The sequence below is a fragment of the Gymnodraco acuticeps genome, unplaced genomic scaffold, assembly GCF_902827175.1.
Source record: "Gymnodraco acuticeps unplaced genomic scaffold, fGymAcu1.1, whole genome shotgun sequence".
NCBI lineage: Eukaryota > Metazoa > Chordata > Actinopteri > Perciformes > Bathydraconidae > Gymnodraco > Gymnodraco acuticeps.
The window spans coordinates 13677-135846 of NW_022990549.1; the positions used below are offsets into that span (position 1 = coordinate 13677).

Consider the following 122170-nt stretch of genomic DNA (forward strand, 5'->3'; position numbering starts at 1 on the left):
GGGCGTGCTGCAGGTGACCTTTTCCCTGCTTTCAGACGCCAACACGTGCAGCTGAGCCGTGACTGCAACTCATCCTCACAGGATCAGGAAGGATCTGCAGGAGAAGAGGAGGAAGAGGAGGAAGAGGGGAAGATGAGAGGATGTGAAAAGCAGAAGAAAGAAGGAACGAAGGAAGGAGAAACAAGTTTAATTGTTGGCAGTTACCTTCACACTAGGGCTGCACGATAATCGCGTTATGCGCATGCGCGATATTGACACCGCAGGACGTGCGATTTATTTAATTTAAAATTATTTTTACTTTATTTAGGACGTGCGATTTTAAGTAGGCAAATTAACTCAAACACGTCATGTTACAATTATTTTTGCTGCTTGCTACAAAAGGAAAACTCGCGCGGCTCTCGTGTCAGGGTGTTGAGTGAGTGACAGCCAACCACAGCAGGATAACCGAGCTAGCTCAGCGTGTTGCTCTGAGAACTTAAAATCCAGACATCCGTGACTAAAATCCTTCATCCGGTTAAATATAGTTAGAAAAACACCAATTGTAGAGCATTACAGTTCAGGAAAGGAAGGTTTGCGGACAAAGAAAACTGTCTTTTCTTCAATTCCTGTATGTTTTCATATCGCAGGAAGAAAATATCGCAATGTCAGTTTTTTCCAATATCGTGCAGCCCTACTTCACACAATCATATTTTCTTGAGTATTCACCAAACATCTATTTTAAGATATGTTTAATACTGCATAAAGAATAGGTATCACTTTCTAAGTTCCAGCACTTTGCATCTGTAAATAACAACAATGTTAATACAAATCATTTCTAATAATCTATTAATGAGACCTGGAACCAAAGTCACAAAACTCATTGAAAAAGACTTAAAACCACAATTATATTTGTTAATGTTCCATTATGTGCCGATGAGCCAAACAACGGTTTTAATTGAAGGCCAGAAAAAAGGTCTTCAGGATGTTTTGAGATTCTAAAACCTGCAAAATTGGTGTTAAAGAAAAAACTTGATGTACTGTGTTATCGCACAATCTTGTTTTGCTGCTTAAAACAAAAAGGAAAACATTTTCAAGGACTCATAGAGTTTCCAAGTCAAATAATTAAACAACCAAAGCATGCCCTGCCTTTCCCCGACTAGGGGGGCATGCAACCTGAAAATAAGAATAACATAATAGACAGAGAATAACTTTATTAGTACATCAAGAAATAAAAAAGCCACTTCCCGTTCTCTTGAGCTTTGTGTGTGAGACCAATGCATGTTTACTAAAACAGTTTCTTTATGACTCAGGGGGTTCAGGGTTAGGGACGGTTAGTCTGATCTAAATTACTTCAGAAAAAGAATCGCAGCGTGCACAAAATGATTCACGCCAACATTTCTCATGAACACAAAATCGTAAAAATATAACTGACTTTTTGTAAAGCTGTCAACCCGGCTCAACTCCCATGATGCTTTGTAAACATCAAGGACAGAGTCAGACGCTTTCAAAACTTTTCGAACTTGGGGATGTAACCTAATTTTCTGTCAAAAATAAATAAGTACGCATATGCATGAATGAACAGAGAGAAAGAGAAGTAAGAAAGTGTGTGTGTGTGTGTGTAAGGTAAACTGGCGGTCAGAGCAGAGGGGGGTGAGTAGGGATTAGCCTGATCAGACTGTCTGCACAGGATTAAACTGTCTGTGTGTGGGTGTGTGTCTGTGTCTGTGTCTGTGTGTGTGTGTGTCTGTGTCTGTGTGTGTGTGTGTGTGTGTGTGTGTGTGACAAGACATGATGTTGCATGTGTCAGAGAACAGAGAGAACAAATGTCACAATGTGCCTCTCACTGAAGTCTTTCCATAGTTTATAGTTATTCAAATAAATGTAAAGATATTATTTAATATAGTAAATGTTTTAAATATTCCATTAAAGTTTCTGAAGGGTTCACCAAGTTTGATTTTAGAGCATTTGATACATTTTAATTAGGGATGCACGATATTGGTTTTTTGAAACCGATACCTTCCTGCTTCTCAAGACCGATACCGATAATAAAAAAATGTTTACGCCACTAATTATTTTAACGCGATTAACGCATGTGTATTTTTTTTTCCTCGGCCGCCCCGTAGTTTCAGAGCATCGAGTTTAAAATACCATCTACAAGCTGATGCTGACAGCCCCGCTCCTGCCGCCCGCTTGTGGCAGACCACACTTCCACGCTCACCGGCAGGCACCGACTGGCTGTTGGGAGGACCGGGAGGGTGTGTGTATGTGTGGCCCGAGCGAGCGAGAAAGAGACCTTACGTGCATTGTTGTTGTTCGCATCTGGTGCTAGCTAGCTGCGCTAACGGATATAAGGAGCTGTTTAAATGAAAACAGAGGAGCGACATTTCGCCACAACTGCGCCGAGCACTTGACTTTATGCAGGAAGCCAGACAGTGGGACATTGTACGAAAAGTCAGCACACTCAGCACGGATAGTGCGCAACATGATTGCAGCGTCCAGGCAGCTCCGGTTCGAGCATATGCCTTGAGTTGCACATAGCTCCAACGCCCATACCACCGACGACATGTTTGTTTACTGTCCTGGCTTCACGGCCGCACACCATTTACGTCACAGCCAGGCATGAGTTAGGGAGCGCTGGATTTGTGAAGAACTGCCCTCTTCCTAAACCACTAATACCACAGTACTGGCAAACCGGGAGGAGCCGAGTGAAAAACAAGCGCCCCTCATCCCAATCCACACCGCAGTATGTTTTCTTTTTTTTTACCCAAAAAATATATTGTATATTATCGGGGCTATTAATACTGGTATCGGGTTTATCGGGATGACGTCATAATTCGGGCCGATAATTATCGTGCATCCCTAATTTTAAATACAGAATTATATGAAATGTTATGAATGTTTTAGCGACGAAAGTCTGATGGAAAATGTGACTGAGTTTTGGATGAAACAAGCGTTTAGGAGCGTCACATTGAGCTGCAGGAAGATAAGTGGGGATGGGTACCGAGCCCCGGTATTAAACGGGCCCCGGGGCTGAATTATTAAAGACCGTGGTACCGTTAAGCTCTGACGTTATCGGTCTTTCTATCTGTACTGGAGACATTTAAAAAAGATATGTCATATGTATTATGCTACATAAACATTATATTGCAGTTTTAGTGTCGCCAACTGCAACTGCAAAAAATTCGTCTGATGTTTTTTCGATCTTTCCAATCCAAACGAGAGATCTCTCTCCCCGTCTGTCGGCGAGGGGGCGGGGCAGTTTACACACACCAGCTGCTACATGCATGCAACACACACACGGCAGAGATAACAGAGAGAACTGTGTGTGTGTGTGTGTGTGTGTGTGTGTGTGTGTGTGTGTTGTCTTGTTAATTGTAGCAGGTCTGTAGTTTAAAACAGCAGGAGAATACCTGAGAGAGAGGACTTTAACGTGTTTATTTGTCGTTCGTTTTCTGTGTCAACAACCACAACAAAGAGATCATCAACAAGAAGTGGAATGCTAACAGAGTCAAGACCGAGACGTAAAGTGCTTCTGTAGACTCAACTTAGTTTTTTTAATGAATTTATTAGTATTTATTCCTCGGTTAGTAGACCGACCAACAATCCAGAGTCATAAAATATTTTGAAATGTATGACTTCTGTTGGGCATTCATAGTAAAAAAAGTCACTGTTGCCAGCTAGTCCTACAAAATACCCTCATTATAATTGATGTTCATTATATTGTTAGTCATAGAATGTAAAAAATAACTGTAGAAATATACCTGTTGTATGAATCTTAAAGGTGGGGTAAGTTTGAGGAACCGGCTCGAGATACACTTTTTGTTATATTCCATGGAATGCTCTTAACATCCCGATAGCAATGAATATCTTAAGTGCTTTGACAAAAAATCCATTAAAGAAATGTCATCTGTGGAAGCCGTGGCGCTGTAAAAAGCACGACCAATCATCTGAGCCGGCCCGGCTAAAGTAACTGGATGGCCTACCTGCCTGTCAGCCTTCCATCTGTGCACAAACTTATCTCGTGCCCTCATTGGTCATGTGCTCGTGCCAGTGTGTTGGAGGAGGGGCTCTGTAAGGAAGTGGCAGAATTGTTCCGGTGTAGGTACCATATCTGCACGGCCTACCAGATTAGCACGGGGTCCGTTACGCTTACTAATGACGCATTGGCTGTACGGCCAAAGGACATTTTACACGGCCAAATTCCGCAAAGAATATTAAAAAATAACAATCGACAGTGAATGTTATGTATGTTATGTTATGTATGTTAGTGGAACTGTGTCAGGAAAGTGAAGTGATAATTAAGTAATGTTATTGAAGAACTGAAATGCATAAAATTGAAAGTTAATATGTATCATATCCCTCCGAAATATGTTGTTTCCATAGCAACAACAACTTCCTGTCAACAGCTCCTGTTTCACCTGCTTAATACAGTTATCATCACTGCTACTGTGGTCACATCGGGGAGCCGTAACTTTTACAATAGTTGAGATGTGAAGGGGGTTATGTTTTTTTGTCTGTGTTCTGGGTTCCTGCAGTTTTTTGAACAGACAGTACACACGTTCAGAGGATGAACGTGTGTACTGTCTGGGAGTTTACGCTGTTGACAGGAAGTTGTTGTTGTTGCTATGGAAACACCAGATACCATTTTGGAGGGATATGATACATAATAACTTTCAATTTTATGCATTTGAGTTCTTCAATAACATTACTTAATTAACACTTCACTTTCCTGACACAGTTCCACTAACATACATTCACTGTCGATTGTTATTTTTTAATATTCTTTGCGGAATTTGGCCGTGTAAAATGTCCTCTTGGGTTGCCGTACAGCCAATGCGTGAAGTCATTAGTAAGCGTAACGGACCCCGTGCTAATCTGGTAGGCCGTGCCGATATGGTACCTACACCGGCTGTGTATTTTCAAATTCTAGCGCACTCGAGCTGGTTTCTCCATTCTTACCTACCCCACCTTTAAGCACTTCACACATCTTGCTTCGTCAAAACAACAATCAAGAACTCTAATAATCAAATTACTACCAATAAAACCCACACTAAAGTAATTTAAGAAAGTTACTGTAGACATCTTCAAGTATCTAGATTTCACCAACCATCCGTACACAGCCTTTACTTGAATTAAATATATCCATTCATTGTCAAAATAAAACCAAAACACTGAAGACAAACGCAGCCAACTGAATAAAAACTAGATATGTTTCTTTATTCCTCATCTCACAGTAAGGGTTTGGATCCTGGTGTGGAAAGTGTTAAAGGAGACAAAAGGTCTTAATGACATTTATGAAGCGTGGAGAAGCTGTTTCCAGCTGCCTGAGAGGAGGAAAAATGTCTTTCTCCTAAAAGATTTCAGCTTTTTATAGAATACAGAAACACATCAGGGTCCCAAGGTTGAATCAACACCAGTGAAATGTTAATTAGAGAGAAATAGAAGTGTAAGATTCAGACCAAATGAGGGGCAGTTAGGGGCTTATGGAGCCAGCAGGATTAGATAAATCGACCATGGTGACATTCACACTAACATAGTTTCCTCCTAAAATAGTTAGGTTCATAGTTTATAAAATGTTATGTTTTTTTTACTTTTGGCCCTTTGAATTGAAGGATATTAAAGGGTACCCGGCAGCACACTGACCAATCAGAGCGCCAGGATCAGTTCCTCTCCTGGTGAGCACTGAGGCTCATTTTGTATAAAATTGGTTATGTAACAAAACAGCTTTACAGACACACACAAACTGTGCTATAATCACCTCTAATGCGCCAGGCTGGACCAGCGCCGCTCTGTGCAGCCGCTCTGCAGACAAGAGGCACTGGGATTCTTAAGGGAGCGCCAAGATATTACGGAGAACACTGAGATAGTAACAGGAACGCTGAGATAGTACAAGAAACACTGGGATACTACTGAGAACACTTGAATACTAACTGGAAGGCTGAGATAGTACAAGAAACACTAGGATACTACTGAGAACACTTGAATACTAACTGGAAGGCTGAGATAGTACAAGAAACACTAGGATACTACTGAGAACACTTGAATACTAACTGGAAGGCTGAGATAGTACAAGAAACACTAGGATACTACTGAGAACACTGGAATACTAACTGGAACGCTGAGATAGTACAAGATATACTCGGAACACTGGGATGAAGTCAGTAGACAGACATATTACTGATGTATCCAAAAGGGTCTGCCAGACTTCATTCACTTTTTCACACATTGTTGTCATTAGAGTGTTGGGCAATTTGTAGAAAACCTAATTTCTGCATTCACACCACATTGAAACAGAGGCTGCCATACAAGGTGCCACCTACTCAGGAAAACCAATATCACACAGCTGTGGCCATGCAATCAGGAGCCACCTGGGCTGAAGTATCAACATGTTGACTTCAATGGCTGGGCATCAAAACCCTGACCTAACAATTGGTGGACAACCAATCTAACTCAGAGCCACAGTTGGCCATAAAAGGCAAATGCATCGATATCTACATGCAATGGAAATGAAGGATTCAAATTGAATCCATGTTCAATCCTCACACATGACTGCATGAGCCTCTGCATTTAAACTATCCTAGCATTAGGATTTGTGGGCACTATATATATATATATTCGTATAGTCGTGTATATATAGTATATATAAAAGGATACCTCGGCACATCTCGAGCTGATGAGTGTGGACTAAGAGGGGCAACCAGTCCACACTCTGAACTCGGTCCGATCGGGGACTATAACCGTCCAGTTCTCAAGTCCCTTCAAGATTGTTGTTATACGATTATTACAAACATCGTTTTCTACACTACATCAAGTAATGTATTGCCCCGTTATCACATAAGCGCAGCATTGGGACGCAGTAAACTCACTATCAGGCCTCTTTAATGTTGGGTATTCAAACTAAAGAAAAGAAGGATTTGAGTTGTCCTGCAGGACGTTAAGCAGGGATCTGTTTATTCCATCACATACACATCAATATCTTCTAAAAATGAAGTGTGTGTGACGGGGAAAACACTCAATAGTGAGAGGTGATGGCGGATTATCCTAAAGAGAGAAAATTAGGTCATTTAGCCTTCGCTGCATGGACATGAATTGAAGGATAAATCCCCCTATTTTTTGTTTCCTAAGGATTTTAAATTAAAATCGCATTTATTCCACAAGAGCATCTCTAGAGTGAAATATTTTCTAAGAAGCTTTCTGGGCGCAGGAAGAGAAGCTGACCTCGTTGGCAGTGAGTCGGGGGGAAGATTTGAGTCCTAATGACTAAAAAAAGGGAAAGCTCATGAATATACAGCCGTCCTTCACAGCTGCAACCAAAATAACTTGGAGAATTTGGGAATGTGGAGCACTTCAAGATCAAGTCTTCCACCCAGTGAAAGGAGGATTTAGTGTCTTGTCGTTTTGCTACTAAAAAAAAATATCACGCTGAACTAGAGCCAGACTTAAATGTTGGAGGGGCCTAAGACTTATGATTTTTACGTCACAGAAAAACCTTTGAATCCTTAAATCAGTGAAAACAAATCACATAAAGTCAACACAATGTGGAGGTAACCAGATACTAAACTTAATATTTATAATGTGTATTAGGGAAGTTATGATAGCAGTAGTTTAGTAGCCAATACCAATACATTTCCACAATTCTCAGAATCAACTTTATTGCCAGGTATGTTTATCGTACAAAACATTTAAATCTGGAATTTTACGTAATTCTTAAACCAGTAAGGTTTGACAGAACTAAAACTGCTTTAAAATGCTCTTACATCTTCTTAATTAGAGGTAGAAAATAAATTAACAATAAATATATTAAAAACAATTCAAATGTGTGCATTTTGCTGAAGTCAAAGTTCTACAAAAAATAAAAATAAATGCTGCTTGTTACATATATAAAATTGGTATGCTTATTTGCCAATTTTAAAAAGAAATTGTACACAAAATAATATTAACGGTTTTGTGTAGATGTGCAGCATTGCAAAATGATTAGTTTCAGATTGGGTACCTACACCATTCAAATGTACTTCTTAGTAGACAAACATATTTAAAATGTGGATTTTTAAAACCTCTACAATTCTGTTTTTTCTCAGTGTTTAAATCCTGAGAGTTGTTTCCCCTGCATCACACCCCCTGTTGTGAATGCATTGTTCTAATTTACTCTCGCCACATTCCTCCAGCAGCAGCTTCCACCAGTAAGTGAATAACCAGTAATCATGCAGACTGGGAGAAGCTCCTCCTCCTGCTTTCAACACATTATTTTCCCATGAATACTGCTGAATAATGTGCCTTTAAATTAAAGCTCAGCGCCTGCACGCCGTTATCTGACAAGCGATGCATCACGCTGAATTCATTTATTTTTGCATTTTAAGTGTTTGCATTATGCAGCCAGAGGGAGCTCCATGTGGTTTTACTGGATTTTATAACAGTCTCTCTGCTGTTTTTGAAATACAAACCCAAACTTGAACTGATGATTCATGTTGTAACACTACACAACTAACAATTTTCAGTAACCAAGTCTGAGTCTCAACCCACAGCAGAACTGAGTCTCCACACAGGAATGAGCATCTCATTCTACCACCACACCAAACTCTTCACATATTTAACACTTTAAAGTTACTTTGCCAAAGAATATATATATATAAGCAGAGGTGGGAAAAGTACTCCGATCTTGTACTTAAGTAAAAGTAGAGTCTATGAATACTCTGGTATGGGTAGTAGTTCTGCATTTAAAATGTTAAAAAAAAAGTATTAGCATCAAAATATACTTAAAGTACCAGAACTAAAAGTACTCATTATGCATATTGGCCCATTTCAGAATATTACATTATATGTTTTGATTATATATTATTGATGCATTAAAGTGTTTATCAAAGCTGGTATAGGTGCAGCTAGTTTGTATGCTGCAGGGTAAATTGTCAATACTCCAGGTGTAAATAATTCTTATTAAAGTGTTATCACATTATTAATCCAAATGTACTAAGTATCTAAAGATATTAAATACATGTAGTGGAGTAAAACTACAAGATTTACCTCTGAATTGTAGTGGGGTCGAAGTACAAGTAGCAAAACATGTCAATACTCAAGTAAACTACACGACTCTCAGTATTAAACTTGAGTAAATGTACTTAGTTACTTTCCACCATAAGTTACTTTTACACACCCACATGAACATTGTATCAGTTCGGTAGGGGTTAGCCACCTTACAGCACTTTTCCCGAAAGAAATGTGTCACTTTAAAACTAAATTGCCTGCTATCCCTACTATCCCCTGGCTCCAAAACAGTGATGAACACCAGGAGCTAAATGAGTTTGGAGATGAGATTTCAGATAAAATGATGCTTGTCGCAGAATCAAACACAAAGGCTAAATTACCTTCTTCCATGTGAACAGTTTGCTGAATGAATAAGCGTCGAGCCTCTAAATCCTGCTCTTTTTTTTTTTTAACGGAGTCTGGCGCAGACGGTGCTTGGTCTACGCAGAAAGGAACCGGGCTGCATTACATCACTTCCAGCAAACTTCACGGAGAACAATGAAGGCAGGAGAACATCCCAAATCCGGCTTAAACCGAATATGAAATCGTATAATTAAGATAGAAAAACAAAAACGGCTAATTCGGTTGGTGTTTCGGTCACTACGGGCTACGTGTTTGTAACCGACAGCGTAGTATTAGCTTACGCCGGTTGGATGAGAGAGGAGTAACGGCTGCTCATTTCAAATCTACCGACAGCTATGAATTCAAAACATGGCGGTTTGACAAGCGGCTCACCTGTGAGTTGTACCCCGGAGAAAAAGCATGAATCCCGGCTGCCCTAAGGACGGTTGATCGGGAGAAGCGGCGGTTATTGTGTTTAAAGCGGCAGCACGGAGGAGGAGGGGGAGGGGCTACTACCTGCAGCGATGGGCGCGAGCACGGGCGCGTGCGTCAACACGTGTGTGCGTGTGTGTTTGTGTGTGTGTGTTTCATACATTAAACTGCAGTAAAAGTTCAGTTTCTTCACTTAAGTGGTAACTACAAATACTGACATTAGTCCTGAATTAAACATGTTGATAAAATAAGGCATTTTCGTACAGATAAGTCATCAGCAAAATATACTAATCAAAAAAAGTCACTAAGGAGTTAACCTGTGAGCTGAAGTTGTGCTTTAACAGCAGGTGTGTGTGTGTGTGTGTGTGTGTGTGTGTGTGTGTGTGTGTGTGTGTGTGTGTGTGTATTGATCAGGCTATTGATCACATTAGGAACAGCTCACCGCAGCCTGCCACAAAACACCCTGAGAGGACTCTATATCTAATCAACATGTTAATTATAATAAACCTCTAAATGATGCACATATACACAAAAAGTCATTCAAAATGCATTATTTATTTACACGTGAAGTATTCAGAAGATATTTGATTCTGACTTAATTAAGGACTATACTTCACCCACAAATCATCATTTATATAATGCTCCTTAAGTAATTTTGTATTCTTGTACAAAACTTATTTTTAACACACGCCTCCATTTAAACCTTACTATATGAAAAATGTAATGATAAAAAGTCTCACGCTTGTGCATGCATAGCCGATATAAAACAATACAGCATATTCAATTCACAGTATTGTGTATTCATACAGCCACACAGCGGATAAGTAACATCTGAAAAGGAGTTTAATTAGCAAAATACTTGCAAATTATACTTTAATCAGAGCTCTAACAGTGATACACAAAACAATGGAGATGTTTTAGCTTCCTTGATTTAATTTATGAATGCTTAACATTTAGTATGCATATAATCAGGGCTGCACATAACTGGTGCGCAGGTGCGCATGCGCACCTCCGCCAAAAAAAGAGCACCGGGTCATTTGAAACAAAGCGCATTTGCGTACCAACATTGAGAGAGGGAGAGGGAGAGAGAGAGAAGGGAAAATAGAGGAGAGAGGAGAGATGAGAGAGAGAGAAGAGAGAGAGAGAGAAAGATATTTGCGAGTTGCATACATGTATGAACCATGATATGAACTCAGGGTCGGCCCGTAGCGCTGGCTAGATGTTCGCCTAGGGCGCCAGATCTGTGGAGGCGCTGCGCTGGCAGTTCTGGGAGGGAAAAAAACATTTTGACCGTTGGGGCTCATCCTAATTTTCGGCCTTGATGTAACAATATTCACAATTAAGTAAATGTAACACCCTTTTCACCCCGGTTACACGTTTCATTTGCCCTGTACGATGGGCGCTGTAAGTGATGAAAATGGGGGATGTTGGCTTATCTGGCGCCCGCAGCTCACAGCCAAAATGCGAGGGAGGGTGCACCGGTACCAGGCCAGCGCTGTTGTTATTAGAATCTGGTGCCGTGCTAGCTGCTCTAACGGATATAAGAAGAAGATGTTTCTACAATAATGTGGAGGGAGAGTCCTCTCCAGCCAAACTGATAACTACAGCTCAGTGAGGTAAAGTCTAAGTTCAAACGGTTTGGTCGCAATTTATGTAAACACATATTTCCAAGGCACTCCTTTATAATTATTGGGATAAACAGGTTTTAAATCATTCCAATGTATACTATAGGACAGTAACCAAAAATATCCTTTAAAACTGGAGATACAAAAAAAATGCATAAATAAATGTTAAGGTAAATAAGATGAATGAACAACACAAATAAAATAAGTTACATTCATTTGTTATTGGCTATGGTAGGTTATTGGTTATGTTCACATACTTATTTGATTACATCCACTTGTCTAAGATGACAACAGAGACTTTCGACCCAAACCCAGCTGTTGATTGTGGATGCAAGCATCTAATCGCAGACTCAACCAGAGAGAAAGAAGTAGGCCTACATCATCAGCTACCATGTCTGACAGAGAGGAAGACAGTGAGGAGAACAGTCAGGAGGGTAGTGATGACAGCTTGTAGGATTACTGCTCGTACTAATGTTGTCTTGTGTTCACCTCTGCATGTGTGTTCTGTGTTCACCTCTGCATGTGTGTTCTGTGTTCACCTCTGCATGTGTGTTCTGTGTTCACCTCTGCATGTGTGTTCAGTGCCGTGTGTCTGGCAAATAAAGTCAAGACCCCCTCAAAGGTTACGGTTTATTTCATTTTAAGGATGAGCACCAAGCAACATCTCCAGGTGCTCCTTTGAGAACCAGGGCAAAAAAGTTATGTGCACCCCTGCATATAATATGTGGTTAATGTCATAGATGTTCTCCCGCATCTAACACTGGTTATACAAACACAGTATAAACATGAAATGACACGAAGTCAAAATGTGGTTAAAAATGAATGCATGCTGTTTAATGAAATGTAATAAAACATGAAGAGGCAGTTTGTCTCATGTGGAGCTTCACAGAGTGTTTGGGTGGAGAAAAGATCTGAACCACAAACATTCCTCAGCCTGGTTTCTATTAAACTGCATGGCTAAAGTTGGCTTTACAGACAGACTCCACACTTATTGTCATTTATATTGAAGCTAAAGAAACATGTATCTAGTTGTGTTGGACTGGGGGATTCAGGTTACATGTGTTTGGTCAGAAAACATTTAGTTTTGATGCAATTCTTATCAGATGTTCTAGGAAAATATACAATAATATAATGTTCTGACCTCTGAAATCCATGCTATCCACAGATTAAAATACAGATTCACAATTTTATCGGTTTTATGTAATGGTCTTAAAAAATAATAAGCGAACCAGCTGCATGCCGTTGGTCACCAGCTAGCAGAGCAGGGCACCCTTAATGTGGCATTAAAACTCTTATCATATTTTCTCCACTGGAAGGGCACCAACGATGGCACTGCGTCACGTTTGATGTACATCAATAATGTTTTTGTTTCCAGATTAAACGCAGCAGCATCTCTCACAGTTTCCAGCAGAGGAAAGAGGTCCAGCCCATTTTTACTCCCTGGTGAGAATTTCCACCGCAGTGTAATATAAGTATGCCATGGTGACGTTGATCACGGGTCTGAGAAAACAGACATTATCTGGTAAAGTCAACAGAACTGTCTAAAAACACCTGAAAACATCTGTGCCAAGTTTATCCTGAGGGTGGCGCTACAGAAGAGATCATGAGGCCATCGTAGTCATTACTCAGGTCTATTAGGCAAACAATCAAATTAAACAATCATTCTTCATTCAAATGTGTGAGGTAGCGGTATGAATTATTGAGTTCCTTGTTATTCTGAACATAATTCGAACATTTGTTGTTAAATATTAAGGTTTATTAAATATTTAAAGTGTAGTTAGACACGTAGACGTTTTCAGTGAAGTTTATCATTAAATCCCGCTTGATGTTTTTCTGATGGTTATATAACAGACAATTCGTGCTCACTGGCCCACAGAAACAAAGAGCTCTATGTGTGTGTGTGTGTGTGTGTGTGTGTGTGTGTGAACCAGTTCACTCCTGCTGATTTTCCAAAGAATGTTGAAAACAATAAACACTAATGATGAGAATATTTTGACCCCTATGAGGAGGACACGTTTACATCTTTGCGGTGAATCAGGATACAAGTATGTATTATCACTCACACTTTTTATGTATCATGAGTTATTATTCTGTGAGAATAAGAAAAGCTAAATCCTGTCTAAATCCTGTTCAAAATAAATGTTTGGTTAACCTTTGTGTCAGAGGCTCCAAGATGACAATATTAAGATATTTTTTTTAAAGTCTGCTAAAACGTAATTCAGTGAACACCGAACAATGTTAGCTTGAGGTAAAGATGACTTGTCGAGTCAAGAGAACAAAGAAAAGGTAATGTCTGTATACCTTAATGTGATGTCACTTGTGTCCTTTTCCCAGAAACGTGTGTGTGTTCCTGTCACCTTATCACACTGTATGTAATGGTTAAACACTTAAACTGCCATGTGACACCATGCATATATGAGACAGTTACCGTGTGTGTGTGTGTTTACTTATCACTATGTCCACTTCATGCATGACATCACCCTCAGTATTACATCTGTACTGTTTACCCTCCCAGTCATATGATGGTACCACAAACACACACACACACACACACACACACACACACTCAGCCAGTCAAATGTTTGCTGTATGTCTGTCACACAAAGACACCTGTAACACTTCAAACTTATTAACCTAACTTACCATTACATCTCACTGATAAGGCAAACAAATAATTAAAAAATAATACATTTACTCTCAAGTACTGCACTTTGGTACATTTTCCATTGTATGCTGCTTTAAAAATCTACTTTATTAATCTAAAAGCTTTAGTTGGCGTGTGGTGCAGTGGGTTGTGCGTTGGGATCAGGGGGTCCCAGGTTCAAACCCCACTCCAGTCAGCATGTCGTTGTGTCCCTGAGACGCTTCACCCTAGATTGCTCCTGTGGGGATTGCCCACAGTATTGAGTATGTAAGTCGCTTTGGATGAAAGCGCCTAACAAGTAACATGTCATGTAATCTATCAAAGCACTTATATACTAATAAAGGACTTGCTTAACTAAAGCTATGAGTAGCACTTGAAATGTTGTGGCTCTATGAAACGTGATGTACTTATATGATTCTGTTTTCTTCAAGTTTGTATCTTCTTGGTCGAATGCACTTATTGTAAGTCGCTTTGGATCAAAGCGTCAGCTAAATGTAATGTAATGTATTGTAAACAGTAAATAAGACCAATTGTTACCACCGGCTATACTTTGTCTTTTACCTCTGCTTATTATTTTTACTTTCTAGATTATATTTAAAACCTAATGATTTGGGCTCGCTTAGCACCGACAACAGAATGTGTCGAGTAGAAAAACCAAAAAGGGTCAGAGGTCATAGCAACAAGAGTAAAACACAGAGGACGGACATGACTGCAAGAAGAAGAGCTTAAAATGAAGCAAAAGCAGCAAAATGTCTTAAATAATCCAGAATAAATGCAGTTTCCCACCAAAACACCTAAACATGCAGGGTCTGCAAGATCCACAGAAATACAGCAAACCAAAAACAGGGAGTGACATCTAACTGGAGCCAAACTGACCACGAAACCAGCTGCAGGAAATACTGTCTGCTGGATGTTTTTACACATATCAGAGCTGGAAGAAGTACTCAGATCCTTTATTTAAGTTAAAGTAATAGCATACGGGATAAATACTCTGATACAAGCCGTAGTGTGTGTTTTACAAGTAAAGGACCTGCTTTGTAAAGGTAACTTAAAGGTGGGGTATGTAATTTCTTTCAGAAACACTTTGTTATATTCCATGGAATGCTCTCAACATCCCGATAGCAATGAATATATTAAATGCTTTGACAATAAATACATGAAATTTTTTTATCTGTGGAAGCCGTAGTGCTGTAAAAAGCACGACCAATCATCTGAGCCGGCCCGGCTAAAGTAACTGGATGGCCTACCTGCCTGTCAGCCTCCCATCTCGTGCCCTCATTGGTCATGTGTGCGTTCGTGTGTGTTGGAGGAGGGGCTCTGTAAGGAAGTGGCAGATTTTCTCCGGTTGTGTATTTTCAAATTCTAGCGCTCTCGAGCTGGTTTCTCCAAAATTACATAGGCCTACCCCACCTTTAAGTAAAAGTAAGTATTATCATCCCTGTGTTCCCTCCAAATTGTTTCTGACCCACACACTCCCCCCCCCCCCCCCCCTGAAACGACACCATTGGATTTGTTTACTTCCGCAACGGATAGTGACATCACTATGTAACACTCGCGCTTGTATTAGCTAGCGCTCCAACAAATTGTACGTGATAGGCTAAGGGGCGGGACATCTCTAAGCGGTTGACCAATCACAACAGAGCCGGCAGGCAGAGCAGACTGGGCTCTGGTTTCAGACAGAGGGTGAAAAGAGGTGCTGCAGCACAGGCAGCATGAGAAAAATAAAGAGCTTTTTCAACATTAAAACATGGAGACATGTCACAGAGACACTACATACTGAACCTGAAAATGAGCAGAACAGGGCCCCTTTAAAATGTGCAGATTTTTGAATGGAGTTTGGTGAGAGTGATCAGCCACAGAGAGCAAAAGAAGAGTGTCTCTTGGTGTTTTACATATACAGTATTGTTTTTCACTATCAAGAGACAACAAATGCACATCTTAAAGAAACAATGTACACACAGAACTCACAAGGAAGCCTGAACTGAAAGAAACGTGACCCATGATATCTGTGATTTCTATGTTTGGACCACAATCAAAGCAGTTAACATTAGCAGTTTAAATGGAGTTTGGTGGCCTTGTGGGGGATGAAGAATAAACGGTAATCTCTCACCTTGATAAGCAGCAGTATTCAAATGCCTCGTTCTCCTCCTCCTCTTCCTCCTCTTCCTCTTGGAGTAAACAGGAGTGATGAAGCTCCTTCTCCTCTACCTCCTCCTTTATCTCTGTTCACGCTTCTCTCTACAGCCAGCCGTCTCCCAGGTGACTCAGCCACGAAATGACATCATCTCTGTCAGCACACACACCTGTTTCCTCACTAAGCTCCTCCCCTCTTTGAGACGCACCCCCTTTTTACTCCAATGCACTTCCTGGTCTTCTTAAAGGGGAAGCGTCCGTCAGACTGAATCCATGTCCTGTGTGAGTTTAAAGCTAAAGACAATATTAATACTATGTCGCTTTTAAATTATAAATACTGTGAACAGGCCATATGTTATCCCTTAATTGTACAAGTAAATATCTAGGAAGAACAATTATTAGTTTACTAGTTCTTATACTTTCATACAATAATTATTTTTCTTTGTTATTAATTAATTATTAGTATGTATTTTTTAAGTACCTGTCTGAATGTTTTAAAATAAAGTATAAAAATGTATGAAAATAATCTGAAAATCAAATCAGTCAACAACCTAGTATTATATATGTATTTAATATAAATAAAACAGAGATATAGAAACTTTTTTTGAGTTTAAATAATATATTAAAACTATTAAACTTTGAATACTTAATGAAGTGACCAAAAGGTTATTTAGTGAATTTTCTTTTCTTCCATTTTCTTGTAATTAAACATTTGAAAATGAGTGAATATTCTGTAATAATCATGACTGGTCTTAGTTATTAAAAATAAAATATATATATTTCATCTGCATTTCTTGAGGCTGACATGACATGTGTGTCCTCAACTCACCTCAACATCAGAAGTATAAACAATTATTTAAAAAGTGGCCTGCAGAGAGGCAGCTGATGAATACATTTTCCCACACAGGATTCTTCCCATCAAAATGTCTTTGTTCAATAACAGGGGCAAACACACACGCTCTCTCACACACACACACACACACACACACACACACACACACACACACACACACATTCTCTCTCTCTCTCTCACACACACACACACACACACACACACACACACACACACACACATCGTGGGAACTGAGTCAGTAACGTTTTATTCATTTGCTAATTTTACACAACAATGCAACAATACACACTCATTAGGAATGCAGAGAGCCTCGCACACACACGCTCCTGCACACACACACACAAACACAAACACACATACCATGTATACATCACTTCAGGGGACATTACATTGACTTACATGCATTTCCTGGAGATTTATCCTAACCTTAACCATAACCAACACATGCCTAACCCTAACCCTTACCCGTAACTTTACCCTAATCCTAATCCTAAACCTAACCAAGTCTTCACCCTAAAATGAATGATTCCCCTCATGGGGACCTCCATTTTGTCCCCATAAGGGAGGCGAGTCCACACGTGACTATAAACAGATTTAGGTCCCCACAAGTATAGTAATGCTAGGCCACACACACGAGCACACACAGAGGGAGCAAAAGAGAAATTCTGATTGTTTGTCTATAAAACGCTGGATCCTACAATTTCATAATTACTTACTATAATAAATATTATTTATTTTTAAAAGTTTTTTATTACTTTATCGTTTTATTACGATAATTCTCAGTTGTATCTATTTATTTATTTTAAAAGTAATTTGACATTATATTTATATATGTAGTAAAGGATAAATAATGACATTTCTTTTTAAATGAGGCAATATAATAAAAACATTAGATCCTACAATTCCCATATTACAAATAGGCGGGCTCTTTCCTTGAGCCTCAAAGGCTTATCCACATTTCAAATAGCCAAATAATGTTCATATAGTTTAAATTACGCAACAATACAACAGTAAAACTGAAAATTAAAAGGACATAATATGTATATACTTAAGACACACTTAAATATAATAATACATGATACATATACGTTTTTACTTCAAGGAAGGTCAAAGTTAATTATAGAAGTCCAATAAAATAGTTGTATATTTGCTTCGGGTTAATTCCTTTCCTTTCCACTTGATTACCTGGTGGGTGTCTTGTGCACTCATCCTTGGCTGAGTTTGATATTGAGTGGATGAGATTGTTGAAGATGTTGGTGATGATGATGTTAATGATGTCAGGACTTATGTCTTGAATCAGGGTATATGCAGGAATCCTGAAGTCAAATGTAATACCTTTTAAGACCTTTTTTAAGACCCTTTCCATACATTTTAAGACCACATCGCCACTTCGAGTTGTAACCTAGTCTATGGTTTTAACCGGTTACATTGGCGACACACTTTACCTCGCATTTACTATACAGTATTGATTGTCCTTCCTCCTTATCTTCCAACCATTTGGACGCAGACTTGCATTTCCCCATAACGATGTTGTTTAACAACCGGCGTAAACGGACCTTCGCGCGCTATCAAGCAGTGAGCGCGCGATGTCCTGTTCAGATGACGTCAAACCCAACGGGATGCCATCAATAAACTACACAAAATCACACTACACACCTACGCCATGATTACATTCAGGCAGACGGTAGAATACAACCTCTTTGGACAATTTATATACTTATTGAAAACAAGCTACAAAACGTAATACCTTGGAAAATGCCGTTTAATACTTTTTAATAGCCTTCATTTTCGCTAAATTGATTTATCAACTTTTAATACTTTTTAAGACCCCGTGGACATCCTGTGAATGTTGTTGTATTATTGTTGTATTGTTTTATGGTCGGACCCCGGAAGAGTAGCTTTTGTCAAGAGCAAAAGCTAATGGGGATCCTAAATAAACATATCTAAGTACACATTTGAGGTTTATTGACGGATTGATCTTTATTATTATTGTTTTGCTAAAATAAAATGCTCACCAACAATAGGCTGACAGGTACGGAGGAGGATTAAGGCCACATGAAAAAGGAAATGTGGGGATGTGAAAAAAAAATATTTTGACTTTTTTCTTAGAATTCTGACTTTTCTCCCAAAACAAAACATTTTTTTTCACATCCCCAAAAATATTCTTATTCATATTCATGTCATGTGGCCCTAACTCTCTTCCTTAGACGTGACATTATTATGGAAAAGAATAGACAGAAAACCAACAAAAATCACTTCACCTGAAGTATTCAGATATTTTACTGCACAGTATTTTTTGCAACTTGAACAGTTCATAGATAACATTCATTCAACGCAGCATATACCTTTTTCAAACATGTACATCTATTTTACACATTATGCCTTGTGTTCTTTCACAATGATAAAAGTAAAATCTTTAAAAAGAATAAGTTCATGTTTGTCTGCAGGGTTGTCTTCTTAACCCATGTTTATGTCCAAATCATGTCCATGCCTAAGACCCGTTTAGTCGAAGCTCTGCAGGACGGGCTCGTGCCCCGTCTCCTGGAGGAAGCGCAGCAGGTCTTCGGGTCGCAGCCCCATAGTGGCGCTGTTGGTCATGGGGTGGAAGAAGACCCTCTCATGACCCCCCTCCACCAGGTCCTGGTCCAGGACAAACTTCACACTGTGATCTCGGTCGAAGAGCAGAGCGAGGGCCGTCGCACAGCCCTGACCCACCTGAGAGGGAATCAAGACAGTAAGTAAAGAACAGGGTTATCAGCATACTGGGATTCCTAGATTGTACATGACAGGATGTGTGATTACCTAGAAGAGCATCAGGACTGTTTGAGGCATATGATAGCTATGTGATTAACATGATGATTCAGCCTCTATGGAGATAGACATATGACAAGCATGCTCATTTCTGACGTGGAGCTAATCTGAAGTAAACATTGAATACTGCTTTCTATTCCTCCATCTTGTGACTGTGTAACTCCCTCTCTTGGATATCAGCATGTGAAGGACACTGTTCAGGAACTAGTTGATGCTCTGTATGTGATGACTACTTCCATTCTGGAGAGGATCACAGATACATGGATCCTGAGATTGAAGCTCAAGCCTCAAACACTAGATATTATACCTTAATAAATACTGAATATTCAATACCCTAGAATATGGACTCAACAATGATGCCATCCATTTTTTATTTAAAAAATATATATAAACATGACAATGACACAGTCATTTAACATTGGTTTTAAAGTTAATTGTATTCATTTCTCGTCTCACCTTGAGTTTCTCCAACATGATCGCCTCGTCTGCGAAGCGCAGGTTGCCGCTGCCGACACCGAGCTTCTTGGCGAGGTCGTTGAGGTTCACCTGCAGAGGAACAGAGAGGATTATGGGACGTGTAGGAGTTAGTCTACCTGGAGGAGTGTTTCAAGTTTTCAAGGCTTTTATTGTCATGTGTGCATAGCTACAGTGTAGTTATGACAATGAAAGTCTAAGGTCACAGGCTCCTCCAACAGTGCAACACAATAACACAGATAAAATAGTACAAGTAAATGTGTGAGTGAGTGAGTGAGTGAGTGTGTGTGTGTGTGTGTGTGTGTGTGTTGTTACCTGGCGGTCATGGCGGGCCGACACCAGCCACAGGCCTTTCTTCTTCTTGTCCTTCAGGAAGAGGTTCTTAGTGACGGCTCCGCTCACTTCCTGCAGGTGAGGCATCATCTCCTCCACCGTGAACACCTGGGGGGTGGGGGGGTTAACAATAGTTCAAAAAAGTTTTAATACATTCACAGTTCATGCACTATACTTTTTAACAATGAATTAGGATGTTTTAACACATTTACAAAACACACGTAATGTGTTATAGGCATATAAGATAAATAAATTATTACAAATTCTGAGATTTGAACACTTGTATATTTTATTTGGGAGTTTTTAGGGGAAATTATTATGGACATTTCTGAGATATTTATTTTAAATTCAAGGATTTATGTAAAGTCTAATTATGACGAAATAATGTTTTGAATCATAAGAAAACAGTATGAGAACTAGAAAATGAGATGAAAATCTAGTTTCCTGCAGGACAAATCAACTGTTATGTATGGAACACTTTTGTATAACCCATAGACTGTATATATAACCCTATATTGTTTGACATGTGAAGCTGCAGGACAGAAATAAGCGTTATGCGTTAGCGCCCCCTGCAGGCTGTATCAGTTTAATGCAGCATAAACAAATCAGACAGGGTAAACATAACATATTTACTTCTCGAAACATAAAATCGAGGGCTGCACAACAACAAAAATGTCACAGTAGTTTACACACGTGGAGTATTCATCTACCAAGATGCATAAAATACAAGTTTAATACAACTTAAAATGTTAGATTTAAAAACCGAAATGTCAGGAAATTAGTGGTAGCCTAAACGTATTAATATAAGAGTCAATTACTAGTCGTTTATCTTGCCTTTAGCCCAGTTTCCGTTTTTTAAATGATAGCGGCTAAATCTATTCTATATCAAATCGGCCTCGATTGATCAGTAAACACATCATAGGCTACAGGTAAGGGCCGGGGCAAAATACTTTCCACACAGATTCCTTTCAAAAACGTACATAGTTTATTTGTTTATAGCATCATTAAGTACAAAAAACGACTGAAGACACAAACATGTTACCCTATTTTAGCAAAGAGTTCTCTGATGCTAAATGTGGCATAGCCTACAAGTCACAGGCAACACAATGAGAAGGTGACGTTTTAAGCTTGTCATTCCAAACTCCGCTCAAAAAAGTAACGCTTTTAAGTTTTCTAATCATTTTTGCACAAATAAATAACTGAAGGATAAATTACTTAACACTATTTAAGGTTGGACTGGTCAGATGTTCAATTCGGCCTACAAATAATGAGGAATGTCCACTCCACAGATTCATTTTAAGAGCAGAAATAGTATCAACCCAGACTACGTTTAAAAAACTATCACTTTTTACCTTAGCTTGATCTTTTCTCACAATAACATGATTATTGGAGAAAATAATCACATCATTTCAGGTTCAATTGATCTTGTGGGGAATTCTGCATACAAGTAGCAGGCAATGCAATTCATTTTTTACTACAAATTACAACTTTTTAATGCGTCCACGTGTCAAAAAGCGTATTGTTGAAGGGTAAAAACACCACTTCCAGAGCTAAACCTTTACCATAGGAAGCGAAATGTAAGGTATTGTATAAAGCCGAATAGAGGTATGCATTATAACGACTCATGCAGTGTCTTTGAACACGTGTTATTGTGAGCAAGTCAACTTTAAATGAGAGGTTTTTCTGATAGGATTCAATGGTGTTTTGTTTAGTGTGGAATATTCATTTGAGCTTTTACCGGTGGGTGCTCCACGCAGGAGGTCTGGATGTCTAAAGTCTGCAGGTATTTCTCCAGCTCTGCTCTCAGATCGTCTGCCATCTTTATTAAATGTGTTTTAAAAATCTATAAAGAGAAAACTGAAGTGTGGACTGGCCGTCAATGGACAGAAACAGCTGTCCAAAAGCACACAGAGGAAGAAGAACTTCTTCTACTTGCAGCTGCTGTCTTTACTGCTGCTTTAGTGCCATCTTCTGGACTGTGTTTGGTCCTCCGAGTTTCAAAAATGTTCTTTTCCTAATTAGTGTAGATAGTTATTCACTTCAAATAGAGTTATTGTATATTTAAATTCATAAAACATACTAATTATCATTCATTTAATTTGTAAAGCCTCTTTTAAAGGTGAACTGTAGCCCAAAGTGTTTTTAAAATAAAGCTTAATACACATAAAAACATGGATATAATGCCATGGTTAATGGAGGAGAAAACTAAGATAAAAACAAATATATGTAAATATAATGGAAAAGTAAAAAGTAAGATCAAAAGCACTGAATATTAAAATGTTGAATATAATAATAATAATAATGTACATTAAAACATAAACATCCACTCGTTTTCCAACAAAGCTTTATTTGTCTTAAATATGTTTTTCTTACCACTGCTACGCTGATGACACCCAATTAATTCTGTCCTTTCCCCGCTCAGAGACCCAGGTCGTCGCACGCATCTCTGCTTGTCTAGCTGACATCTCTCAGTGGATGTCTGCTCATCACCTCAAACTCAACCGTGACAAGACTGAGCTGCTCTTCCTTCCGGGAAAAGATTGTCCCACTCTTGACCTAACAATCAACATCGGCACCTCAGTTGTTTCTCCGACTCAGACTGCAAGGAATCTGGGTGTGACCCTAGATAACAACCTGTCCTTCACTGCAAACATCGCTGCTACAACCCGTTGCTGCAGATACACGCTTTACAACATCAGGAGGATACGTCCCCAGCTGACTCAGAAAGCGACTCAGGTTCTGGTCCAGGCTCTCGTCATCTCACGCCTAGACTACTGCAACTCCCTCCTGGCTGGTCTACCTGCATGTGCTATCCGACCTCTGCAGCTCATCCAGAATGCAGCGGCTCGTCTGGTCTTCAACCTTCCTAAATTTTCCCACACCACTCCGCTCCCTTCACTGGCTTCCGGTAACTGCTAGAATCCACTTCAAGACACTGGTACTTGCTTACCATGCTGCGAATGGATCTGGCCCTTCGTACATCCAGGACATGGTTAAACCGTACACCCCAGCGCGTGCACTACGCTCTGCATCAGCCAAACGACTCGCTGCGCCCTCGCTGCGAGGGGGACCCAAGTTCCCAACGGCGAAAACACGTGGGTTTGCTGTCCTGGCTCCAGGATGGTGGAATGAGCTCCCCATTGACATCAGGACGGCAGATAGCTTACACATCTTCCGGCGCAAACTGAAAACTCATCTCTTTCGACTCCACTTCGAGCGATAGAACTATTAACGAAGCACTTATATACTAATAAGGACTGGCTTATCTAAAGCCAGTTGAGTAGCACTTGAAATGTTTTTGCTCTATGAAACCTGATGTACTTATATGATTCTGTTTTCTTCAAGTTGTATTTTGTTGGACGAACGCACTTATTGTAAGTCGCTTTGGATAAAAGCGTCAGCTAAATGTAATGTAATGTAATATGTTATCCCTTAAGCTTTATGAGTTTTTGCTATTCAAAAATAATAATACAAATGTTAAAAATATAACAAAATCAAATAGAAATAATTGTACATACATTTGAATACAATAAAAAAATATACTATATTATATAGAAAATATATTATGCATAAACATCCACACATTTTCTGGCCTATTCTTCATCATTAAAGTGTCATCACAGAGGCCATTTCTCTCTGTGATTTATGCAGTGCTGGAATTGGGCCGGTACTCACCGGTACGCAGTACCGGCACTTCTGGTTCTGACCCATGGAGTACCGGCACTTCTTGCTCAGTACCGGCATGCTGGCGGTACTCCGGTACTCATGCACCGTGCCAGTACTCAACACTCTCCCGCCGTTCTTATTATACATCCATATATATATATACAGCCGCCCGGTACTCAGTAGATGCGTCATGAGGTGCCGAACGGACATTCTCATCGCTCTAACCGCTGGAGTTTCACAGCGGCTGTCAGCTGTTTACTCCTGTCATTCAAACAGAACGTGCTGGAGAGGGGGCGGGGCTTATCTTCTCCATGTAAATACTGTGGTGGAAACGACTATGTCAAAATTAACCTATTTGACCGTGATTTAATAGTAATACACGTTTCAAAATAATAATAATAATAATGCCGAAGTAACAACATACTGAAAACTGTTAGTAAAACCATGTTTTAATACTTTACAATTTACATACCTAGATGCACGTGTGTTGTGTTTATGCAGTGCAACTCCCACCCAGTGGGTGGCTATGTAGAGTGATAGAACAGAGCAGGCACGCCCCCGAGAGAAGGAAAGCAAGTCACGTCACAAATTAGCATTTCTAAAATGTTAGCGTGGATTAATAAAAGTGCAAAAAGACAGCGGTTGTCGCCGGAAGAAACTTCAAATACAGAGAATGCTGTGCCTGTGTTGGAAATTGTGTCTGATGGGGAGCTTTCTTTGGTTGATCCTCCTGCTCCAAGTTCTAGTGCATTAGCATTAGCACTAGCTCCGCCGCCTCCTCCAGAGCCTCTAACGTTAGCTGCTGCTGGCGCAACTGCCACCACCAACACCGGGCAAAGCGATGCACCTGACTGCTGGACAACGGACCAGGTGCAATATTTTTGCAAGACCAATGCATGGCTCCTTCTTAAAGATAAGAAGCTAGGATGTCGGATATGCAGAGATGTCAAATCTTTGGGAATACACACTGGACAAGGACTGAAACTGTCAACTGAATGGGGTGAGTGTGCAGTGTCTCATTTCGGTGTTGACAAGGGCAAACAACAAGCTAGCCTGAGAAAAAAAATCAAAGAACATAAAGAATCACAAGCCCATGTAAAAGCTGCTGACATCCTTACATCTGCTTCACGTGAAACTATTCAACATCAAGTGCAGTCTATGCATAAATCTGAATTAGACACCACTATCAGAGTTTTTCGAACGGCATATAAAATTGGCAAATATAGCCGGCCATTCACAGACATGCCAATTGATTTGAATGTACAGAAACTGAATGGGCTGAACGTGGGCAGGGTTTTGCACTCCAATAAAACCTGTGGCGAAATCATCGACCACATAGCTTATGAGCTGAAGAAAAAAAATGGCAAAAGACATTACAGAAAACCAAAGAAAACTCTGTGTTTTGGTCGATGAATCTACCACTATTAGTGGTAAAACGGTGCTTGTTGTGTGTCTACGCTCAGCATTAGCTGATGCTGAGCCCGAAACGTTTTTTTGGGAGCTGATCGAGTTGGATGGAACAACGGCTGATGACATCACAAAGGCGTTAATGGAGTGTCTTGGAAGAGATTTTAACGAGGACTTTTTAGGTCAGTGTTTCGTTTCTTTTGCATGTGATGGGGCTTCAGTCATGCTAGGGAAGAGAACAGGCGTTGCTACCCAGTTGTGTAGTAAATTCCCAAGCCTGTTTGTGTGGCACTGCTCCAATCATCGTCTAGAGCTGGCAGTTGGGGATGTGGTCAAGGAGGTCTCAGGGCTCAATCATTTCCAGATCTTTTTTGACAAACTCTATTCCTTGTTCCATGCCTCCCCCAAAAATCAGAGGCAGTTAGCGCAGTGTGCGCAAGCAGTCGGACAGCGTCTCCTGGTGATAGGGCGTGTTTTGTCCATCCGCTGGGTGGCTTCAAGTGAAAGGAGCGTCAGAGCAGTCTGGGAAAACTACCGAGTGCTTCATGATCACTTCACAAATGCTGCAAACGACACGAGCAGGGATTCCAGAGACAGAGCAAAGTACAAGGGCCTGGATGATGTGCTCACATCTGCAACGTTTGTCAGCAATCTGGGACTGATGTACGATGCGCTCACAGAGCTCAGCGACCTCTCTCGGCAACTCCAAAAAAGAGAGATGACACTGCCTACAGCAGATAGGCTCTTAACTCGAGAAATACGAGTTTTTGAATCCATGGTCACCATGCCTGGCCCACACATGACTACAGTTCATACAGCTCTAGCTGAGAAGTCCTTCAAGGGTGTTGCCCTGCGTGAGAATGGCAGGCTTGTACAGATTCATGCAGGTCAGTTTTTCCGCAGTATGGTAGAGAATCTGAGACACAGAATGACTTCCACAACCTCCTCTCATGTCAGCACAAGAGAAATCCCATTACATGGCCGGGAGGCCCGGGACAATCAGCTAATCCAGGACATGAAAGTTATCCATCCTGGAAGTTGGCCTGAAGAGGAGTTAGACGTACAGTATGGGGACGTAGAGGTGCTACGTTTGTGCGAAGTGCTGAAAGTGGACAGAAGAGAGACTGTTCAGGGCTTTCGCGAATACAAGGAAACCAGGGCATCCCATACACCTGCTGCCATGGAGCCTCTACTGAAAGCAGTCCGAACCATCGCTGTCTCCACTAGTGAGTGTGAGCGGGCATTCAGCTGCATGAACGATATCCTTACTGCAAAAAGGAATGCTCTCTCTGTCAGCCGACTGTCCAGCCTGGTTTTCATTAAATGTAATGGACCATCACTAGGACAGTTCAATCCGGAACAGTATGTGAGGTCCTGGCTGGCAAAGGGAAGGAGAAGTGCTGATGAAAGAGCCTGTCCAGCTCCAGCCCCTGATACTGATGTCCCCAAGGCCTTCTGGAGCCTTTTCTAACAATGTGAAGTATATTGCAAAGCAGCTCACCCAGTGAGAAGACTTTTGGCATAATGTGCCGATTTGTACAGATCCTGGAGATAGAAGGACTTCACACCAACCAGGGAGTTATCTGATCAGCTTGGTGTTCAATGTAACTCTTTACCATGGCTCAGACTTTGTTACTTGCAGTTACAGTTTCTCATTTTAGATTGTGCAAATTTTGCATTTGTTTTTACATGTTCTTTGTTCATGCTCTTTATCATTTTTCTGAGTTGGAAAGTTAGATTGCATCATAGTTTACTTTATACATATTTGTATTCTTCAGTGGTGACGTATATTGCAAAGCAGCTCAGCCATGTGAGAAGACTTTTGGCACTTTTTCGTTTTTCGTTTTTCTGAGTTGGAAAGTTAGATTGCATCATAGTTTACTTTATACATATTTGTATTCTTCAGTGGTGAAGTATATTGCAAAGCAGCTCAGCCATGTGAGAAGACTTTTGGCACTTTTTCGTTTTTCGTTTTCTGAGTTGGAAAGTTAGATTGCATTCAAAATGTACAGAAATACTTAATTTTGTTAAAGCTTTTTATAAAAAATGCTTCTGACCAGAGCTTTGTTTCCTTGTCATTAATGTTGAACACCACCAGAGGGGCTCTCACCTGAAAGGTCTCTGCTTCATGTGTCTTCAGCAGAAGATCTAGACTTTGATTGCTATATTTTCAGTTAATATTGACCTTACTGAGCTTTAGCCATATCCGCTGCCTATCATAAAAAATGTTAAGTACAGTGAACCTTTCTAAAATATACAGTAGTAAAGAGACAAACCCACCAGCATTATAGTAGCCAAATTCTTGTTTGTGGGCTGTATATATAAAATTGACTTGAAAAAGTTGCTGATTTTAGAGTACTGGCACCTTTTTCATTCCAATTCAAGCACTGGATTTATGTTAGTAAATAATTGAAATGCTGAAGGACAGCCCACACCTGAACGACGTGCGTGTCCACCATAATGGATGAAGCCTTAATTCAGCACAATGACCCAGTTTAATACAGAACATAAGTATGGGCTCAGAACAGTCTCATAATACACACATGCACACAGAAGGATTCACACTTGTATTTCATGATCCGCAAAAGGATTCAAACTTGTATTTCCGGATCCACACTTGTGTTTTTCAATGCATACACAAATGTGTTCCGTTTCATATACATGGAAATAAAATCCAAACACAGAAAAAGGTTTTACATGTGTATTTTTGATCCACACATATTTATTTTCCGTTTAAAATCGCTGCACCTTCAAACACAAACAGCTTTCTGTGCACGGATCGCTTTGCATTCGTGTGTGGGTTTTTTGAGACTCCCCTGACGCTCACCCGATTCGTACTTGTAATTTCTCTCATCTATAGCCAATCAGATGTCTCCTCCAGTCTAAGCCAATCACATGAGCGCGCCCCCACGTGGGTAGGATTTCTTGCGTTCGTGACGTAGCTCTTCATTTACGCTTTTTGCGCAGTCCGGACTCCGGAGCTGACAGGTCAACTTCAACATGGCGTCTAGCACAAGTGTAAGTTATACGTGTCTCGGCGTGAATGATTAAATAAGTTTTAGGTATGAATTATTGTTATGTTAGTGATGTGTTAGCATGGAAGTAATATGGGTGGCATGTCATGCTAGCGTTTGCTGGCAAGTTAGCTATATTATGCTAATAGACTACCTAGGATTATAACCTTACATAGCTAACATTAGCCAAACATTTCTTTAACTTCTTTCATTCTGTTGCTTTGTTTTTTAGGGACAATTTAGACAGAATTAATCCAAAATGTGCTGCTCAAATTATTATTCAAAAATATATTCCATTGTGTTTAATGATGGGGTGGAATTGAACATTAAGAGATGATGTTAAATAGGATTAACCAGTGTTGGTAAACAAACGGTCGAACGTTGAGCACTGTTGGTCATATTTTATCTATCTTTTCTATTCTTTTCCCCCCAGGAATCAGTAAAGCGTGAAATCCTTCAGAGACTTCAAGATCGACTGACATACATCTTGGATAGGACACCTGTTGATCTCGAAGGGCTACAGTTTGCGTGCCGTCAGGCTTTTGTTATATTGAGTGCACTGGGTGACATTGTTGATTTAGGGAATAATATACAGTCTGCACTTGCAGACCTGAATAGCCTTATCCAACAAGAGAGAGATAATCAACAGATATTTGTGACCCTTGAGTTGCAAAAATGTTGTGGACGTGGGCGTCCACGATTGAATGTGTCAGTAGAGGCTCTGACACATCTGGTTGAACTGGGACTGCCATCGAGTTGCATCGCCAGACTCCTGGGTGTGTCTAGAGCAGGGGTGCCCACACTTTTTTGGCTGGTGAGCTACTTTTGAAATGACCAGCTCACCGAGGTCTACCAACCAAAAATAAAATCCCAAATTGCAAGGGTTGCTGAATAACACGTTTTATTTATACATGGGATAATAGGGCTGCAACAAACGACTAATTTGATAATCGATTAATCTATCGATTAATGAAACGATTAATCGACTATTCAGACTATTACTGTATGCCTTGCACAATTTCTCAAACCCTCTTGTTTAGCCATCAACTTTTAGATGTAGCTTGAGGTTGTTTTAGGCATGTGGAAACTAACAATGAAGACAATAAAGATGAATACTTGATTCAAAAATACATATATTATTAAATTAACAAATTGTGAACAAAACTAACATTGCTTTTTATTTAAATTAAATAAATAATATTTCACATCAAAATAAACAACAATGTTTTAACAAATCGTATTCAATAATGTGATGACAGAACTGTGAACAGAATAGCTGAAACTTTAACAAAATAAAGACTCAGTTTCCTCTAATCATTAACCCATGTTTGAATCATTGAGTTAACTCCGTGTGTTGCTGCTAGCATACATAACACCTGACGTGGAAACGTTACTCGTGGATGGGGCTACAGAGCTGCTAGAAAGACAGTCGAACCCGGTGCATTCCTCCGTCTGGATGTGGAGCATTTTTGATACATGTTTAGACACATTGCTCGTGTTACCGCCCTCACATGCTGAACTCTCTTGGCAAGGAGCATTGTCCACCTCAAGACGGGTAACATTTAACCACACCTTGGAGCGCTTCTCTCCGCCATCTCCTCCGTGTGTTGCTGCATGTAGCAGCCGCGTGTGTGTAAACTGCCCCGCCCCCTCGCGCACAGACGGGGGAGAGAGATCTCGTCTCGATTGGAAAGATCGAAAATACACCGACATTTGTTTGTCTTTTTGCATGTTAGAAACGAGTTGGCGACACTAAGATTGCGAGATAATATTTGTGTAGCAATAATACATGACCTTTCTCTTTCTCAACTCGCTACTCGGAGGGAAGTCGCAGTCATATGCCTTGTGAACACTCCGATAATGCCTCTCCACGTTACCTTTCTTTGGCAGAGCGACGCTTGCTTTACAAATGAGGCAAATAACCTTTGAATGTGACATCACAAACAAACATTCTTCCTCCCATTCTGGGTGGAAGTGGTTTGTCTTTAGCTTCTTGCTCGGTCCCGCACTCATTTTGTTGTTTGTCTCTTGTTTGTCTCTTTAACTTAATTTGAGTTTTCCCGGCACTTGACTGATTTTGTATCGCTTTGCATTCTGGGTTAACAGACTGGAAAGCGATAGGTCGCTTTTTCTGTCAATCAAGTAAACGCCTGAATTAAGTGGCAGGGAGGCCAAGGGAGGAGGGATCAAAACCTGTGTTGTCTATTTTAACGGAACAGGATTTTTTTTTTTATGAATGACTCGCGATCTACCAGCATTGCCCCCGCGGTCGACCGGTCGCCCGCGGTCGACGTACTGGGCACCTCTGGTCTAGAGCAACGCTATTTAGGCGGATGACCGAAAATGACATTTCTATATCTGCTTCATATAGTGGCTGCACTGATGACGAATTGGATTCATTGATCACCACAATAAAAAGTGCAATGCCAGATGCTGGCTACCGTGTAGTCCGAGGTGCTCTACTTGCGAAGGGACACAGAGTGCAATGGGAACGGGTGTATGCATCCATGCATCGTGTGGACAGTGTTGGTGTGCTCGCCAGGATGACCCGGATGGGATGTGTGGTGAGGAGAACATACACAGTTCCTTACCCTAAGTACATGGTGCACATTGACACCAACCACAAGCTCATCAGGTTTGTCTGCATGCTGTCTGTATGTAATCTGTTCATTTTATTATTTTTAATGTCTAGTTGTATATATCTTGTGTATGTAATCATATCATTGTCTATCATTGACAGGTACAACTTTGTTATCTTTGGGGGAATAGATGGCTATTCAAGGAAGGTAAGACTATTCTATTGTCAAGAACCAACAACTGCAAAATGTTGCCGAACATCATGTGATGGTTTTACTTTTCTAAGCTTCAGTTTATTTTCTGTACCAACAGGTGGTGATCTTTAGGTACACAATCGAACCTATAGTTAATTACATATCGCCTCTTACCAAACAGACGATATGGACTTCTAAAGTCACCTTATATTTTAAGTGATTCAGATCAAACAATATGCATTTACTTATTTACTTAATTTCAAAATAAATACTTTGAAGAACTTGTGAAATAATTAAAACACTTATACTAGTAACCGCACAATATATGTCAAGAAGCTTGCCTGAGCTATCATGTTATACATTGAATAATTCTGTTGTGCGTTGTTCTCTTAATGCTACACATTGTCATTTGACAGATGCTTCAAGTTAAACTGATTCATCAAGGTACTAATATGTTGTTTTATGTGTACTTGTATGTGTAGATTATGTACTTGAAGATAGCAGACAACAACCGGGCTGACACCCACTTGTGTTTCTTCAATGAAGCTGTGAACGAGCACGGGTTTCCTCTGAGGTATTCACATTATTTCATATGTAATCATTAGTGTAATTGCGGACCTTTCCATCAAATTTAGATGTTCCCCTCCAATGGCTGCATCAGTGACGACCACTTTACTTTTGATGGGACTCATTCATTGCAAATATTGTCGTGCTTTACTGTTAGTTCAAAGAGGCAATCTGAACATATAAGTTAAAACAATTGCCATTATAAACGGTACTTTTCTAGGTCACAAAAGTGCTGTCGGACACAGCCATATCAATTGTTAATTCTATGTGAGCCCCTCACATATGACAATATATAAGCGACATGTCAGATTTTTCTATCCCTCAGCTGAGATTCATGTACTGTACAGAAATATGAAAATATAATCTATTCACAAGCTGATGTGAACCATCCCTCATTCAGGTGTGGAAGATAACTCGAGGTTTAATAAAGTGAAAGAGAACTCTTAAGGGTTACAGTTAAGGACCTGTCCAGATATCTCAAATATGTATGTCCAGAGAGAGCCATTTGTGATCACATTATGGATGTAGATCATTATGGAATTGTACCCCTCGTTTTTTGGACCTTCAAATACGTAGATTTTAACTATGCATAATTATTTGATTTATTTTCCAGAGTGAGAGGAGATCATGGTGGAGAAAATGTGGGAGTAGCACAATTAATGTTCTCAGTTCGTGGAACTGACAGTAACAGCTTCATTGCAGGGAAAAGCGTACACAATCAACGGTGATTTAAACCTAATTTTGTAAGCTTATGAGCATATTTCTTCTTCTTAATATTCCCTTTAACAAACCTTCATAAGCACATGTTGAGACCATTCCTTCACAAAGAAGAAAATGACAATTTTCACAGAAATTTATCAGCCACGCAAACATTTGAAAACTCACTTAATGTTATGTTTGTACTCTCCTGTCAAGTCAGTTGATTTTTTTTAAATAAATGCAATTTTCAGTTAGAGACATTGCCATTGATTCAATGACTAGGAAACTTTAAATTGTTCATAGTGAACAGTTTGAATTTTCTTTTAAGTTTAACATTTTTTTGTGTTTTCTTCTCACAGAATTGAACGCCTCTGGCGTGATGTGTTCATGAGTGTTACGGTGTCTTTTACAACACCCTGCACTCTCTTGAGGAACAACACCTGCTTGACATCAGTAACGTCCTGCACATCTTCTGCTGCCACTACGTTTTCTTGCCACGCATCCAAGCCAACCTGGATGTGTTCAGTGAGGCCTGGGCCAACCATCCCATCAGGACAGAGCAAAATCTGACACCCAATCAGTTGTGGCAGGTGGGCCAGCACCTGAATCCTGTTGCAGATCCTGAGCCTGAGGTAAATTATGAATTTTCAAAACCATCACTATCTCTTGTTTATTATCAATCAATAAAAACCCAAACAGTATAATAAGTTATCTGATTCATAAACTAACTCCCGTTCTTGGATTAAAAGAACCTCTGCTGGGAGCAAGCAAGAACACTTTTCTATAATATTACCTTAACATTATTCCACAATCACTCCATTTTTTATTATTATAGAACAATTGCATACCCTCTTTATTTCGCCTGATCACATATTTTGTAATAAGAAGCAGTAATGGCACAGTGCTTGCTTTAATATTTGTACACTCACTTTGTCTTTTTTAGGGTTCACTCATACCAGAGATTCAATGGGAAGAGAGTGGATACACAAATGAGCATCATACCGGGGTCAATGTCCCTACGCTGAACTTCCCTCTCTCAGACCTTGAAATTATGCAACTGCAAGACAACATTGATCCATTGGAAGAATCTGAATGTTTCGGAGTGGACATATATCTCAATACTGTCCAATACATTGAGAATTTAATTGAGCACCGATAGTTGTTACATTTAACAACTATAGTATGATTTGTGTCATGATTTCAGTTATTTGGCAATGATGGAAAGTTAATCATTTTATATTTACATAGCTTATGCTTGATTAAGTTAATCTCAATTGCATGATTAGACATTTTTCTTTTGACTTATAAATTAATGGAAGTGTTTTTAGAGATGCATTTTCAGTCAGGATCAAAAACCGTTTCAGAGCAACAGAATTACATTCATTTTACACTCTGTACAAAATAAAAACATTGTAAAAGAACTATTCGGAGTGTAATGCTTTACTGTTCAAGGGATTGGGCATTGTTACGGCCCGTCCACACAGCGGCGTGCGTTGAAGCTTCCAACGCTTCTGCCCATTCACTTTGAATGGGGTGACGTCACTTTTAGCCGAACTGCATTTTGGAAAGCGACGTGGAGCGTTGCTGGCGTTGCTCGCTTCAAAAGTTGAGCAATGTTCAACTTTTGGCGACTCGGCAGAAGCGTCAGCCAATGAAATCCCATTTATGCAAATCTGCCATTACAAGCGCTAGCCAATCAAACCGTGTGTATGCTGGGAGAGACTACGCAGGTCATTTCCTCATATTCAAAAAAATGGAGGGAAAATTCATTATTTTATATCCAGTTTACTTCGTTTTAACATTGCTATTGCTTTGTATGTCGGGGGCGGGAGATTCATGTGATTGGTTGTTGGTCGCAAAAAATCCCCAAGCTTCAGACACGCCCAACTCCAAGCGTCAACGCACGCTGCTGTGTGGACGCTCCGTTAAAGTGTAACAATGATAATGGACAAACAGTCTTTTTCCAAATGTCCTTTATTTATAAAACACGGTAGGTGTACCAACTGTAACCCTGTATCTCACACAGTGTATTGAATAGAGAGGCAAACCCTTCTCCAGAAAAATACAAAACAAACTGAGAGTCAGTGTGTAGCTACACAAGCCCAAAGCCTGAACTGATGGAACTGAGGGCCATCATCAAGTCCTGGTGGAACTTCTCATAAGTTTGGTAGTGGCTTGGGAGCTTCAATTTTAGGAAGCAGGTGAGAGCCACTGGGTATTTTGAAGTAACAACCTCAACTTCAAGGTTTGTTGTGAGCAGCTCCCACCCGACCCAGAACTTCAAGAGGTCACGCAGCACCTTCGGAGATGCTATGGGAGAGAATTTGTTATGTATGCGATACCTCAAATTGCATTATATCAAAACTTAAATTTGAGCAGTAAAACTTGCAGGAATATCAACGGTTAACCCATGCATAGATTTGTATTTGTACACCGATGTGTGTATATTATTTTTCATCAGAACTGCCATCTCTTCAGCTGCACTACAGCTTTAGCAGTCATTAATTAGTGTTACCTTCCTCTATGAATTGCCTCAAAAATCCAGTGACGAGACCGACTTTCTCCAATGGAACGGCGTCGTCCTCGTCCTCATCGCTGTCACTTTTGGGCTGTGGCCAGTGGATGTTCTGGATCACAGTCTATAGGGGATCAAATACAAACGTGTTCTTTGCTAAGATTGAAGCTCATGTTATATGCTACAGAATTATCTTAACATTGTAAAGCATTGATTTAAGATCTACACACCAGTTTAAGAGCCCCACAAATGAAATTGCATGATAGTGTTTGCAAACAAATCCCATGAATAACATAAATCCAATAAAGAAAATGGTACTTACCTGTGAGTTCAGCTCATCATTTTTCTCTCTTGGAAATAATATGGGGTGGACATCTGGCCTATTTGAAACAAGCGGCCAGATTCCCGTTTCTTTAAGGCCTTTGCGAATCTGCTTGATAGGCTGCCTAACACGGTGAAGTACCTACAAGTAAAAGGAACAATCAAACTGAGGCACTAATGGAAAAACACCACAGTAGCAGATACAGGAGGACTTACAAAGCAAACCTACTAATTACCTAAACATTGTATTGTATTGTTTAAATAAAAATGGTACAATATAAAATGATTACTGCATGGGAAAGAAGTTCCTGGAACAGCCAGTCATGATTGGTGGAGGTTGGAACAGGGAGGTCCCAGGACAGGCAAAGATCAGTCACACTGGTGGTTTCTTGAGCAGTAAGTTGTGTATTCTTGAGCTAAAACAGGAGAAAAGAGGACATCATTTAAATGCATGCAAAAGTGGACAAAAAGCCTAAATCTGGAAAAATCAAAATGGGACACAAAAAAGCATTGGAAATCATTTCTAGCTAAACAGCCCAGCCTTGACGCATGAATGGAATATTTTTCATAATGCACAAGATGACAAGTGTATGTTAGCATTGTGGTGCAGTGGTGTATGACATGTCACTTTTTAACTAGGACACTCACAAAACCAATTGTTTCACGGTGGTCAAGATCAGGACAGTCCAGCAGGGTAAGCGCTGATGCTGCAGTATCCGTGCTCCCACCAGTCAACAGAGTCACTACAGGCACACTTAGTCCTGAGAAACCAAAACCACCATGCAGGAAGGAATGGCCTATCATCCGACCTGCCATCTCAAACAGGTTGCTTTCCCGAAGCACAGCAGCTGCGGAGGGAACCCGATGTTCCATTTCGCCTTCAAAAAGGCTTGTAAGAGCTACACAGCCTTAAGAAAAAAGGAGAAATAGTTTAGACACCATGTATTGCTATAACGTAATTTTTAGGTCAAGCTATATTGAGTGTTGGTTCAACTGTGAATATGCATGTTGTAATCTTTGTTGGTTTATTAAGATGTAGCTGCAAGTGGTTATTTCAATTGAAAGACAAATGGGGACATCCCACCTAAATTTATACTGAAGCCGGTCTTCAGTTTCTGCATGGCCATTGACAAAACGTGTCGGTTGACACCTTGGCCGACTGCTGCATCCCCTTGAAAAGACGACCTCATTTAGAAAAGTACAACCAACAAGATGATATTCAACATACACTTACCAAGAGACAACATGAATCATCCTTCAAGCTTTCAATACAATAAATGTAACTAGTTCTTTCTTCCCTGGTCTAAGGGACATGAACTTAATCCTCAACATGCAAGTAAAAACAAACAAAAAGGCAAAATTCGACCCAGATGACAACCTATAATGAAACATGAGAAGTTACACTATTTATTAATACCTCTCAGCCTGCACTTCAATGGAGCTGCCCAGTTAACATTGTTCATTTTAAAGAATGAAATCAATGAACTGTCTGTTTCTTCTTCTGCGTCAAACAAGTCGATTGACAGAAAGAGGCGTGGACATTCATAGTTACGTTCCAGCAGTTCCTCTCTGAACAACTGACATGCCTTCCGGGGGTCCACTTCATTGGCCCATGCTGAAATGTAATTTGAAGGGAAAAAAAGTGGTTGGTACAATAAACTTCATAATATGTCAGCTTCAATTGTAAAATAGTACTTCATTTATTGTCTCATTTAGTAAGCCCTGTATTTTAAAGCAATATATTAAAAGGTAGTAACTTGAAATCAATTATCCTTTCCATATTACTGGATCAAACATGTAACAACATTCATTTTGGTGATCATTGCTATTTAAGTGTTTGTGAGTAGTCACTGTTTCAAACTACACCACAGCAGTAATTGTTCTGAATAAATAACCTGCTGAAACTGTTGCTGGCAATCGTTGAACTGAAGGTCCTGGCATTTCCTCTGTCCTTGTCATACTGGCTGCATCGCTATGATGAGCAGGGTCCATTCTTGGAAAAGACAAAACAAAAAACACTCACAGGAATGGAAAATAGAGACTAGTGAGCGCCCTTCTTTTTTTACATATTTCTTCTTGCATATCAAACAAAGTAATTTAAATCAGATCCCTAATAAGTATTTCGGCTCTGTTAAGATTTCTACATTTCCTAAAAATGCATCACATGCTCTGATGCAGCTGCTATAGCTGTAACATTACAGCATTTTAAAACACAAAAAAGGAACAAGCACATTCACCAAACGATATCGTTATTAGGTTTGACACTTTGTATATGTTGTTCACCTCTCTCAAAACATGTCTATCTTCCATCTTTTGCTTGAACAAGTCAAAACGTCTTACCCTTCACCACATGTGCTTGCATGAAATGAGAGGACATCAATTGGGTAAGATTCAAGACATATAGGGCAAACCTGTAAAAAACATAAACAAATGTCAATACCTTTAAAACATATCACATTATTATAAGAGGTTTTATGTTTAATAATTCTCTCTCAGATAAGTGATACAGGAAACATAATTCTATGATAAAAAAATGAGTACATAGACAGTGTGCAAAAAGTCTGTTTGGTGAAATGTGTTATACCCTACCTATATACACACCTGCAATCAGTAGCGTGGCGTGGGGAAAAATGTAGGGGAAGCCCATTTTTTGGGTCGGGGGGTGGTCAATAACGTAACCAGATGAGTGATTACAGCGCCCGGTATCATTTTACACACATTTGTATCACACAGATGCAGGACTTGCACACGCCTGTTATCTAACCGACAGGTCCGCACGCACTCTCCAGCTGAAACTCTCTCCTTATTAATTTAAGCATTTTACTTATTAATGTATGCAGACAATCACACAATCTATGTGATTTTTGGATTTACCGTGCCTCTCAATTGCCCGTGACAGGTTGGCAAGGTCGATGAATCCTGAAGTTGCCCAAGGATTGTTCAGGGAGCACGAATCCTTGTCAAAAAGAAGACATGGCCAGCAAATTAGACGCTGAAGTTTAGCGCTTCCAGTTAGCCACTCCGTGCGGACATAATTGTCCTCATTGAACGTCCGATTCTCTCCCTTTTTCCTCTGCGTACACACAGCTCGAGTGCGGGCATTTGCCTGTCATCTGATTTAATTTGTAGTTGCTGCTGTAGCGGAAGTTTAGTAAAGTTATGTTTGATTAAGTACGCCAAATCTCCACCCTCCATAATGCTTCATTTGCTTGATAATTTCTAACGGCGGTGATGACAGTTACAGTATTAAAACTGATGTTGATGTGATTTGATTGGATGGCAGTGTCCAATCAAATCGCCAGCCGCCAGCCGCCTCTGAAGGGAAGCAAGAGGCGGCTAGCTTCCCTTGGCATGGCCCTGACCAATCACAGGTTGGCAGGGGCATCACGTGGGCCTCATCTGATTGGTCAATCCCTCCATTTTTTTTCACCAAGGGAAGCTAGATTCGGCTGGCCTCCTCTCGCAACAGTGAGTGCAATCTACTGTTTCACCATAACATCTAGAGGGGCGCTGTTTGTTTCACTCTTTGTAAAATACTCAATGAGAATGGGGGAGAGACGGGCCGGCAGCAACACACAGCAAAGGAGAATTATCGAAACAAAACAAAGTGTTTGTATTTATTTATTTAAATTATAACTACAATCCGAAAAAACAGGGGAAGCCTGGCTTCCCTTGGCCTCCGGGAGAAAACGCCACTGCCTGCAATCATGCTTTCATTATTTACTGAAAACAATAAGGCTTTTATACTAAATTGCAAAGTAACTTTAACAGGATCAGCATCAACTACCTCTGACAATTCTCCCATCCCTGTGTTAGGTGGATTTGGCTGCTCAATCACTTCATCAAGAGAAGTCCCAGATTCACTCTCCTAAAAAACAAAAAAGGTACAGAGAATTGGTTCTATAGACTTTGAAACAGTCATTTGAGCAAACTAAAACATTACATATTTATTTGCGGAATGAGAGAAACGTTTTAATAACAGCTTACAGTCAATATGTCATTACATTCCTCCACATGTAAAGGCAACAGCTGCAAAGGCATTTGACTGCCACATGTTATGCAGGTTGACTGTGGCATCTTTGCAAACTCTGCCGAGTCATAGGGTAGTGGTTCGGTAGAAAGTTGCTCCTGTAGTGGAATTACAAACACAATGTTTTTTCCGTTGTTGGACGCTGTTTTGAGGAGCCTTGTGGAGTACCCCTCGGAGTCAGTAGGAATTATGGACAGCTTTCGACGTCCACTACCACCTATTTTAAAATCAAAATAGGAACAACACAAGTGTGCTTTAAAACCACCTGACAGTACATACATTAATATTAGGGATATACGTTACACTTTGTCAGGCAAACTTTAGTACTGTTTTATACAACTTGAAGAAGTGATATGAATGGTAATTCAAAGTAGGGCAACAGAAAACACATATGTGGGGCTTCTGAGTGTGAAAAACACAACACAGCATTTTCACCAATGGAGATGAGAACAATATTACCTGCTGACTTGAAAAACATCCAGCCTCCTTTTAATGTTTTCAGTTTTGGAAATTCTTCCTCAACCGAAGCCATAGTCTTTAAAACAAAGTGAAATAACATACAATATTCAGCAAGTGATTCACATTTTAAATCATTGAGAAATCTTTAATACTGTCTGTTTATATGATTACCTCACTGTGCAATAAGTTGTCCGGTAGATTTAGCATCCTCTTTCCAAGGCCAGCATAGGCAAGTGGTAGCTCTTCCGAGCCCTTAGGTGTAAACTGACTGGGTCCCGAAAGGACATATATGTGAAAGTCCGTCCGTTTGACGATGCAAGGAGCCGGGGTGGGAAATCGTCTTTTGCCTCTTGGCTGATCAGTACTGAACATACTTGGGAATTGCCTGATGTGGGAATGACAAAAGGATCTGTGAGACTAGATATTGTTATATCATTTGCAAATCATTGGCTTGCGTTGATGGTTTTGTTAACATAGGTTGAACAAATTGTATGAATAAAAAGCGAAATCATAGTTAATATTCTGTCGATACAAAAACAATCTTGACACTTAGCTTTATCTTACCAAAATATTTGTTTTGAAAACATTAATATATTGTGTTTGGGACGTTTCAAAGCAAGGGGTTGTTAAAGGTTTTAAAAGCAGTAATGGAGGATACTAGGGGTGTAACGGTACACGTACCCGTACCGAAATTATTCGGTACGGGCCCTTCGGTTCGGTACAGGTGTGTACCGAAGTGTACCGAACGAATATAACGTTAAACGTAAAAAATTGAGAACGTGAACAACTTTTTGGAAGTAATCTCAGGTGCTGCGTCGCAGCATTCAGAGTAATTTGGTCACATTGGGTTCAACGCGTCATAGAGCGAGCAAGTCATTTCATTGGATGAGAGGCATACTATGAGAGCTGGTCAGAGGGATGCGTTCAAATGTAGTCAGTAATTTGAGGAACTGTCGAAAATTAATGGCGAACGCAGATAAAGTTGAGCTCGAAAATCCTCCAGCATCATTGAAGTCTCCGGTTTGGGAACATTTTGGTTTCGCAGTTACGTACAAGGATGAAGGACAAAGACAGGTGGACCGAACCAAAGCTGTTTGTCGGCATTGTTCAACTAAATTGGTTACGCGGCTGGCAATACATCAAACTTGCACACTCTTGAAAAGGCATCACCCGAACGTGAATATCACCGGTACCAAAAGAAAAAAGACTGAAGTGCAAATCCAACTCCCGCTAGCATTTAAGCCTCCACCACTCGCAAAAAGATCAGACCGAGCCAAAGCTATTACAAACGCCAAATATCCTTATGTTGCCATGTTAGCAAAGCGCTACCTGGCTGTATCTGCTACCTCTGTCCCTAGCGAGAGGGTGTTCTCCACAGCAGGAGACATTGTTAGTGCCAGCAGATCTGCCCTTTCGGCAACCAATGTGGACAAGTTAATTTTTCTTTAAAAAAACATGAAAATACAATGACAAGCAAGTCATAATGTCAAACTGGCTGCTTAGGTACTAGTACAGTACAGTTCAAATACAGATTATTTCAGTTCATCGAAAAGCTGCACCTTAATGTTTATTTTATTATATTTTGTATTTATTTGAGTGAATATTCACAGTTTAATAATAATTAAAAACCCAAAACTAATAGTTTATGTTTTGTGAGTACTAGTAGCCTACAGTAAAGTTCAAATACAGATTATTTCAGTTCATCGAAATGCTGCACCTTAATGTTTATTTTATTATATTTTGTATTTATTTGAGTGAATACATTATTCACAGTTTAATAATAATAAAACAAATATATATATATATGTTTTGTTCTGTGAAAAAAAATTCTGCTGTACCGAAAACGTACCGAACCGAACCGTGACCAAAAAACCGAGGTACGTACCGAACCGAAATGTTTGTGAACCGTTACACCCCTAGAGGATACATACTATGGACAAATGTTTTAAAACATTAACTCAACATTACATTAGAGTAATGCGAGGGGTGAGATCAAATATCAGATGTTTACACATCTACGGAATTAAGCCACAGTTTGATCTTGAACTGTCAAATGTAAAAAAAAGTCTATTAAATCACCTTATCATCGCCTGCCTCACCCTGACATCATTGTGGGATTGGACGCTGTCTACCGCCCTGACTGCTACGCTGACCGGTGCACTCTCTGCTATGCTCACTTCTGGTGGAGTTGGAGTCGCAGACAACTCCCTGGCTATTAATTGAACTAAAGCCCGTGCTGCTACCTCGACCCGAGGCGTTACACCCTGTCGAACAGTCAATTAATTTTCTCTCACATTCACTTCACTGCAACATTTTACTTGGTAGCAGAAGCACATAATAAGAATGGGGGATCGTTAGACCGTTAGACAGACAACGCTAGTTAATGTTAGCTTATGGAGCTCAGCTACTACAACACAGCTAACCAAAACAGTTCTATATAATTCTCGAATTAAACAACTAACAACTAAGCAAAACCAATCCTTCATAATTTAGGAGTATTTCATAATTTAAACATAATTTACACTTGGAGCGGGAGGCGCGCGACCACCAGACGCCATTTTAAAGATGACCTCTGACCTATGCCTCTGACCTGTCAGCTCCGGAGTCCGGACTGCGCAAAATGCGTAAATGAAGTGCTACGTCACGAACGCAAGAAATCCTACCCATGTGGGGGCGCGCTCATGTGATTGGCTTAGACTGGAGGAGACATCTGATTGGCTATAGATGAGAGAAATTACAAGTACGAATCGGGTGAGCGTCAGGGGAGTCTCAAAAAACCCACACACGAATGCAAAGCGATCCGTGCACAGAAAGCTGTTTGTGTTTGAAGGTGCAGCGGTTTTAAACGGAAAACTAATATGTGTGGATCAAAAATACACATGTAAAACTTTTTTCTGTGTTTGGATTTTATTTACATGTATATGAAACGGAATACATTTGTGTATGCATTGAAAAACACAAGTGTGGATCCGGAAATACCAGTGTGAATCCTTTTGCGGATCATGAAATACAAGTGTGAATCCTTCTGTGTGCATGTGTGTATTATGAGACTGTTCTGAGCCCATACAGAACAGTCTCATAATAAACACATGCGCACAGAAGGATTCACACTTGTATTTCATGATCCGCAAAAGGATTCACACTTGTATTTCCGGATCCACACTTGTGTTTTTCAATGCACACACAAATGTATTCCGTTTCATATACATGTAAATAAAATCCAAATACAGAAAAAGGTTTTACATATGTATTTTTGATCCTCACATATTTGTTTTCCGTTTAAAACCTCTGCACCTGCAAACACAAACAGCTTTCTGTGCACGGATCGCTGTGCATTCGTGTGTGGGTTTTTTGAGACTCCCCTGACGGTCAGCCGATTCGTACTTGTAATTATTTCTATCTATAGCCAATCAGATGTCTCCTCAATTCTAAGCCAATCACATGAGCGTGCCCCCACGAGGGTAGATTTATTGCGTTCATGACGTAGCGCTTCATGTACGCATTTTGCGCAGTCCGGAGCTGACAGGTCTGCCTGCAGGCGCTAATCTCAGGACACCCTCCACTCTCAGTACAGCGCCACTTTCCGAACAGGAAATGCACGCAAATACAAGCCTTTATATTATTAAGGTACAGCGCCACTTTCCAAACCATTGATGAATGCTTGTATACACAAAAACGGCAGGCAAAACCGTTTTAAATGTGTGTTTCCTGTGTGGCGAATACAGCTGCTTTATTTATGTCTGTATGAAGTTGTTGTGAGTGTGGAGGGAGCAGCTACAGGTTAGCTTAGCCTAATCGATCAGTGCACTACGAAGCCAGTGCTAGACAGTGACCTGTTAACACGGGGGAGCCCCGCCGGTCATTATCGGCCGATATTCACTCTTAATAGTTTGATCGGTGCTCTCTATAAAGGCCGATCAGGAGAGCTGGATCTGATCGATATGGACATAAACGCGAGTGAAGTATAACCAGACGCGAGAGAGAGATCAGATCAGCTGCTGAGTCTGATGGAGACAAGCTGCTCTGCATGATCACCTGATGCTCCGCCCTCTGTTTAGCGAGCTGACCGGCCTGCGCAAAATGCGTATATGAAGTAATCTTACGCTCGTGGGGGCGCGCTCATGTGATTGGCTTAGAATGAAGGAGACATCTGATTGGCTATAGATAGAAAAAATTACAAGTACGAATCGGCTGACCGTCAGGGGAGTCTCAAAAAACCCACACACGAATGCAAAGCGATCCGTGCACAGAAAGCTGTTTGTGTTTGCAGGTTCAGGGGATTTAAACGGGAAACTAATAAGTGAGGATCAAAAATACATATGTAAAACTTTTTTCTGTATTTGGATTTTATTTACATGTATATGAAACGGAATACATTTGTGTGTGCATTGAAAAACACAAGTATGGATCCGGAAATACAAGTTTGAATCCTTCTGTGTGCATGTGTGTATTATGAGACTGTTCTGAGCCCATAGTTCTGAGCCCATAAAACACTGACAAAGAAAACAACCGTTATGAACTGCAGAGGAGGAGCAAAGAAAGCAACTTTTATTTGTGTGTTTGTGTGTACACAACACTGACTGAATAGGACGAAGTTCACGATAGCTAATTTGCTAAGAAAGTTACGAGAGAAGTCTTTTAACTTTATTCCTCTTTCAATTATATTTTCACATCAGTGCAACAGCCCTCTATTCAAACTGGGAGACACGACCTTCAGGTGTGTGCACTTATTTGTGTGTGTGTGTGCGCGTGTGTTTGTGTCTTGTCCCACCTGTCAATAATTCTGTGCCCTACATTCCTCTCCATTAGTTTAACTGGTGATTTAGGCCCAATCCCAAATCACTCCCTCGACCCTACCCCTCCGTGACGGATGCCCCTTTCCAGGGGCGTCGCCTGGACCTGGAAACATTCGGGGCTTAGCCCACAGTGGCGGCGCTACAGTCAAATGTTCTACTGCAAGACTCCCCACACGCACATACACAATTGCGCCATCTGGTGTCACAAACGTGTGCCTGCATTAGCTTTGTTACGGCAATGGATTGTGGGAGATTCTCATAGCACGTGAGGATCTCTTGAGGGTAAGGTGCCTGTATTATCTCGGTGGACAAAATGTATGTTTTTATTTTATAAGGACAATAACGTACTGTTGTGTTTGTTTAGTTTAATGTTAATTGTTTAATGCTCACAGTCACAGCAACATGTTTTTTGTGTGATTGGCTATTTGTTTTATATGATTTATCAACGTGATCATCAAGAGTTAATCTGAGCACCAGAACCCAGCTCACGAGTCCTTTTATGCTGTCCATTTAAATGCAGGTATGCGAGTTTTATACACCAGTTTATTTATGTTTAATGTTTCACATTGCTCCACATGATGCCTTGACTACAAAGTATTCCATGTTTCTACGCTTCTTCCTCTGTGTCACAGTTTCGGCAATATCAAGATCATTGCCCAGGGCCTTGGTCTTGTCATAGACCTCATGTGCTTTCTCGTTACTTTGGTAACTTTTCAGTGTGTTCTCAACTGCTGTTTTGTAATCTACTGCCTGCACCAAGTCAATTGTTTCTTTCTGCAGGTATTTGTGCAGGCCCTGAGTGGTTGAGAGCAGTGTCTGGAACATGACAGCATGTAGATGGTACTGAATTTTCAAAGCTTGCTTTCCAGTCCCTTTGCTTGAGGGGCTGAAAGGCTCCCTAAAGTCTTGATCAAAGCAGGGAGGTTTTTGACATGCCCAGCGAACAAGTTGTTTGTCCCCTACCTCTAGCTGTTTCTGAAATGTTTGCAATCTCTGATGGTGGACAAGAGATGTGGAGAAGAAAGAGTAGAGACACTCCAGGAGATCAACGCAGGTATGTGAGTTTTGTACACCAGTTTGTATAAGTTTAATGTTTCACATTGCTTGTGAAAAATATACTACAGCTATACGATCACTGATGTTTTGTTGTTGACTGGACACTTATTTAGTAAAAGAGATAGCATGTGAGGATCTCTTAAGCAATGCAGCTCACGTGTCCTTTGTATATGCTGTCCATTGAAATGCAGGAAAGTAATCACCAGCTCTGAGTGATCTGTTGACGAGGGGACACTACACCGGAGTTACATAAGCAGAGATAAAGTGCTATTTTGGGGGGAACTCACCTCCTCTGGGGTCCCCCAGGAAGACTTTTTTTAAATACTGAAGTTAAAAGCATCAATCTTGTGCACTTTGAGAGCAACATTAAGAGATATGGATACATCTCTCAACACCCATATGTCAAAAAGAAATCAAAGAATCAGAAACGGGTTTATTATTTAAAAACACTTCATTTTCCAATTAAATCATAAACTATGTCAAATTATTAGAAGTTGTTAGTAATCAGATTAAACAGAAAAAAGGGATGGAAGGAGGAAATAATAATCCCTCATCACTTGCTGTTTGCGGTTGAAATGATCTCTTTTGCTGGCCAAACATGCTGGATGGAAAGCAGTGATGTCTCACTTGCCTTGGCCCTGTATCTGCAGTCCCTAAATCAGTCATGTTACTCATTGACTCTTGTCTGTTCTGGTGTTCCTGTTCATTGTTGTCTCCATTGTCGTTCTTGTCTGTTGTATCTCCTTCTTGTGTGTCCCTTTCTCCTGTTCTCCTTTCTTCATCCTCTACTCTGTTTGGCTCATCTGTGATGACTGTGTAGGTAAACACAAACAAGTATGTATCAGTTTCCAGCTCTGTCAAATAAATGAATTTCAAGATACACACTTCATTAAAATGAGTGTCACCACACTGTCACAAAATGTAATACTAACCAATTGAAAATAGTTAAATTTACATCTCTTGTAGATGTAAATTTACTCTACACTGTTAGAGTAGTTATCTGCCAATAGGACAGAATCATTCCTATACAAATGCAGTTTGAGTAATTCACTTAATATATTTATTAACTACTACTTATCCACTACCCGACTGGTGCTGCCGCTGCTGCGTCATGATGTCACCGTTTACATCGCTGATTTGCTCCCCAACGGCATTACGGCGCTCACAACAACAACAACAACAACTGCGTCGGGTCGATGATCGTGTTACTTTTAATCACACGAAGCCAGAATATATTGAATAACGACTTCTCCAACCTTATACTTTGCTCCAGAGTGCCGTGGTTCATTGTTTATTAATGTGTTTCTGCAGCATTTACCGACCGCAGCAGTGTTGGCTGCTCTTCCACGGGAGTTTATTCTCCTCCGTTAGCTCCCGGTTAGCTCACACTGCAGCGGCCGCTCTAAAGTATTCACTGTCCGACTCACACAAGCAGCTGATACATATCCCCAGTTCCCCTTAGCCTAAGTGAATGTGTGTCAGTCTGAATTGACGCTGTTTGGTATCACAACACTGTTATGAAAGTTTCTCTGGTATAAAATGGGTGATGTTAGCATAGCAACCGAAGCTAAACTGACTACTTGCTATTGCTATCCTATTGTGGCATAAACCGTTTTCTACAGGCACATTTACCGGCGTATTTTTATTATGATTCTACTTGTGATAGTCGGACACGACAACCTGTGCAGCCCATGTATTGATTCCATCCGATAACTGCTATAATACAAAACAACACGTCTGCCTCTCTCCACAATGATCAATAACAGTGAACGGATGGTCAAAGTAAGGTACAAATAAACAGAATCACACGAAGCCTGGTTAGTGTTGCCTGACTTTATAAAGTGTGTTTATAAGCACTACTGCTTGTAGGCAGGCATGACAGTCGACCCATGTTATGGGGAGGTGGGTTTAGTTTCCTGCACGCCTCCACGTAAGAGAGACGTAAGCGACGCCACCTCTTAGCTCCGATGCTCTTGCCTCAGTCTAGACCGACAATTTTTTGGAGCTGGAAGTGAACCGGATTCCGGAGCTAAGAGCCGGCGCCGCTGCGGTGTGAACAGGAAAAACCGGCGCTTTTCAGGCTCCAGCTCCGAGCCGGAGCTGAAAAAGCGCTGGTGTGATAGGGGCATCAGAGGGCTTGATAGCCCACTCCCCCTCCACACTCGTTGCATTGGAACAATATGGCGGACCCTCCACGTGAACGCGCAAACGGAGGGGTAGGGTGTAGGGGGCGGTTTGGGAATGGGCCTAAGACCCATTTACACAGGAACGTTTGTGTTTAAGCACTGTATGCGTTTTCAAAAAAGTCTTCCGTTCACACGCATTCGGCTCATTTAACATGTCCGTTCACACGAGACCGCTCAACCCGCGGGAAACGCTGTAGAACATGCCGGGCCTGTAAGTGGCGCTGCTGCCGCCACAAAACACACCAAAAGCAGCGAAGAAGACCCCGGAGCATGGTTGCCATGGTTGCCCTTCTGTTTATTCTCCGCAGTGGACAGCGTTAGCTCCTGCTGTAATTCTCTCCGGTTAGTCCACCAGCAGATCAAAACACCGGTCGCCGGTCAACATGTCCGTTAATGTTTAAATCTTCCGGACAAAATTAGAAAAGTGCCGGTCAGAGGTTTTCTTTGTTATTTATAGAGCTTTAAAACAAATTGATAACGACTCTATATAAGAATATAAGAATAATAAACGGAGCCTCTCTTTTCCTCCCCCTCTTCTGACAGCCCAGCAGCTGATCTCTGAGCAGGAGAGGTAGGGAGAGGGAGGCGGGGCTATTTCATCGTTATCAGAAAATGATCGTATAGAGGCGTACAGACGGAGCCGTTTGACCCCCAGAGCGTTCCGTTTGCAGATCTATCCACCTTGGGACCTGTTATCGTTTGTGGGGTCCGTTTCTATCGTTTTGTTATGGCCTCGAGTAAACGAAAGGGCTATACGCAAGAGAAACTATGCAGATACAACCCGTATATCGTCCTCGTGTAAAGGGGGTCTAAATGGATGAAGGTTTACTCTTAAGTGGGTCGATGTTATTGTTAGAAGCAGCAGTGACTGAAATTCTTTATTTTATTTGTTGTTTTTTCGAAACACTTGTTGTAGCGTTTGACATATTTCTGGGGTTTACCCCTTTGTTTTTTTAGCCTACTTGTTTTATTTATATGTTCATATATGCACCGTGGGTTTGCTGTTGTAATGCTGTAAGTGTTCCTGTCGATGGGACAAATAAAGGATTTCTGATTTCTGATATACTTTGTTGAATTTGGGCTACCAATTAAACTGATTCCAGGTTGATCTATATAGTCCATTAAAGTGATCAGATATAAGATTCTCAGAGAGCTCTCTCTGTGTGTGTGTGTGTGTGTGTGTACCTGTAGGGTGCTACAGGTACACACACACACACACACACACACACACACACACACACACACACACACACACACACACACACACACACACACACACACACACACACACACACACACACACACACACACAATGTCATTATATGTTCATCAGTGAGAGCGTTTGTCCTGAAATCCTCATTTGCACTATGCAGTAGGTCAGCAGATAATCAAAGTAATGACTTTCCATCACAACACTCCTGCACTTCCACATATTCAACATAAGCTTTTAAAAATAAAAGACATCTTTATGAGTGACACTGATTCGTTACCATACAAAACAGGTTTCCCAAAATAAGAGACATAATGAAACACAGAGAATTGTAAGCCTTATTTAACATAGTCTTTTCAAAATAAGAGACGTCTTTATTTAACACACATGATTTGTAAGCCTCACTCAACACAGGCTTTCATAATAAGTGACATCTTAATCAAACACACTTTATATAATGTATTTAACCATTTGGTACGCCTATGTTTCTTTATTGATATTATAAAACGTGTTTCTCTGCACACATTTCTGTAGCTATACATCAACGATTTCAACCCACAGCTGTTTTATGAACTGCTTTCATGTTTTTCTCCTCCATTATTTCTCATTTTGAGGTGAGAAACTCTCTGAAGCCCTTCAGGCTTTATTTGATCCACCTACACAGTCTGCTTTATTACATCGTCTCATCTCTACAAAATCCCTCATCATACACGCTTTTAATCAAAGTATTTATCCACCCCCTGGCTCAGTGCAAAGGGACAATTTATTGAAACTAAATGTAAATGGAGGATTTAAATCAACGTTTAATCTTCACACAAGTACATACCACCAGGGATCGTAGGAATTGTCTCTTCAATCGAGCATACATATTCACTAAGTCAAATCAAGACCTTAAACAATGCCAGAACCCATAGTATTCCTGTTAGTTTTTACTTCCTGTCTGACTTCTTCTGTTGATTTCTCAGAGGTCCAACGCTCTGTCTTTTAACCTCTTTCCTTCTCTCCGTTGATCCTCCTTAGCAGCAGTGTGTTATTGAGTATTAGCGACCTCTGAGATGTCCAAATTGACCAATCAGAAGTATTCAACCTACCCATGTAATAAATAGGACGTCATTGTATGAATCTGCTAATTGAATGTGTTTTGTTTTTACATTACATTACATTTAGCTGACGCTTTTATCCAAAGCGACTTACAATAAGTACATTCGACCAGGAAGACACAACCTTGAAGAAAACAGAATCATAGAAGTACATCAGGTTTCATAGAGCCAAACATTTCAAGTGCTACTCAACTGGCTTTAGATAAGCCAGTCCTTTATTAGTATATAAGTGCTTTGTTAATAGTTCTATCGCTCGAAGTGGAGTCGAAAGAGATGAGTTTTCAGTCTGCGCCGGACGATGTGCAAGCTATCTGCTGTCCTGATGTCAATGGGGAGCTCATTCCACCATCCTTCCACCATTCCTCCTTGTTTGCCAGTTTAGTTACTTTTTAAAGTTCAGTACAATTCAGTTCACTGTATTACCCTGATTTGTAAGGCTCACTAAACACAGGCTTTTCACAATAAGAGACATCTTTATGTTTCGTCTCACTGTTTCGTTAGTCTCATGGAACAAAGGTTTTTTCAACACAGTTCAGTCAAATTCACTTCATTTCACCTACACTGTAAAAAAACGGTAAAAATCTGGCAGCTGGTGCTTCCAAAAACTTACCGTCAAATTACAGTGAAATACCCTAATTACAATAATGGGAAAAAACCGTAAATTCACAGTAAATATAATGAATTTCGTTTACAGAGAAACACTGTTATTTTATAGGCATCTTCCCTTGTTTATTACGGACATAATTTAGAGTTAAGCATGTAAAAACTGTTATTTTACAGTTTTATCCTAAATTATTACGGTCAAACACCTTCAATAAAGTGACAGAACTTAAAGTTCAGCAGTGAAATACTGTTATTTTACAGTTTTATCCTAAATTATTACGGTCAAACACCTTCAATAAAGTGACAGAACTTAAAGTTCAGCAGTGAAATACTGTTATTTTACAGTTTTATCCTAAATTATTACGGTCAAACACCTTCAATAAAGTGACAGAACTTAAAGTTCAGCAGTGAAATACTGTTATTTTACAGTTTTATCCTAAATTATTACGGTCAAACACCTTCAATAAAGTGACAGAACTTAAAGTTCAGCAGTGAAATACTGTTATTTTACAGTTTTATCCTAAATTATTACGGTCAAACACCTTCAATAAAGTGACAGAACTTAAAGTTCAGCAGTGAAATACTGTTATTTTACAGTTTTATCCTAAATTATTACGGTCAAACACCTTCAATAAAGTGACAGAACTTAAAGTTCAGCAGTGAAATACTGTTATTTTACAGTTTTATCCTAAATTATTACGGTCAAACACCTTCAATAAAGTGACAGAACTTAAAGTTCAGCAGTGAAATACTGTTATTTTACAGTTTTATCCTAAATTATTACGGTCAAACACCTTCAATAAAGTGACAGAACTTAAAGTTCAGCAGTGAAATACTGTTATTTTACAGTTTTATCCTAAATTATTACGGTCAAACACCTTCAATAAAGTGACAGAACTTAAAGTTCAGCAGTGAAACACTGTTATTTTACAGGTGTATCTGCTCTTTTTACAGTCAATAACCTTTAATAAAAGTACAGCACTAAAACTTCTACGGGCAAAAAACCCATAAAAAAACGGTCAAATGACTGGCAGCAGCAGGCTGCCAAATAAAAACCATAACATTAAAGTAAAAAAACTGAAATAAAGTGCAAAAGCAATTAATATACAGGAATTGTCCTTAAAGATTTTACAGGAAAACACTTTCCTCTCTTTTCAAAATTCATTGTCTTAAAATGTTACATTCAAATACCTTAAATAAAGTTCTGATGAGAAAAACTGTTTTTTACATATTTTTTTTATTAGATTTGTATGATCTTACACCAACATAAATACAGAACCTAAAGTTCTACAGCTAGAATACTGTTATTTTACAGCTTTTTTCTAACATTTTCCAATCAAACAGGCTCAACAAAATGACATCACAAAATGTTCTATAGGAAACAATTACTCTGAAAACTTATATATAAAAATATTTGTAGAATTATAGTACAACTAATGAATACAGCATTTCATATTTAAACATCATACTTATAAACAGTAGAAACAAAAAGTAAGTAGAATTTTTTTAAGATTACTTTGAAACATTCTCAACTGAAAATAACAAGATTTACAAAATGGCGACATATGTTCACATTGTCCATTTGAAGGAGCAGTTTGCAGGATTTAGTACGTCTAACATTGGGGATGTAGGTTCCAACCAATGGATAACTTGTTCACTCACCCTCCTATCCCAAGTTTGTAAGATAATGTATGTTGGCTGCAAAAAACATGAGGCCCAATCATGTTTCCTCTGTCCATTCTGCGCTACTGTAGACGTGGCAGTGCAACCTAGAGGACAAACAGATCAGAATCAGAAACGGGTTTATTGCCAGGTAGGTTCACACGTATGAGGAATTTCACTAGGTGTCGTGGTGCATACATACAAATAAAAAAAAGTACACAGATAGCAAGCTATATTAAGAACACTAATACAAATATAGTAAGATAGCAATAAAATAAAGCAGTAATTTACATCGAAATAGAATGCAATAAATTATAGAAAATAAAATATGTGCAGTAAGCAATATTTAAACATTGCATTATTTACCATCCTGTGATCTCCATTATGTAATGCATAGAGTCTGCGTTGTGGCTGAGGTAAAGTGTCAGTGGTGGGGAACGTGCCTTGTTGAGGTGGAGAGAGGTTTTGGTCCTGATGGAGAGAGGTTCTGGTCCTGATGGAGAGAGGTGTTGGTCCTGATGGAGAGAGGTGTTGGTCCTGGTGGCGAGAGGTTTTGGTCCTGATGGAGAGAGGTGTTGGTCCTGATGGAGAGAGGTTCTGGTCCTGATGGAGAGAGGTTCTGGTCCTGATGGAGAAAGGTTCTGGTCCTGATGGAGCACGGAGGGGAGGGGGGTGAACAGTTTGTGTCCAGGGTGGGAGGGGTCGGCCACTATCTTCCCGCCTCAGGGTTCTGGAGGCATGCAGGTCGTGGAGGGATGGCAGATTACAGCCGATCACCTTCTCTGCAGAGCGGATGACACGCTGCAGCCTGCCCTTATCCTTGGCTGTGGCTGCAGCGTACCAGATGGTGATGGAGTATCCTCGGCTGTGCTTTTTTGGTGAGGGAGCAGATATTCTGCTCCCGTTTGAGGTCCTGGGCGATGATGGTGCCCAGGAAGCGGAAAGATTCCACAGCAGTTACTGGGGAGTCACACAGAGTGATGGGGGTGGGTGGGGCTGCGTTCTTCCTAAAGTCAACAACCATCTCCACTGCCTTGAGAGCGTTGAGCTCCAGGTGGTTTCCCCCACACCAGGTCACCAGATGGTCCATCGCCCACCTGTAGGCAGACTCGTCCCCACCAGAGATGAGTCCGATGAGGGTGGTGTCGTCTGAACTTCAGTAGCTTGACAGACTGGTGACTGGAGGTGCAGCTGTTCGTGTACCGGGAGAAGAGCAGAGGGGAAAGAAAGCAGCCTTGAGGGGAACCGATGCTGATGGTCCGGGAGTCAGAGAGGTGTTTCCCCAGCCTCACGTGCTGCTTCCTGTCAGACAGGAAGTCTGTGATCCACCTGCAGGTGGAGACGGGCACGTGCAGCTGGGAGAGCTTGTCCTGCAGCAGAGCCGGGATGATGGTGTTGAAGGCGGAGCTAAAGACCTCAAACAGGATCCTGGCGTAGATTCCTGCTGTGTCCAGGTGCTGGAGGAGGAAGTTAAGTGATAACTATTAGTAAACCATAATGATGGATGTTATTATCAGCAGCTGCCAATAGATCCCCTACATCTTGTATGATGGACCTTTGAAGCAGGGTTACACAAAACACACACACACAAAATTGTAAAACAGTTATTGAGAGCATCCCAAGGGCATTGATCCTATGCTAAACCTTCCAGAACACCAACTTTCTAATACCTTAGAAACGACAACTAGCCGTTGGCACGAATGTAATGCTTCAGCTTCCTACAACTTTAAAGCTGTGTGGACGTGGCTCTATGAAGAGTCGTTCATATTTTCTCATTATTTCATAAGTTTAGAAGGGGTAACAACAGTTACCTTTTGTTAATTTTACCTCGAGCCAAACTTGTGCGACTTGTTTCTGAAATCCCTTTCTCTTAAAGTGAATACATAAAATAAAAAAACAGTGGAGCTTACCCTAAAACTAACCACTGGATAGGATTAACCCTAACCCATATATATTTTTGTATTATTATTATTTAAAAAAAAAAAATATCATATAGCACCAAATTGCAACTAATCTATATCTACGGTCACTTTTCACATTGAACATGAGCTCTTTTATTAAATAAACGTAACGCTTTCATTTTAAGTTGAGTTTAGTGTTTTTGACCCTAAGAAACACTGATGCATTAATCAATAACAATAATCCACAGCTCCTCTCTCTGCTCCAGAGGATTTAAAGAATATATTAGGGATTGACCGATATGGCTTTTTCAAGGCCGATACCGATAACAATGATTAGTAATCAAGGAGACCGATAACCGATATTTGGAACCGATATACATTTGCAGTAAAAAAAAAAAAATCTTGGTGTCAAAATGTCGAATAACACAAACTCCAACACTACTTATTTGAAATGCATTTAAGCACAGCCTATATTATGTTTAATTAACTTTTAAACATTTTACAACTGGTTTCCACTGTGCCCTTTTCTTTAGTGCAGTCATCTGCAATGAGTTAGAGAGAGAGACAAGAAGTGGGGCTGCAGGCTGACATGCTTAACTAACAATAATGCTTAATTTATTATATCTGTCTATCTAGCATAAAATCCCAATAAGCTGCTAGCAACTGCAAAACACTAGTGCTAGCTAATGTTTTGCAAACTATTAAAAGTGAGGCTATTACAGTAGACCTAATGTTAGGCTAGGAGCCTCACTTCTAATATTTTGCTAAACATTTGCTAGATACATATTGGCTAGCTAATGAGCTTCACATATCAACCTGAAAAACTGCAAGGCTCCACTCGCAGCCCCCCCCACCACAGTTACTCCGCTGCGAGACGCTGCACGCACCCCCAACTCTGACTGACTGTAACTGGGAAACTGATAGAATTGGATCATAAGATCGTGGTGTTTGTGCAACTTCAGCATAGGGGATTGGGATGTTTATTGAACTTCGATTTAACACATGTATGGCTCTGCCGCTCAGCGCTGCTGCTTGCTTCAGTCTGTGTCTGCGTTCTTTCGCACCTGCCTGTAATCTGAGAAGGTCCCGCCTCTCTGGCTGTCTCCCGCCCGGAAAATCTTCAGTAATAGCCTATCAGATAGCGCTGTGGGCGGGACATTGCTCGTGTACACAGAGTGGTGACTGCAGCCAGAGAAACGGCCGCATCAGAGCCAAAGTTTTATCGGCAATTTGATTTAAAAAAAAGGCCGATACCGATAATCGGTCAAATGCGGAATATCGGCCCCGATAATCGGCCAAGTCGACCCCTAGAATATATCAGCAGTAAACCTAGGAGAAACACTGACATTCAATATTATGTTAGAGACAAGTTAGTTATTACTCACATATCAAAGTCTTTTCATCTACAAGATGGAAGAATAGCTGGATGCTGCCTGGAGAGACTGATGAGGAGTCACCGGCTGGCTTCAGCAGCTTTCCACACAAAGCCATCACATGTTTTGTTCCAGTCTTCACTGTCCATTGGTGCTCTGTCAAAAGAGTGAACATCACAGCTGTCATGGTAACCCTTTGTTACACAACATACAACCAACATGCATCAAAAGTGACCCAAATTAGTTTAAATTGTAAATATCTTTGCAATAAATTACCTCCAGGAATTTCTCAATTAACCTGTTTTTGATCAACACCAATTCTCATTTGAACTTTCTTACTTTTTAAAATAAAAATCATGTTTGTATCACTACACTTCTAAGGCACAACATGGGTAAAACATTATCCGTATTATTTCCTATGTTATTCCTAGTGTTTCTTTAAATACATTGTTTTTGATTACCACAAATCATTATTTTAATTCTCCAGTTCTAATTGATTAACTAAAATAGTTTATGCCAAGTGTGATACAAATGCAAAAAAAATAAAGATACTTTAATGATAATTTTGTTAAAAATAATCATTTTAGCAGAGATTTGGACCAAGCATGTATGATGTAGTAATACAACAACTATTTTAGTTCACAGTGTGACATTAGCTAGTCATGTTAGCTTGTAATATATAGAGCTAACTAGCAAGTTAGCCAAACGTTAGTGGTTAACAGTTTATGCTATGATAGCTGTTGGCTACTGAACATTAACAAACTGAATTCCGCTGTAAAAAAGCTGTGAAACTTTACAATAAGATTGGCGACAACACTGTGACACCCTGCTGCACGTTTATGTGTAATCGTCCCGCGTTGGAGACGAGAGGATGGCGGCAGCACTGCAATAAGCTGTAAGCTAACGTTAGCAGCCACCTTGTTAACCTGTATAGCCCGATTGTCCCGCCGGTGGGACATCTTGCAAGAAACAGCATCTCAGGACTTCTTAAAATGTACTAACAACCTATTAATGATGCTTACCTACTTAACGGGAAGAAACTCAGCTAACTGACTATATTAACCATTTTTAACTAAACGAAACACAAGTCTAACAGCTAACGGGGCTAACGCTACTTTAGCACATAACTGGCAAAAGCGATCTTTTTTACTTCATGCTATCTGCACAAACGTATCATATGAAAGCTGAGATTCCACAGATTCCCTTAAAATATATGTCTCATCACTCAAAACTCACTGAACTAGAAGAAGAAACGTAACCTTAAATACACAATTAAACATTCACAAACTAAGGATTATCTAAATACATGTTTAACTCCATTACAGTTGCAGGACTCACCAGATCTCAAGTCTTCTGTTCTCTGTTGACGTCCCAATGCTCATATTTAACGTGTAGATGTAAAACTATCCCGATATTAGTCCATAAACTCGTGAGCAGACATACAGACAGCTCTATAGCTCCGCAGGAGAGCCGCTCAAACTGACGTGGAAGTTTCAAATTGGATTGAAAGGCGCGGACAGTGCTCATTGGCAGGTTTTTTCGATTACGTTTATATCAACCAATCAGGAGTGTTGTGGACTCATTCCAATCCTGCTTGTCTTGTCTGCCGTTGTATGGCTAGATTCCATTTCAAGTGCCGTAGCTTTTTACATACATTTTACGTTTTTTTTATTTGACACTTTTTTTTACAGTTAACTATTTTAGTATACTATGAAAACTACTTTATTTACACAAAATCATTTTTGGGTATTTCTGCAATATATTACATTTTTTGTGAAGATGTATACATTTATTTAACATTTTAGAGATGTTTTATAATAAGATTTATTTTTATTCTACAACAGTACAGAATACAGTTATTTTTGATTTTTTTACATTTTGTTACATTAAATTTAAGGTTTTACTGCAACAAAAAAAAGAAAGTTGCCTTCATTTTACATGCAGTAAAATTATGTGTATTTTATGTGTTTTTACATAGAATTAAATGTAATTTAACATTCAAGACAATTAAACAATGGAATTATCCTGTAAAAAAACGATAATTTCTCATCAAACCAATTTACAGAATAAAACCTTTATTTATTTTAAATAAAAGTAATTTACTGTATTTTTATGGTATTTACACGTAATATAGAAAAACAATAAGGTCTGTAAAATAATACAGTACATTTCTGTGAAAAAACATTTTTTTTTTACAGTGTAATGCACCTTTATACGCATGTGCTTGCACACCTGCTGCACGTCCATAAAGCCTCTCTCTCTCTCTCTCTCTCTCCTGCACACACACACTGAGTTTGTGAGGAGGAGCGAGGAAGAGGAGGAGGATGGACGGCGGGAAGGGCGAGCTGCTGAGCATCATCTCGTGCATCGAGCTCGGGCCAAACTGCACGGAGACCCTGGCGCTGTCAGCAGGACCCACGTGGAGGGGTAACGGCTCGGCTCTGGATGCGTACCGGCTCGTGGAGCACCAGCTTCCCGCCTCGGCGGCTCCAACGGTGAGCAACCGAACTCCATCGGAAAAAGTAGCAATTTAATATTATCATGCCAATTGTTAGACATATTGTGAATGTATTACGTTTTCTAATATTGATAAGTCACCTAGAGACGTGCTTCTTTTGTTCGGCATACATATATTTAACCAAACATTGAAACAAATATTGAATTAGTCTCTTAGGACTTGGTCTCCCCAAAGTATTGCATCGAAACTCACTGTGCTTGTGGCACCACTGGCTGTAATCAAATAACTACAATTATTTATTTTTTCCTAAGAAAAGCTTTCATGGTAATTTTTTTAAATAACGCCGAATTGAGTAATACGTTATATTGATTGGGAATATTCTGATTACATGTTCAAAAGAGTACCTATTATTCCTAAGAAGTCAATTAATATTAAAACCACATTTCTGCTACTTAGCTGTTCAAAACATGTAAATCAAGGATTTTTTTCTTTAATGTTGAGCTTTTAGTTGGCCAAACTGTAGGCCTACATCAGATGACATATATCATGGTCGCATGTTAGTATTGACAATATCATGAGGTCATAGGCTCCTTATTGATCAGGTAAAATGAAACTTGATTGACATAAAACAAGGGTTTATATCACTGTGAAAACACAACAAATAAACATATGCGGATATTTGGCGTGTATGATATATATATTTCATTATGAAATGATCACAGTTATTGTCAATACTGCTTATTGTAGGACATGCAATGGCAATGCAATGGCAAATGAAAAATAATTAACTCAAACACGTCATTCTAAAAGTTCTCTGCTGCTTTATACAAAAGATAGACTATAATAATCGTATGCACCTTTCATGGTACTCAAGGTTACGTTACCCCACATAAAATCAAGAAATAAAACATTAAATTAACAACCAATCAAGTAAATAACAATGCATAAAAAGGCAAAAAGAGACCCTTATCAACATCAATGAACAAAATGTCGTCAAATAAGAACAAAAACGATGTGTATTTAAATAGAAATTAATTTCACAATGTCATTTTTTCCCCACAATATGCATTTTAATCTGCATCTTAGCACTTACATAAACTGTTAACTGCACAATGTGTCTCTTCAACGCATCACTGTGAAATGCATGAATGCAACTTTGCTCCTGTCAGGGCTTCATGGCTCATCAGACTATTTGTGCCGCCTGGCCTCATGTAAACACTTTACACCCAGCTGCACAAGAAAAATAAATACATCTCAGACTGGGCTTCGTGTGGAGACGATAAACATACTAACTTTATCTAATTGTGTCAGTAGATTTCTCCTAAATTCACCAAAAGCGAGAATTACGTAATGGCTAATTTGCATATTTAAACATACCATTTCAGATAACTTATGTATGTATGGTTACGTGTAGTGTGTAAATGTATGCATTTTACATTTCCTTTTTTAAATGCCTTATACCTTCCCACTTCAGAAGCACTTACACCACATTTTCCAGTTTCATTCTTGAAGGTATTCTGAAGGTTTTAACACAGGGCTTTTTTAATTTACATATCATTCATAGATTACTAAAAACATGCAAAAGAAAAGATTTTTTGATGCTTGTGAACAGTATTTTCTGATTCTTGTACAGTGTGACATGCCCCTATATAGGTCTCAGGGGGTTTTACCTATCCTAATAATAAACAATTGTTAAGAAGATCTTAATTAAGAGAAAATACAAGATGAATGTAATGTTGCTACAGGGGGGAAGCTGCAGCTGTGAGTGGTATCATATAAGAGACGCTGAAATGTTCCTCCTTATCGCTCGGCTTCACCTACACCTCGGAGCTGCACAGATTTCAGGGTTCACGGCTTAAAGTTCAGTTTGATTTATTTTTATTGAGCACACCTGCAAGATGTGGAGGACTGATAACACGAGCATCATGTTATATCTGCGTGTACATGGCTCCACTTTAAACACTAGCTCAGGGCAAGTAAACACTGTGTACGGGGAAGTGGAAGACACTGTTCAGTGAAGTTCTCAAATGTTCTGCGAATAGAAAAATATCCTTCCGCTGGTTTACCTACGAAACCTTGTTACGACTTTTACTTCCTAGATAGTCAAGTTTGATCGTCTAGCCAAAACATTATGTAAAGTTGGCGCCTTTTGTGGTGTTTTATTTCGAAAACAACAGAGATTAGCTGTTAGCGTTAAGGTTAAAGCTTATACAGCACAAGGGAATTCAAAGTGTTTTACATAAGCAGTAACACAAAACATATGACATAGAAAAACAAGACAATTCGTAAATTATAGAAGATAGTTTCAAGGCAACATTTGAAATACAGTAGATTCAGCAAGAGATGCAAAAGTAGAATTGTATAATATCTTATGACCTCTGTAAGCTGTTAGCTGTTAGCTGTAAGTTGTTAGTTGTAAGTCGTTAACTGTAAGTTGTTAGATGTTGTTAGTTATAGATGATAGCTATTAGTTGTTGGCTGCTAGTTGTTAGCTGTTAGTAGCCTATTACAGGTTAGCTGTTAGCAACATGCAGCACAGTCCTGCTTGGCTAAATAACGGAGCTAACGGCTAACGCTAACAGAGGTTCCATTGACCTACATTACTGTGGATTCATGGTCTATTCAGTAAAAACATGTTTTGGACTTGAATCGGTAAATGTAATCTTTGATCTGAAAAATTGCCAATTTATGTTTATTGTAGACAAGATTAAACATTTGATAGATCACTGAACTTTCCCGCGAGTGTATATTATGCTTTAAATACTAAAAACCCAAGAGAACATCATTTGAAAATGAATAAATGGCCAAACACAAAGATATAAATAATTTTAATTTAGAAGGAAAATCAAACTAAGTTAGTTAAATATATTTAAAATGTATTGACTTTGGGAGATTACAAGTCTGTTTTCTGGACAGCAGTGCATGCTCTGGTGTTATTTCACAGCTTTGTGTTGTGGAGCAAACACATATTGATGTCTGAACGTTCACCCATGCATCTGCAAATGTTGTGTTATTGATCACACATGGTGTTTCTGTGAAAATGTTCCTGCTGCAGGCCGAGTTCAAGCCAACTTTCCACTGACTCTCTGTGACGCTGGGTTTTAAAAAGACAGACACATCATTGGGCTTATTTTATGCTGATATTAATTCAGGGGGAACTGTGAGAGAAGACTTAGTTTATTTCCATTTCCTGCTACTTTAAGCTTGTACTTACTCAGTTCATTTATTTTAAAGCTTTAGTAACTTTCTGATCATCAATACAACATATACTAAACATCAACAAGGGACACTGCAGTTAACATTTTAAATGAAACAGACAAGCATGTTTGAAACGATTAAATAAGTTAACAGTTTTCATGCAAAATCAGCCAGAAGTTTGAAGAAGAAGCTTTGTTAGCATATAGAGAGGCGAAGTCCCTCCCTTTCCGGGGGAGCTCCATGGGACCTTATTTCGGAAAAATCATGCATTGAAGTCAATGGAGAGAGAAAGATTATCTTTCGATCCCGTTTGAATTGTGCCACGAATTACACATATGATGTTTGTCAATTTAAAAGATAATTTTGCAAGTCAAAAAAATAGTCGTAAAACTGTGAAGTAACACTTTTTGTGTGAACCGCTCAATGAACTACATCTCCCGTCTCGCACCACACACCAAGACGGCCGTCACGTTGAAATATTTCACTTCTTTCTTTCAGAATGAGGCAAAAAGTATTAAAAGAGGTGAAAATCACTCCAAGTCTGAGCATGTTGAGAGCTGCACATACACACAAGGGGAGTTAGTCGGTTCGTAAGAGCCAGCATGCGGGACCGGGATTCTGGGATTTGTAGTCTTTCTAGTTGCATATTTTTCATAGTCTTATATTTCAACAGTTTTACGACAAACTGTGACTTTTTTGACATGGAAATTATTTTTTAAGATTGACAAACATCATATGTGTAATTCGTGGCACAATTCAAACGGGATCAAAAGATAACTTTTCTCTCTCCATTGACTTCAATGCATAATTTTTCCGAAATAAGGTCCCATGGGTCGGAAGTAGATGGGCGGGACTTCGCCTCTCTATAGCTAGTTAGCATGTTAAGCAGTTTCCTGTCACATCAATAGAGTAGATTAAAGTATGTGACATCTTGATGTCACAGGGAAACATCGCTGGCATTTCCGTGACATTTCACAGCCCTGTCTTCTTTTTTCCTTCTGTGAGGCAACATGGAAACGGTTGAAATATATATTTTTAAATGTCGATTTTACCTTGATATATGTCTGTTTCAAAATAAAAGAAATTCATTTTTGTTGGTTTGAATCAGGATTCAAACAACATTTTGTAGAGAACTCAATCAATTATTATTTATTTTTGCAAATAAATGACAAACATATTGAGTTTATTATTGAGTATGGGAGGATGAAAAATATCTCAGGAAGAACAGTAAAACCTTATAAGGTCAAAAGGGAAATAAAACAGACAGCAGGGATAAAAAGATCCAGTGATAGCAGGAAATATGTGCCGCTCATATATAACCACACACACACACACACACACAACCCCTTTCCTTCTAAGTCTTGGCAAATCATACATAAATACAGACATTCATCTATATTATCTTACCTTTCCCTGGGCAGTCGGTACAGACCGGTACGCTTACAAATCCGAAACAGGTGCTCGTTAAAAATTCAATATAAAGAAAATAATTGGAGGTTTTAAAGATACTTCTGCCACACACACACACACACACACACACACACACACACACACACACACACACACACACACAACACACACACACACACACACACACACACACACACACACACACACACACACACACACACACACACACACACACACACACACACACACACACACACACACACACACACACTAGGTAATGTTACAGCGACATCAATAGCACTTATGTTCCTCATATAAGGTTTTTGAAGATGAATAAAAAGCTGACTTTCAAATAAATTAGCAACGCGACAATACGTTAGTAAAGTTCCTTTGGATGGCGTTAAAAACTAGTGATGTGGTAATTCAGAGAATATCTGTACGGATCTAAGAATAGCAAAGCCTCACTTTCCATCCTTCAGGCTGTTTAGTTTCCTGCTGTGTGAGGACTGTTACAGCACCAGCACTAATACAGTAATGTAATCTTGTTCGACATGTGGACAAAGTGAATTCAAAGTATTTCCAAAGCTCAGTGAATGCATCCTCTGCAGCAGGAGCTCTGTGCAAATAAAGTTTTTCTGCAAACACCACGGAAAAATCTGTCTCAGGGGGAACTCGGCAGCACAAAATGAATGAGTGGATTTACAGTGAAAAGAGCCCTGAAGAATTAACGATTGGTTTTGTGTGAAACCCCCATTATGGATCCTATGTATGACCATCCAATATTTGACTTCTGTATGTAGTGTTTCTTATTTGTAGTCAATATTTCTGTGCTGCAACACAAACTTGGAGGCGTGGCTCTCTCGCAGTTGGTAGTTTTTAAATATAAGCTGAGTTATTACGTTAATACAAATCTTACAAAATAATTTCCATTGTCGATATAATCGTTAGATCAGCGGTTCCCAACCTTTGTCAACTCAGGGCCCATGTTACGATCTCACTAGGGACGAGGAAGGCAACACACACCAGAATAGAATTGGTAATAATTATAACAGGGTTTAATGAATAACAACAAAAAGGTGTACAACAAAATAAGACCAAAAGTAGCCTAAGCCAAACAAAGGAGCCAAAAGGGCGCAGGCTACTGCTAAATAACAGAAGGAGGACTCTAAAGGTGAGCCTAATAACACAGCTGTGATTCCTAACAATCACCACTAATTGAAGGAAGCTGCGGGGAATGCAGCTAACAAAGGGGAAACTACACACACTACTCTAAACACATATCAACACGCTACTCTGAGCACATATATCATCACGCTAACCAGAGATGGGGACTCGAGTCGCACACACAGAGACTTCAGACTTGACTTGGACTCCTACTCAAAAGACTTCGGACTCGACTTGGACTCGTGTTTTGGGACTCGTGAACAATCATTGTGTTTTCTATTTTTGGCGTATTAAAGGTGGGGTAGGTAAGTTTGAGAAACCGGCTCGAGATCGCTAGAATTTGAAAATACACAACCGGAGAAAATCTGCCACTTCCTCACAGAGCTCCTCCTCCAACGCACACGAACGCGCACATGACCAATGAGGGCACGAGATAGGTTTGTGCCCCGATGGGAGGCTGACAGGCAGGTAGGCCATCCAGTTACTTTAGCCGGGCCGGCTATCGGGATGTTAAGAGCATTCCATGGAATATAACAAAAAGTGTATCTCGAGCCGGTTTCTCAAACTTACCTACCCCACCTTTAACATTAACATTAACATCATGGTAACACCATGGCGACCGGAGGCACACCTGCAGCTGTACCGCTTGCAGGTTCAACTATAAAAACTTCGAACAAAACGCCGGCGGCACCAACAAAAGGAGCGCACACTGCAAAGTCTGCAATATTAAAATCAAGGATGCTGGTTCAACAACGTGAAATTTCATCAGGCACTTGAAAACTCACCCGGAGAGGTCAGTCACATTAACGCATATGGACGGTTAGCAAACATGTTTAGCTCAGCATCAGCTATGTAATGTTAATTTAGCCTGCTACTAGCTTTGTAACTGAATATTTGAAAAGATGAGTGAATGTTTGCTTGTCACACTTGTTTGCGTTGAGTGGCGTTGACATCCAACTCTTGACATGACATAAAAAAGGTCGGTAACGTTAATCATTACGTTCCGCTGCCACCATCTACTGGCTAACGTTAAACGTAGACAAATACATAGTTACATACATAAATACATCTGTCGGTTTATAGGCAGGTTACAGGTTTCTTGTTGACCACGTAACGTTAATGTTACAGGTTTATCAGGTTACCATTACACTGGGTTTGAGTGAGAGGATAGAGGAATATGTTTATTTATAGTAGACTTAAAAGATGTAATTAGAGACCCAGTGTAATTAAACAATACGGTTGCAGAGGTCAAATTTTAACATTTTTGTCCACTGGCCAAATGGCTAGCCTAGTGAATGTTGACATTTTACCAGCCACTCAATAGATTGCCATTGTTATTTGTGGCTGGTGCGTGCAACATACAGTACCAGCCACTTGCATGATTTACCAGCATTTGGCTGGTAAATGGTGTTAATGGTAGATATCTCTTTTGGAACAGGTCATGTTTTAATATCACCAGTTCAGTATATTTCAGATAATATTGCAGCAATAGTTTTTTAGTTGCAAATGGCACAGAACAAATGTTTACTTTGAAGTACTTTTAACACAGTTTCCCTGCGGGGGATTAATAAAGTATTTGTGATACTGATTTCTGATTCTGAAGTGTTTTGCTTATAAGTTATTTGCATGTAGCTAAAGTGTGATGTTTGTCCTCATATTGCATTGCAATAGCCTGTTTAAAGTGATCATATAACAAACAACTAATCAGTACTGATACTGTATGCTAATAGATATAGGAGTGATAATAATACAGTAAATGCTTTGAATTTCTTAGTTATAGCTGCACAGCAAATTTCTGGAGTAAAAATAATTGGTAGTTAGACAAAAAAGTGTGAAAGGGTTAGATTTTGGGAGTTTATTTCGAATTTAGACTACCGTTTGAGTTAAGGGATACTCTTGGGCGGAGTAATATTTCGGGGTTCATTCACTGGGTGTTCAGGAACGTGACACAACACTACCCTGGTGTGTATTCACAACTTATCTGCTGCCGCGACCACGAGGCTTCACTTTGACTCCGTCCCGAGGAAGGTAAGTCCGGTTTTACATCTCAAACTATATTTTCTGTCATTGTAAAGTGAATGTGTTTATTTTCGCTAAAACGAGTTTAGCAAGTTTAACTAGCTGCTGAATTGAATGCCGTTGAACATGGACATGATTTAGGCTAATGCAAATGAACTTTATAGTATCATATCTGTTTCTTTTGTGTTAGCTTCAAGTTTAGTTTGTTGTTCTTTCAACACCGAAAATGCCTTTTCCTTTGCATTAAACGTTAGACTGAACGGCTACGACGGTACCGGACGAGTCCCGCGAGCTACATTGAGGGAATGTGGACGAGGTGACGTACTTTCCCGGACATTTGTGTTGAGGTAACAGCTAGCTAGTAACACGACAAAGTAAATGGCGTCTTTATAAGTGTAAGGCGCAACAAAGCACGAAATTAGCTCGTTACTTGTATGGTCTTCGACTTTAACTATCTGCATGACGGGAGGAAAGAAAAATAAAGCAAACGTCCCTTTTCGCTGCGCTACACTCAGACTTAATGCAGGAGACGGGAGCAGAAATGGCGGAATAAAGAGGCTGGTTGAACCAACATTTCCCTCCACCGTGGAGACGACGATTCCCCGTTTCAACGGTGAAAAGAAAACGCGGTTGATTTTCAAATAAAAGAGTAGAAAACAGAGGTCGTTATGGTGCATCTCAGGTGATGTTACAGAGTAATCAAAAACTACTGTTACTAGTAGTGTAACTAATTACTTTCAGCAGTAAATAACGAAGTAAAGTAAGGGATACCTTTTTTTAAAGTAACTGTTAACATCTAACTCATTACTTTTTTCAAATAACTACCCCAAAACTGATCTTAATTGCCCAACCTGATGATGTAGGCTCGCGAATAGGCTACCTTAAAATGCTTATGAAATAATATTACCACATGGCTACCCAAGATCATTTTGTTAGTGACAGTCAACATGTTGCTAAAGTAAGAGCGATCTCTTTTTTCCTTAGTTGGCCAATATGTTGCTGAAGGTGAGACGTGGAGGGACAAAAAAATATGTCAAACTGGACGAAGTCCACTTCTCAGACTTCATCAGAGCAGGTAAGTGTTGTCTGTGTTGTTGAATTCATTAAAGGGGTAGTAAAAGTCCTTTATTTAATTAAGTGTCTATTGTTATGCTTCAGTGCAACAGAAGTTTCTCATAGCAGAAAACACAATGCTGAAAGTCACCGATGAGCAAGGCATAGAGGTGGATGAGGATGTCTTTCCTGAAGTGGCAACAGTCCAAGACATTTGTTTTGTCATCTACACTGATTATGGTAAGGTGATATTTCTGGGTTTTGTTTTGTTGCAAAAAATGCTATGAGAGATTTGTATTTTCTATGTGTAAAAAAACTGATTTTTAATATTCTGTACTAGCCAATAACCAACAGCAATCACATCATTTAGTATTTTCCCTCTGCACAGTAACATCTATGTATCATGTGCATTTCAGACCTCCCACTGGCAGAATCATCCAAAACATGGATGACTGCTCCAACCTGACAGAATCTGTTGACTGCTCCAACCTGACAGAATGTGTGATACTTACAACATGTGGTAGGTAGGGTTATAGTAAATGTTCATAATGAATAAAAAGTTGTTCTAATAAAATAAAAAGTAGCTCATTGGGCAAGTTGGGATCTTCCGGTAAATTGTAGTTTTTGCACATTGCAACTGGCACATATGTGATTTGGTATAATTGGCCATATGGATCATTTATGTTAATTATGATCCCCAGATCTTACCAACCTGCAGCAACATGGTGAAGGTCCCTTTTCTCCAAGTTGTACAGATACATTGTCTGTCTCAACCTCAAGCGGCCTAAGCAGTGACACAAGTGATGCTGGATGTGAAAGGATTCAACCTATGAGGGAGAGTACCCGAGCAAGAAATGTAATTGTACTTAAATACACTTTACTCTTTACTTTGCCTGAGATGAAAAGCAAGTTTAAACAAATTTGTGTCATAGAATTGAAGAAGCTTTGTTATTGATGATCGATTTGATCAGTAGTTGGTTACACATGATCTATTTTGTTAATTGTTTTTTGTTATTTCATATAAATTGGGTTTAGATGGTGGAGCAGGTTCTAATTTCTAAGCCGGCAGGGTTGACTGTGATCAAAGAGTACGACGATACTGGGAGTCTGAAAGATTCCACCAGGCGATTAATGGTGAACATCATTGTAGCTCACATGTATGAAAAGGAAGGGTAAGAGCCTTGGCTTTAATGGCATGAATTATTCATTTATAAAGGGAAAAATCTTATTTTAAACCAATTATTTTTCTTTTGCAGGAGAGGTGTAAGTAAAGCGACGGAGTTCCATGCACTTGGGATTGTGTCACTTTTCCCATCTCTTAAGGACCCTTACTCAACAAAAGGATATGTGAGTTTTGCATTGTTGCCATTTTTTTCACATTTAGGTTATTTGGTCTTTTGTGTACAAGCAGCAGCATATTTGCATTAGATCTATGAAAAACCTGATATTGTCTGCATTCTAACCAGAAGCGCTCTTTTCTTTTTAGGAACATTTCTATGACATTCAGAGCAACAAAGGCTTTCTCGAGTGGCGTCTCAAGACTGCAACGCCAATCCAAACCCACGTCAACATTCCATGACAGAGTGGAGCTACAAGGAGGTCCAACATCATCCAGAAGTTTTGGTTCCATAAACGACCTGCAAACAGGAGACGACTGTATGGAAGCCATGTCTCTTCTTCACCACACCACTGACCATGACCTAGTCTTCCAGAAGATGAGAGAAACGTTCCACTATCGTCAACAGATGATCCATGACCAACAGCAATCTGCCAACATACTTCAAATGTTTCCTCGTTTCTTGGACACTAAGGGACTGGTACGTAACACATTTTGCATTTTGAATTCCCTCCTTGAAAAATACTTGGTTTACATTAAATGATTGTAATAATAATCTTACTTTCTTTTTTATTAGATTCTGCAAGATTTCTCATTGATGTTCGGAGCCGAAACTGCATCCAGGTTCCTGGAAAGATGGAACAGCGGTTTTAAAGACAAAGTCCTACGAGAGGCCAGGGACCTTAGAGAGACTCCTCTTCTGAAAAATCAGCTGAAATCTGCGCTGAATGAAGCATCTGACACCGATGAGCCAGGTACTTTCATACAGTCATACTCCATAAGTGTAGTAATATGGTCTTGAATATCAGGATAGGCATCATTTCTGATATTTTCACTAAGAAAAGCACATTAACATTATTTTTCACTACTAATAGGGATGACTTGATGTGATGTCAATTGAACTTTAACGTTCAATTGTACATTCCTGTCTGACAATATCATCTACGTCCTGTATGCTGTGCATCATGTTGTTGTGTATGCGAGGCCATCAGGAACATTATTCAGAAATACCGTTCACAAACAATTATGAAACACTCTCGCATAACAGAAACAAAATTATTTAAAAACGACAACTGAATTTAAAAGTTATTCACATACACATATGAAACACTCTCATATACACCTGTAAAATGTGCTCTCAGAAACACGTGTGAAACACTCTCACACACGCATGTGAAATGCTCTCACACACAAACACACACACTTGAAATGCTCTCAAACACACATGAAATGCTCTCCCACACATGTTGTGTGGGAGAGCATTTCATGTGTGTTTATGAGAGTGTTTCCCATGTGTCGATACATGATTTTGGTTTCAGTTATGCGTGTGAGAGTTACATAATTATATGTGAATGGTATTTCTGAATAATGTCCCTGACATCCCCTCATAGTGGTAACCTTGTCCATGACAATGTAGAAATGTGAAGATGATTTCCACTTTCTGCAGAGTGGGACAGCGACATGGCTTCTCTTCTTGTCTTGCTGCATATTCTCACTCCACAACCAGCTGGAAGGAAGCGGGCCAAGAAAATCAGTGTCAGAGAGGCAATAGATCATCTGGTGATTTTTCACAAGGTTTGTCAAGACAATGCGTTCCAATTCCAAATATTGTGGTTTGTCCAATCATTTAAAAACGAATGGCTTATATGAAAATGCTTTTCATTTTGTTTCAGTCCTGCAAGAGCCTTGAGGATCACCTCATGACCATTGAGGGAACCCACCAGCCGTATCTTCTGGCCACAGGCACTTCAAAGGCACAGGTTTTCAGCTTCTACATCGTATTGGACAAAAAGCTTCTTCCTTGTCAGTCACAACACAAACACAAATTTTTCTAAGATTGTGTAAAGAACTTCAAGAATTTGACAGTATCACTTGCGAAAAAACACCAGTTTGCATTAGCTTATCATTGGGAATGCTTGACTTTAAAACCAGTTCAGTCTGGTCCAGTTAAAATGTGTGTACTTGAAACACAAGACTATACAGAAGATATATCTGCATATCTCAGAATTGATCCACAAGCCACTGTCAACCTCACAAGCTGGGTAAAGTGTTGTGGGGTTGAATATCGAGTTGGCCTCTTTGTTTGTACAAGCACCGATGAAAACATGCCGGTGTTCAGCAAAATAACCTGTATCATTCTTCACAATGGAAAAGTTATTTTTGTTTTGGTCGAGTATGAACCAAAAACAAAATGGTTCATGCTTTTCAATTAAGTGAAAAAATCCCCAGGAAGATACTGGTCCATGAAAAAGAAGGATTAAGACATTTCAAACCTTTTGATTCCCAAATGTCATATGGGTGTGATTCACATTTTTATGTTGTGTCAGAGAGTTGTATTATTTAATTTGCCAGTATTGATTGTTTAATGGAATTTGTCCTTTCCATTTGTTCTTTGTACATGTCTGTATATGTTCTGTAATGCAATGTTTTGTACACTGAACCCGTTTGTCTAATGTTTGCACTTAATGCACTGAGTTTATGCAGCTTGAGGATTTCAACACTCGAATGTAAATTGAATGTTCGCTGTAACATGTTTACACTGTTTGTAAAAGCAACAGCACTTTATAAAATGTCCATCAACAATGGATTTTAAGAGTTTTCAAATAAAAGAAACACATTTGTATGAATCAATACGTTGTTTGTAGTCATTTTTATTGATTTTTATTTTAACTCCATGAGTGTTGAATATACACCCTTTCAAGTGTTAACTATTAACACTATTATAGAGTTCACATTAAAATTAACTCTAAAGTGGTAGTTGTATTTAACTGCACTTGGGAGTAGTTTTTGACTCCCACAAGTGTTCAGGTTTAACTCCTGAAAAGGGTTAAAGATTAACTCCAAGAAAAGAGTAACTTTAACTCTGCCGTTGAGTTTATTCGATGGTCTCACATGTACACTCAAATGTAGTTGATTTTAACTCTGAGGGAGTTTATTCAAAAGGCCAGAATTTGCTGTGTGTGCAGTATTCTTAACAGACTGGATAGCAGCAGACAATAGAAGGCTTATTACAACCAGAAGAGACATGAGACTTTTATTTTTTAGAGACTTGAGACTTGACTTGGACTCGTGACCAAAGACTTGAGACTTGATCAAGTCTCACCCCACAAAGACTTGAGACTTGACTTGGACTCGTGACCAAAGACTTGAGACTTGACTTGGACTTGCAAAAAAAGACTTGTGAACATCTCTGACGCTAACACACAACACTAAACACGGATCACACAAGTTCTAACAAGTCTAACGTGTCCACGACACAGGAGCAAAATGAGTGAAGCATCTGATCGCAGCAGAGCCTCCAGAGTGATTGCTGTCCCCAGGCTTTGTAGTGTCATCTCCGGCAGGTGTGCGCTGGGATGGCTCGGGGATTGGAGCTCGTCGGGCCCGGCGTGCTCCAATCAGTGTCCTCGGAGGCGGACCAGGAGATGGCAGCCAATGACGTTGGGGCAACTACACAGCTCATTCACATACATAAACACCAAAACAGAATTACAAGGACCAGAGAGGCGACAGCCGTCACGGCCCACTTAAAGATCAAATGCAAAGATTTTTTTATAATTGCCAGTAAAATTGAAATCATATAGCTACAACACTATCTAAGATAATGCAGTATTAAAATCGGAGATAATATGCGTCTGGCAATGCGCAATATTTATTTTGTTCAACCCCCAACACCAAGTCCAACGATTTATTTCTCAGCCGCTCGTCTCCGCAAGATGGCGTCGCGTGACGTCAGAGTGGCCAAACATATTTCCACCTTGCTTATCGCTCACAGCTGCTTCCGCCGATAGTACAACTTAGTTTCGTTATCATGTCTGATTCTGAGTAGACTATAGACTAAAAGCTTTAGGAATCCAAACTATAACATATAATAAGTATGTATCAAGATTGATGCAAAACAAGTGAAATTTGACCTTTTTAGAGAGGTTTAGAAAAATAAAGTCCAGGCGACCTCTGGGTAATTTGGGAACCATCAGTTCCATTTGAACTTTTTCACTGTAAAAATCATTTTATTACTTTGAATTATCACTATAGGTATTCATTCCATCCAAATACAACTGTTGTGAAAAAAAAATAAAACATACTCTGTTATCCTCTTAGCCCCACGGACCCGAAATTGCGTCATTTGCAGGAAACGACGTCTAAGAAACCTTAATATTTAATAAACTATGAATATTTTATATCCATATAATGGGAAAAAACTCATTTAACTGATCTTTTTCATTTAAAAAAAACAAACAAAAAACACAATGCTTACAGTGAGCCTCTGAATTAGCCCAGAGCGAAAAATGCTAACCTATTACTGCACCGAAAATCACTCCTAGCTCAGTTATTACTTATCCTAGCTCCACATCCAACACATCGTTTATGATCGTAAAGACACAGAATCTAACGGTGCCCACCTCAACACTGAAAGATACAAACTCGCGAGGTTATCAACAAAAACGTACATCAAAACAAGTGGCGCTAGGTACTAACATGAGCTAGGCTTACCTTCCTCTTTGTCTGGTCTAAAATGGCATTAAAACGATAAAAACGATGATGTAGTTTATCCATAGGTTAATATCCAATGGGGCTGTGTCCCCTTTGAAATGTTCTGATAATCTATAAGCAATAAAACTGCAATTCCGTTATCTGCTGTCCGCTCTGTGCTCCGTGCGCTTTGAAATCAAATCAAAATGTGTTTACCTCAATTCTTTGGCGTTTCTGCATTGCCCGGCTCTTTCGTTCTTTCGGTTGTTTTTTGTGCTCAAATATGGAGGGGACGGCTCCGGGTTTCAGCCTCCGATGTACTTTAAATGCTTCTCCACCAACAGACTTGACGATGGCAGGATCAACATCGTATGCATCAGACGCGAAGTGGTCAGAGCACAACTTGCTCCATTTTGTCGGCTGCCAGCTAACACGATTCACTAAAATAATCCAGTTTCGGCGGATGATTTTGTCTTGGGGAAATGAATGAAAAATTCTCCCAGATCCCGCACTGTTCGTACATCCGAAAGCACAACAATAACCCATGTTTTGTGTGATTTCGCGGATATAATTCAGAGTTTTCTGCACCAGTCATGAGCGAAAAACACCGCTGACATGTGAACAGCGCACGAGACTGCCGAGTCGGGATATTTGGCCCAGAGACTGTTTGGCCACAATGACGTCACGCGCGCGGAGGCTGCTGGGAATGACATGTCAGAAATTCAGACGGCTTTGGGTCGAGTTTTGTATCAATAAAAAGCTTTTTTTCGGGTGTATTATCTCGATTTAAATAAAATAAAAAAATACAGGCAGTCTTAAAAACAACATTTCTATAAAAATGTAGCATATTTGGAAGCTTTGCATTTGACCTTTAAGAATCAAAAATGTTTTCGCGGCCCACATTCAACCATAAACAATACCGAGGCTAAATAAAGTTCTGATTGGTCAATTCAGAACATGTGACATGTTGTAAATCCAGTAGAACAGACCGCTGTCAAGGACTGTAATGACCGTTGCTAAGGACTGTAATGACTGTTGCTAAGGAGGATCAAGATTTTCCACACAAATCATAATGTTTTGCAAATCATTGGGCGGCAAATATTGAATTTACATTTACACCCTTCAATATTTTATTTGGGCTTTTAGATGAAGACCGCACACAGTTAATAAATACAACTATTCTTCTGGCTAAAATACATATTTTTAAAAGTCAATCAGGGAGTAATCTTAATTGAAGGTGTTTGAAGAGTAGATTAAAAATGTAATTCCTTTTGGAAAAGATTATTGCCACAAAAAAACACACACACACACACACACACACACGAGTTGTGCAGGAGTTTAGTCAGATGTGGCGTGGGAAGCTTTCAAGGCTAAGTCATGAAAAGAAAAGACCCACACACACATATATTTTAATTAATTGATGCAGCCATCGTTGACTCGTTATCTTTTAAGTAACAGGCGCAACGAATGACACATTTCTTTCAGCATTTTACAGATTGTTTCTTTTTCAGTTGATGAACTGGTGTTCAAACGGGTGTTAAACTGATTTGAATTGGTGTTAAAATGGTGGTTAACTCGTGATAAGCTGGCTGTGCACTATTGATTAACTGGTGATTAACTGGAGGTAAACTGGTGGCTAATTGGCAGTTGTTCGGTGGTTACTGTCGCTAAACTTACTTTAAACAGCTGGTAAAGTAGCACTTAACTTGAGGTAAACTAGTGGCAAAAGGGTGTTTAAACTGGTCTTACACTGGTGTTAAACTGGTGGTTAAATGTGGCATTCTGTTTTTCCTCAAGACAAAGAAACAGAGGAGACATTCAGAGAGCAACCACAGAAGAAGAATCCCCTTGGATCCCCCTGTTTTGGCACTTTGCAATCAACAAAAAGCAAATAAACCTGTAGGATTCACACTCGCTCTCTCACACACACACACACACACACACACACACACCACACACACACACACACACACACACACACACACACACACACACACCACACACAACATGTATACATCACTTCAGGGGACATTACATTGACTTACATGCATTTCCTGGAGACTTGTCCTAACCTTAACCATAACCAACACATGCCTAACCCTAACACTTAACCTTACCCTAATCCTAAACCTAACCAAGTCTTCACCCTAAAATTAATGATTCCCCTTATGGGGACCTCCAATTTGTCCCCATAAGGGAGGCGAGTCCCCACACGTGACTGTAAACAGATTTAGGTCCCCACAAGTATAGTAATGCTAGACCACACACACGCGCACACACACACACACACACACACACACACACACACACACACACACACACACACACACACACACACACACACACACACACACACACACACACACACACACACACAGAGGGGCTGAGGGGAACTTGAACTGACAGATAATGCTGCCACCTCTTATTCTTCCATCATGCTTCTGTCGCCTCAGTCTCTTTATTCTGCTGATGGTGGTTGAGCTGAAGTCACAGTCGACACACACACAGAGACACACACACACAGTGACACACACACACACACACACACAAACAGACACATACACACAAACAAACATACAAAGGTCACACTAAGAAATACACAGAAAACAACGAACAAGCACACAAACAAACAAAGACGATGCGTTATTTATGAAGTTTATTATATTTTAATGCAAAATCTGAAAAGTAACTTAAGCTGATGTGGGGAGAAACAATGGTTAATTGACCTTTGATATGTAGTGGCTAAGAAGTATAAGGTGACATTAAATGGAAATACCTTCATCTTCGATATACGTAATGAATAAATCATCACATTATTCATTCGTTTGGAGGAAAGAGAGCTTTCAGAAGATTTGGTGACTTTCAGACGACATTATGAGCTAGAGGTCTCTGGAAAAACATCATCATGAGGTTAAGATAATATAGATGAAACTGTAATTACATCCAGAGGGATTCAGGCTGTAATCACAGTGAGGGGTAATGCGGGTCAGCTTCATTCATGTGTTACATAATTAAAGTAGGAATGTATTCCTGTACGCTGATCCAATTTATATCCAGCTGCTCTGGAAGGTGACACATAATCAAATAGTATTTAATCAATTTTTACAACCTCTTTTCATTTATTATGAGATATAACTTTATGGTAATTTTGCAGATACAAGCAAAGAAATGCAATGAGCGTCTTACCACACGTGCATGGACTAATGTACTATATAAATTACATGAATTGATGAATATTTAACAATCATACATGTACAGTAGAAGCTCCTTCCAACACAACATGGGACTGCAGATGTTCCTAATGAGAAGAAACGACCTGCAAGTGAAGCTAGAGTTAATTAGCATTTTCTCGTTTGTCTCTAATTATCTCATGTTCACTTCCTGCAGAAATCATGCACACCAATCACAGCTTTAGCAACTTTGGGAAGACGGTCTAGTTTTCTGTTTGTATTTGAGATTCAGTTTATTTGACTTAATGAAGACACCACATATTTTATAGAATTTGAATTTAGCATTTTAGTAACTTCAGGTCTAAATAAACCAAACATATATTTAATTTGAATATATTATTTTCAAAATAAAAGGCTGCAAGACAGACTTTTTGCTTGATGTGTAGTTAGTAATATGTCTTGTTTGGTTGCACATTTTTGTCTGGGATCGACGCTAGTGTTGGATCAAAAGTGAATGGCAATATGAAACTGTAGGGGCGCCAAATCACAAAAAATACAGAATCCTACATTATGTTTTTTTGTATATAGTGTATATAGTGCCACAGTCCTAAAACCCGGAAGTAAGTTAGCATTTTACCACTTCCGGTTCCTTCGACAAAAAGCAATGCAATTTCTCCAGGGTTTTGGAAACTAGCTGAAATAAGGTCTGTGTTTGAGACACATTGAAGACACAAATCACGTTTTGTTCTACGACATTAAACACATCAGCAGTTACCCCACTGGTGATTTCTGAAGAGTTTACGTGTCTGAAAAACGATGGTTGTTAACAAGTGGCTGAATAGGACTACAGAAGTTGTCCAGGCCGTCATTACACCGAACACGTAAACACTAAGTTAGTTTGTCCTGTTCTGCTTGAAAGCAAGTTCCTGCCTCCTGCAGACTGTTCAAACAAACGCTTCAACTTGTACCATTTACAATCTGTATGTTTGAATATGGATCTTAAGTTGGCGTGACGTTGAAGCAGCGACCCTGCTGTAGTTCCTTTATAGCATGACGTTAGCATTTTGCTTCTGGCGACTAGATTTATGATTACAACATTTTAAAAGTAGGGTAGACACGTGGCTGAACAAAACGTGATCCGTCTCTTAAATGTGTCTCAACCACAGACCTTATTTCGAGCTATTTTCCAAAATCCTATGGAGAAATTGCATTGCTTTTTGACGAAGGAACCGGAAGGAGTTTACATCCGGGTTTTAGGACGCGTCACTGCGGTTCTCTTGAGGCGAAGTCCCTCCCTTTCCGGTGGAGCTCCATGACATGTGGCTGAACAAAACGTGATCCGTGTGTGTCTCAACCACAGACCTTATTTCCAGCTATTTTCCAAAATCCTATGGAGAAATTGCATTGCTTTTTTGTAGAGAGAACCGGAAGGAGTTTACTTCCGGGTTTTAGGTTCTATTTAGCCTTTATTTAACCAGGAAAGTGTAATTGAGAATACAAATCTATTTTGCAAAAGAGTCTTGGCCAAAATAGGCAGAAGCAGAGCTATAAAACACAAATTAAAAACAATAACAGAGAATATATATTCTCTCAATCAGGAACATCATCATAAAAAGCGTGTATGTCGCTTGAAGCCAATGAATCGAACCGAAACTGTTCAAGTTGGGGGGGATAACGAGACAATATCATCATAGCTGCGAGGTCAGTGGGTTGTTAACCTGACAGAGTTCACATCCATTAGGAATATTCTTGTGCTGAGATTTCCCGCGCTGCTGAACGTCCTTGAACGTGACAGAAAACATCAGTGTCTGTAACAACTCATAACAACACAGGGTTTCCCACACATAGACTATACTTGGGCGGGCCGCCCAGGTATATTAACGGCCGCCCAAGTATATTTCGCGACCCATTTTTAAAAAAAAAAAATGTATAAGTTTTTTTTGTATTTTTTTTTTTGTATTCGTCCGTGACCACGACGCCATCTGCGATCGATTAACTTGTGGACAATGATCCCTCGCTCCCTTGCTCTGATCTCGCCTCGTTAAGTGGCCTGCCTCACACAGGGTGACTGGCTGTCTACATCAGGGTTGCCCACACTTTTTGGGCTGGTGAGCTACTTTTGAAATGACCAGCTCACCGAGGTCTACCAACCAAAAATAAAATCCCAAATTGCAAGGGTTGCTGAATAACACGTTTTATTTATACATGGGATAATAGGGCTGCAACAAACGACTAATTTGATAATCGATTAATCTATCGATTAATGAAACGACTAATCGACTATTCAGACTATTACTGTATGCCTTGCACAATTTCTCAAACCCTCTTGTTTAGCCATCAACTTTTAGATTTAGCTTGAGGTTGTTTTAGGCATGTGGAAACTAACAATGAAGACAATAAATACTTGATTCAAAAATACATATATTATTAAATTAACAAATTGTGAACAAAACTAACATTGCTTTTTATTTAAATTAAATAAATAATATTTCACATCAAAAGAAACAACAATGTTTTAACAAATCGTATTAAATAATGTGATGACAGAACTGTGAACAGAATAGCTGAAACTTTAACAAAATAAAGAGTAACTCAGTTTCCTCTCATCATTAACCCATGTTTGAATCATTGAGTTAACTGCGTGTGTTGCTGCTAGCATACATAACACCTGACGTGGAAACGTTACTCGTGGATGGGGCTGCAGAGCTGCTAGAAAGACGGTCGAACCCGGTGCATTCCTCCGTCTGGATGTGGTGCACTTTTGCTAAATGTTTGACACATTGCTCGTGTTACCGCCCTCACATGCTGAACTCTCTTGGCAAGGAGCATTGTCCACCTCAAGACGGGTAACATTTAACCACACCTTGGAGCGCTTCTCTCCGCCATCTCCTCCGTGTGTTGCTGCATGTAGCAGCCGCGTGTGTGTAAACTGCCCCGCCCCCTCGCGCACAGACGGGGGAGAGAGATCTCGTCTCGATTGGAAAGATCGAAAATACACCGACATTTGTTTGTCTTTGTGCATGTTAGAAACGAGTTGGCGACACTAAGATTGCGAGATAATATTTGTGTAGCAATAATACATGACCTTTCTCTTTCTCAACTCGCTACTCGGAGGGAAGTCGCTGCTATGCCTTGTGAACACTCCGATAATGCCTCTCCACGTTACCTTTCTTTGGCAGAGCGACGCTTGCTTTACAAATAAGGCAAATAACCTTTGAATGTGACATCACAAACAAACATTCTTCCTCCCATTCTGGGTGGAAGTGGTTTGTCTTTAGCTTCTTGCTCGGTCCCGCACTCATTTTGTTGTTTGTCTCTTGTTTGTCTCTTTAACTTAATTTGAGTTTTCCCGGCACTTGACTGATTTTGTATCGCTTTGCATTCTGGGTTAACAGACTGGAAAGCGATAGGTCGCTTTTTCTGTCAATCAAGTAAACTCCTGAATTAAGTGGCAGGGAGGCCAAGGGAGGAGGGATCAAAACCTGTTTTGTCTATTTTAACGGAACAGGATTTTTTTTTTATGAATGACTCGCGATCTACCAGCATTGCCCCCGCGGTCCGACGTACTGGGCACCTCTGGTCTACATGATGTGGCCTGCCAACATGGCCACTGTCATAGACAGGGTCGGCGTCATGGGGGGTCATTCGCGGGCCATGCCCCCCCAAATGAGTCACTGTGCCCCCCCAACGCAGGGTGGGCAAGCCTTGTCACTTTGCCGATTTTTTCTTTTTTTATCATATAGGCTAAGTGAAAACGTTTCCACTAAAGGTTTTTTGTGTGAAATACATCAGAAATAAATAATACAAATATAAAACACAGCCTGAGGTGTGCTCACTGCTGCTCTCTGATTGGTGTGTTGCTTGACCAATGACCCCCGACCTTTTTTTTGTTATCATTACGTGGCTGAGTGTTTAGATGAAAGCCCAGTGGCGATCTGTTAATCTGTTACACTGATTATACAGTAAAGCCATCAAAAATAATATGATATACAGTACAGTACAAGTACATGGGTCTCTGTGTTTCATTCAAGCTCTGTGTGTGTGTGGCACGAGCGCATTTTGTGAGTGCGCGAGCGGTAACGTGGAATGTTGTGGTTAGCATCTGGTTAGCTAGCTATGCTAACGGATATAAAGGGCTGTTTCTACACCAAGGTGGAGGAGAGTCCTCTCCTGTCAGACTGAGAGGATCGTATAACGTCAGCTCAGTGAGGTAAGGACTCTCTCAGTGTTTAGATAGTTCACTTTAGTGTAAGTTATCTCAGTGGGTCTCAAACGGTTTGGTCACCATTTATGTAAGTATTTTCGAGGAATACCTTTATATGATCATTATAGTTATTAAAGAGAGAATAAATGAAAAACGGGTATGAAATACTATAGGACAGTAACACAAGAATACAGTTTAAAAGGGGAATGATTATTGAAATATCCATAAAGAAAAAGTACATCTGTTTACAGTTGTGTTTCATATGGATGTTGAGAGATGTATCCATAGATCTCTTCACTTTGCTCTCAAAGTGCACCAGATTGATGCATTTAACTTCAATATTTTAAAAATAATCTTCCCGGGGGAGCATGCCCCCAGACCCTCCTATAGGAGGTTAGGTCCACCCCCACCTAAAACATGTTCACATGGATAGGATACTAAATACATTTGCACACTTTTTATATGATGGCCTATGTCCATATCAAATCAAATCAAGTTTGATTTATATAGCACATTTTTCAACGATTTTTGGTCGAGCCAAAGTGCTGTATATACAGTATAATACAAAAATAACCTACAGTAAAGACACTTTACAGCAAATACAACAGCACAGTTTGTGCAGAATATCAGTATGAGAAAACGACACCCTCTGTCCTTATATGTTTCTGTTTTGGTGGTCGTGCCACAACCGTGCATGTATGCACAAGTCATAGGTGCACTATACAATAGCACTACACCCCTGCAATGTGTGTGAAAGACAATAGACTTTACAGCATGTTTTTTTAAATTGAAGTTGCGTTGGTGTTTGTGTGTTGGTTGTTGACGGCAGTGTGTGACCCCCCTTGGTAAATGATTGCCCCCCCCCATTCAAGTTGTTCTAGAGCCGACCCTGGTCATAGAGATCATAAATCAAAGCCCTTGATTGGTCTCTGTGTGTCATTCAAGCTCGGGATAACCTCAGCTCAGGTGAGGTAAAGGACTCTCTGAGTGTTTAGATAGTTAACTTAGTTTAAGTTCTCAGTGGGTCTCAAACGGTGTGGTCACCATTTATGTAAACACATATTTCCATTTGAGAGGGTAGTGATTGATCTAATGGATAGTGAGGTGGGCTGAAGATCGGAAGGCTGTGAGTTCAAATCCCGCCAGGAACACCACCACTAGTGTGCCCTTGAGTGCCATCTTTACGCAAAATGATTATACAAAATGAAAACTTTTTTTTTTTGCGCACCCAACACCCCCCCCCCCCCGCCACCGGCCGCCCCCCGCCCGCTGCCACCACCCGCCCAAGTATATTTCAGATCTGTGGGAAACACTGCAACATGTTGTGTATCTACACCTGCAGTATGTGTAAACAACTTGAATGCAACTGTTAATTTCTATGCAATTCGTCATAAATGATAACATGTTGCATTGGTTTGTACAGAATGCGTGGTTTGCACTTTTTTAAATTACATTTCCCCGTGCTTGTTGACGTTCGGGGGATTAAAAAGTTCAAAAATGATCAATCCCTCCAATATCTTAAAGGTCCCCTATTATACTGTTTTTCATCAATATATCACAGGTCTCAGATATATACAGAGCCTGTCTCTGATTGGCTGAAACACCAAACAGATAATTGCAGCATTACCCATAATCCCCTCTGTTTCAGCCCTGTTTCCAAAGTGCTGATTCTCTGTCTGTTACTTTAGATGAAAATAAGGAGCCCCTCCCCACGCCCCTCTGAGAGATGTTTGGTTACAAAGAACTCAATGGTGCTCTAGGAGGAGATTCAGGTGATAAGGGGGGGGGGGGGGGGGGGGTTACCTTGGTTGCTGATTGGCTAATGGTTACACAAGACAACAAATCGTTATGACATCACAAAGTGGCCAAAATCTGATCAGCTCATTTTCAGACAGGTTTTTATAGAAATGGATCAAAAAGAGAGAGAATCTTTGTTCCTGAAACTTTCAGAGTCTCTTTACACAGAGGGGACACATGTTGATGTAGAAGAGACACGAAGAAGAGGGGACACATGTTGATGTAGAAGAGACATGAAGAAGAGGGGACACATGTTGATGTAGAAGAGACATGAAGAAGAGGGGACACATGTTGATGTAGAAGAGACATGAAGAAGAGGGGACACATGTTGATGTAGAAGAGACGTGAAGAAGAGGGGACACATGTTGATGTAGAAGAGACATGAAGAAGAGGGGACACATGCTGATGTAGAAGAGACATGAAGAAGAGGGGACACATGCTGATGTAGAAGAGACATGAAGAAGAGGGGACACATGTTGATGTAGAAGAGACATGAAGAAGAGGGGACACATGTTGATGTAGAAGAGACATGAGGAAGAGGGGACACATGTTGATGTAGAAGAGACATGAAGAAGAGGGGACACATGTTGATGTAGAAGAGACATGAAGAAGAGGGGACACATGCTGATGTAGAAGAGACATGAGGAAGAGGGGACACATGTTGATGTAGAAGAGACATGAAGAAGAGGGGACACATGTTGATGTAGAAGAGACATGAAGAAGAGGGGACACATGCTGATATAGAAGAGACATGAACAAGTGGATTTTGCATAATAGGTGACCTTTAAATCACATCAAATAAGTAGTTTTTTCCGTTTTTACCGTTTGAAGCCCCCAATGAATGCAGGATGTAGAAATGTAAAAAGGTCATTGTGGTATAGCTCTGGTTCCAAGCTGCCGTGATTCTACATGCAGTTAGAGAGGCAGCAGGGAGGAAACATCATGTGAGGGTGAGGCTCAGCAGGATCTTTAGTGACAGGCGGAGATAATGCTGACAGATTTCTGCGACCTTGAAGCAGAAACACTCGCTGCTGACGAGATGGAAAACATTCAGATAATAAGGAGACTGCGGGAACGCTGTGATTTACATGTTAATATGTTTCGTCTAATGAATGTGACTTAAAGGGGACCTATCATGCAAAATGCACTTTGTGATGTCTTTTATACATAAATATGTGTCCCCGGTGCGTCGGGGAACTCACGCAGCATCAGAAAATAAAACCCTTTCTCTTTTCCTCCGTACCCAAATCTTTTAAAAACGGGGGTACAACGAGCGGATACAGATTTGCTGCCGATATGACGTCAAATTGGCGGCGGACCCACAGAGATTTGCTATCAGAAACAATGCCTGACGTGTTTTGGACGTAATCTCGTCTTTGTTTACATTAGCAAGCCTCGCTAACACTCAGAGCTAACCTGTGCTGGAGAGCACATGTGTTTAAAAAGCAGGACATTAAAAAAGGAACTCACCTTGTGATAAACGTGAGAGAGAAAAAGCATTTGAGCTCCATACTGTTTCAGAGATAATCCTTGATGTGGTTTAGAACAGGATGGCGTTTTATCACAGCAGAATTTAACTTTATCTCCGGTAGAATTATGATCAGGCATTAGCTCCACCTCCTCTTTTTATTTTTTTCAAGCTAAGGACCCAAAATCCGCATTTCTCTAAAACTCACACAGACGAACCCGACTGTTGTGTCGCCTCACGTCTCCTGCGTCTTGGCCAACAGTCGCACTGGAACACACCGCAAAGACTTCAGCCGACGGCCAAGAAGCAAGCACGTACGAACTGCGCATGCGTTAGTGGCAATAACTCTCCTTACCAGCAGGCGGCGGTAGTGTGTATTTGTCTGCACGCACATTGCTGCATAGCTGAATTGATTATATGTCAACAATTATATAATCCTCGGTCTTCAGCTCCTTGATTGGGAATATTTTCTGATTTGTGTTCACTACTTTACGACAGAAAATGTAATATATTTGAGTTGTGCACAAAAACTGGACATTTTAGGACGTAATTTTGCACTTTCGGAAGCTGAAACTTGAAGGGAATTTAAGGTTTCAAAGGTTAAAAGAAGAAGTGCAGCCTTTTGGATAATTTTTCTGACAAAAATGTACACTGATTGAAAGCGACTTTTACTTCAGGTTTAGTATTTTAGCTTGCTGTGAGGCTGCAGACAGTGTTTGTCCTTCAGCAGGCAGGGGTTTGTTTGTTTCTGTCACAATATGTCTGACTCCATCACTGTCACTGCGTCCTTCCATTTCTTTTGACTTTTTCTTGTTCTTCTTCTACTTCTTATTTAATATTGACTATTTATTCACAGCTGTGAGCACAAAAGAACAACAACTTATGGCCCATTTAAACTGAAATACAGTGGAGCTGACTCATGGTTTAATGGGTCACTGCAGCATCAACATTGTGTGTGTGTGTGTGTGTGTGTGTGTGTGTGTGTGTGTGTGTGTGTGTGTGTGTGTGTGTGTGTGTGTGTGTGTGTGTGTGTGTGTGTGTGTGTGTGTGTGTGTGTGTGTGTGCGTGCACTGTTTAGTGTTTACATTGACTTTGACATTAATTCAGGTCGGATGAAACTGTGCTTCATTACATTTGGACTTCCTACTTAAATCAAAGACACAAGCAGCGCTGATGATATTAAATTGTTCACTCTTCATGTCTCTTATTTCCGTGGCCCTTACGGTCAGAACACTCTTATTCCATTTTAATTCCTCTTCCTGTGTTTATGTATAACACACAAAAGCCCATTTATTTTACAAAATATTCTAGTGTTTTTCAGAACATCTCTTGCCACCCGTCAAATTAACCATTATATAAAAAGCATTCAAAGTGTCATGAAGGCATGAGAAAAGATGGCGAAATCCTCCATTTTGATTGACATTCCTCTCAGTGAGAAACCAACATCTCCCTAATCACCAGCTCCCAGCCTTATTCTTTTTGAAAGTGTAATATGGCACATCATCAGTAACATCACTGTTACTAATGAACTCTCAGATATCTGCGTGCCGTCTCTCCGTTTCCACGTTAACCGCATAAATTACTGCAGAAATATCTGAAACAGCCAATCAGAGATGGAGGTTAATCAGAGCGGCCGCCTGTTTAATCTCACTGAGAAGCAGGCTTCAGATTTAATTAAAATATGGATTCTTGACATTTACTTAAGGGTAGAAAGAGATAAGTTATTCAACATGAATGTGATCTGTAGGACTGTTTATCAACCATATGACATCATTAGATATATGATCCATGTGGACCAAAATCCATATAGATTTAACACAAAAAGTAAGGAAATGTGGGTTTGGTAGATTATTTCTTTGTTGTAACAATGCTTTTTGGCAATACATTTTATACCGTTGGAAAGCCTGTTTTCTTACCTTTCAAATGGTGCTGTGAAACTGAAGCTTCGTCTCTTTTCTCACTTCCTGTTTTGTCCACCAGGTGGCGATGGCGCACGAGGCTCCGCACCCGTTCCCCACGGTGGACGTTCCCGACCACGCGCACTACACCATTGGCTCGGTCATCCTCGCCATCGGCATCACCGGCATGATCGGAAACCTCCTGGTGATCTACGCCTTCAGCAGGTAGGACTGCCAGAAGTGTTATTCTTCTATTTTTTCTTTAAAGGTCCCCTATTATACTATTTTTCATCAATATATTACAGCTCTCAGATATATACAGAACATTTCTCTGAAGTGTTTGGCTCCAAACACCAAACAGATCATTGCAGCATCCCATAATCCCCTCTGTTTCAGCCCTGTTTCAAAAGTGCTGATTCTCAGGCCCATTTTAAACCGCCCCCTACACCCTACCCCTACACCCTACACCAGGGGTGCCCAACCAGTCGATCGCGATCGACCAGTCGATCGCGGGGAGATTCCCAGTCGATCGCGAGATGTGTCTAAAAATAGAACAACAATATTCGGTTTTATCGTTAATGTCCTATGACATAATCTTCCTGTGCCAGAATAATGCACTTGAACGCATCAAAGCTTTGTGATTGGCCGACGTGACCCCATGTGTGGGCTGGTGGGCACTATTTCGCTGACGTTGTCCGTGTCAACAGGAGTGACAGTCCGCACACACACAAGACCGCAATTATGGCAGAAGCAAAAGAGCCCAAAATATATAATTTTCACTCCGAGTGGGAGGATGATTATTTTTGTATCTATTCCAATTCAAAGTCCATCTGTCTCATCTGCAATGCGAGCGTGGCTTTATCGAAGAAGAGTAATTTAGGAGCACAAACGCGATGAGACGGAATTCCCTCCTAATTCTGCCCTACGCTCCAAAAGGGGAGGGGCCTGAAAGGACAGCTAAATGCACAGCAGTCCATTTTCACCAGGCCCAACAACAAGAGCAAGGCTGCTACCATAGCATCTTATCGTGTCAGTCATGTTCTTGCGAAACACATGAAGTCTTTCAAAGACGGCGAAGTTGTGAAAGAAGCATTCCTGGAGGCTGCCGATGCGCTTTTTGGGGACAGTAAAAAATAACAGTAGCATTTCAACAGGTTTTTGATATAATAAAAACTAAAGTTAGATACCGTTATTAATCAGCTGTAAGTTTGAACTTATTCATTATAATTATTGTACAAAATGGTATAAGAATGCAAACTTAAATTGATTATAGTCTATTATCAATTCAGGTTAAGAAACTAGAGTTGCTTGCATCCTATTTTAAAGGCATTTCTTTTTATACTCTACTAAAATGCAGCAAAAAAAGGGTTTGATTCTATACATTTTTTAGATAATCTTTTTTTATTGCACTTTGGCAGCAGATTCCTGTGTAGCTTCAGATCTGAGTTGTCTTATTAGTAAGCCTAATTTATATTTTTGTAGCAACACTATTTTTATATAATGGCAAAGAAAGGGTTCAGAGTCTTTTCTTTTTTTCCTGTGTCATATGTGGCAGCACTGTTCAATGTTTCTTGAAAACATTACCCACTGTAGTGACGTGTGAATAAACTCCAACTCTGTATCAACAACACTGTTGTGTAACTTCAGTTGAATACTTGTATGTGTGTAGATTAGAAAGAGGTAAGATAAAGGATCTGCAGTATTTTATGAAGTAGTAATCGTACAAAGGTCAGTTTTATACAAGTAGAAGTGTGTATTTATACCTGGTAGTAGGCTGTCAGAAATGGCTACGCCTCTCTATTTGGACTGGTAGATCTCGGCAGACTGGCAACTTTAAAAGTAGCTCTCGGTTCAAAAAAGGTTGGGCACCCCTGCCCTACACCCTACCCCTACACCCTACCCCTCCGTTTGCGCGTTCACACGGAGGGTCCGCCATATTAAGGGCTATTCCAAAGCAACGAGTGTGGAGGGGGAGTGGGCTATCAAGCCCTCAAACAGCGAGTCTGCAGCGATGCTGACTTGAGACCGGTCTCCACTTGACCGGAGTCACGCTGTGTGTGTCCGTCAGGAAACAAGCTGTTAACAAGTAGTTCCAGCAAACATCCACTGATAAATTGCGATGTTAACAACCTCATGATAACCTCATATGTTTTTAACTTATGATCATACCTGTGTTTAGTCTAGAAAAAGGTAAAATTGCGCATTTTATTATAAAGTTGTGTATATTTACAGACCGTTGCAAAAACTAAGACGCTTATAAACATCAGGTTTAAAACTAAAAGAGCTTTGAAACACAATGAAAGATGTTTGGAGTTTTATTTTAGTTCTTAATTTAAACTTTTTGTCTAAGAGATGCTGATTTGAAACCGTTGTTACATACAGTTACGGCATTTCCTGTTTCTGCCGGAGAGAGGGGAGGCCGTCCCAAAGCTTGCTGCTGTATTTACTCCCTCCATCTGACAGGAGGGAGCCTCGTTGAGCTGCAGACGGAGTTCACTCCGCCACGGAGGGGTAGGGTCGAGGGGGTGGTTTGGGATTGGGCCTCCGTCTGTTACTTTAGATGAAAATAAGGAGCCCCTCCCCACGCCCCTCTGAGAGATATTTGGTTAAAAAGAACTCAAAGGTGCTCTAGGAGGAGATTCAGGTGATAAGGAGGGGGGGGGGGTACCTTGGTTGGTGATTGGCTAATGGTTACTCAAGACAAAACATCGTTATGACATCATAAAGTGGCCAAAATCTGATCAGCTCATTTTCAGACAGGTTTTTATAGAAATGGATCAGGACAAAAAGAGAGAGAATCTTTGTTCCTGAAACTTTCAGAGTCTCTTTCCACAGAGGGGACACATGTTGATGTAGAAGAGACATGAAGAAGAGGGGACACATGTTGATGTAGAAGAGACATGAAGAAGAGGGGACACATGTTGATGTAGAAGAGACATGAAGAAGAGGGGACACATGTTGATGTAGAAGAGACATGAAGAAGAGGGGACACATGTTGATGTAGAAGAGACATGAAGAAGAGGATTTTGCATAATAGGTGACCTTTAATTTCTGAGACAAACAAATCTTATTTTCAACTACAACATACGACAACTTCCTGCGCCCAAATAAGGTCGCACGCTTCCTCTGAGCTGTACAAACGTTTTATGCGGCTGTGACTTTGTGTGTGCTCAGGTTGAGTTTGGCTGTGTTTCGATGTGTATCGCTAAACAAGGAAATCACACCTCCACGGAGCTCAGCGCGATTCACAACGTCCCGACTGGTCCCGACCAATCGGAGCACATGGAAGGGGGGGGGCAAGAGCTGCAACGAGCCGTTTAGTGGAGAGAGTGAATACTGCTGAATACACATACTTTACAGAGATGCTGTATGCGAAACCAATGTGAGTTTGGAAAATTGCACAGTATAAATCTATTCTAGTAGACCTCAACAATGGAATTATGATCAGTGGAAATGGCCATGACATGGGACCTTTAACATGTAATAGTACAGTAATATAAATAATTATTGACAAAATGTACATTGCAGATGTTAGCCACATTGGTAAGTTAGCTAAAAAGATACCCATATTAGACAGTTATCATTGCCATTAATTGCCTCGTCAAACTACGAAAACGTTCGTTTGTCACAAAATAAATTACACTTGTTTGACTTAGATTTGAGGGCATGGGCTTGAGCATGATGTAATTATGTTATCTATCACATTCGCTAACCTGTCTGTCTTTAAATTCTTTAAACAGCTCTGGATGCCAGTCGGCGGGTGCTTAGCCAAGTTTGATCTGTTGGGATCTAAAACATGTCTCACAGACAGGCCTCGTGGTGTCCGTAGGCTGGCCCTCACTGTCAGAGATATAGCTCAAATACTTTCCAAACGATAGCTGGGGATTCTGGGTAGTGTAGTGTCTTCTGCCATCCTTCACTCCGAAAAAACATTTGTTCCTCGAGTTGAATCGAAGGGGAAAAATACAAAAGCATTGCACACAATGTAAACCAATCAATGTTGTGTAATTAACAAGGATAATCTGGTGTTTTTTAGTCGATGAGTAGTGCAGATATCACTGTAAAATCAATCGACAGTAAGGGGAATACTTACTTCCGGGTGTACAATTCTCCGTTATCCAATGAGAATGGATGCTCACATTGCCTTTAAGGGCAGTCGACACAAACGAACGCCGTGCTTCCATGAGCGTCCATAGAAGCATATGGACATCCCGGAAAGCTGAAAATGGACGCTAAGGGCCCCCCCTTGCGTTGGAAAAAGCCGACAGGGGACTTGACATAACGTCAACATAGGCCGACCTGGGAGTGAGGATGTGTTGTATTAGCAGGAAGGTACTGTTCCCAAAGCAAAAACTTGATGGAGAAAAAGAACGGAGATAAAGTACACAGGCTGTCCGCGGGGTCTTAAAAAGTAAATAAATCAATTTAGCAAAAAATGAAGGCTATTAAAAAGTATTAAACGGCATTTTCCAAGGTATTGCATTTTGTTTTCAATAAGTACATTGTCCAAAGAGGACTACTAATGACATAATAAAATATAAACAATATATTTAAATTACACAGTTTCCTTTTTGTCACGGCTAGGCAAACCAGTATGAACCCAAAAGCACGACTCGACAAACAAAGTACAAAAGAAAGTCTTTACTGAAAAAAAAAATGGCACTATGTGCTCTCCGTAGGGGTAACAGGGTAAGGTAACAAAAAACACTCTTACGAGGAAAAGGTTAACAGAGTAGTTCCAAAAATGTGAAGGATAAAGTCAATTCCAAAACTCGGTTCTTAGCTCTTAGCAGAAAGACAGGAGCTGCATCTCACTTCGGTTAAATGGATTCCTTGCGTCCCTCACTTGCGTCGTTTCCCTGCGACTAGTCCCTCTCATGCAAGAGAGACGCAAGGAAACCACGAGAAGCAGGGAAATGAGTTTTAAGAGCAATGGGACGTTGTTTCCTCCGGAGCGTCACGTGAAACGACGTCCGTTTGTGATGACGCCGCACAGCTGATCGTCTGACAGCAGCCAGATCAGTGCATGCGCTGCATCGTCCAATCAGTGAGCGATACACAGTAAGGGGGCGGAGCGAGTGTATGAGGATTTCACCAGAGGATGGTCTGGTAGTTCCTCGATTATCGCTCCTCCGTTATCACTCCAAAAATAAGGCCACTGGGACGGTACTCAAGATGGCGCAGACAAATCAACTTCCGGTGATACCGAGCCCGAGGAGCGAGGAAATGAAAAATGACCGAAGTGAGACGCACCCATGGACTTCACGCTGGCTGTCAGGCACATGGGACGAAATGAACTGGCAACAAGACAAGGGAGGCAGAATCTATATACAGGCAGGCTAAGGGGGCACAGGTGCAGACAATTAGGGCGGGGTCGACAATCACAGTGGAGGGAAAACACACAAAGGGAGGAAGTGAGGTAATCTGCAACAAGAAGGAAAGGTTACTACAAAATAAAACAGGATACAAGACTGAACTAAATACATTAACTTGACGAGACACAACACTTTTCTCTTTTGTGCAGGTTTAGAATCAACAAAAGCTGTGCACTCCTTTTGTGAATTTGTGAAAAAAAAGGACCTTTATTTCTTGTAGGCGTTGTAAGTAAGGGCAACAGGTGTCGTGTGTTTGAGGTGTAAACTGTCCAGAGCTTTGTGTGACTCACCTGTGTGATGAACAGGTGTGATGGAGTCACAGTTCTTCTTTTAAATCTGCGGAAAGTTTAACCTTCGACCTGCAGCTGTTACCGACCACACACTGTTTTATCTTCGTATTGATCGCTCTTTACTTTCAGATGTGGCGAGTGTTTATTGATTTTAGAGCTGGAGCAACACAAGTGATTTTTCCATTCAGACTCCTCTTCATGACAAACAGCAACTTCCTGTTTAGTCACAAAAGGAGTGGGCTCTTATTCTGGAAATCTCTGCAGCCATAACAATAGAAATCCTAAAAGGCGTTATTTATAAAACACTTTTAATTGCCACATTCCATAGTAGTGCTTCAAAACATTGACCTAGGATGAAAGCATTTAGACTTCACTGAAATAATATTTGTTGTGTTTATATATAGCACGCTTAATTTGTGTGTGTGTGTGTGTTTCAGGAGTCGCAGTCTGAGGACCCCGGCCAACATATTCATCATTAACTTGGCGATCACCGACCTGCTGATGTGCGTCACTCAGGCGCCCATCTTCTTCACCACCAGCATGCACAAGAGGTGGATCTTCGGAGAGAAATGTGCGCACACACACACACACACATTAATTGTTACTTGTTAGACCCTTTTATCCAAAGCGACTTACATACTCAATACTGTGGGCAATCCCCACAGGAGTAATTTGGGGTGAAGTGTCTCAGGGACACAACGACATGCTGACTGCAGTGGGGTTTGAACCTGTGCCCCCCTGATCCGAACAACCACGGACAATCCACTACGCCACACACACACACACCACACACACACACACACACACACACACACACACGCACACACACACACACACACACACACACCACACACACACACACACACACACCACACACACACACACACACACACCACACACACACACATAGCATGTATACATCACTTCAGGGGACATTACATTGACTTACATGCATTTCCTGGAGACTTATCCTAACCTTAACCATAACCAACACATGCCTAACCCTAACCCTAACCCTTACCCTAACCCTAACCCTTAACCTTACCCTAACCCTAACCAAGTCTTCACCCTAAAATTAATGATCCCCCTCATGGGGACCTCCAATTTGTCCCCATAAGGGAAGCCAGTCCCCACACGTGACTATGTAAACAGATGTAGGTCCCCACAAGAATAGTAATGCTAGACCACACATACACACACACACACTCAGATTCCCTCTGGTGTGATTCAGTGTAAACAGTGGATCCAGAGAGAGACGCTCTGAGGTCAGTTTAATATGAAGGACTTGTTAATTTAATTAAAGTGAGAAATTGGCTCCTCAAAATATTGAATTTCGAATTAAATTATCCCCTGACCTGTGTGCTTTAAAGGGTCAGTTCACACGTTTCATAAAAAAATATGTTTTTTCTTTCTCTTACTTTATTTCTTAGCTTTCGCTTCACAAATAAAGGCATCAAACAGAAAAACATCATATAAAAACGGAAGAAAATGAAAACTCCCTTTCTCCTTTTAACCAGTTCCACTCCTTTTGTTCCTTACCTTTCACAATAAAAGCCCTATAAGGTTACCGGAAGCGGAAGAGATTATTGCGTTTTGTTCTACAACATAAAACACGTCAGTAAATACCCCACTGGTGAATAAATAAACATCATCACGGCCAACATTAGCCGCTTATAGCTTAGCGTTGGTGACGTGAAGTCCTGACCTGTGAACGTGCTGTAGATCCTTTAAAGCTCAACGTTAGATTTTTAATTCAAAAATAATAAAGTGTGTTTAACACTTGTTGCAACTTCCTCAAACTTGCCGGGATAAATAGATCTGATTTTGAATGATCAAAAAATAGATTAGGTTTCAAATCAAATCAAGTTTTATTTATAAAGCACATTTAAAAGCGATTTTTTTGGTCGAGCCAAAGTGCTGTACATGTAATAAAAACACATTACTACAATCACAATAAAAGACAATAAATTACAACAGATATAAAAAACACAGGGAAAAGTCAGGAGTCGTGCTCCGCTCTGACTAGAAGGCCAGGGAGAAGAAGTGTGTCTTAAGAGTAGATTTAAAAACCCCTATGGTCTGGGCCAACCTCACATGGAGGGGCAGAGTGTTCCAGAGCCTCGGGCCAGCTGCTGCGAAGGTTTAGTTTCCTTTTGTCCAGGACGCTGGGCTTTAAAGGCCCAGACACACCAAGCTGACACCAAAGAACTCACACAGACGAACCCGACTGTTGTGTCGCCTCACGTCTCCTGCGTCTTGGCCAACAGTCGCACTGGAACACACCGCAAAGACTTCAGCTGACGGCCAAGTAGCACTTACGAACTGCGCATGCTTGAGTAGCAATAACTCTCCTTACCAGCAGGCGGCGGTAATGTGTATTCGTCATTCAAAAGAGGCAACCGGAAGACAGAGGGTGTTTCTCAATGTCGAGTAAAATCTGTGGTGGAAAATGTAAGGCGGGGCCTCTCATATGACGCACACCTGCACACTTGCTCACCTGTTCCACTCTTCGTTTTCCGAATGCCCAATGAAGTGTTCTTGCCTCGCTTCTGAAGCAAGTGACTCGGAAGACATGTGCTACCAAGCAAGCGTACTCGAGATTGAGAAACACCCAGACTGCGTGATATATATATATATATATATATATACAAACTTCAGCTCTCTGAAGCAGAAAGAAACTATTTAAGCATTGTGGCTGGCAACCTTAAAGTACTACTGCTACCACATTCCATGCATCAGTAATTATAATCCAAGAATATATTAATATTAGGGCTGTCAGTCGATTCAAATAGTTAATCACGATTAATCGCAAATTAATCGCACATTTTTTATCTGTTCTAAATGTACCTTAGAGGAATATTTTTCAAGTTTTTAATACTCTTATCAACATATGAGTGGACAAATATGCTTTATGCTAATGTTTATTATCATTTGAACAATGACAAATATTCTCATTATCGTACAATGTCCCACTGTCTGGCTTCCTGCATAAAGTCAAGTGCTCGGAGCAGTTGTCGGCGAAATGTCGCTCCTCTGTTTTCATTTAAACAGCTCCTTATATCCGTTAGCGCAGCTAGCTAGCACCAGATGCTAACAACAACAATACACGTAAGGTCTCTCTCTCGCTCGAGTCACACATACACACACCCTCCCGGTCCTCCCGATGGCCAGTCGGTGCCTGTCGGTGAGCGTGGAAGTGTGGTCTGCCACAAGCAGGCAGCAGGAGCGGGGCTGTCAGCATCAGCTTGTAGATGGTATTTTAAACTCGAATTTTTATAAAAAAATTGCGTTATTAACGCGTTAACTTGACAGCCCTAATTAATATACAACATTATAATGCTGACAGGCAAATTATGTATCATCATGTACATCTGTATCTTCTGACTTTTATTGTAGTATAGCTAATTTTATCCTCATTCTAATGTTGTGTTATCTAATGGCTGTAGTATGAAGGTACGAAATAAAATTTTGTATTTTGCAGTAGCCGTAAAAAGTGGTTTATTATCAGATGTAGAACTGTGCAATGTAAACTATCGACTACAATACAATAAGATAGAAATAGTAAGTAGCCTTATACAATAAAAATAAATAAATAGCCACATCGTCCAGAGTCCTGTCAAATTACGTGGCAACTGAGTTGGTCTTCGGTTTCTTCATTCCAGATCGCCATGATGTAAAATAAATTCTTGCGTCCAGGTGAGATGAAAATGAAAAATAATAGCCGTCTGTGTGTGCCTTCTTCACTTCCGTTTAGCTTCTCATGCACTGATTCGCTAAGCTGAACAGCCAATCAGAGTGATTTATTTTGCCGACAGCCCCCCGATTCGACATGTTGAATCGGGGGTGGAAGGTGTCGGCACGGCTGAAAAGACACGACGGGGCGGGACACACCAATCTGAGTAGGACGCTCACCGACGGCCAGACATCTATCGACGGCCGAAATCGGCTTGGTGTGTCCGGGCCTTAAGAAACAGATCTCAGAAGTCCTGACTGATGATGATGATCTTGTGTGTGTCTTCATGTGTGTGTCTTCATGTGTGTGTCTCCATGTGTGTGTCTTTATCTGTGTGTCTCCATGTGTGTGTCTTCATGTGTGTGTCTTTATCTGTGTGTCTCCATGTGTGTGTCTTCATGTGTGTGTCTCCATGTGTATGTCTTTATCTGTGTGTCTCCATGTGTGTGTCTCCATGTGTGTGTCTTTATCTGTGTGTCTCCATGTGTGTGTCTTCATGTGTGTGTCTCCATGTGTGTGTCTTCATGTGTGTGTCTTTATCTGTGTGTCTCCATGTGTGTGTCTTTATCTGTGTGTCTCCATGTGTGTGTCTTCATGTGTGTGTCTCCATGTGTGTGTCTTTATCTGTGTGTCTCCATGTGTGTGTCTTCATGTGTGTGTCTTTATCTGTGTGTCTTCATGTGTGTGTCTTCATGTGTGTGTCTCCATGTGTGTGTCTTTATCTGTGTGTCTCCATGTGTGTGTCTTCATGTGTGTGTCTCCATGTGTATGTCTTTATCTGTGTGTCTCCATGTGTGTGTCTTCATGTGTGTGTCTTTATCTGTGTGTCTCCATGTGTGTGTCTTCATGTGTGTGTCTCCATGTGTGTGTCTCCATGTGTATGTCTTTATCTGTGTGTCTCCATGTGTGTCTTTATCTGTGTGTCTCCATGTGTGTGTCTTCATGTGTGTGTCTCCATGTGTGTATCTTTATCTGTGTGTCTCCATGTGTGTGTGTGTCTTTATCTGTGTGTCTCCATGTGTGTCTTTATCTGTGTGTCTCCATGTGTGTGTCTTTATCTGTGTGTCTCCATGTGTGTGTGTGTGTCTTTATCTGTGTGTCTCCATGTGTGTCTTTATCTGTGTGTCTCCATGTGTGTGTCTTTATCTGTGTGTCTTCATCTGTGTGTCTCCATGTGTGTGTGTCTTTATCTGTGTGTCTCCATGTGTGTATCTTTATCTGTGTGTCTCCATGTGTGTGTCTTTATCTGTGTGTCTCCATGTGTGTGTCTCCATGTGTGTGTCTTCATCTATGTGTCTCCATGTGTGTGTGTCTTTATCTGTGTGTCTCCATGTGTGTATCTTTATCTGTGTGTCTCCATGTGTGTGTCTTTATCTGTGTGTCTCCATGTGTGTGTCTCCATGTGTGTGTCTTCATCTATGTGTCTCCATGTGTGTGTGTCTTTATCTGTGTGTCTCCATGTGTGTGTCTTTATCTGTGTGTCTCCATGTGTGTGTCTTTATCTGTGTGTCTTTATCTGTGTGTCTCCATGTGTGTGTGTCTTTCTCTGTGTGTGTCTCCATGTGTGTGTCTTCATCTGTGTGTCTCCATGTGTGTGTGTGTCTTTCTCTGTGTGTGTCTCCATGTGTGTGTCTCCATGTGTGTGTGTCTTTATCTGTGTGTGTCTCCATGTGTGTGTGTCTTTCTCTGTGTGTGTCTCCATGTGTGTGTCTCCATGTGTGTGTGTCTCTATCTGTGTGTGTCTCCATGTGTGTGTGTCTCCATGTGTGTGTCTCCATGTGTGTGTCTCCATGTGTGTGTCTCCATGTGTGTGTCTCTATGTGTGTGTCTCCATGTGTGTGTCTCCATGTGTGTGTCTCTATGTGTGTGTCTCCATGTGCGTGTCTCCATGTGCGTGTCTCCATGTGTGTGTCTCCATGTGTGTGTCTCTATGTGTGTGTCTCCATGTGCGTGTCTCCATGTGCGTGTCTCCATGTGCGTGTCTCCATGTGTGTGTCTCCATCTGTGTGTCTCCATGTGCGTGTCTCCATGTGTGTGTCTCTATGTGTGTGTCTCCATGTGTGTGTCTCCATGTGTGTGTCTCTATGTGTGTGTCTCCATGTGTGCGTCTCCATGTGTGTGTCTCTATGTGTGTGTCTCCATGTGCGTGTCTCCATGTGCGTGTCTCCATGTGCGTGTCTCCATGTGCGTGTCTCCATGTGCGTGTCTCCATGTGTGTGTCTCCATGTGCGTGTCTCCATGTGCGTGTCTCCATGTGCGTGTCTCCATGTGCGTGTCTCCATGTGCGTGTCTCCATGTGCGTGTCTCCATGTGCGTGTCTCCATGTGCGTGTCTCCATGTGCGTGTCTCCATGTGCGTGTCTCCATGTGCGTGTCTCCATGTGCGTGTCTCCATGTGCGTGTCTCCATGTGCGTGTCTCCATGTGCGTGTCTCCATGTGCGTGTCTCCATGTGTGTGTCTTCAGGCTGCGAGCTGTATGCGTTCTGTGGCGCTCTCTTCGGGATCTGCTCCATGATCACGCTGATGGTGATCGCCATCGACCGATACTTCGTCATCACCCGACCTCTGACCTCCATCGGGGTGCTGTCACGAAGACGAGCGTTCTTCATCCTCATGGGCGCCTGGACCTACTCGCTGGCCTGGAGCCTGCCGCCATTCTTCGGCTGGAGTGAGGACACACACACACACACACACACACACACACACACACACACACACACACACACACACATTCTGTTTTAATATTGTAGTCATTTTCTGTCTTTTTGTGTCACTTTTAAGTCATTTTTTAAATGTTGTATGTTGTTGTCATTTTGTGTAATCTTTTGAGTTGTTATCATGTTGTATGTCTGTTTGTGTGTTTGTAGAGTTTTGGGTTTCCTTGTATTCATTTTTTGTTTTTTTGTAGTCATTTTGTGTCTCTTTGTCTCAATAGCCGCTTTCACACCAAGTACTTTGCCGTACGTAGTTCCCAGCACTTAGTCCCGCCGAACTCTTTAGTCCCGGAACTGTCGTAGCAGATCGCGTTCACACCGGAATAAGTCCCTGAGGGAGGATTACGCAAATGAAGCCGCTGACGTCACTTCTTCTTCTTCTTCTTTCTTCTTCTTCTTCTTCTTCTTCTTCTTCTTCTTCTTCTTCTTCTTCTTCTTCTTCTTCTTCTTCTTCTTCTTCTTCTTCTTCTTCTTCTTCTTCTTCTTTACTGGCAGGCCGCAAACAACTTCACGGCGTATACTGCCGCCCGAAGTCTCAGGTAAATCGCCAGAAGCGCAGACACCTCCTCATCACTCCACCGATCCCACGTTTTATTTTGTGTTGCCATAAGTTAGTCTCTCTCCGTTGGTGCGCTGGGCTAATGCTAATAATGCTAATGCGAGCAAATAAAATGGCGGCTTCACAAAACTTTTTACGGGACGTGGTTTGCAATTCGCCCAGCCAATCAGAAATTGGAACCTTTTTCTCCCCAGGAAAGTACTACCTCTCGAGCAGGGACTATCTGGGGGTGAAAAGGTTCGCATGAACTAGGTTCTAGTTCCAGATCTTTTTGGTGTGAACGCAAAATCCCAAGAACTATCCGAACTATTCCTGGGAAAAGTACTCCGGTGTGAAAGCGCCTAATGTTGTATCTCTTTGTGTTTCTTTGCAATCATTTTGTGTCTTATTAATCATTTTGTCTCTCTCTCTGTGTTTTGTATTAATTGTATGTTTTTTGGTACTCATTTTGTGTCTTTGTGTCATTTACTAGTAATTTGACATATCTCTGCGTGTCTTTGTAGTCATTTTGTGTTGTTTTGTTTGTCGTTGATTTTCTGTGTGTGTCTCTTTGGAGTCATGTTGTGTCTTTTTGTGTCATCTTGTAGTAATTTAGTTTTTTTCTTTTACGGCATTTTTGTTTTTTGTACTCCTTTTGTTTCCCTTTGTCATTTTGTGTCTCTATTAAATCATTTTGTGTCTCTATTAACTCACTTTGTGTCTCTATTAACTCACTTTATGTCTCTATTAACTCACTTTGTGTCTCTATTAAATCATTTTGTGTCTCTTTGTAGTCTTTTTGTAGTCTTTTTGTTGTTGGTCCGTGTCTCTTTGAATAATATGTTGCAGGTGAAGGCCTCTGACCTTTTATTAAACCATCCATGTTGAAGATTTAATCGGCTGCACATAAATCTGCTCTGTTCTTCAAAGATTTCTCTATCTCATCAAACTTATTGTTCACTTTGCCTCCAAATCCCATTTATTATCAGTTCAGTTTCAGTTCAAGTTCACACACACACACACACACACACACACACACACACACACCTGGTTCTCATTTTCCTCATCAGACTGTGTCTCTGTGTAGATTATAGTGTAAGGAAACAGGAAATCTCCCGTAAGTCTCCCTCTGTGTGAGAAAATACTTTCCAGGTGTAGAAATGTGTTGTCAGAACTGAGAGATGATTTACTCATACATTTACTACTTTGAATATCAGATAATATCCGATTGTCTCTCTTGTGACTGTTTTGACTAAAATGAGAATTGTCTTCCATTCTCTGCGAAAACACAACTCAGAGAATAGCCTTTTTTTATCGTAAATGTTTGAGTTTTTCCCAACTTTACCACTTAAATCTAGGAGAATACACAATTTGTTTCAACAAATATCTCCCAACATTTTTCAGTGTTTTTCACAAAAATAGTGACATTTGTTCCTTGTAAATGTGTAAGTACACCACTTCCTTGTAGGAGTTTGTTCACATAATTGTACCCCACCCTCCCTCAGCGCCATATACATGTCAGAGAATATTAAATATATGTTATATAATATTTTTATTTTTGAAAAACTACTCTTGAATCTAAGAAAACACCCAATTTCATTCCAATAAATGTGTGACTATACAATTACAACTTATGACTTTGTTTAAGGAATATCCAAATTCTTTCTTTAAAATTGAGACTTTCATCTTGGAAAACTGAAAAAATGTCTCCATTGAATTACGGTTTTGAAGAAGCACAAGGTGGTACAACGTTACAATATGATATAATCAAACAATCATTATGTAATGTAGCCTCAGATAAAGCAGCTGATCTCTCTCTATGTGTTGTTGGCGTTTAGGTGCGTATGTCCCTGAGGGTCTGCTGACGTCCTGCAGCTGGGACTACATGACCTTCACCCCGTCGGTGCGAGCGTACACCATGCTGCTCTTCATCTTCGTCTTCTTCCTACCACTCTTCATCATCATCTACTGTTACTTCTTCATCTTCCGCGCCATTCGCAGCACCACCCAGTCAGTCTGAGTGTTTGATTCACATTGATATTTGTTTCTGTCTGTGTTTAAGGCTTAAAGTAACTGGATGTTCGTTGTGTGTGTGTGTGTGTGTGTGTGTGTGTGTGTGTGTGTGTGTGTGTGTGTGTGTGTGTGTGTGTGTGTGTGTGTGTGTGTGTGTGTGTGTGTGTGTGTCAGGGCTGTGGGGATGTCTGGCAGCATCCACAGTCACGGCAGCACTCGGGACTCGAAGAAGAAGTTCCAGCGTGTGCAGAGCGAGTGGAAGTTGGCGAAGATCGCTCTGATCGTCATCCTGCTGTACGTCGTGTCCTGGTCCCCCTACTCCGCCGTCGCTCTCACCGCCTTCGCAGGGTACACAGACACACACACACACACACACACACACACACACACACACACACACACACACACACACACACACACACACACACACACACACACACACACACACACACACACACACACAGACACATCATGCAGGAGCCACAATTCATTCTTAAAGGTGGGGTAGGTAAGAATGGAGAAACCAGCTCGAGTGCGCTAGAATTTGAAAGTACGCAACTGGAAAAAATCTGCCCCTTCCTTCAGACTTCCTCACAGAGCCCCTCCTCCAACACACACAAATGCGCACATGACCAATGAGGGCACGAGATAAGTTTGTGCACAGATGGAAGGCTGACAGGCAGGTAGGCCATCCAGTTACTTTAGCCGGCTCAGATGATTGGTCGTGCTTTTTACAGCGCCACGGCTTCCACAGATGACATTTTTTAATGGATTTATTGTCAAAGCATTTAATATATTCATTGCTATCGGGATGTTAAGAGCATTCCATGGAATATAACAAAAAGTGTTTCTGAAGTGAATTACCTACCCCACCTTTAAGTGGCTTGTTGAAATTGATATTTAATTTATTGAATAAAAGTCATTAAAAAAAAGGAGAATCTTCACGCCTTGATTTTGGAAATCCAAAAAGAAAGTCTTTCATTTCTAAACTTAACATTTTAATCATGATAACGCGGGTCATTTGTTAACAGTGCATGCATGTACGTACGAATAAAGAGTTACATTTGAAGATAAGAATAGGATATTGATCTAAATGTATGAGGCCCAATGTATCAGAAATAAACTTAACTTGGAAGTTATCATTATTATTTCCCGCTGCAGGTACGCAGACATGTTGACCCCCTACATGAACTCTGTGCCCGCCGTCATCGCCAAGGCTTCCGCCATCCACAACCCCATCATCTACGCCATCACACACCCAAAATACAGGTAACACACACACACACTGCAAACAATGCCTCCTTACAGGTCAAAAGGCTTTTAGCAGATGATCATCTCCGTCCACTAATTAAAAGAAAATGAAATACATGAAAGTTGAATCTGTTCCTGGATCTGACCTTTCTGTTGACCTGCCTGCTAACATGCTCATTGATCCGCTCCAACACCTCAGAACAACCGCTGCTCAATGAACCTGAATGTTAACTGGACTGGAGACAATTATACACACACACACACACACACACACACACACACACACACACACACACACACACACACACACACACACACACACACACACACACACACACACACACACACACACACACACACACACACACACACACACACACACACACACACACACACATACACTCGGTGAGAGTCTAAAGCTGCAGGATGGAAAGAAAACAGCTTATATAACTGTAGGTCACATTCATCTAATATTGACTGGATGGCTCTTATATTTAATAAAAGGGAAATCTGAAGGCCATCCCTCACATTGGCAGATTCAAACATTACAAGGCTGTCAATGTCTTTTATGATGTCGTAATGAATGCATATTCGTAGCTTGTTGAATTAAATGTTCCTCTATTATTCACCAATTTCTGCATGTACACAACAAACAGACAACAGGCATTAGACAAATATGCAAACAAAAAGGCAAGAAGAGGTGTGATTTACAAAACATTAAAAAGACACAGCTAATGAGACCCAAGAACAACAACATACAGCGACATTTCCATAACAATATTCCTACAAAATAGGAAAAGGAAACACTTAAAATGATATTTAAACAGGTGTGTCCTACTTGTCCTCTGTACTTAAACAGTGTTGAATTTATTTGGAGTTAAAGTTATAGTTATTATGTAGACTTTTTATTATTATATTCATATATAAGTCCTATAAAAGGAGGTCTGTCCTAGTTGCCCAGGGTGGAATGACATTGCTGCATTGATTTGCAGTTAATATTTTTAAGTTATTTGTATTACTTACTATACAGAGGTGATAAGATAAGATGAACCTTTATTAATCCCCGTGGGGAAATTCAGTAGTTTAACAGCAACAGGCTAAGAATGAAAAACAGGACAGTACAGATTCACACAGATTTGAGATGAATACAATTAAAGATACAAATAAAATTAGATACAGGTAAGTAACTTTAAAATAAGAAATTAATTCAAATGAACATATATACATATTTGGATACTAAATGACGCTTTCTTTCTTGGCTTACTCTGTGCACTAGCTATCATTGTCTTCATATCATATCGACCAAATACATCATCTGCACAGAAAACAATTTTTTTCCTTCTTGCTCTGTGCAGGATAGCGTTAGCGAAGTACATCCCCGGTTTCGGCACTCTGCTCTGCGTCCATCCTCGAGACCTCCGCTCCGCCAGCAGCAGCTTCGTGTCGACGCGCCGCTCCACCGTCACCAGCCAGACCTCCGACATCAGCAGCCACGTGAAGTCACAGAGCTACAGCAAGTCCCGCCTCTCCTCCGTCTCCGACAGCGAATCGGTGAGCTAGGATCCACACGAGCCATGACGTCATAGCATTATTAGAGCTTCCAACAGAGAGCTGCAGGAATGAGTCCTACAACCAAGGAATTAGTCAGGATTATCAGCACTTCCTGTTCCCCTTCTATTCCTGAAGGGTAGTAACTATAGTAACGCAGTGTAGGCGGAGCCGTGACGTCATCTTCAATGCGAAACACAAAACCAACATCAGCCATTAGCTGTTAGCTGTTAGCCCTCAGAGCTCACAGCTCCTCATATCTGTTCAGAAACTAGACAAAAGTTAAACAAGTACAAACCACAGACTGCCTGTGTCATGGCGAATACAGTCGCTGGTTTATTTATGTCTTTAGGCCGTTGTTGTGAGTGTGGACGGTCGGAGCATATACTTGTTAGCTTAGCCAAGCTCCATTCAGAAAACACGCATTTTAAAAGGTGTTTCGCCTGCCGTCTGTCTGCAGACTTGTCAAAGCATTAATTCATGGTTTTTACTAACCGGTATCAGTATGTTGTTACTTCGGCATCATTTTGAAACCTGTATTACAATTAAATCACGGTCAAATATGTTCATCTTGTTGTAGTTGTAGCCCCCTTGCCAGCGATTCTCTCACTAGTTTAGCATACTCAGCCCGGTTGTTGGCCCGGAAAGAACCTGGATTTTGGAGAGCCAGAAAACTGTGAAAAAGTACCCGTTAGCTGGAACTACCCCTAGTGGAAACGCAACAAAAAACGGGCCGGGTTTGGCACGGCACGCTTAAACCGTGCTACGCGCTGCAGTGGAAATGCGCCATTAGTGAAGTGAAATCATGTGACTGTGCTGTAGTTCCTTTATAGCCTAACATTTGCATTTCACTTCAAAAATGCTGAAGTGGTGTTAATATGTGGAAATGATCCTAACGTGTAAGTATCATATAGACTTTTTGCACTACTTTTTATATTGTATTTTTTTTAATTTTATCATATATGTTGTATTGTTGGAGGAGCTCAGGTCAGAAGAATGTTATTGCCATTTCTACACTGTAGCTTTGTGCATATGACAATCAAACCTTTGAATTGAATCATAAAGGTGATGCCACTGGCTTTTAGTGGAGGGAACCAGGGAGATGCTAAATGTATGGGTACAAAAACATGTCATCAATGTGGTGGACCCTCCACGTGAACACTCACATTTAGTGGAAGTATATCGGGAGATAAGGGATTGGGCGTGTTTAATTGTTTTTTCCTCCGCAGGGTCTGACAGATATCGAGGCTGATGGGTCCAGCATGGGGTCGCGACCCGCCAGCCGCCAGGTCTCCTGTGACATCAGCAGAGACACCGCTGAGCTCCCAGAGTTCAAACCCTCCGCCAGCTTCACGTCCAAGATCAAGAGCCACGACTCGGGGATATTCGAAAAGGTAATGCTTCTTCTAGGTACTTTAAATGTGGTTGTTGATTAGTTGCATCAAAGGAAGGCTTTTATTGAGAACAGACACAAGGTTTTACTTGTAATCTGATGGAAGACTTTAACTGTGAAGAACCAAAACAGTGTTTTAACTGTAATGCAATAACATTTGTATTGTCTGCAGCAAGATGAAGCATATTTTTTTCTTGATATTGCCAGGTTTTGAGGCAGCAGATATCAAAAATAGCCTGTAATGCTAATTTGTTGCCGGCCAGAAAAATGTAGGTGTGCTCCAAAACCGTTGAATGTTGAATATGAATGAATTAAATCTACAAAATGTGAATTTGAAGAAAATGTTAAGCTCTGTGATTGGATGTTTGTTGATGAAATGCACCATGGGAGACGTAGTTTACTTGTTTTTATGTCCTCAGTTTAAAGCAATGTAAACAAATATTATAAGATTCAAAGGAGTGCAATTTTATTATGTGCATATTCTATTCTAGATTAATAGTTTGGTGTATAAAATGTCAGGAAAATGTCTTGTTTTGTCACTCCAAAACCAAATGATGTGAATTTCAATATGATATCAACTGAGAAAAGCAGCACATCTCCATATTAGAGAAGCTTAAAAGAACATTTGCCTACATGATTGTTGTATCATTAGTGGTTTGGTCCATAAAATGCATAAAAAGAGTGAAAAATATCCATCCCATGTCTTTAAATATCTTGTTTTATCACAAAGGTAAAACTGAGAAAAGCATAAATCTCCTTATTTGAGGGTCTGAAAACAGCATTTTTTGCATGAACAAATACTGGTTTGTCAGTGTTTAATATTCGGTGATCATTTTTCTCCCAATTGCAACTCTAATGAGATCTGACAGGAGCAGAACTAAACATTTGAACTTGCCTAAAAAGATAGAATTTGCACATTGAAGCTTTAGTTCTGGTCGACCTTCAGACAGATCACACAACAGGACGTTTAAAGACTTGTTCCAGAAATCTCTTCATGTAGATTAATACTGTTTCACTCAGTGTCACCTGAGGGGGTTTCTGGGTCGTTTCAGGGGTCAGTTTGTGTCTGAAAGCAGAAGATCTTCTTTTCATAACACCAGTGTTCATGTTAATCTGCTGCTCTGTAATCAGCTTGATGTGCTTTTTCATCTCTGGCCAGAAAATCCCTCTGATCTTAATCATTGACTTTTTTTCAAATTCTGGGTAATTCATTAGAGTTTGATGCATTTTCCTGATACATTTGATTAAAATGTAATTAAGGAATATTAAAGTCCTAGTGTGACAAAAAGGAGGATTTTCATCATTGCTGCAGGTCGCAGATTAATAATAATGATAATAATCTGTTGTCTTTTCTTACAGACGTCCTGTGATCCTGATATTTCCACGGCAGGAGTCAGTGAACGCAGCAGTGTCCCAAATGTGAGTCTGATTAATTAATCAGGACAGACACAAGTGGTTATCAAATATGCAACAACAAAAAAATGTAATACATAAGAACATATTTTTCTCAATATATAAAACAATTCTGAAATTAACTAATTAATACATGTAAAAAAATTATATTTAGTATATATATTTCAAAAAATGTTTTACTGAATTATTCTGTTATTTAAAACTAATGCCAATAAGGTCAGGTGAACATTTTTGCAGATGTAAAACCATAGACTGTATATATAAATGGACGTAGTGTCCGTGACGGCACCCATAGGTTTCTGCAGAGTTGCTGAGAAGCCCTTAGTAGGCAAAGTTGGCCGCTGCCATCTCGACAGTGAAGTCAGATGGTGTTTCTCAATGTCGAGTAAAGCTGCTCCAGAGCCACTATTTCAAGCATACTACGTCATCGAGTGCCGCCAAACGACTGTTCCAATGTCCAGCATACTTGGATTTCTACCGAGCCCGGCGTACTTCGTAGCGAGAAATTTCGAGGCTGCACATGTGTAGACTCCGCGGTCTTAAAATTCCCACAATGCTTTGCGCACGGACCAATTTCCCCCAATCTGTGGCGGAAAATGTAAGGCGGGGCCTCTCATATGACGCACACCTGCACACTTGCTCGCCTTTTCCACTCTTCGTTTTCCGAATGCCAGGAAGTATTCTTGCCTCACTTCTGAAGCAAGTGACTCGGAAGACATGTGCTACCAAGCAAGCATACTCGACATTGAGAAACACCCAGAGTCTAACTCCCGCCTGCTCCAGCCTGATCCAAATAAGGGCAAAGAGGCGGAGCCGAGGCGGCATAAGATAAGTCCGATATTTAAATGAAGAATACTCCACCAGGCCAGGGGCGGCGCCAGGGGGGAGCTAGGGGGTGCTGAAGCACCCCCCAGGATTGCCAAAGCACCCCCTAAGCACCCCCAAGAAATATGTGTTTTTTTTTTTTTCGAAGATTATTATTATTATTTTTATTAAATTAGAAATATTATTGATTACATCAATGCATATGTGAAACAAACACATTTTTTACCAAAAACATAAAGCCAACACAGGTGATATGATTAGGCCAATGGCCAGCACCCATTCGATTTTTGACCTACCCATAGGCTAAATTACTTTGTGACACTTGGGTGACTTCCTGTTAGCTACTGTAGAGCGCCAAATGATTTGCTAACAGCAAAGTGAAAAATTGATTGTTTTTTAGTCCTTAAACGTCCACGTGTGGACACTCAATCAAAACCAACTGAAAGCGAGAGGGATTCTGGCACATAATAGGCCTCGTGAGTACAAGTAGCTTACTTCTGGGTCTCTGTGTTTCATTCAAGCCCTGCTCAGGTGAAGTAAAGGACTCTCTCAGTGTTTAGATAGTTAACTTTAGTCTAGTTATCTCAGTGGGTCTCAAACGGTTTGTTTTAAAAGGGGAGTGATTTGTAAAACATCTATAAAGAAATAGAAAATCTGTTGACAGTTCTGTTTCGTATGGGTGTTGAGAGATGTATCCATAGATCTCTTAATGTTGCTCTCAAAGTGCACCAGATTGATGCTTTTAACTTCATTATTTAAAAAAAAAATCTTCCCGGGGGAGCTAGCCCCCGGACCCCCCTAGAGGAGGTGAGGACCCTCCTAGAGGAGGTGAGGTCCGCTCCCCACTTGTAAAAATAGCACTTTACCCCTGCCTATATGCCGTGAGCTGATTATCGAGCCTTCATTGTAACAGTCGCGGGTGCACTGTGTGTGTGTGCGTGGGGAGTGTTGCAGTAGAAAATTCAACTGTAGCGCTGGTGCATTAATGGGAAACCCTAAATGTTTGAGCACCCTCTATGAAACGTCAAGCTACCCCACAGCACCCCCTAGAGAAAATCTCTGGTGCCGCCACTGCACCAGGCACCAACACAACAAACACGTCCGAGTTCAAGTTGTGTTCCCCGGATCAGCCGAGCCCCTGTAGCATCCTGGAGCTAACAGAGCTAACGGAGCTAGCAGAGGGACAGAAAGCTAGAAGCAGCAGTCACCGCAGAGACCTGTCCATCAACGTGACCACGCCCTAATTTATGCAAAAACGTTAAGACCTAATATAATTCAAAGGGGTGCGTTATGAAAAAATTCACTCCCCAATCCGTTGTCATGAAGGTGGAATCTGACTATATCCAGAATAATTTGTATTGCATCCAGGGGTAGAAACACGTTTATTTCTGCTGTAAAGTTGGGCATTTTAACATGGGGGTCTATGGACATTGCTCCTTTCTGCAGCCTGCTTCTACCGGCCAATAGATGAACTGCAGTTTGTGGCACTTCCTTATGGGCTTCCCGGCTCAGCCCCAGAGTTTGCCGCTTGTGTAAATCACAACATGGTTTTTCATTAAAACACAACACTGTATTTTTTTCTCTAATAGACAGAAGTGGCGGAGGTACACGTGAGGAGAGGCACGATTGGTCGAATCCCGAGCATCGTCATCACCTCGGAGTCCAGCCCTTTCCTTCCCATTGGACGAAACGGCTCCTGCAATGGCCGATCAAAGACAGCCAATCACAGCAACACAGGGGAGGGGCCTGGGTAGAGCTCACGTCCAATCAGATGTTTAGAAATGTAGGCGAAATTCAACTGAAGCGCAGAAAGAAAATAACAGAAAGTGAAGACGGTTTCTCATTATTTTGAGTAGGTTTCTTAAAATAAATGTTACACTTAAATAAGTCATTATTTTAAAGATAGTAAGTCATTAATTTGTTATTTTTTACTATATAATAACTTACAGGATTTTATTTTTCCATCACGACACTAAGTTTTCATCTTTATTTTTCCTTAACTGCCGCCAATGAACTTACATACTTTCCAAACCAAAGCTAGTTCTTACCGATGAAATGACAACAGACAGTTTGAGTGCTTTCACTTAAAGCAAAACCTTGGCTTTAACCTGTTTTTATGTCATAAACACAGGTAAGAAAACACTTTTAGATCAGACTTAAACAATGGACCAGTACAAAATGCAGTAAATTATTGTAAGAAAAATCAAAAACATCCCCTAAAATACTTTAATGTGTTTATTACAAAAGCTTACAAAAGGCCCTTCACACTTACATTGTGTTTTTAGACCTTACCATTAATATAATAGTCCACACAGTCCTAAGAAAGAGGTATAATCACCTCACAACTTTTTTACTTAAGGTTTAACCCAAAGAAAACCATGTTTCTGCCCCTGATTTAATTTAGATAATATTTGTACATTTTCCCTTTGGGGTGAGGCCGCTGAGCCCTTAACCAAAAGTTTTCTTGTGTTTCAGGCAAGTCATAAATATGAGATGACTGTTTTTCTACAAAAAAATTCTGTGGTTTTCTGTTTTATTCTAGACGTGTGCTTTTTCATTTATCTTTGCTTCCAGCTCAGTCCTTTGTCAAAGGTTTGTTTTTCAATAAGTAGATATAAAAACGTGCAATTGACCATTCATAAAAAGACAATACGTAACAACCGACAAACAGAAAAATTATTATTGTAACATGTTACAAAACATTCTTTATCTATAAATCCTAGTTTCAGAAACATTTTTACCCACTTATCTTTAGCACAAGATTATGGAAAAACATCATTTTGAAAATATACATTTTCACTTGGAGCTAGGCTAGCATTTTCACCTGCTTCCAGCAAGCCCCCAGGAAGTGAGCCGGACTCTGTGCCCAACATCCGTTGTGTCCAAACGGCGGTACTGCAACTCCTGTATCAGTCCGTGACGTCACCCGGCCCAAAACAACTTTTTCCCATTGACTAACATGGGGAAAGAGACGTCTGTAAATCGGTGGATACTTTTTTTTTTAACTAAATAAGCTACCCAGTATGATCTATTTTATAGCCCTTATTATAATCATTAAGTCCTTAAAGTTGTAAAATGCACTAAAAGCCGAATCTAGATTTATGTTCTCTCTCCATTCATTCTAGTGAGCCGAGAGTGGGAGCTCGGGGGGCGGGGCTGAAGGAGCAACTCAACTGCGCATGCTCTAGCCAGGCATGATGGTCATGGTCAGGCATGAATCTGTGACGTTTCGCTCTCTCAAAAGTTGGGCCATTTTGCCATCATGCGCCAATGAGCAGCTCTCATAGGAAAGAACGAGACCCCGCCTCCCACGCTGTATCCAGTTCTTATTATACATCCATGGCTTCGAGTCATTGTGCTAAGCTAGGCTAACCACCTGCTGGACTTTACCCTGTACTGCACTCCTATGAGTTTACACCTTGGATAGTGTTTTGATGCTAACTTTTCCAAACTGTCCGACTGCATTAATCCTTCTCTGCAATCGCACTTTTTAAAAGATATTTCAAGTTTTCCTGCCATCTGTTATGTTTTAAATGTATTTGTTTATTTGTTCTTTTTTCTTTTTGATTGAATATTTAAAGTGTATAATTTGCTGCGAGGCAGTTTAGTGGAATGTGATTGTGATGATGTTGATGTTATTGCGGGGGTTTAAAGGGAAATGATTGTTGATTGTAAGCAGCTCTTGATAAGCTGACCTGTTGGACTGTGTGAAGTAATTTGTACATTGCCCTAAAGTATATTTGAATGTTTCTTTTAAAAAAAACGCAGCATATATTATGACAAGTGTTCTGCTCCAGTTTTCATAAAATCCAGTTAAGTAAAGTGAACCTCTAGCCAAGTGGACCTAAGATAAAACATTTGCTAACTTGTTCACAATGTTTTAGGAAATAAACTGAGCTGTTAAAGGTAGGGTAGGTAAGAATGGAGAAACCAGCTCGAGTGCGCTAGAATTTGAAAGTACGCAGCTGAAAAAAATCTGCCCCTTCCTTCAGACTTCCTTACAGAGCCCCTCATCCAACACCCACAATTGCGCACAAGACCAATGAGGTCACGAGATAAGTTTGTGCACAGATGGAAGGCTGACAGGCAGGTAGGCCATCCAGTTATTTTAGCCGGGCCGGTTCAGATTATTGGTCGTGCTTTTTACAGCGCCACGGCTTCCACAGATGACATTTTTGTAATGTATTTATTGTCAAAGCATTTAATGTATTCATTGCTATCGGGATGTTAAGAGCATTCCATGGAATATAACAAAAAGTGTTTCTGAAGTGAATTACCTACCCCACCTTTAACAAACCTGAGGTGATGATGCATAGAGTTAAACTAAAACAATCTTTTAAAAGCTGTTAAGCCAAACAAAACTGTTAAACTGCTAAATGACGTATTGGCACTAAATGAAGTTGCTATCTAGCGTTAATGTATTTTAAATGCTGTTAAACTATATTGTTAACAAACCAGAATCAAGCAGGATAAAACAAAGAAGCCAACTGTTTAATAAGCTCAATTATTCAATCGGTTAGCTAACCCTTATTAAGATAATGTAGCCGCTCTACTGTTATCTAAACTTCACCAAGCTGTTTAGGCTGTATAACAGAACAATTAGCTAACTATTAAACTGATAAAGGAAGATGTGGCTGGACTGTTACCAAATATAAAAAAAATGTAAAGTAATCCTTATAAAGAAATGTAGCTGCTTTAAATCGAACCATTTTCGAAACAAAACCAAATCTGTTCTCCGTTGAACTGAACCTTTAGCCTAGTAAAAGTGAGCTAACTTCCTAGCTAACCTTATCAAAATGTTTTAGGAGGTAAATCAGTCTGTTAAGAAACCTTAACAAAACTGTGTTCTAGGTGAAATTATGTTTAGCTAAATTAAAACACGTTTTTTAAGCTGCTTAACTTTACCATCAGCCTAAATGATTTAGCTGCTAAGCCTAACTATAAGCTAACCGGACTCTAATGGTGCATTTCCACTACAGCACGGTTTATAGCGTGGCGTGCCCGTTTTTTGTTGCGTTTCCACTGGCGTAGTTCCGGCTAGCGGGTACTTTTTCACAGTTTTCTGGCTCTCCAAAATTGAGGTTATTCCGGGCCAACAACCGGGCTGAGTATGCTAAACTAGTGAGAGAATCGCTGGCAAGGGGGCTACAACTACAACAAAATGAACATATTTGACCGTGATCTAATTGTAATACACGTTTCAAAATGATGCCGAAGTAACAACATACTGATACCGGTTAGTAAAAAACATGAATTAATGCTTTGACAAGTCTGCAGACGGACGGCAGTCGAAAAACCTTTATACATAAATAAACCAGCGACTGTATTCTCCATGACACAGACAGTCTGTGGTTTGTACTTGTTTAACTTTTGTCTAGTTTCTGAACAGATATGAGGAGCTGTGAGCTCTGAGGGCTAACAGCTAACGGCTGATGTTGGTTTTGTGTTTCGCATTGAAGATGACGTCACGGCTCCGCCTACACTGCGTTACTATAGTTACTGCCCCAGTTCCTAAACTGTAATGGAAACGCAGCATAAAGTGAGTCTGGCCTACCAAGGCCTAACTATGCCGTGCGAGGCCCTGCAGTGGAAATGTGCCATAAATGTTTAAACCTTTTGTAATGAGGCCTGCAGTAACACAAACCTGTACTTATACCGGTGTAACTAGTAGTTTACAAATCATTCCACCTAGCATCATAACACATCAATTAAACCAGCAGCAGCATTGAGTAAATGTTGAAAAGACGGTAATGTAGGTGTTATATATATATATATATATATGTGTGTGTTTTAAAGTTTATATTTTGAAAGAATGTTTGATAAAGGAAAGAGGGTTTTATTGTAGATTTGTAACTCTTGTCTACTTCAGTGTTGCTTTTATTTATTTTTATAAATAAATATCTATTACTCACTGTATTAATTGTGAATGACTGCGTGCACCGCAGATACAGAAATACATTCACGACATGCATATAAAAGCTATATACATTCAGTATCAAGTAATACACATTCACATTTCACGGCTTGTTTAATAGCTAACTGTAACGTTTACACTATTATGTTATACATCATATAACTCGAATAATGCAATGTGAAAAGCAATATTTAAGAACAAAATCCAATCCACTTTATTTATAGCACATTTTAAAAACAGGGTTTGCCAAAGTGCTTTACAATGAACATAACATTATAATAAAATATAATATTACACAAATAGATAAAAGGCACACATGATAATAGATACAAGGCACATAAAGGACAGACAATAAAAGCATACAAATAGGTAGTGCCATGGCTCAGACTGACTCGTAAGCGAGGGAAAAGAAGTGGGTCTTTAGGCGGGACTTAAAAGCTTCAAGAGTGGGCGACAATTTGACATGGTCGTTCCAGAGCCTGGGGCATAGGCGTCGCAGCCATTATATGAGGGTGGGACAAGTCCCCCCCCACCTTTTAAAATGATTAGTTTAGACCCCCCCACTTTTACTATGCGGAAAGTCTGTGAATCGGTCTATCCACTCGCCACTCTTTGTAGAGCGCTGTGTCAGTGCTTCACTATCAAATCCATTCCACTGGGCTTATTATCAGAAAGCCCAAATCAATGATATTCCGTGCCATGTTTTCACTGCTACTTTGTACCAAGGCAGATTCTCAGAGCCGTACACATGCTGCGTTTTTTGTGTAGCTGTGTCTTTAGTTGTAAAATCATTTCCACGCTGCGAGGCTCCGGCGCTAACAGTTCACGAGCGTGCTCCACTAGCACCCGCATATAAGGCGCTGTTATTAAAGAGGTGGAGGGAGAGTCCTCTCCTGTCAGACTGAGAGGCTGATAACTACAGCTCAGTGAGGTGAAGGACTCTCTGAGTGTTTAGATAGTTACATTTAGTCTAAGTAGTGGGTCTCAAACGATTTGGCAATCATTTATGTAAATAAGTATTTCCAAGGCACACCTTTATATGGTCATTATAGTTATAAAAAATAACAGAATAACAGGTATGAAATAATTCCAACTCATACTATAAAAGGGGAATGATTTGTAAAATATGCATAAAGAAAAAGTAAGTCTGTTTACAGTTCTGTTTCACATGGGTGATGTTGAGAGATGTATCCATAGATTTAGTCCCTAATTTTGCTCTCAAAGTGCAGCAGATTGATGCATTTAACTTAAATATTTAAAAACCACCACCCGCCACACCCCCTGTCAAATTGTCCCACCCACATAGAGAACCGCAGTGACACGTCCTAAAATCGTTAGCATTTTTACCACTGCCAGTTCCTTCGACAAAAAGCAATGGGATTTCATAGGGTTTTGGAAAATATCTGGAAATAAGGTCTGTGTTTGACACAAATTGAAGAGACAGATCACGTTTTGTTCTACGACATTAAATACATCAGCAGTGACCCCACTGGTGATTTTTGAAGAGTTTACGTGTCTGAAAAACGATGGTTGTTAACAAGTGGCTGAATAGGACTACAGAAGTTGTCGAGGCCGTTTTACTTCATTACACCGAACACGTAAACACTCCTCTAAGTTTGTTTGCCCTGTTCTGCTTGAAAGCAAGTACCTGCCTCCTGCAAACTGTTCAAACAAACACTTCAACTTGTTCCATTTAGAATCTGTATGTTTGAATATGGATCTTATGTGGGCGTAACATTGAAGCAGCGACCCTGCTGTAGTTCGTTTATAGCATAACGTTAGCATTTTGCTTCTGGCGGCTAGATTTATGATTCGAAAATTATAAAAGTATGTGGATATTATCCGGCTGAACAAAACGTGATCCATCTCTTAAAAGTGTGTCAACCACAGACCTTATTTCGAGCTATTTTCCAAAATCCTATGGAGAAATTGCATTGCTTTTTGACGAAGGAACCGGAAGGAGTTTACTTCAGGTTTTTAGGACGCGTCACTGCGGTTCTCTATTGAGGATGCTTCCTACGCCCATGGCCTGGGGGCTACCGCTGTGAAGGCTCGGGGTGTTTCTCAATGTCGAGGACGCTTCCTTGGTAGGACATGTCCCTCCGAGTCAGGTCCTTCAGAAGTGAGGCAAGAATCCTTCCTAGCCTCGGAAAACGAAGAATTGTGGAACAGGCTAACAGGTGTGCGTCATAAATTAGTCCGTGCGCAAAGCATTGTGGGGATTTTAAGAACGCGGAGGATACACACATGTGCAGCCTCGAAATTTCCCGCAACGAAGGACGCCGGCCTCGGTAGAATTCCAAGTATGCTGGACATTGGAACAGTCCATCGGCGGCACTCGATGACGTAGCATATCCTTTAAATAGTGGCTCTGGAGCAGCCTTCCTCGACATTGAGAAACACCCTCGGTCTCCCCTGGTCTTTTTCCTTGTTTTTGGGACTACTAGCCGCAGCTGATCAGCCGACCTCAAAGCCCTGGAGGGGATGTACACCCACTGTTCGAAGTGGGGGGGAGCCAGGCGGAGCTTAGCTCCCATAAAGAGGGGGCAGCTCCCCTGAAGGCCGACTTTGAGATAAATAGGGGGAGCCCAAAAAAATCGTGCATATTTGTGTCACACAGATTAGAAATGTTGAGTTTCTGTAAATAAAAGTTCTTGAAATAAATAATAGTCATTGTTCATTACAGTTTCTGAATATTTGTTTTATATTTGTGAATATTTCTGGGTGTTGCCATCTGTACGTGGTGGTGCTGCATTCTTTACGCTACTTACGTTACTATGGTTACGGCTGCGATGCCGGCACGGTATTTGAAATGTTCATATTGATATTTTTTTAACTCTGGCTTTGTAATACAAAATATGGCGAAACGAAAACAGCCACGCCTCGCAGCTTTTGGATTCACAAGCAAAGAAGCGAAGGAGTCTAAAATTGACAAGGTGAACGGAACAACTTTTAGTTGGCCGGCTGTAAGCGGCGTTAGGGTCGAGTTTGACAGCTCCACACCGACGGAGAGGCCTGCCGATTCGGAGCCTGAAGAGGCTTCAACAACGGCCACAGCCGCCGGCGTAGTGACACCGTCTGTAGTAGTAGCAGAGTGTTTTTATAGCAATTGATCGAATCCGCGCTGTTAACAGAGCGTGCGTGTGATTATTTAGTAGCAGGATATGCACTGAAAAATAGGGCTCCCCCGAAAGCAAATTGGTAATTCAAACACTGTGTACACCTGTAGGAGGTCGGAGATGTACTCTGGGGCCAGCCCATTAAGCGATTTAAAAACAAACAATAGAATCTTAAAATGAACTCTAAAAAACAGGAAGCCAGAATAGGTGGGATGAAAATAGATTGATGACATCAAATCAAATCAAGTTTTATTTATATAGCACATTTATAAACGATTTTTGGTCGAGCCAAAGTGCTGTACATATATAATAAAAATAGCCTACAGTAGAGACACTTTACAGCAAATACAAGAGCACAGATTGTTCAGAATATCAGTATGAGAAAAACGACACCCTCTATCCTTAGACATTATAAAATACGTTTTTAAATATAGAGATACATTTATTGTATTTTCATATTGAATATGTATAAGTGAAAACGTAAAGCTAATCTTTTATTTTGTAAAGAAATGTTTTAAACTATATTATTATTTTATTTTCTACAAATGTATACTTTTTTGATGGCACTAAAAAGTCCAAAAAGCTCCTTTGATTTTAGTTTTTAGCCATTATTACTCTGATATTAATTTGACAAAACTGTTAAGTGCTTTTGATAATGATATGAGCTGAGAGATGAGCTTTACCTTAAAAATCAGACTCACTGCGCCAACTACAGTACATTTTATATTTTCCAGATATTAAAATAAGAGGTCAAATAAAATCTTTATTAATCCACGACGTCGTAGGGGTTTTCATTTGAGTGTTGCCCTTATAAAGGTATAACATGTGAATTGTGTTTTATAATAATTACAAAATATTAATAATTAGCCTATGCCATGATTCATAATTCCAATCTCACAATTCTAAGTGAAAATCTGGATTTATTTTTGTTTCTCACTCCTGCCTCTTTAAATAAAACGTCCCCGGTAATTAAGATCCACTGTTAACACCCCCCCCTCCCCCCTCCCCCCATCCAGCTCTCTGCCCGGCCGGGGCACCTGATCCCCGGATCACCTCACCCCAGGGGCGGACTGGGGGGGAAAAGTGGCCCGGGGATTAATTGACAGACAGGCCCACTTAATGCGCGGCATGTATCGGCCGGCCGGCGACGAAAGTATGTTACTTAACAAAAAACCCTATGCATTTTATGTTATTTTGGACCATTATTCATATAGTAATCACATTACCTGAGCCCTTGAGTTGCCTAAGCAAAATAGTTACAGCATATATTTAGTGATTTTAATGTTAACAGATCATTGATGCAATAACATTTGGACCCAATTTTCCTGACTTGACGCATGGAATAAAACATGGGGGTAGGAAGCATCCTCAATGTGGGTGAGACAATTTGACAGGGGGTGTGGGCAGGTGGTGGACCTCACCTCCTCTAGGGGGGTCCGGGGGCAAGCTCCCCCGGGAAGATTCGTTTTAAAATGTTGAAGTTAAATGCATCAATCTGGTGCACTTTGAGAGCAAAATAAGGGACTAAATCTATGGATACATCTCTCAACACCAATATGAAACAGAACTGTAAACAGATTTACTTTTTCTTTCAACATTTATTTGAACAGCAAGTGGAGGCAAAAGTGACTGCACCCAAAAGAATAAACCTGCTAGCTAACTAGCCTAAACTCAGTAACAGAATGTGGGTTCTGAATGAACGTTCTTCTCCACAGCCGTGCGACCTCTGAGTCAGACGTCACTTCCCCCTTTTCTATCCTACGGGTGCAGCCACTCCCCCTGAACCCCGTTCCCCTCCCCTCCCCTATGCAAGCCCCTCCCTCTGAACCCAGGGCTCGCTACAATACTGTATACTGTATACACATACACAAAAAAAACAAACACTAGAGGGCAGGGCAACATACTTATAAACAATAAGCCCTGTCAATACTTCCCTCTCTACCCTTTTGGGTCTATAAGTGAGCTCATCCATGTGTTGCTTTTAAAAGGAGGAGGCTGGGTTGAAGTGGTTGATTTTGACATTGGGAGCAAGGTTGTAGAAGTCAGTCCCCTCTGGAAAAAATAGGGTGGTCTATGGGTGAGAAACATATATGCATGTTATTTACACATTATCGAAGAGATACTGACATCCACCTGAAGCCTTCATTAGAACAAATGTCATGTTTTTAATGTTGTTTAATAGTCTGCAATAATCACTAATTTATTAGTGTCAAGATTGGGAAGTCACATAGTAATAAATGTAAATGTATTACTACATATTACCTCACTGAATTAGTAGTTTCTGCAGCAGCTCACTTTTCTCTGCAACACCATCTATAATTTGGTCACTATCCAGCATCTTCAAAACATCTGGTTGAGTAGCCATGAGCATAAAGGACTCCAGGTTCTGTTGAGAGAGCGAGCTCCTGAGCCTGTTTTTGATTAATTTTAGTGTTGAAAAGCTTCGCTCGCATGCTACCTGTGTGACAGACAGGGTAAGCAGGAACCTGTATGCAAGGCCAATGATGTGGTATGCATCTGTCAGGAGGTTGTACTGCTTAAGGATACGGTAGCAACACAATGGGCAGTCCTTGCAAGATGAGCACTTTTTTATATACCATCTCCGCTTCATCTTCAGCATCCTCTGGCCCAGCCTCTGTTGTCTTGGTTGTGTATTCCTCAAATACAGATGTCTTCAACCTATTCCACTGTCCTGCCAGACTGATGAGCTCACTCTGTAATTTGGCCACCGTTGCTCTGTCATCAAATGGCAGCAAGCACTTGCTTAATTCTTGGAGTGCTGCCTCTGGGAAACCACCGGCATAAGATGTTACCTGGTTGAATCTTTTTGGGGCCAGAAGTGCCAAATCAGCATACAAAGTGCCATTTTTGAGGAAGCGCTGGTGCATGCTTCCTGTGACTGTGTCCATGATTTGATTATGGACATCAATCTTGTATGATGTTTCAGCATCAGTCACAGCCTCATCCTTGGACATCTCTCCAGGCATGGTTTTCTTCTTTCTACCCCGTTTCTGTGGCAGAGCGGCCTCAACCTCCAGCTCAGTCTCCTCACTCTGCTCCTCTGTTTGATTGTTGGCCCACTGGACGAATGTGGCGGCCGCCGTCTTGACTTTCTCGAAGTCTCTGGTCATATCTTTCAGCTGTGTTTCTGCAGCCACAATCATCCGATGAGCTGTCAGGATGTCCATTCCACTTTTCTGAAGGTATTTTGAGACTGGTGAGGTGACCTGGAAAATTCTCAGGAAGATCTGAGCTGTAAGTATTGTTTCATACCTCAGAAGCTGGGTGATGTATCCACGTGCATTGACCGTGCAGTGGCGTTGATGGTCTGTCCATGTTGAATGGCGGAGAGGGTATGAAGGACATCAACATACAGGGCATTATCTGGCTTTCCAAAAGAGCCAAATACCTTAGTCACAGCAACGTCTTTGGACCACCAGCGTATCTCTCCAATCGGGGCGAGACGTCTGTGTCTTGGGTCTTTGCTCTCCTTCTCCCAGATGTTCATCCTCTGGTAGGACTCTCTGATGAAGACAGCGATGTTGTTCAACAGGGAAAAAAGTGACCCACTTGCCAATACACATTGTGTTGTGTCTGCCAGGATGAGGTTCAGGACGTGTGCGTAGCACCATACATGGACATGGGTGGGGGACATTTTGGCGAGCAGTGCAGAGAAGCCTTTATATTGGCCTTGCATATTGGAGGCCCCATCGGTGGAATTTCCAATACACTGCCTCACATCCAGTTTCATGGTCTCCAGTACTTCATGCACAACAAGTTGTGCAAAGTACTGCCCAGTGAATGCCTCACATTTAATCACAGCAACAAGTCGCTCATGAACAATGTCTGTCACATATCGTATGACAACAGAGCACTGATCTTGGGCTGTGATGTCCTGTGTGGTGTCAATCTGGACAGAATACATGCCAGATTCCCGGACTTCAGTGGCGATGGTGGCCTTCATTAGGCGTTGGATGGTGGTGATGATGTAGTTGATGGTTGTTTTGGATAGGAGAGTGACAAGGGAACCTCTACCTTGTCTTAAACCAGACTGGTGTATTTGCTTGCTCTTTCTGTACAGAGAGTGAGGTGTTCCTTGAGACACACATCATATTTTCCCAGCAAAACAATCATCCTCTAAAAGTTACCATGATCAATGGTGTCATCATCTTGTGTATATAATGCCTCCGCCTGCGTGCCGCTGTAGCTCAAACCACTTTGACCAATGAGCTTCAACACATCTATGATGCGCTCCAACACTTGACGCTTCCTCTCTGTGACGTGACATCTGAGGTCCCATGAGAAGGTCCTGAATTGTGTTTTTTGAGAATCTAAGGAAATATGCCTCAGCGCAACCTCTGTGAGCATGGCTCTGCTCATGCTCCTCGACTCTCTGATGTATGTGTGTGAAGTTGGTCATGCCAGTGATGAAGGAGTTGCTATCTCTAGGATTAGCAAAAGCCATACAAAGGGAGCAGAAGAGTACTTCTCTGGCTTCACTGTATGATAGCTATTTCCTGTTTGTGCCGTCTTTGCAAAAAAAAGCCCTCTGCACTACAGCCTTGTCTGCCTTCTGCTGGGGGTGAAAACGGAAGAATAGGTCTAATGTGCCTGACATCGGCCTGGTGAAATAATCAACTGGGGTGGCACTGACATCCTGGCCTTGACTAACTCTGTCAGTGTCAGCAGCAGGATCAACTTCAGCCTACATAAATGATTAGTATTGATTAGTATGTTACGTTATTATGTTACCACCATGTTATTATTATGTATGTAAACCAAGTAAAGTCTTAAAGACAGTAACAGGCTAATTTCCACCAGACAGTAACTTTAGTTGCAGGTTGACAAATAATGGACCCTTTATTATTGTTAGTATTAATAAGGTAACCTAACGTCTAAGCTAATCAAACAAAAGACAGTATAAGCAATCATAGTAGTCTCATTGATTCACCAGCCCAAGTCAAGTGGCTATAATGTTCAAATAGATTACCGTTGTCAATGAGTGAAGCAAATCTACCAGCAGCTTGCATATTTCACCAGAATTTGGTCAGTGAATGGTGTTAATTTTACCCTGTCCCTGTGAACACACAATGTACTGTAGGCAATAGGCTAGCTAGCTAGAAATAGGCTAGCTAGCTAATATTACCTCATCTGCTACATTAAAATGCAAGCTAGCATTAGCCAAATGAGGATTTTCACTTTCAGCATCAATCATAACATTAACTTACCATCATATCACTGCTGGTACTGGGCTCTAGATGCCGCTGTACTGTGTCAGTTTCATTGCTTGACTCACTGCCACTGGGAATGGCCGCTGTGTCGGCTAACGTTACATCAGCTTCTCCGGTGGTGGTTGTACTACAACTACAACCAGCTGCAGGACCAAACGAAAAGTCTGTAATTTTTTTTGATTTTTCTGAACCTTCCTCAAGTGCTTTCATTTTTTTATCCCTAAGTTTTTGTGCACCTCCTTTACGCTTTGGAGCTTGTTTATCCATCAGTAACTCACTCCTGATCTTTCACTGCGCAGTGACAGCAGCTCCGGGCCTGATGGGGAGTGGCCGGCCCGGAACACTTACAAATGTGGGCCGGTAGGATTTAGTTAAGCAAAAAAAAAAAGGGAGTGGCCGGTATACTCACAAATATGGGCCGGTAGGATTTAGGCAAAAAAATAAAATAAAAAAATAAAATATATATTTTTTAATTTATTTATTGTTTTGGCCCTCCGGCCCATGCACTGCACCGGCCCACCGGGGAAACTCCCGGTATTCCCGATGGCCAGTCCGCCCCTGCCTCACCCTGTCCGTCCGTCCCCACTCGGTGTGTCACTTTTCTCGGAGCTAACGGAGGACAAACACCGGCAGGTAAGTGTCTCACCTTTTTCAAAATGTCCCCCACCTGTTTGTGCACACTCTCTAATCCCTTCTTCATCTGCTGCACCGGCAACAAGCTGCACCGCCTTGCCGGCTCTCAGCTCCCTCTGCCCGGGGAACACTGGCAACTTTCCCCGGCTGCAGCTCCTGCAGTTTCTCGGCTTTCATGCCAGAAATAATGAGGTTAAAGTTGGTTTAAAAGTTACTTAAACCCGGGTTGTTTTTGCTGTCAGGGGGCGCTGAGTTCTGTGCACGGAGCGGCGCTGCTGGGCGGAGGCAACAGCAGGTGGGCGGTGTCTGTCTGTCTGTCAGCACCAGGGATTCAAAGGTGAGCAAGAGGAGGAAGTACTCAGATGACTTTAACACCATAGAATAGGAATACTATGTTAGTAAAAGTCCTGCATTCTGCACAAATCTTACAAAAAGTAGTTATATCAAAAAATATAGGGGAGACCAGCATTGTAAAATTAGATGATTCAGGATTAGTACAGTGTTAAAAATGCTATATTACAAAAAATGAAGCAGTTAATAGGAAACATTTGG

General features: G+C 40.6%; 6 protein-coding genes and 2 long non-coding RNA genes across 14 annotated transcripts in view; 3 read left to right on the forward strand and 5 right to left on the reverse strand.

Annotated features, from left to right (window-relative positions):
* The window catches only part of LOC117553458 (inactive ubiquitin carboxyl-terminal hydrolase 54-like), a gene marked incomplete at its 3' end in the record, with an annotated part of 22633 nt that extends 12767 nt beyond the window's left edge, over window positions 1-9866 (reverse strand). The window contains 2 exon segments of the mRNA XM_034227394.1: window positions 1-94; window positions 9733-9866. The exon segment at window positions 1-94 is cut by the window's left edge and continues 534 nt beyond it.
* Window positions 9867-18980: 9114 nt separating this feature from the next.
* LOC117553455 (prolyl-tRNA synthetase associated domain-containing protein 1-like) lies at window positions 18981-22583 on the reverse strand. Its single transcript, XM_034227384.1, has 4 exons — window positions 22383-22583; window positions 20627-20752; window positions 20294-20383; window positions 18981-19741 (listed from the first exon to the last, which is right to left on the reverse strand). Exons 1-4 carry the CDS (start codon window positions 22461-22463, stop codon window positions 19529-19531), a joined length of 510 nt encoding a protein of 169 aa, XP_034083275.1. The 5' UTR covers window positions 22464-22583; the 3' UTR covers window positions 18981-19528.
* A 5969-nt stretch (window positions 22584-28552) lies between these two features.
* LOC117553457 lies at window positions 28553-34192 on the forward strand. 3 transcript variants are annotated; one of them, XM_034227391.1, is made up of 8 exons: window positions 28553-28735; window positions 29165-29511; window positions 31040-31366; window positions 31472-31517; window positions 31985-32076; window positions 32683-32793; window positions 33128-33400; window positions 33712-34192. In XM_034227391.1, exons 1-7 carry the CDS (start codon window positions 28718-28720, stop codon window positions 33336-33338), a joined length of 1152 nt encoding a protein of 383 aa, XP_034083282.1. In that variant the 5' UTR covers window positions 28553-28717; the 3' UTR covers window positions 33339-33400; window positions 33712-34192. The 3 variants fall into 3 exon arrangements, with proteins under 3 accessions (XP_034083282.1, XP_034083284.1, XP_034083283.1); XM_034227393.1 differs by lacking the exon at window positions 29165-29511 and having other exon boundaries at window positions 28694-28735; window positions 31103-31366; XM_034227392.1 differs by lacking the exons at window positions 28553-28735; window positions 29165-29511 and having other exon boundaries at window positions 30982-31366.
* Window positions 34193-34724: 532 nt separating this feature from the next.
* LOC117553447 lies at window positions 34725-42700 on the reverse strand. 4 transcript variants are annotated; one of them, XM_034227373.1, is made up of 14 exons: window positions 42616-42696; window positions 40265-40478; window positions 40094-40169; window positions 39592-39732; window positions 39392-39472; window positions 37945-38015; window positions 37500-37597; window positions 37022-37219; window positions 36689-36775; window positions 36253-36512; window positions 35895-36020; window positions 35606-35746; window positions 35284-35407; window positions 34725-35078 (listed from the first exon to the last, which is right to left on the reverse strand). In XM_034227373.1, exons 4-14 carry the CDS (start codon window positions 39679-39681, stop codon window positions 34861-34863), a joined length of 1494 nt encoding a protein of 497 aa, XP_034083264.1. In that variant the 5' UTR covers window positions 39682-39732; window positions 40094-40169; window positions 40265-40478; window positions 42616-42696; the 3' UTR covers window positions 34725-34860. The 4 variants fall into 4 exon arrangements, with proteins under 4 accessions (XP_034083264.1, XP_034083266.1, XP_034083263.1 ...); XM_034227375.1 differs by having other exon boundaries at window positions 39609-39851; XM_034227372.1 differs by having other exon boundaries at window positions 39592-39851.
* Window positions 42701-52262: 9562 nt separating this feature from the next.
* On the reverse strand, window positions 52263-53161 carry LOC117553446. Its single transcript, XR_004570148.1, has 2 exons — window positions 53073-53161; window positions 52263-52813 (listed from the first exon to the last, which is right to left on the reverse strand). It is a non-coding gene; the product is annotated as an uncharacterized LOC117553446 (long non-coding RNA).
* Window positions 53162-53370: 209 nt separating this feature from the next.
* LOC117553460 lies at window positions 53371-57449 on the reverse strand. Its single transcript, XR_004570149.1, has 3 exons — window positions 57319-57449; window positions 55993-56136; window positions 53371-54163 (listed from the first exon to the last, which is right to left on the reverse strand). It is a non-coding gene; the product is annotated as an uncharacterized LOC117553460 (long non-coding RNA).
* Window positions 57450-58304: 855 nt separating this feature from the next.
* Window positions 58305-70790, forward strand: LOC117553454. The gene is made up of 8 exons (XM_034227383.1): window positions 58305-58475; window positions 67214-67304; window positions 67388-67527; window positions 68318-68454; window positions 68539-68629; window positions 69196-69373; window positions 70066-70193; window positions 70292-70790. The coding sequence occupies exons 1-8, from the start codon at window positions 58305-58307 to the stop codon at window positions 70451-70453; spliced, it is 1098 nt and encodes a 365-aa protein (XP_034083274.1). The 3' UTR covers window positions 70454-70790.
* On the forward strand, window positions 58325-109670 carry LOC117553445 (melanopsin-A-like). 2 transcript variants are annotated; one of them, XM_034227370.1, is made up of 11 exons: window positions 58325-58475; window positions 85711-85853; window positions 91731-91864; window positions 97491-97694; window positions 100117-100288; window positions 100466-100639; window positions 101453-101560; window positions 102898-103093; window positions 104320-104484; window positions 105843-105902; window positions 108311-109670. In XM_034227370.1, the coding sequence occupies exons 2-11, from the start codon at window positions 85717-85719 to the stop codon at window positions 108473-108475; spliced, it is 1515 nt and encodes a 504-aa protein (XP_034083261.1). In that variant the 5' UTR covers window positions 58325-58475; window positions 85711-85716; the 3' UTR covers window positions 108476-109670. The 2 variants fall into 2 exon arrangements, with proteins under 2 accessions (XP_034083261.1, XP_034083260.1); XM_034227369.1 differs by lacking the exons at window positions 58325-58475; window positions 85711-85853 and adding an exon at window positions 90597-91047.
* The last annotated feature ends 12500 nt before the right edge of the window (window positions 109671-122170 follow it).

Coding starts and splice junctions, on each gene's coding strand:
- LOC117553455 (XM_034227384.1), bottom strand. CDS start 22,463: ATGGCAGACGATCTGAGAGCAGAGCTGGAGAAATACCTGCAGACTTTA. Junction 20,384..20,626: donor CGGCCCGCCATGACCGCCAG/GTAACAACACAC, acceptor GTTCCTCTGCAG/GTGAACCTCAACGACCTCGC. Junction 19,742..20,293: donor TCATGTTGGAGAAACTCAAG/GTGAGACGAGAA, acceptor ATTCCCTCTCAG/GTGGGTCAGGGCTGTGCGAC.
- LOC117553445 (XM_034227369.1), top strand. CDS start 90,884: ATGGACTTCACGCTGGCTGTCAGGCACATGGGACGAAATGAACTGGCA. Junction 100,640..101,452: donor GCTCTCACCGCCTTCGCAGG/GTACACAGACAC, acceptor TTCCCGCTGCAG/GTACGCAGACATGTTGACCC. Junction 101,561..102,897: donor ATCACACACCCAAAATACAG/GTAACACACACA, acceptor TGCTCTGTGCAG/GATAGCGTTAGCGAAGTACA.
- LOC117553457 (XM_034227391.1), top strand. Junction 29,512..31,039: donor ATCGCCAGACTCCTGGGTGT/GTCTAGAGCAGG, acceptor TGGGCACCTCTG/GTCTAGAGCAACGCTATTTA. Junction 32,077..32,682: donor GAGCACGGGTTTCCTCTGAG/GTATTCACATTA, acceptor TTTATTTTCCAG/AGTGAGAGGAGATCATGGTG.
- LOC117553447 (XM_034227372.1), bottom strand. CDS start 40,465: ATGTTCAGTACTGATCAGCCAAGAGGCAAAAGACGATTTCCCACCCCG. Junction 37,598..37,944: donor GCAAGCACATGTGGTGAAGG/GTAAGACGTTTT, acceptor GTCTTTTCCAAG/AATGGACCCTGCTCATCATA. Junction 35,747..35,894: donor AGGAACTTCTTTCCCATGCA/GTAATCATTTTA, acceptor TTTTACTTGTAG/GTACTTCACCGTGTTAGGCA.
- LOC117553454 (XM_034227383.1), top strand. CDS start 58,305: ATGGACGGCGGGAAGGGCGAGCTGCTGAGCATCATCTCGTGCATCGAG. Junction 68,630..69,195: donor CTTACTCAACAAAAGGATAT/GTGAGTTTTGCA, acceptor CTTTTTTATTAG/ATTCTGCAAGATTTCTCATT. Junction 69,374..70,065: donor ATCTGACACCGATGAGCCAG/GTACTTTCATAC, acceptor CACTTTCTGCAG/AGTGGGACAGCGACATGGCT.